This window comes from Hydra vulgaris, chromosome 15, assembly GCF_038396675.1.
Source record: "Hydra vulgaris chromosome 15, alternate assembly HydraT2T_AEP".
NCBI classification, from domain to species: domain Eukaryota; kingdom Metazoa; phylum Cnidaria; class Hydrozoa; order Anthoathecata; family Hydridae; genus Hydra; species Hydra vulgaris.
In genome coordinates this window covers 21,654,973-21,795,649 of record NC_088934.1, presented here as the reverse complement: position 1 = coordinate 21,795,649, position 140,677 = coordinate 21,654,973, and the positions used below count along the sequence as shown (strand labels likewise).

Sequence of the window (140,677 nt, the reverse complement as noted above, 5' to 3'; positions counted from 1 at the left end):
GGAATGAACCAGTGTTGTTATTCGAACTTCTAATATTTGTTATTCGAACAAGTATTAGGACTGGGTTTTTAATTTTATTTACCTGAAATTTAATGTTTTAAACTAATTTAAATGAAAGTTTGGCAAGTAACACAAAATTTAGTTTACTAAACATAAATAATTACACAATTATGCAATGAAATAAAGGTTGCCATTATTAAAACCTTATACTTACATTGAAGAAATCTAGGAAAATCTTTATAAAAATCAGACATTTTTTGTGCAAATCACATGAGGTAATTAATCTTAGACAATATACTTTGAAATTGTGCAGCTTTGCTCTCACATGAACTATCATACTTCGTAAAACTAAAAGTTGGTTATCATAGTAGGTATGACCAGGTTTTTTCATTGAATATTTTGGGGAAATAAAGTCTCAAGATATTCCAACACAGTACTCGTAAAGTTTACGTTGATCTGTACTTAGATCAGATAACATAACATGGTTTACGTAGGCGTCTGAATGAATTGAAACAAATTCACAAAACAAATTGCTAAATCTTCAGCTGCTTTTTGACAAGTAAAGCCTTTATATTTCTTTGGATCATCTTTTTTACCATTTATTTCAGCTATGACGTAGCAAAATGGTAACTCATTTTGGTGAAGTACGCAGTCTATTAAATAAACTCTTTAATTTTAAAAGCATTTCGAAAGTGACTATTAACTGACTATTAACACCGGTATTAGCAGAATAATTATCTAGTACAATGTTTTACAAACTTCTAATGCTGTTGTGCTTTTTGAGTAGTTTTAGTGTTTCAGTTGCCATTGTAATTCATCCATTTTTTGTTTTATTATGCGCTAAGTATATCTTAGAAAATTGTCTGCTTTCCGTTGAAAAAGTAGATATTTATTTTTTATTGTAAAAAATAGATTCAGCATAATTATCATATTCCAAAATATATATGTGCTAAATATGAGCAAAATATATGGTTTTTGTCTTTTTTGTACCTTATAAATATTCTAATGACATTTAATTGGAAAACTTTTGAAAAATGTTTATTATTATTTATAGTTAAAAATTTTTTTTACAAATATTTTTTTTCTGTAATAATTCGAGATCTTTCATTCTGATTAATAATCTGATAGTCTATCAAAGTATCAGTTACAAAGTATTGCATGACTTCGAACCTGGTGCTTGCTAGAACAACTTTGTATCAAACATTTTTAAAAGATAACATACATAATAAAGTTTGAGGTCATAGCTTAAAATCACAATTTGGAAGGTAATTTCAGGGCTATCTTTTTTATAAAAAATTAAATGTAAGTCAATTTATGTTTTGCAGAAAAAACTCAAGTAAAAAGAACAGCTGTAAATTTTGTTTAAGCATAAATATTATGAGCTTTTAACAGCCCTGGATTAACCTACAAGTAAAATATGGACAAGCCTAGGGCATCAAACCAAAAGGATAAGCAAAAAGGAGGATTTTTTATGTTTTTTGACTACTTTTTTTTTTTTACACAAAATAGGACAAAATCTTATACTATACTATATGAAACATTAAATACTGCTTTAAACCTTACCATTCAATTCAGGGTATAATGAAATTATGTATAGTTTCATCTACACCACGACCTTGAAAGAGCTGTTGTCAGAAAAGAAAACATGAAATCTTGATTGTATATCTATTACTGATTTTGACCTTGAACACCAAGTTTTTAATGGAATTATTGTCTAGAATTCAATTAAATGTAGTAAAGAAAATAAAGCGCAGTCAACCAAGTGGCTCAGATTATAGAAAAAGACAAATGGTTGGAAAATCAAATCAAGGTTTTAGAAAAAAATACCAAAGTTAACAAAGTAGTTAAAACCTACAACTAATGTAATAATAGAGTAGCAGCAATAAGATTGTGCATCAAATTGCAAGCATTATTAAGACTTTTTTTATAAATCATGTTGTGTTTTCAAGGATGAAAAACAGAAAAAATTTTGTTATAACTTTTGAATAAATTTTCTAATTTTATGTAACAACCTCTGTCACAGTAATGTTGTCAGTTTTTAGAAAAGGTTTAGGACACAAGTACCTACAAATGCAGCTTTAAACTCATTTTTGTCTCTGCTTACAACCAGAGTCAATCAAAAGTCTCTATATTTCAAGAAAATTGGTGTAATAAATTTTAAAATAAAATTACAAGTGTGTTTGATCTGTTTAATATAATTTCTAAAGTATCAAAACAACCAGATGTACCGGAATGAACTGAGGGTTTTTTGTGTAAAAATGAAAAACTAGTTTTGAATGGAAAAGTATAAATCATTTGTTCAAAGTATTGACCTTTAATTTTTACAAATTTTAACTACCTTTCTAGCATTTTGTGGAAACACGCCAATAGAATTGTTCGTCTTTTGAAGAAAACCAATCAGACACCCAAATTTAACTTCATTATAGGAATTGAAGTGCTGCTTAACCAATACGTTTACCATCAATAAAAATAAAAAGTAGTCATTAGGGGTCATGTCTGGTGAACACTGCAGATGGCGTCGCAGCACGCCATCTGCAGCAAAATGCTTTGATTGTATCCTGAACTGGTATTGCATTGTTTGCAAGTACATTGTTGTGTAATAAAATCACATTACCGAGTCTTTTAGCCCATTCTGATCGTTTTTTGATCAATGCATGGTTTAAATTTATCATTTGTTGTCTTAGCATTAAGATTAGTATTAACAGTTTCACCTGGTTTTAGAAGCTCACAATACACAACACCTTTCTGATCCCACCAAACCAAGAGTATTGCTTTCTTGCCCAATTATCTGGTTTTGCAGTCAATGTTGATGGTTGTCCCAGATTAAGTCATGATTTTTTCCGTTTAGGGTTTTTAAAGTAAATCTAGTTTTCATCGCCAGTAAAAATTTAATGCAAAACTGATTTTCTTTGGTGTTTTTGAAGCAAAATTTTACAAGTGTTTTTTTTTTGGTTTTCATTCTGTCATTCATTAAATTCATGTGGCACACACTTTTCACACTTTTGAATCTTTTCTATAGATTCGTGTCATTTTATCATTGTGCCGTATAATCTTTATCCAATATTGCTTGCAACTCGGCTTCGTCAAAAATTTTTGGTAGTCTTCCATCTTCTTCATTTTTTACATCAAAATCATTATCTCTGAATCCTTCAAACCATTTTTCTTCAAATGAAAACAAAAAATTCTGCAAATCTTCACTTTCTGGAAAAAAATTTGACATTTTTAACACAATAAAAAAAATAGGATTTTGTACCAACCAAACAAAAAAAAATAGTAGCTCGTTCACAAAAAATGTTTCCTATTGACACACTTGTATCTTAATGCTCACTTTATACCAGTACACCAGTTAAATAATACAATAAAGTATAAAATAAACTTAAGTATATTATGAGACATACTTGAGGAAGATTTTAGGCTTCCGACACTTCATACAATACACTATATACAAGTTGAGTATCAACCTGTAAAATATATATTTTTTTTCCGCTTGCACATGGATATAGATTTCTTTTCCAACCTTTGCGATAATTGACTCCATTATTTTAAAGTCCTGGTACAAAATCTTTTGCCTCTTTAAACATGATCTGATCCAAATGACTTCATGCAAGACATGGTTTGATATTCTTATTCAGATTTTTATGCAGATGACCTGTGAGAAGACTCAACAAAATAGTTAGAAACGAAACACATAGACAGCCAAGGCAGTAGACACCTATATTGCAGAGGTCTAGGTCTCCGGAAACTTCTAAATGGTCTCACGAAGCAGTTTAGAATTCAGTGGTGTTTTTAGAAACTCATTTTTCTTAAAAGTTTTTAGACTCGCTCTAATGATGCAATGTCAATTATTTTATGATTAATGACTATTTCTGTAATGATTTTTAATTTCTTCACTTTTTGCATCCATAAGATATTACGGTAGATTTGAAAAGACCTTTTCAACTTGGGAAACAACATTCATTACAGGCAAATTTTTCTCCGAAAATGTCATTTTGAATGTAAGAATTTTCTAATATTTTTGGCTATAAGGGATAAAAGCAACATTTTAGTTTTTAATGTTATAAGATTTTAATGTCAACATTTCTTTCTTTTATTTTAAATTGATTGTTCTTCTATAAAATGAAAAAGTGCAGATCTTTCGTTCCCTCAAATTAACTTTTTTCATGAAATAAAAACTTGATTAAATTAATTTATTATTAAATAAACCAGAATTAAACCAGATTTTATAAATCATACCAGAAAAAACAAAAAAAGACCAATGACTTTAAAATAAACCAGATTTAAACCAGATTTTCTAAAATAAACCAAAATAAATATTCCAAGCCAAACGATGAAAAAACAAACCAGATTTGAGAAATCTGGCTTTAAAAATCCGGCCCTAATTTTTAAATATACATTATTAACTTCAAACCTGTCATTACGATATTCTTTTTGTGTTTTCATATTATTTCAAAATCAAAACAATTTTTAATTGTTTTGATTTTGAAATAATATATATATATATATATATATATATATATATATATATATATATATATATACATATATATATATATATATATATATATATATATATATATGTATATATATATATATTTATATATATATATATACATATATATATATATATATATATATATATATATATATATATACATATATATATATATATATATATATATATATATATATATATATATATATATATATATATATATATGTATATATACATATATATATTTATTTATATATATATATATATATTTATATATATATATACATATATATATATATATATATATATATATATATATATATATATAATATATATATATATATATATATATATATATATATATATATGTATATATAAATAAATATACATATATATATATATATTATATATATATATATATATATATATATATATATATATATATATATATATATATATATATATATATATATATATATATGTATATATATATATATATATATGAACAATTAAAATTGTTCATATATATAAAACAATTAAAATTGTATTATATAGATTATGAAGAATATTGTATTTTTGTTGTGATAAATATATCTTTATATTCTTTAAAATAGTTTATAACTATCATAAGTTAATCTTGTGAGGTGTATTAGTTTAACGCATTATTTCAAAAACTATACTTTTTAAAAAAAGTAGAAAAAAGGTTAAATTGGAATTACTTATATGTAGTCATCGAGTACCCTAGACGTGTAGTACACCTAAACAAGTCAGTTCACTTTGTTCCTTTTTCCTTATAAGTGTAAGATTACATTTAGGTTTTGGTTTGGATTTTTAGTAAACAATCAACATTGAATACGCCACAGTTTCTGTTATAATAACTGCAGACGTTTTGGGATTAAGTATAGCCTAATATAAGTAAGCAACAAATACTGCACAATAATTAAAAATATTTCGTGACGTTAGAATAATACGGTTCTATTTCCCTTTTAAATTGTTGAGAGAATATAACTTTCGGTTTTTAATTATTTAAATGTTTTGCAGTTGTTGTTTATATTGATTATATGCCTTTTTTTGTTTTGAAAATAATCCTTTAATATCATTAATTTTCAAAGTTGTTTGTTTATAAACTAATTATTTGATTACTAAAACTACTTAAAAAAACTGTTAAAAAAAACACAAGAAAAAACAAAACATCAAAAACAAAAAATAACAATAACTAATTGTTAATTCAAACTTAATAAATAAAGTATAAATCAACAAAAACAAACAAATTTTTAAATTATATAAATAATAAAAATAAGGTATATATTAAAGTTATATAATTATGAACATAAGAATAATTTAGTAAATAAAAACCAAAAATCAAATAATAAAAAATAAGAGATAAAACTATATAATTCTCACCTTAGTATATGGTACTTTGTCTTATACTAATCTATATTACTTAATAAATAATAAATTATGTGTATTCTGAACAATTAATTGGACAAATTTGTTTTTTGAATCTTTTAATTTAACGAATTTTACAAACTTTGCTTTTAATTTTAAAAACTTAAGAAAGTATACTTTCTAGACTCTCCCTTTTGTATATATACAAAAGGGAGAGCCCTAACGATGAATAACAATGAATAACATTCTAACGATGAATAACAACAATGGTTAAGCACTTAATTGAAAACATCTAATAAGAAAACAGATAAAACTTCCTTCATTGGAGAGTAATTTTTTACTGATTAATATATATTATTGTATAAAATCATGTTAAAAATTACAAAAAAGTCTCCAATACTTAATAATTACTATAATAATTTAATTTATATTGTACATATCTTAAATTATATACAATTTATATTATACTTCTTATATAATAATTTATATAACATATCTAAAAGATAATTTATTTTATATATAGTTTTGTATAATTATTTTAGACATATAACTTTGAAATAAAAAGATAATAATAATTATTTTTATGTTTTTCATCGTTGTCATTGTTTACTTAGTATTAGTTAATGTACTATTTGTAAACAACTTAACCCTCGAATACCCTCTCCCTCTAAGTACGCTTACGAACAAAAAATGGATGACTTAGCGCCAAACCAGCCTATACAACGAATATGTTGAAATGGGATAATTTGACAAAAGACACTAAACCGAATCTTTAACAAAAGCGAACCGAATCTTTAACAAAAACCGAATCGAATAACAAAACCGAATAACAAAAACCGAATCGAATAACAAAAACCGAATCGAATAACAAAAACCGAATCGAATAACAAAAACCGAATCGAATAACAAAAACCGAATCGAATAACAAAAACCGAATCGAATAACGAAACCGAATAACAAAAACCGAACCGAATCTTTAACAAAAGACACTAAACCGAAAAAATTAAATGTTATTGCAGTTCAGTGCACTTTAAAATTTTAATCATAGTATTTTGGTGTTTGCAAAGAAACACTACATAAGTCATTTTTTAATATAAACTAATTTTTTTCAACTTTGTTGTATAGGCTGGTTTGGCGCTTAACCATCCAAATGTTTATTTACAAAATTAAAATTAAATTCCCAAACAAATCTGGAAATTTTTAGTAGATCCTTCAACAATTTTTAGTGCTATGGCTTAAGATACGAAATCGCGTGGTGTCACGAGGAGACTCTTAACAACACGATGGAGCTCACGTGTTCAATAATGTTCCGTAATTCTGTAAAATGATAAAAAGGACTTAAGTTAATATTTATTACTTTAATTTCATTTACGTAATTAAAATACTTTAGACTTTAATCGTAATTATTTACTTGATTTTATACATTAATTTATATGCATACACGTACTTTAACATGACAAATAAAGAAAACGAGTCTGATGATATCATAACAGTAGAAGCTGTTAAAGATTTTCTTTTAAAAAATAATGGGAAAGTGAAACAGAGTGACCTTATAAACGAATTTCGAGTCCATTTAAGTGCTCCATCTACCAAAGGTAAGAGTTACGAATCAGTTTGTTTACAAGACCATTAACAATTTAAATATTCAGTAAATATAGATTGTTATTATTCTTAAAATATACAAATAAATTTTTTTTTGTTTATATATAAAATGTTTAATTATTTATTTTTTATTTGTTTATTTAGTTCGAGCTCGTCAAGAATTTAAAGAAATTCTGCAGTTAATTACAGCTGCAAAAACTGAAAATGTAATTTTTGTTTTGTTTTTTAGTATTAACAATAGTTATAAATAAAAAAAAAATCAAAGAGTTAGTTATATATTATTAAGTAAGCTAAAGAAAACTGAGCATGTAAATGTTGTGCAATTGTAAACTGCATTTACCTGTTCAGCAGCCGAACAAAGAAATCTTTCGTTGGTTTATTTAACCTCCCAGCAGAAATGTTTAGTAAAGCCAAAAGTGCCTTTTGACAAGGTTGAATTAATTTATCAGGTACTAGCACATTGTGGTTGAAATATTGTCTCAGGTGGCAGGGTATTTTTTTAGGACAATTTCTTTTTAGTTGTATTAGAACAAAACAGCTTTGTGAATATGCTACTTAATGTGAAGGTGCTAATAGTAAATGGAATGATTTATTCAGGTATTTAATTTCTGTAGTCTGCACTTACATCATCAGTTAGTTAGTGTCCTAGGTCCACCATTAATGCTTTCTAATTAAAGATATTTGAGAATTAAATTATATGATTATTAATATCAAAAGAAATATAAGTTCTAAAAAAATATCAATAAATTATAACAAGTTTGCTATTAACTTGAATAAATAAATTAAATTGTCAATTATTATAGGGTCAAATCATTATATTTCAACCAATTTGAAGAAAACTTTGTGGGTCACCATTTCTGATTTTCCTGATTTTTATATATTGTTATGTGCATTATGTAGGTAGGTTATATTTAAAATTTCAGATTTCCAAGTAGAATGGTTCAAAAATTATAGCCTTAGAAACATGATACTGTGACCCCCCTTGATTTACAAATGGTCAAAACAGGCAACTTTAGAGCTGTATAACTCTTTTCTCACTTTCAACAAGAGTCTCATTTTTTATAGAACTGTTTTCTGGATAGTTCTCTCTATAAAAAATTGGTTTATATTAATTTGTATTAAATAAGAAAAAATTATGACCTCCTCAACTTTGGAAAAAATCCTAAAATTGCTAAAATATGCCTAAATGAAACTAACTGTAGCATTATTCTATTTATCCACAATTCTTTACAGATAAGTTTTCTGATTAGCTACTACTGTCTGCAATAAATGGGCAAAAATGTAAGCAGCTTGTTTCAGTTTAGAACTCAAATATAACTTTTTTTTAATATATATATAATTCACCTCCCCAAGGCCGAGAGGGCCACTGCAGATGAGGAGGCTACTTGTGGTTATAACCCTTTCCTAACTCTATAACTCCGAAACACGATCTTTGACGAACAAGGCTGCTGCGCTGAGAAACAAGTTGAGCGGTGGTACTACCAGGGACGTGGTGGGAATCGAACTCAGAACCTCTTGCTTATGAAGCGAGCGCTTTACCACTACACCACTACTGCAGACCATTAGACCCAACTATCTGAAAATGCAAACATTATAAACTTGTCAAATCCGTGCCATTTTTAGAGGAGTGGACATTTTGCTTTTAGATATATTTGAGTTCTAAACTGCAACAAGCTGCCTATATTTTGCCTATTTATTGCAGACAATAGTAACTAATCAGAAAACTTATCTGTAAAGGCTTGTGGATGAATAGCATAATGCTACACTTAGTTTCATTTTAGCATATTTTAGCAATTTTAGGATTTTTTCCAAAGTTGAAGAGGTCATAATTTTTTTCTAATTTAATACGAGTTAATAAAAACCAATTTTTTATAGAGAGAAAATAGTTCTAGAAAAAATAAAACACTTGTTGAAAGTGAAAAAATATATATACAGCTCTAAAGTAGTCTGTTTTAACCATTTGTAAATCAAGGGGGGCCACAGTGTCATGTTTCTAAGGCTATAATTTCTGAACCGTTGTACTTGGAAGTCTGAAATCTCAAATTTAACCTATCTACATAATGCACATAACAATATGTAAAAATCAGGAAAATCAGAGATGGTGACCCCCAGGCCATTAGTTAAAATATAATGATTTGACCCTATGTCAAATACTATAAAATAGTTTTTCTTACCATCTTTTTTTATCATTTTTTTTTACATTTCTGCTCCAACTTTCTTCAACACTTTTTCTTCTTTTTTTATTTATTTTGATTCACTCCCAACAAGACAGCAAGCAACCACTATTAAGTTGGCAGTTACTAGAAAACAAAGAATAAAGTTAAAGAACAAGGAAATGGTTTGCAGAAGACTTGGAAAGTTGTTGGTTGTAAGAGTCAGGAAAGCATAATGGGGAGGTTTTCAAAGGGTTGAAGTGCAGGAAATAAAACTAGAAAAAAATTTTTTAGAGCATGCAGGAACAGATACAGTAAAAGGATAAGACTTTTCTGAATGACGAATCAAGGGAGAATGAGTTTTGCTCGATGAAACTAAAGTTGATAAAGTTGATATCCTATGAGCAGTGACCATGATAGTATTCAGGACTCCAATTAACGCAAAAAAGTCTAATCACAAAAAGAAAATCTTTTGTTTCCTACCCCCTTCCCCCATCACTTGCATTGCTTAGCGGTAATGGGGTGGGTAAAGTTTGTATAAAATTGTTCGTAATTGTTATTTTTAACATATTGTCTCATGTTTAAACATTATCTTGTAGTTTTTTCGTTTGGTGGAGTTTAAAACAGCGTAAGTTACTGTTATAATTTATAGCTTAAGTTATAATTTAAAGTTTAAGTTGCAGTTATAGTGTAATTAGCAAGTAATGTTTTTAATACTATTAAGATATTACTTTTAATAATTGTTTTTACTTAACATGATACTTAAAAAAGTAAAAAACTAAAATTAAAAAACGCAAATATTAAAATATTTAAACCACTTTAATTAGTTATAGAAAACTATTTAATACGTTCATGCTGACAATGTGCTATTTTTAAAGTGTTTGTTATTGTAAAAAGCTATAAAGCAATAATAAAATAAACTTTGTTGTTCTAACAATAATGTAAACTTCACAACACTGTTTTATTGCTGTTTTATACAGTTTATAACCTTTTTAACATAAAACGCGTTTAAAACAAAATAAAGTAAATAAATAGAATTGTTCTAATTAATAAGTTAAAACATGATTGCCATTAAAGTTTAAACTTCATATTTGCGCAAAAACAAGTTTATAGACCATACAAGTCTATTATCTATAGGCCAAACTAGTAAGATCAACGCAAAAAAAAACATTAGATTTTTTTTCCAATTTATTGCTTCTTGATCGTACTCTTTAGCGTACTATTAAAAGTTAAGTATAATTAGTTTTTTCATTCAAATGGTTTTTAAGTTGATGATTTTCATTAAATTTTCTCAATTGTTTTGCAATAAAAAGTGAAACAAAAATATTTGGTTTAATAAATAAGAAAGTTTAATTTAAGCTTAAATTATTTTTTTAGAAAAAATTTCTTTGAACAGAACTAATTTATTAATTTTAATTTTTTTTATTTATTTAACTTTTGCAATCACTGGTTTAATGTTTGCAATTACTGGTTTAATGTTTGCAATCACTGGTTTAATGTTTGCAATTTTTATTAAACTTTTGCAATCACTGGTTTAATGTTTGCAATCACTGGTTTAATGTTTGCAATAGAATGTTTCTACTCTTAAAACTATTTTTAAGAAACAAAATTTAATTAACTATTCAAAACGTTTACGATTTAAATAAAACTTTCTTCCTCACCTGCACTATGTTCTAATTCTGATATTGTTACTGTAGCTAAATATGCATTTAATTTTCAGCAACGGTTCTCGCTATGCTGGGCATTACAGACGCCACTGAATTAAATTTATAAGTATTGAGCATTCTTTTTTCAATTTTAAATTTCAATCACAAAAAGGATTGAATAAAAGAATTTTAGATGACTAAAGTTCTTTTGTTCAAACAGATTTCTTTTAAAATAAAATTCCTAAAAACAACTTGCATATTTATATAAAATGTTTGATCTTGATATTGCTTTAAATAAAATATAAAAAAATTGTATCATGTTTTTTATATTCTATTTGAGATTTATTGTTAAAATAATTTTTAGTTAAAAGCTTTAATTAAGTGTTAACAACATATAAGATATATATAGAAACATTTATATGGCATTTATATGGTTGAGTGACTGTAAGTCACTGTAATAACTTAACTGGTTGTTTTGATTTAGCTTAAAGGTAAATTTACTGTGATTTACTTTATCCATTTAGTATATCAAACTAAATATAACTTTAAAATAATATTGGCTTCTATGCAGAGATTTAAAGTAATTTAAATTCAAAAGCGCTTTATGTTAAATAAAATCTCCACAAATATCATACTTCTATTCAAAAGATAAATTTAGCGTGGCCTACTTTATGACCCCTAATAAAAAAATTAAACAAAAACATTGGTTTTAAGAATGGCCAAAAAAAAATGCTAAATTAGAAAAAATAATTAACAAAAAAAACAACAAAAAAACAAACAAAGCGCGAAAATATTTTATTTTAGGAAAAACTAATCGCAAAGGTGTGAAAAACAATTGCAATTTGCAATTGCAATATGCTTAATTCGAGCCCTGGTATTCTTAGAAAAAACAAAAAGATGCAACTTTACAATAACGGGAGAAGCTCAAGTTTAGTAGATAGGGTGGGTCCAGCTATGTTTACAATGCGTTTCTGGATCTTGTCTAGAAGAGAAAGGGGATCGTTAGAAGAACCAGCCTTAATATGACAACAGCATTCCATACAGGGGCAAATAAGAGATTTTTAGAGGTAGAGAATGGAATCAGGAGTAAGATAATGGCAAGCAGGATAAAAAGAAGCAACCTTAACAGATGCTAGTTTATCAATCGATTGTATATATGGTTTCCAAAGAAGAGGACTCATTGAGAGAGTTGTCATTCATCAATATAGGAATGTTAATAGTATTGTGATGGTTGTTTGTAGTAAACTGAGTTTTGTTGGAGTTAAAATTCACAAACCACTGCAAACCCCAATTTGTTACAGAAATGAGATTGCATTCAAAATTGGCTGCCTGTTCTAAATGATCAAAACAAGATGACTTTTTGTTAAGATAGGAATATAAGGTTCAGTCATCAGTAAATTAGTCACTTTAAATGTAAGGTTGTCAGGAAGATCATTAATGTAAACAAAAAAAAAACAGGACCAAGGATAGAACCTTGATCTTGGTACCAGAGTTTACTGGAAATGGAGAAGAGTGTTTGCCTTCAAGCATAACTTTAATAAAACAGTTGAAAGAATGCAGAAGTTGAAAGAAAGCAGAAAGAAATGATTTGGCAATCTCAAAAACTTTCCCAGATACACCATAAGAAGCAAGTTTATAGAAAAGACCAGCATTCCAAACTTTGTGGAAAGTCTTAGATATGTTAAGAGCAAAAGCCCTAGCCTTGCCACCTCCATCTAATTTATAAAAAAATCTTTTAGTCACAGCAGTTAGCAAGTTAGCCATAGAGCAAGCGGATCAAAGTTCCAAATTGATTGTAAGGCAGTAAGTTATTTGACTCATGATGGAATGTTAGAAGTTTGTTGATCAAAGACTTAAAGACCTTGCTAATAACAGATAAAAGACTGATCGGGCTATAGTTGGAGGGGTCAGAATGTTCTCCAAAGTTTCTAAAAATTGGAACCATAGTTAACCATTTTCCAGCAGGCAGAAAAGCAAGATTCAGTCAAGCACTTATTAAATAGTCTAGTGAGAATTGAAGAGAGTTCTGAAGAACACTTCTGTAAGACTGACAGGAATGTTGTCTTGACCTCATACCATATAAGTGTTTAATTGACATACCATGTCTAATGACCCAGAAGTTTTTAAAATGCTACCATATATCTCAGATTTTGCTGATTTTTATACAGTTGAGAGTACTTATTAAAATAAGAATTCCTTGAAAATTTTAGCCTCTAGGTCCAAAAAGATCCTGAAATATGAATATTTTACTTTTAGTAGAGATCGGCAAAGCCCCCCTTGTCTCCTCAAAATCTCAGCATTTATTTAAAAGTTTCAAATCACACAACTTTAAAAATATTTGATCTTTTTTGCTTAAAAACTTGTACCTAGCTATTTTTAGGGGGGATAAATTCAAGAAAATGATTAGAATCAGAGTCTAAAAATGATCAGAATCAGAATCTATAAATGACTCTTAGCTATAGTTTGTCTGAAAGGTAGTAAAAAATCTGTTGCAAGATTTCTCTACAAAAAAAATGTACCCATTAGCAACTTTTATACAAAGTGAAAATATATACATTGACCCTCTTATAGTGCCTACTGCCGCTAGGAATTCTGCTATATCATCTGAGAGTTTGGTTAGGGTCAGGATCAAGGTTAAGGCAAGTTTAATTCAAGGTTATATTACTGTAATTATTCATTTTTGTAAATAGATGAAGAAAAAAAATGAAGTATAATAGATAATAATTAAATAAAATAACAAAAATAGTTATAAAAAATACAATTTTGTAACAAAATATTAAATTTAAATATGTATAAATGAAAATAGACATAAAATAAAAATATAAAAATATAAAATTATATATTTGAAATAATAGTAAAAAAAAAGTGTCAAGGGTACAATTATAATAATGGGAATAAAAAAAAGTTGTCCCGATAAACGCCGACTAGGAGGGTGTATATATATGTATGTATATATATATATATGTATATATATATATATATATATATATATATATATATATATATATATATATATATATATATATATATATATATATATATATATATATATATATAAACACACACACTATTCTTTTTAATTGTATTATAACAAACAACTAGTTCATTTTAAGAGTGATCCATATTAAATAAAATAATCGAAATAATCAATAAATAAAAGAATAAAAGATTAACTGAAAAAAATATTTGATTTCTCATTAAGATATATTTTACAAGATTTAATTGTTGGATTGCTTTACAGTGTCTGAGAATTTTCCACTCATAAGATTTAAATTATCTTCTTCCAACTTACCGTCTAAACAACTTATCTGGAAACTCTCAAATGTATTAGAAATGCCAGAATTAAAGAAAGGGCGGTATACATTGCCTTTTATAGACAAAGGAAAACGAGCTAAAAGAATAGCAATTTCAAATCTGTCTAAAAAAGCTGAATATAATACAAAGTATACACTCAAAACAGCAAGATGTTTTAAGTGTAAAAAAGATGTAAAAAAGAATTACTATGTGTGTTCTACAAGATAAACAATTGGTATATGATATCAATAAAAACATTGACAAAGAAATAAATAAAAAAAAAACAAATAACAAAGAAACAAAATAGAGCAAGTCCCTCTTCTCCAGAAGAGGGACTTGCTTCCTTTTCTATTAAATTATAGTTTTACTAAATATCAGCACAATGGCAATAAGATTAGAAAGTAAAGAGAGAGGTACAGATGTTTATCTGCTTTACAGTGATTTTCTGAAATCTAAAAAAAAAATGTAGACCAAATAATATGCACATCTCTGACATGAAGGCAAATGTGCCTTTACAAAATCTACTAGTTCATACTGTCCAAAGAATAATAGAATCACAAATTATATCTAAAGTTACAAATGTTGTAAATGTAAATTGGGGATATGATGGAGCCAGTAATTTTTCCTAATTCAATCAAAAGTTTGATGAGTTATTTGAACGTTCATCAGGCAATTCGCTTTTTTCTGTTACAATTGTATTCTTGAGGCTTTAAAAATGACTGGGATGTGATTTGGGCAAACCCAACTCCTAATTTTGTTAAATTTTGCAGGCCAATGATCTTTAAGTGCTAAAAAAAGTAAAGAACTTATTCTTGATATTTTTTTTGAACGACAAATAAATGAACTTTCTGATACTATAATATGGGTACCAAATGAAAAAATTCTTAACATCAAAACCTCTTATTTTCAACAGTCATTGATGGAAAATTTTAGTCGAAAATTTAGATAAAATCGATTTTAGTGGAAATCACTGAAACTCCATCTTATCAATTGTGTCCACTTTGTAAAGCAGCACCTACTGAAATAAGTCACATTGAAAATTACACAAACAAATTATTTAAGACTGAGGAAAGATTTTTACTCTTTGAGATAATTCCACTTCATTGCTGGATCATTTTCATGGAATATCATCTAGATTTATTTTTTAAATTGGATATTAAGTATTAGCAGGCAAAAGGAAAAATAAATAAAGGTTTTGTAAAAGCTCGAAAAAGTCTTGTACAAAAAGATTTTGGGAAAAATTAAATTTACATGTAGACAAACCCCATCCAGTTGGCACTGGTTTATCTAATAATTGCAATACTGCACGGCTAGTTTTTTCTTATCCAATATTGTTATCAGAAATTTCGGATATACAGTGGGTGCAAAAAATATCGGACACAAAGGAAAAACTTTATTTAATTAAAGATCATTCAACAAAATACCATAAACAAACACTATTCTAATGTAGTTTTACATGGGAAATACAAATATCGTATCAAAACAACAATATCATTAAATGTTGACTTGATAATTGCAATTTTGTAAAAGTTAAGGTTCAAAAAATATTCAACACATTGTAAAAAATTTACTCAATACTTTGTCATGTGACCTTTAGCAGCCAAAATTGCTTCTAAATGATTGGAATACTTGTTCACAAGATTAGCACATATGCTAATAGGAATTTTAGCCCACTCTTCCTTGCATATTTCTTTCAATTGGATAAGATTTCTTGGATCTCTCTCCTGCACCCTCAATTTCAATTCCTGCAACAGATTTTCAATTGGATTGAGGTCAGGTGATTGGCTCGGCCATTCTAATAAGTCAATTTCCCTCTTCTGAAACCATGCACGAGTTGCCCTAGCCGTGTGCTTAGGGTCATTGTTTTGACAAATGTCACAGAAAAGATCATTTGGATCATGCAAAAAAACCTTCTAGAATTAACTTAATTGATGTTTTTTGTAGAGGTTTAGAAACATCAGATCCTTATATTTTCAGTATTACTTTGAAAAGGCGTTTGAAGTCTGTATGTAAATTAGTACTACCAGAAGAGGTGTTGCAACTTTAACTGATTGAAAATTCCACAAGAAGTAAGGATGTTATTGAAAAGGTTTTACCTGAACTAATTGATGTTTAATAACAATTAGATTGCATTGATATAGAAGCCCATAACAGTTTATCCGATAGCGAATAAATACTCAGCTACAACTATCAAACTTACTCTTAATTAAAATAATTTGAAACTATTATTATTAAGTGATAACAGTGGTTTTATTTTGCATGTTTTTTCTCACCCCACAAAACTCCTTACTTGATAAAAACCTCTTTTGTATTTTTAAAAAGATTTAATTGTTATATTTTTATTTTTTAATCTAATAATTTTATTTCATGTATGTTAAGGAATATATTAAAAAATAAAATTAGAGTGTGATTTTAGGCACTGACTAAAAATGACTTTCATGTTTTATGTAAAAAAAATTTAAAAAATTTAAGTTGAAGCATTTTTAAATTGAAAATAGTTGTTCTTGGGCGGGTCCTATCTGCATCAAAACCATCATATTGGATTAAAAGAAGAAGGGTCGAAGTTTAGCCATGTGTGTTCACGATCTTACAGAAACATACTGAACTTAATAAAAGTCGCACTCAAGTGTGCTATATATATTTCCTAGTATACAAAAAATTATCTTCCTTTACATTTGTATGGCAAGATATTATTCTATTTATGTATATATATATATATATATATATATATATATATATATATATATATATATATATATATATATATATATTATATATTATCTTCTGATTAATATATAATATATGGAAGTTCACAGGTGTGGTTTAAGAAATAATGTAAATAAAAGAAATAATATAAATAAAAATTCAAAATTATCGCTTTTTCACTAAATATTTTTCTTTAAAAAATGACATTGAGCGGGTGTGGAGAAGTGCCAGGTGGTTTTAAAAAAATCCTTTTAAAATATAAAAGTATGATTAATTTGCAACAGTCTTATATAATCAGATCTTTTTGTATCAGATTTTTGCAAATCTGGAATTAATGCCACTATTTATATTTAGGGAGAAAAGTACATCATTCTTATAAAACAAGCGCAAGAACATTTCCCTTCGTCAGTGATTAATAGGAAAGCTCAAAGACCTATGCCAGCACGGATTAATCATATGAAGTCACGTTTTGATTTTCTGCATTTAGCTGAGCGAAGAACCTCTAATACTACAAGTGATGATGAAGATTCTGTTTCTCAACATAGCTCCATTACAATTCAATCAGATTCTGGTATATCTGATCTGGTATATAATTTTTAAATTGTTTTAAAGAAATTCTTTTATGATAAAAACCACATAAAAAAAAAAAACTACCAAAGTTTTTTAGAACTACTGTAAATACAATGATGATATTGATCAATCTAAATCTTTTTTTTATCTTCCTTATCAAAACTTTTTTGATGATGGTTGTTTAGTCACGAGCATCAGTAGCTTCATCACAGAGCAGTTTGTCTTATAGAATGCAGTGCACACCAAGCATGGATTCAATTAACACTATGGTGAGTGTTTATATATTATTTTTTTATAGAACAAAACCATTGCAATGAGTTATATTAATAAATCAATCAACAGAAATAATGTTTAAATAAATATATAGAAACTGATATAAAAGCGTTTAAAAAATGTGTGCTTAATAATCAACAATAAAGTTCCAGATATGACATCTTTAAATGAATTCTCTCCTGTCAATATTAATCTGCTAAACATAAGAAAATTTGATTATATTTGCAATTCTTTGGTTATCCTCCTAGATTTTTTTTGTAATTTTTCTCGAGCATAGCACAGCAAAAAGTAAACAAATAGCCAAGTTTATTTGTTTGCTAATCTTTCTATTTTAAAGTATAATCTAAAATGTTAAATGTGTTTCATGGTTTGCTAATCTTTCTACTTTATTAATTTGCTCCTTGGCTACCAAATTGGTTACCATGGTTTTCTTTTTCTTGTGCAGCTATTATTTCTAATTGTAATTATTTTTGCGGTTTTTTTGCAAGAACAACTCTCTTGGGAAGAAATATATTTTTATCAATGCAAGAAATTGATACAGCTAATGCTATTGGGTGTCGTTAAGAAACTCAGCTAATGCTATTGACTAACACTAAGGTCTACAATTCTAAGATTACTTAATCTGGAATTTTATCTCAAAATTTAGGTTCTAGAGACTTTATGAAAATTTTTAACAGTGTCATTTAAAAAGACATGTCTAACATTCCAGAAGTATTAGTGAAAAACTTTTCCACTAATTCTGATCTTGATGATTCACTAATAATTAAAATCACGGTTCTGTCATTGCAGAGAAGTTTGAATAATAAATGTTAGACAACCTAGTCACTCCAGTTTTTGTTGTTATTTTTCATTTAAACTCTTCTAGAGCATTTTGCTCAGACAACATTTCTGACTCTGAAAATTATTTTATATACTTTTATAAGACTAAAAAAGTATTCAAGTTACTATAAAATCACTATAAAGAAAGTTTAATTTATTTGATATCATTTTTTATAAACATCTCTTTTCTTGAATTTTTTCTTGTTAAATAATTTAAATTCGTTAATTTGTTGTCATTGCAAAGATTAGATTTTAGTCCATTATTCTTGTTTAAAATTTTCAAGTGATAAATTTCTGCATTTTTTGTAGAGAAAGATGGGGCAAAGTGATTCAGGGTTTTTTTTTTTCAAATAAAGTAAAAGTTAAAATAATTTTTTTTTAAGGTGAAAGTGTTGAGATATGTCCTTTAAGATAAGAAATCACTTAAGCCTAATTATCTATTATCTTTCTGTTCACAGAGGTTTAAAGTGAGGTATGATATGTTATTCACTGTACCTCAGTACTAGAATATAGTGAATAACTACCTGGGACATAGTGAATCAATACTGATAACTGTGAATTAATACTAGTGGAAATAAGGGTGAGGGTGGGAGAGAAATTGATATTAAAACTGTTAAAATGAGTATCCTTTACACTGTTTTTGGCAAAAAGTAAGTATAAAGTTGAAATAATAAATACAAAACATTGAGAAAATAAAGAACTGTTTTACTGGTAACAACTTTCAAACTTATTCAACCAATCTAAAAGGTTATTCATCATTTATGCAAAACTAAAGTAAAGATAAAATGGCAAGCAACTCTTGCAGTCTCTCCAAGGATTAGCAGTAATTTTTCAAGAATATTCATGAGTGACACCTCAAAAATATAAACTGTTGGAATAATAAAGAAAAATAAAGGCTTTTTTCATTGAAAAAGAAATACCTTAAAAACATTCGCACTTTTTTACTGTGCTTACTGATAATTTTGCCAGCATGAATATAAATTTTTTTAAATTAGTAACTTTGACTAAAGCATAATCATTTGGAATCAACTTGTTTTAAAAATCAGGCTTATTTGTGAAACCACTGGTGTCATTTATTTCACTCTCTATTAAGTCAATTACCTTATTAGATGAACTTGCAGTACCAATTTTTTTAACCTGCAATTGCTTTTTAACCTGCAATTGCTTTTTGCATTTTTACTAATTCTTATTTTTCTTTGTAATCTTACAATTTTCTGCTTTATAAATTTCTTTCTCTTACAGGAGTGTCTGTTGAGAGTTTTTTTATTTTATTTCTTCCACCTCCGGTTTTCTTTGGTTGTTTTTGTGCTAAAGGGGTTATTTCTTCAGGAGGTTTTAGATGATGGTTCTGGTATTAAGGATTCTTTAAAATTGAAAGTATAACATCCTGAACATTGTTTTTGAATTTGAAAATTGTCACAGCACATAACATCAGATGTTATGCAACCTGTTATGTAAGCTGTCCCAACTGCTCTCGTGGAGCACTGTTCACCATTAAATTTTTGAAATACACTCTAGGAAACAACATAGATGGAGGATTTACTGCAGGAAGCATTGTAACTAGTTTACCTCTTTCTGCTGAAATAATTTTTGTAATTTATCTTTTTTACAATTTTTTTTTTTTTACATGATTGTTGAACAATTTTTCTACTATGTTCAGCCAAATCATATGATGATTATTTTAATCATAAGCTAATTTTTTTTAACTGAGTGTAAGTAAGTCTATAAGTATCCTGAAAGCCTTTATGAAATAATCTTTATGACATAAATTTTAAACAATTAAAAGCATTAGTATTGGTGATGGTGTATCATATTTTTTAAGTTACAAATTGAAAGAATTGCAATTGAAATACCATTCATTCAAAGTTTATATAAATCCCTTAAGAATTTTCAAAACTTATAAAAGTCATTGATTCGAAAACATTTTTTTCTCAAAGAGTATTAGCAAGTTTTAAATATTTGTTCTTCGTTGTGTAATTACTAAAAACATTTTTTAACTCTTTACTGTTCACGGTTGCCATATGGCAACATAATCGTTGAATTAATTTCAAGTAATTCCTGTTTGGTATAATATCAATTTAATGACATTTGTACACAAGCTCAGCTTAGTTTTTCATATTAAAGTAAGTGTTGTGATTTCTGTGCTAATGGAAAATGGGGTACATTTACTTTTGGGTTATTTTTGTGAGCAAAAAGTATATTCATCATTTAACTTGATAATCAACTGAAACTGTTATTTCGTTTCATTTTTTGTTTATTACTTTTGTATAGCTGTTTTAAATGAGTCAAAATTAGACTCTGCATATATAGCTTAATTGGGCAAGTATAATTGTTGCCATTTGGTAACATTGAACATTAGTGGCAGTTTTTTTTTGAAACTAACTTAATGATGATGATGATGATGATAATGATGATGATGATGATGATGATGATGATGATGATGATGATGATGATGATGATGATGATGATGATGATGATGATGATGATGATGATGATGATGATGATGATGATGATGATGATGATGATGATGATGATGATGATGATGATGATGATGATGATGATGATGATGATGATGATGATGATGATGATGATGATGATGATGATGATGATGATAAAAAGAAACAGAATAAGCTTCTTAAATTTACAAGCAATATTGCATATGCGCAGACTATGCAAGAAAAGTCTTGAGAACTTAACCAGTTGGTGACAATCAAAAGGTTTGAAAATGAACATTTAAGTAAGTGGCATTTTAAAACTTCAATGCTCTTACCAATTAGTGATGTACACTAAAAGTTGATTGATTGAGCAAAACTATGATTTGTGAATCATTGGCCTAAGTACGACAAAAATAAAATTCCCTGCACACATTGTTTAATGTGTTATAGTTGCATATATTAAACCAAATGCAGGTTATTTTGGCAGTTAGGCAGGCGGAAAAAACTGTTTCCAGGACTTTTATAAGAAAGAATTTTAGGCTTAGAGTCTTTCAGAAATTAAAGGGTGCCATTGTTAAAACTTGGATTCTCTTTTTATCTTTTACATTGATCCTGTGAATATTGAAAATCAAAAAAGCTCCTTAAATTTTCACAATTTTATTGCCCTTTGAAACATGTTTATCCAGCCCTCCGTAATTCCTTTTTTTTTTTTAATTTCAATTCACCACCCCCACCCCACAAGGCCACTACAGTTGACTAGGTTACTTTGTGGTTTCAACCTTCTCACAACTCTATAACTCTGAAACACATATCTTGACAAACAAGGCTGCTGCACGGAGATTCAAGTTGAGAGCGGTAATACCAGGGATGTAGTGGGGATCAAACTCAGAACTTCCTGCTTATGAGGTGAGCACTTACCACTACACCACTACGGCATCATCACCCTTGTTGAGCTAAATTTATTTCTCAATGTAGTAACTTCTCAATGTATTTATAATAGAAAAAAGACTGTAATGGAAAAGAGTTTTAATTTATCATTTAAAATTAATTTTATAATTACAGGCCTTGCTTGCGAAAAGGCGATTTGCCTACGCGTTCAGCAGTTTTGCGCTACGCAAAAACTTATCTTTTAGAATATTTAAATTATCTTTTGATTATCGTTAACGTGACGTTTATTCAGAAGCTTTATTTCTTCTTTAGTCCATTTTCTTATTTTCTTCTTTAGTCCATTTACGAGTTAATTTACTGTTACTCATTATTACTACAATATTATGTAATTATTGCAATCATTAATTACTAAGATATGAATAAAAACTCAGAACATTAACAACACCTCAATATTGCAAATGTTTAGAAACAACATTTCCATTTTGGTTGGTAATGTTATGAATTGTAGACTTATCGCGAGGTTAGAATTATTTTGTTCTATTTCCCATTTTAAACGTTGGGAGAAAATTTTTCATTTTTCTCTAAAAGTAAAAATTACTTAAAATTTTAGCTAGTTTTTAAAGAAATAATAACTTATGCTTTAAATAATTTTGATTTAAACAAATTATTTAGAAGAAATTTAAAAATTAAAATATATTTTAAAAGTAATTATTAATTACTAAAATTACTAACTCATTTTCTTCCAACACTTAATATGAGAGATAGAACAAAATAATTCTAAACTCGTGGTATGTTATACATTAGGTAATAAATTATGTTATGTATGTTACACATTAGGTAATGTAGCATGTTATGTATTGTAGTGATGTGGGAATTGCAAAATTTTCACTTTTTCAAGCCTCTATTTAGCTTGGTTAGGGCAAGAGCAGTTGGTTTGATTCGGTTCGTTCACAACAGTTTTAAAGTTCGGGTTCGGTTCGGTTTAGTAACAACTAAAGTTCGGGTTCGGTTCGGTTCTGTCGTAGATAAGGTTCTAGTTCGGTTCGGGTTCGGTTCGTTTTCCATCTCTAAAATAAAGTCGTAAGTAAAAGCATTTAACCGCAATTGTAAACAAATAGATTTTTTTGTTAAAGAAACAGTTTGTTTCATAATTTTTTTTTTTGTTATTAAAAATTAGTTAAAAAAAATAAAGTGTTTTAAGCTTTATCTTAAGGAATTAAATATATAAATTCCTTTTAAATATAAAAATTATTTTTAGTCATAATAGTTTAAAAAATGCACGATTTATTTTGATGTAAATATTTTATTAATAAGATATTTTGTTTATTGTTAATTCAGTAACGTAAAGTTTTAATGACGTTCATTTAATTTATGAAAATAAATTATGAACACGAATATTTTATCGGTAACTGATAAATAACAAAAAAAAAACTCTATTGTTTAAAAACATTATTAAAAAGAGTTCACAAATTAAATAAGAAAAAACTTATTAACAGTTAATAAAATAACCAAAAACCAAATGTAAAATCATAAGAAAATAAACAAGTATTTTACGTTTCATCAAAAAAATATTTTTTTCAAAATAAAATTTAGTTTATATTTGAAAAAAATAATAAAAATGATTTTTTTAATAAGAACTTTAATTTTATTTGTAACTTTTGTTATAGTGAGAAAAAAAACAACTGTTTGTATGACTTTTAACGCGTTAATAAAATAACTTTAATTACAATGCGGTACTTGAAAAGACGCTAGTGACGCGATAAAACTTCTAACGATGCAAAATATATTTGCTGAGTTACTTAAAAGTGCGTTACGCGTTTTTGCTACGCAGCGAAATCTCGTAACAAGGCCTGTAATTATTTTATAATTAATTTATTATATTAATATTATTTAATAATTGTTATTTATTAATAAATAATTAATTTATATATAATTTTAAGAGTATTTAAAAAGTGTTTCTATAGTTTTTACCCTATTTAAACATAAAACCAATGAATGTAATTTATTTACAAAAATTTGTATTTTACCTTTACCTTAATCATTCATTGTTGCCAAATGGCAATAAATTAGATTTTAATGCTACAACTTAAAAAAATAAAAAGTATTTTTTGTTTTGATTATTTAACGATTATAAAAAATTATTTAAATTATTTTTAAAATTATTTTTTTAATATTTGACCAATAAGGAGTAAAAATAAAACTCCATAACTTTTAGATATATTTTAAAAGTTTCAACTTACAATACACAAATTCAAAATTAAAATGTATTTTAACTAAGCATTTTTATTCAAAACTTTAAATATTTTAGTTTATTGACAAAACTTTTGGAAAAACTTTATCATATATTTTTTAACTTACCTTACACGACTATTGCAAAAGTATTTTTGTAAAATTGCTTGAAATTTTCTTCATAAATAAAGTAAAACATTTGACCAACAATGAATTGCAGTAAATTTGATCCAACAATGTCAGGAAATTTACAATGAATTTACAAATTAACAATGAATTTTCAAATTTACAATGAATTTACAAATTAACAATGAATTTTCAAATTTACAATGAATTTACAAATTAACAATGAATTTTCAAATTTACAATGAATTTACAAATTAACAATGAATGTCAGTAAATTTGATCCAAAAATTTGACCAACAATGAATGTCAATAAAATGAAGATGTCAGCTCCATTTCCAGAGTAAAATAAATCAGGTTATGTAATTAAATTTGCAGTAAAAATAATATTTTACAATGGTGCACTTTTTATCATATAACATTGCAAAGTAAAATGACCTTTGGAACCATTAAAACCAGTTGAATTTAATAGATGAGTATTGAAGTAGGAACATAAAAGTTTAATAAACTTTTATGTACCTACTTCAATACTCATCTATTAAAGATTGACAAAAATAAATATCCCAAAAATAATGCAAGATCTCAAAAACCAAACATTACCTGGTTTAACCCTCCTTATTCACTCAATGTCAGAACAAATGTAGCAAAAACATTTAAGGGTATGATTGATAAATGCTTCCTTCACAAATTTTACAAACTTTTTAACAGGAACAACTAAAAGGTTAGTTGTAGCTGCCTTTGAAACATCAAGAATGTTATCACTTTTCATTATAAAAATATACTATCTAATACTCATAAATATACTAATCAATTATGTAAACAATTAAATTTACTTAATAAATGAAAATGATTTTATGTTAAAGTGCCTCCATGAAAATGAATTTTGAGATTGACTGGCCAGATTTAGTCATTTTCAGAACATTTCAAAAAACAAAAAAAACTCACAATAAAGATTAATTGGACCGATGAGAGACAATTACAAAACAAAACAAAAAACTAGGAAAAGAAAATAACTTTTAATGTGAAAAAACTTAAAGCAAAATAAATAACGTTTAGAACAAATACTTTCGAAACATCACTCTTTTATAATTTTTTTTATAAAATTAAGCGACATTTTTTATATAAAGTGAGTAATAAGGAAACAAATGTTCTTTTATTTATCAAAGAGTTTAATATAATTTTTATTTATATACTGGTGTCTTATTTTCTGCGCTGGATTAAGGAGGGTTGGGGTAAGAGGGGGCTATAGCCCCGGGTCATGCAATGTTAGGGGCCTTGAAATAGTCAAGAAGACCTTTTTTTAGTCATTTTTATGCTGTGGCACATAAAGTAAGGCCTCCAAACCAAAAAAGCCCCCGGCCCCAAAAAGTCTTAACTAAAAAAAACTAACGCTAGTTTTAGTATTATTGAATTATTTTATAAATAAAAAAGTTAATTTTTTTAATAACTATTTTATGCTTCGCATAGTTTGAAAAGTTTAACATATTTAAAACAATTCTTTTTAGTAAGATGAACAAATGAAATAATTAAATCATTGAGTTACTGTAGAAATTAAATTAACTAGATAGAAATCAACTAAAAAGGTTAAAAATACTTTATGAAGAGGAAGCGGAACTGCTTCACAATACCATTGATGATGTTTAGCTAGTGAGTTTTTTAATTTTAGTATTTAAAACAGAACAAAGTAACTTTAAGTTAAAGTATAATGAGTTTGTAAGAATGGGGGAGGGGAAGGGGATGGGGAATTTAAAAAAAATGTTTTTAAAAACGGCTAAAAAATCTGGCCAGTTTTTCGCAACTAAATATTATTTCCGTGGTCAGTATTCAAAAGCGATAGCTCCCACTTCCCGACCAAGCCTGTTATACTATTAAATACTTAGAAGCAATTATTCTATATAATACAAGTTCCAAAACTGGTGTTAACAATGGTTTAGCTGTCCGATTAAAAAAGATTTTTAAATGTACCATTCAAATATGGGTTACTTACTTTACCATGGTGAGTTACCTCTTTGTCATGTTATATTGGAAATAAAAAAATTAATGGTTCTAAAAACTATAATAGCCCTACTGGTAAACAAAAATTTGAAATTTTCATGTATGAACAACCTTTTATTAATTCAAAAATTGTGTTTAAAAATCTTCAGGGTCACTCCTGTTGCTTTTTTCAAGAAAAATTTCTAGATGCTATGCTGCAAGACGATTGAGAAAGTTGTAAGAGCTCTTACTATCGATCTAATTCTTCAAATTATGCTATTCAAGAAAATCAATTAGGATTTCAAACAAAAATCAAAGCTATACCCTTGAACTTCAAAACTGAAGTTTGAAGCAACTATTTTAAGGAAATTAATTCAGATTTCAAGCCAAAAATCAAACCTAAGGCAGTTATACCCTTGAACTTCAAAGTTGAAGTTTGGAGTTTGTTGATGTTAATGTTGCTTGATGTTGATGTTGCTTTATTACAATTTGAGGGAATCCTACTTCATTTTTTATTACCTAATGTAAGTTACAACAAACTATTCAAGCTGCTAGAAAAATTTCTCAGACTGATTTGTCAAACAACTCACAATTGGTGGAAAAACTGTAAAACTTTCATCTGAAGCCTTAAAAAAAAAGTTTATGGAAGGGTGAAGAGGCATAGTTGCATGCTGATTAAAAGCTAGAGCAGAATGGGAACCAAGAGAAATGTGACAATTGCATATTTTCTTCTAAGTAATTTTATCATCTTTTATGTTACAAAAATTTATTGAAAATGACAAACATTTCTTAAAAATACAGTTAGTTCTTCCAATATGAGGATATAATAGTTTTTGTATTGGAGTAATAAATGTTAAAAATTAGATAAACCATACGCAGGGCGCAAAGGCGTGAGATAAAAACTCTAGCTTCCATTAAACTAACCTAAATTAAATCAAAATCAGAACTCTCTGTGAGCACTCTCAAATAAAAAAGAATCTTGCAAAAAAAAAAAAAAAAAGTTTATAAGTAATTTCCCAAAATTACCTCAAGTCCAAATTAGCTAATTTTTTTGGAACTGTGATAATATATATGTATCACCTAAATCCTAAAGTGTCTAGAATATAAATAAGCATTAGGACAATTTATATATATATATATATATATATATATATATATATATATATATATATATATATATATATATATATATATATATATATATATATATATATATATATATATATATATATTGTCCTAATACTTCAAACAAACAAACAAAAAAATTGGGAATTCCACAGAAAATACAGTGCCATTGGCCTGGCTAACACCCTGACATTAACACCCAACCCATCAGTCACTGTATGTACTGAAGCTCTTACATATTGCTGTTTCAGTATTTGATCATTAATATTATTTTATTAATTTATATAAATTAGAGAAACATGTATTAGTGCAATGTATAAAGTAATTTATCTACAAAGGTCAATTCTGCTTTTTCATCATGTTTTACATTTATTTTTTATTTAGCTAGTGGAAGAAGAAGTTGGTGATCTTGAAGGTTTTTTTCTTTAAACTTTATAAGTTACTATAAATTTATTTTTGTATTTTCTGAAATTTATTTATATTTGTTCTATTGATTCTATTATGTTTATTACTTTATACCTAGGTTTTTTTGCCTAGTAATATCATTTATTAGTAGCCTAGATTTGTAATTTTTGTCTACCAGTATAACTCATTTATACATTTTTAGAAATGAATCACTATTTTGCAAGTATTGTTTTCCACAAAATTTTGTAATGATATTTTAATTCACAATAATAGATATGCTTACTAATGAGGATAACAAAAACGTTTTCTTTCGTTCTTTTTTTTTATCGCTGCATTGTTTTGTTTATGAATTTTGTTTAAAATATTCATCAATAGAGATAGCAAAAATGTGGGGCATTCTCAATCCTGGGATTTCAGGATTATAAAATTTGTACTTAGGAAATCATGGGATTCAGTGTAAAACAGTAATATCATCCAATCAAGTGAAATAGGTGAAAAATCAACTTTTAAAAACATCGAAAATGACTAATTTAATTGAAATAGTTTGTTTTTTGTTGAATAAATTGTTTTACAATTTATTCAATAAATAACTTAATGTAAAAAAAATTGGAATGAAAAATAATGTGATTACTGGGTATGCATGGATTTTATTTTTTAAATGAATTTTAAATGGAGTTTTTTTCTCAATTTTTTGTTGTTTAAAAACCCAACTCCTGTGAATACTCTTTCAAACACCATGTTTGTATGATGTATATATAATCATATCTGATGTATATATAATCATATTTGATGTATATATAATCATATTTGATGTATATATAATCATATTTGATGTATATATATTCATATTTGATGTATATATAATCATATGCTTTTTGAAGAATCACCTTTTGTACTTCAATTAATAAGATTTCTTTTATAAATTTGGTTTTTTACTCATAGTTTTTGTGTTGCAGTTAATACTTTTTTCATCATTTAATTTAATTGTTCACTAACAGTTTAAATTTTATAATTACATTCATTGCTTTGTAGTCTGTCGTATTCCTTCGTAGTCTATCCTGTTGCTTTGTAGTCTGTCCTGTTGAATATCCCTATGCCTATTTACATTTGCTGTTGAACTTAATAAATTTCAAATATTGAGAAAAATGAGTGTTGAAATTTGTTAGAGATGTTTGTAAAAGTTTGATGAAGCTCTGATGATGAAATTTACCTGTTGCCTGCCATCACCTATTTAAATACAGAATAAAAACTCTTCATGTAAATAAACTAATAAACTTCAACAATAAATTGTGTATCTTCTTCAAAAATCAATTCAGCATCAATCCATGCAGCTGTAATTAAAGCTGCCCTGCTGTGTACATACTGTGTTGTAGCCCTGGAAGAATTCTGTATCTACATATATAAACAATATTCATTTTATATTAATAAAGAAAATCTCGTTCTTGTAAATCTGTTTGTTTAAAAATTACTTAAAATTAATAGGCAGAGTTTATTTTTACTGATGAGTATTAAAAAAAAAACAAGACTAAATCTTCAGTTGAGTTTAGCTTTAGTCTTGAAAAGTTATGTTTGCTTGGTTCTTAAGGCAGAAACATTTATCTGGATAATTAATTTCCTACTGAATATTTAGTCTTATTTTTCTACTAAAAGCACAAAACTGTATAATATAATTATGTGTGCAAAATTGCAACTGCCTAACAAAAAGTTAATGGGTATGGGCATAGCACAATATTCATGCACAATTTGATGTAAACATTAAAAAATAATTAAATTATTTAAGTTTTTATTACCTAATGGTTTACTTATGGTTTGCACCATTACTGTTGCACTATGGTTGTTTTAGCACTAAATGGATTCAAGGATGATTTATTTTTATGCAAACAGTGAAAAAGTGATATTAAAAATATAAAAGTGATATCAAAAGTGATATAAAGCATATTTAATTGCTTATATTTAATTACTTTTCTATATTTTTCAAAAATTTATTTAAATATGCACAAGCTTACAGCAAAAAAAAATTTTTTTAGATGATATTGGACTTAATGATGGTTTAGATGTAAGTTTTAACTTTTTATAAGGTATTTATTATCTATTTTTCATTAAAAATTTTTTATTTAATTTAAAGTATTTAAACAACAATAAGTTTATTAAATAAAAGATGGTTGAACTATATGGTGTCATGATATAACATTAAAAATAAAAAAAAATTGATAAAAAAAATATATTTATATAGTTTTATTAACTTGATAAAAATAATTTTGTAAATTGCTAGTAGTAAATATTTGATTGGAATTATTTAAAGTCGAGAAGAATTTTAAGTTTTAATCATTAAATTTTTAAGTTGTTGGCTCACATTTCCACCCATTATGGCTCTGAATTAGAAAACAATTATTTTTTATTATTTTTAATATGGTACAAGAGGGAAAAGTAATTTTTCTCTATTCAATTTATGAACATTAAGTTAAAAAAAAAAAAAAGTCTATAGGTGAGAGGTTGATTTTTTATTGTTCAAGGTTGTTTTCTTTTTAAAATATCAAAAAAAACATTTGAATCATTTTAAAATATTAAAATAAGATTGTTAATAAAAAAGTTCAAATTAGTTTTATATATTTTCATAACCTTTAGTTTTCAATTTTTGATATTTTTTAAACTTTTTTACTCTCTCCTATGTAAATCATCTGAAATACATAAAAATTATATTTAATTTACTATTAAAAAAATAATGACTTATATGAAATCTGAAAATCTTTATTTTTATAATATCAAGTCTTGAAATTCTAAAGACTATACATATGAAAGCATGTTGACTACATGCATGAAAAGAATGCGTTACAGACAGCATTAAAAAATAATAAAATATAATGAGCTTTTCTACAATAATGTTAACTTTCCTAATATAAAATTGATGGGATAATAATGGCAGAAAATCAGTGGATGAAGCTAAAAAATCAACCAAGTATGATACAAGTTGCATTCTTGCAAAGTTAACCATTAAATATTGAAGTTGCATTCTTGCAAATCAGTAAATCTTGTATCATAAAAGTATAATTAAATTATAATGTTGATTTTTATTGAGAGCTTTATTAACTCAAATTATTCATTTAAAGTATAATTAACTAGAAATAGTCATGTATCATTGAGTGTGACTGAAAATGGCATTTTATGAAATAAATATTCATAATTTCATAACAGTATTAGATTTTTTAGATGCTTGCTGAAGAGAAGGAGTGGATGCTGGCTGCATGTCATGGGAATTTAAACGGTCTTAGTTCTCTTTTAAAAGCTCATCCTAAGTTAATTCACAAAAAAGATTTCATCATGGTATGTTAAAAACGTTTGTTATTTCAGTTTTGAATATAACGTAAATCAGGATTGTTAAACAATTGCAATAACAAATTTTTGCAATATCAGCATAAATTTTATTTAAATAGTTAAGTTATTAAAAATATTTTCTGAAATAAAACTGGATCCTTTCTTTTTGAAGAATCTCTTCTTGTACTTAAATTAATACTATTAATTAGTAGTAGATACTATTAAATAAAATACTAATACTACTAATTAGTACTAGATCTAGTGATAAATGATTCATGGAATTTGCATTTTTGAGTTATGTAACATCAGGTAAATTAATGTCTTAAATTATAAAAAAGTTGAAATTTTTTGTCAAAAAAATATTAAAGTTATTAAATCTACTTCAAGTTTTATTGTAACTTAACATTGTCTTCAATTCTGATAAAATTAATCTTTTTCTGCATATAAGTTTTGTATTATGTTCAATTAAATAAATAAATAGGATAAATTATCCAATAAATAGCCATGTATACCAAAAATACCAATTAATAGCCAGTTTTAATACTTTTTTTTTTTTTTTTTTGCTGATAATGAATTAAACTTAATAATTCAAAAAATAATAATCTTTATTTATATGAGGAAGTTTGTTTTTCATAAATAAATTACAACATGAAGTTTATTATACACTTCCAAACTTTGAAAAGTTCTGTTAGCAACAAAATCTACCATTGTTTACAAACATTTTTATAATGTTGATGAGAAATAATGGACTAGTTTATAAATTACATTTTAAATAATTTACAGTATAAATTTTCAAAGTGTTTGAAATTTATGATAGGTTGTTCAATTTTCTTATCTTAATTATTTAATCTAGTTTGTAAGTCTTTTTGTTAAAGTATGCAATTTGATTCGATTAATGTTTGAGTATGCTTACAATTTAGTACTTAGGTAGGTTTACTATTTACAGTTTAGGTAGGTTTACCATTAAGCTTTTGGGTGTTTTATGTTTATCATTTAGTTTTTGGGTATGTTTATCATTTAGTGGCCAGGGTAGTAATAAACATCTTTGTTCAGAATCCGACAGTGTTCATGTAATTTTTTATTAATTAATTTTTATTTTATTTTATGGTTAGAATTTTATTTATTAAAAATAATGACCATCAACCCAGATGATAAAATTCAAATGTTTTGAAAAAATAAGTCAAATAAAGAAATTATGTCATTCTTGATTGCACAAGTCAAATAAAAACTCTATTGAAACTCAAAAGTATTTTTTTTTTCTTTACAAATATGGTTTTTGTGGGCGAATGTTTTTTATGAAAAGATTTAAAATATCTCCATGCTGTTAAAGTTTAAATCAAATCTGTTTTTCCTTTTTTGCTTTTTTTTATCAAATAGAATGGAATTTTTTGTAAATCTTTTTATTGTATTTAAGCTTTAAATTCAAATAATTACTTAATAATAATAATGATTGAAATGCTTTTGAGATAGAGTGCCAGGCAATATCTATGACAGCCAACACAATAGTTGTCTAAAAAATTTACTGCAACCGTTTTTTCTTGTTATCTGCAAGTCAATCAGTTTAAATCTGGATTTAAACTCTTTGACTGATGCAGTCTCCACTACCGATTCTGGTAAATTTTTCCATCCAAAGACAACCTTGTTAGTAAAGAAGTGTTGTCTACTTGAACAATTTTTAACAAACTCTGATTTAACACAATGTTTATAATATCTATAATCTATAATAAAATTATAATATCTATATATAATATCTAGTATTGAATGCCGGACCTGGTGTATTGATTGAATGTATTTGTATCTGAACATTCTTCATACCAATATATTCAAAACCTTTATATAATTTATATTGTTGTATAAGGTCACTTCTTAGTCTTCAAACTTCTAAAGTTGTTAAATCTGATATTTTCAGTCTTTGATTAGATCCCAGATGTCTTTATTCTGGTATCAATTTAGTTGCTCTTATTTGCAATTGCAATTTAGTTGCTTCTTTGAACTTTTCCAAGTTCTTTGATATTTTTTTTATAATAGGGATTTCAAGGTTTAATTACTAACTCCAAATAAGGTCTAACACATGTGCAATAAAATATTTTCATGAAGTATTTATCTTTATACCTAAAAGTATTATTTAATATTGCAAGCATATTGTTTGCATTACTGGCAGCATACCTTACTTGTCTTTTCCATTCCAAATCCTTGGATATGTAAACACCTAAATTTTTTTTGAGAGTAGATTTTTCAATTTTTTTTTAATTCACCATCATTTTTCATGAAATAAAAATATCTTTTATTACTTGCACCAAAATGCATTATTTTACATTTCTCAAAATTCAAACACCGTTTCCATTCAACAAACCATTCATCAAGTTTTTTTATGTTATTTTGAAACAATTTTGAATTAACCTCGGTATAAATAGGAGCGATTAATTTATTGTCATCGGCATACAAACAACATTTATTAAGAAGTCTGCTTAGTAAATCATCTAATTCAATGAATATCAAGAAAAGAAGTGGGCCAAGTACAGAACCCTGTGGTTGCTAAACTTGTAGTTACTAAAACCACAATTAAAAAATTTGAACAAAACAACCACTACATATTTTTTTTCATTTTAATCTATTATTGTTTTTACTCAAGCTATGTATAATTGTATTTTTACGTAAAATTATATTTTTACGTAAAATTATATTCTATTTTATTAAATTTAAATTATATTATATTTTTTTATTATTATTATTATATTTATTATTATTATTATTATTATTATATTTATTATAAATTTAATTATATTATATTTTTACGTAAAATTATGTTTACGTAAAATTATATTTTTACGTAAAATTATATTTTTACGTAAAATTGTATTTTTACGTAAAAGTGTATTTATATACTTTAAAATAGTAAAAGTTATTAAAATTAATAAAAAAAATTCTTTATAATAGAAAGTAGAAAATATTTTAAAATTATTTGTGGTTAATATTTGGTTAAGTTACTCAATGAAATTATGCACAGTTTATTATGTTTATTTATTTATTTTTTTCAATTTGGTAACGTTTGATGCTGTGATGTCATGATATTTTAAAGGGGGTAAGTAATTTTTAATTATTATATCAATCAAATAAAAATATCAATAAAATTATTCTTAATTTTTTTTTATTTTTTTATTTTTTATGTATGGTTTGAACTGAAATTTAAACAGATCATTTTTTAAACTTAAGTATGTAAGTAAAAAATTATTTTTTTAATGTTGCTTATTTTACTTTCTAAAATACTCAGTACAATACTCATATAATGTACAATACTTCAGTAAAATACTCATATAATTTTATTATATTTACTAATTTAAGTTAAATAAACGTCTTTTTTTTTTTGTCAAGGTTTGTGTTTTCAAGTTTAAAAGTTGAGAAAAGCTTGTAATAATTAAAAATCTGATAAATGCAACAACTAAAAAAAATGATGATTTCAAATTAAGCAAGATCATATGAAAATTTCAAAAATGATAAATATATCATAAAAACTTATTATAAAAAAAAATTGGTCAAAAAATTGGTAAAATGCACTTTTTTCTTTTTTTTTCTTCTTTGGAACTCATCTTGATTAGCTCTGCTATTACAATGTTTCCTTTTCGACTAGTAAATAGTCTAGTCAACTAGATGAAATGTAAACGAAAATTATTGCTATTATCGCTATCGTTTGAAATTTTCATATGATTTTGCTTCATTTTAGACCCAACATGATACACTTTTAAAGAAATTTTTTTTGATAATATTAGGAACTTTTATATGTTCAAGAGTCTTGAGGGATCCCTAAAAATATTTTTTATTCAAAAAATTATTAAAAACCCATGTTTTTTTTATCAAATAGAACACAGGGGTGGCAGCATTTATTTTTAAAATATGTTTTTTGGGATACCCTTATATATATATATATATATATATATATATATATATATATATATATATATATATATATATATATATATATATATATATATATATATATATATATATATATATGTATGTAGATTTTATTTATATCTTTTTTGTCCAGTTATTCTAATTTTCCTTTCCAACATAAATTAAAAGTTTTTTTTTGTTAGAGTTTTTTTTTAGTAGCTTGATTTTTAACTTTTATAGACAGCTCTTCATTGGGCTGCTAAACTTGGTCGCCCAGATATGGTGAAGTATGTTATATCTGAGGGTGGTGATATTAATTGCAAATCGGTAATTATTAATATTATTTTTTGTATTGCTTTGTCCAACATCTGAAAATTGTTACTTTTTTTGCATCACTTTGTCCAACATCTAATAATTATATATATATATATATATATATATATATATATATATATATATATATATATATATATATATATATATATATATATATATATATATATATATATATATATATATATATATTATAAAATGGTATAATAGCACTTTTCTTTTTTTATTGGCTTTTTTTAATTTTGTTGACTAATATTGACAGACATAATTTTTTTCTAAATTTTTATGGTTTTTTTTTTCATAAACATCAAAATGTATAACTTTCATAATTTTTTTAATTTATGTTTGGTTATTTCAATCAAGAATGTAAGTAAAAGTTTTTTTTTCCTTATAAAACTAAAGTTATCAGTTTAATAAAAATAAAGTATGTAGCAATAATTAAACATTTACTAATAATTACTTAATTTAGTAATAATTATACATTTAGTAATATAAAAACATTTAGTATTAAAAAAACATGTTTGTTATTGTAACTGCATTTTTTTAATTTTTTATATATATATATTGGTTTGGATTCTTGTTAGATGGTATGTTTTGTTCATCATATTCTGTAATTAATATTTTTTATTGCATTTATTGATGTTGTTTTCTCTGGATATTATTTTTGTTTTGCATTGAGTTAATTAAGAAAGTATTGCTAACAATTTTTTTTTTCATTGTATTAGGGATATACTCCTCTGCACTTAGCAGCTGCAAGTGGTCATAATCAAGTCATAGTGCAATTAATTGAGCTTTATGGTATATTGTTTTTTTATAATGCTCAAAGTTTTCGTTTTAATTTTCAAAATACAGATTACCTTTTCATCTGATTTTTTCTAAAAAATAGTTGTTCTTTGATAAACATCTGTTTTAACTAGGTGCAAACATACATCAACGTGACCACAGTGGCAAAAAACCAAAAGACATTGTTAAAGATACTGTAGCTGCTGATGTTCAACGTAAATATAAATTTATATCAAGTATATATATATATATATATATATATATATATATATATATATATATATATATATATATATATATATATATATAAACACACACACACACACGCACGCACATTAGGGTAAACATTAAAACAACTTTTTTTTTTAAAATATATATATATATATATATATATATATATATATATATATATATATATAAAATCAATACAAATATTTAATATTTTATGTACTATGTACTATAAAATATGTACTATGTACCTTCAGTTTATCAAACATTCTACCACATCATTTGGTAAAGTAAAGAACATATATATATATATATATATATATATATATATATATATATATATATATATATATATATAAAATCAATACAAATATTTAATATTTTATGTACTATGTACTATAAAATATGTACTATGTACCTTCAGTTTATCAAACATTCTACCACATCATTTGGTAAAGTAAAGAACATTAAAACATTGGTCTTGTAATTCAAAAAATGTTACTTATTTTCTGTTGTGTAATGGATGTGATGGAAAAAAAAACATGTAAAGGAAAAACTAACAACCTGAGATTTAGAACCAATTTTCACATCCATACATGCAGACCAGATACTGGTTCAGATAAATTTGATCAGCATGTTTGCTAATGCCACTTTGCCCCTACTTCCTATTTTAGTATTTTTTGGAGAAAAAAATAAACAAAAAAACCCCTAAGAATAATGAAAGATTGCTGCCTTAACCTAAACCCTTAGTGTGGCGGCACTCCCTTGCTTGTTAATTATTCTTTGTTTCTTTCAAAATTAGGACTGCCAGGTAAAACTTTTTTCTTAAAAAAAATCAATGACAACCTTTTACACTTTTACAGCCATTTCTTTTTAAACAAGTTTTGATGCAATTTCCTCAAGTTTCATTTCAATATCTGATTGTTCAATAAAAACGTTCGAATTGTTGAGCTAAGTTCAATCAGTTTTTATTACTTCTCACTTTATGAGTTATACCATTAGTGTTTACTTCCTTTTCATCAACAGAACAATTGTCAGATGGCTTAAATAATCGCTGAATGAGATTGGTGGAAAGATTAGTTTTTTTTTTTAAATCTTGTTGCTAAATTGGTCTAAATTTATTCGAGATTTGACAAGTACTTCATGAGTAGAATTAAATCAATGTTTCTTCTTTTAATAATTCTATTTTCAAATAGCTGTTTAACAAGTTGACTTATAGGTAAGTGCTTATAGTTTTGTTGAGTTTTTCTTCTTGTATGATCAATCACAATTTTAGAATACAAAAGATAAGTTTCTTCTTTTTGAAAGAGTGTTAATTGCCGATCATAAAGCCTGTCATTAAGCTAATTTTTAGTCAGTAAAATCAATATTCTTACCAATTAAAGCTGTTTTTACTTCTGTTTTCACCTCTAAAAACTGTTTAAGCATATAATTAGTAGTGCACCCACTTGTTTTTAAATTACAAACCAAAGCTTTTTCAATTTTTGAAGTCCGTCATCATTTCTTGCTGGTGATCTACAAAGTTATTTAACCAATTTTCTTATTTTTGCAACAGTTTCTTGATATTTAAGTTTCAGTAATAGAAAAGAATGTTGTCATGACTGCACGAACAATTTAAATATCATCAACTTTCAGGCCTTGTTAAGAAGCGTTACGCAGCTCGCATTTTGCCTGCGAAAAGGCGATTTGCCTACGCGTTCAGCAGTTTTGTGCTACGCAAAAACTTTCATCTTTTAGAATATTTAAATTATCTTTTGATGTTGTTAACGTGACGTCGTTTATTCACAAGAAATAAAGAAATTGAGGTTAAATGCTTTTACTTGCGGTAAAAGCATTTAACCGCTATTGTAAACAAATAGATTTTTTGTTAAAGAAACAGTTTGTTTAATAATTTTTGTTGTTGTTGTTAAAAATTAGTTAAAAAAATTAAAGTGTTTTAAATTTTATCTTAAGAAATTAAATATATAAATTCCTTTTTAAATATAAAAGTTATTTTTTTTTATAATAGTTTAAAAAATGCACGATTTTATTTTGATGTAAATATTTTATTAATAAGATATTTTGTTTATTGTTAATTCAAGAACGTAAAGTTTTAATGACGTTCTTTTAACTTATGAAAATAAATTATGATCATGAATACGTTATCGGTAACTGATAAACAACTCTTTATTGTTTAAAAACATTATTAAAAAGAGTTTACAAAATAAATTTAAAAAAAGAAAAAATTTATTAACAGTTATTAACAGAAATTTATTAACAGAAAAAATTTATTAACAGTTAATAAAATAACCAAAAACCAACCCTATAAGAAAATAAACAAATATTATTATACGTTTTATAAAAAAAATATTTTTTTTCAAAATAAAATTTAGTTCATATTTAAAAAAATAATAAATGTGTTTTTTTAAGTAGGAACTTAGATTTTATTTGTAACTTTTGTTATAGTGAGAGAAAAAAAACTGCTTGTATGATTTTTAATGTGTCAATAAAATAACTTTAATTACAATGCGGTACTTGAAAAGACTCTAGTGACGCAATATAACTTCTAATGATGCAAAATATATTTGCTGAGTTGAGTTTCTTAGATATGCGTTACGCGTTTTCGTTACGCAGCGAAATCTCGTAACAAGGCCTGAACTTTATTTCATCGCCACTTTAATCTTGATAAGAATCTACAGCTACCATCTTCCATCTTCATCACTTTAACTTTGATAAGAATCTACAGCTTCCATCAACATTGTTATAATCATAAACATGTGCATCAACTTTGTTTTTTGTAAAAAGCACATCAACCACACATAGATAAATAGCGTGGTTGTAACACATTTCATGTTTAGGCTGTGTCATGACCAATTTTTTTTATCTAGCTAGCTTCATCAGTAATAGAAGCTACAATGTCTTTGTCAAAATTTGAATCAAATGAATTAGGCTTATTACTGATCAAATTGATGGCTTTTGTTTAAGAATTTCGGCTGATATTTCAACTTTAAACCAATTTGTCTTAGCTACGATGCTGAAGTTGAGCTAAGTCAATTTAATCATTTAGAGAGAAAGAGAGAGAGAGTAAGAGTGGCCGAGAGTAGTCTTGGACTGCTCTCCTAACAATTTTATATGATTGAGATTGAAGGAATTTTTCCTTATTTTACGTTATTGGATTTTAAAGATTTAGTTTTATATTTAAAATTAATCAAATCCCAATGTCAATTATAACAATTTATTTTTTTTGTAATAGTTATATGAATTTAGTTAATAATTTAAATTATTAAAAAAAAGGATCTAACACAATTAATCAATGAAATTCCAAAATAGTGACACAATTTAAAAATATACGTGAAAAGTTTTTATACAAGTTAAAAGAAAAAATGTTCAAAAATGGAAAATAACTATAAAAAATAACCAGCAAAAAATGTTATTGGGAAAAAAAAGGAAAAAAAAAGAGAAGTTTTTATATTGTTGTATATTTTTGTGTATCGTTATATGTCCTTTATTTTTGCGTATAAAATTACAAACAAAAGTTTTGTTGTGGCTTTTTACAAAAATTTTATCAATATTTTTATCGGTATCACCAAGTTCAACAGTTAAAAATACATAACACATGTCACTATTTTTGATTTAAAAGATTGACAATTTAAATGTACCGGCAAACAGTTTTAAAAAAAATTTGTCTGCATAATCCGTTTATTGTTTAAATTTTAAAAGTGTTTCTTTACTTGTTACAACAAATATTAGTAGTAACAAAAACTGTCTAAAAGAGTCACAATTCGAAAAAGATTTTGGTTTAACTGTTAATAAATAGTAATAATAATAATAAAGAACTTTAGTTTTAATATATATACATTTTCGAACATTCAGAGGTAAAAAGTTTGAACTTTTTGAAGAATGGCAAAAGTTCGAATGTTTGAACTTGAACATGCTCAAATAAATTGAAAGCCATTACTATCTATAAACAATAATAGAACTTATTATTCTTAACAAAGATGTGAATTTTTTAGACATGAATGTAAAGTTTAATAGCGTAACAAATCCAAAAAAAAAATGCTGGGGGAAAAAAACGCGCACCACAATCAAATGCTTACTGAAAAATGTCGATACTATTGGTTGATGTACGATGTTAGTGAGAAGTGTTGCATTTGCGACGCGTCTGACAATGATGTGTTATTTACTAGTTATTTACTTTTATGTACACATTAGTCTCATTAAAACTCTTTTAGTCACAATTTTTATTTATATTTGTGTGCATACAGTAAAATTATTTTTTTAAAGTTTATAGTACCTATATTTGTGTGCTTACAGTGAAATTATTTTTTTAAGTTTATAGTACCTATATTTGTGTGCATATAGTGAAATTATTTTTTTAAAGTTTATAGTACCTATATTTGTGTGCATACAGTGAAATTATTTTTTAAAAGTTTAGAATTCAGTTTTCAAAATATTGCGAATCACATATTGTTCCATGAAAAATTTGTTAAAAAAATATTTAATAAGTTAAAAAAATATTTATTAAAATATTTGTAGTAGTTTCGAAGACTTTGGAAAGCAGAGTTTTAAAAATATTTATTAAAATATTTGTAGTAGTTTCGAAGACTTTGGAAAGCAGAGTTTTAAAGTATTCTACTAAGCATGTTGCAAAATAATTTGGAGTTATTTTAAATAAAGGTGAAAATGTAAAGGACATGTTATATTTGGCTTTTTTTTTTTAATAGTCAAAGGTCAACAAAGATTATTAACAGATTTAAAAACTAAACATTGTCTATTTAAAATCAAATGTTTTACAACAAGGCGTAGCTTCAACTTATAAAGAACAAGAAGCATTTAACAAGAGTTTGAAGTATCTATCAAGTGCAAAGATGAAGAAGTGATTCCATAGAAAAAGGTCAGAACAATTGACACGTTTTTCGTTAAAGAAATTTAGATAGAAAAAATGGTATCGCATATGATTGCTAAGAAGCCATTTTTAAAGGACGTCATGCTAATAGAGGGAGAGGGGGTCATCAGTAAAAGATGTCATGTTATAGAATTTTTTTATTTTAGTTTTAATAACATGGACTATATTAGGCCTAAATATACCTTTATAGCTTTATTTATTCACTTATTATTTATTATGGTTCCAATCAAATTGATACAAGCCCAAAATAATCTTCATACAAGTCACATGGATGATCCATTTTGTACAGCAACTATAAGGAATGTGGAAAAAGTTAGCTCTTTTTTAGGCTTTTTAAGGGTGTGTGCTTTATAAGTCAAGACAATAAAGCTCGGATTTCAATTGGAATTACCGCTGATAACAAACTAGCTCCTATATAAATGCATATGGAATATCAAGTTTCTCTTCCTGGTCATGACTGGGTCATTGAAATCAAACCAGATGGGCTTGGAAAACCTGATGCATTTTCCTACTTTGGTCCCACTTATATTGCTGTTTGATCTGAAAAGCATTCATCGTCGACTGTGTATGCTCACAGGTTCAACTTTAAACGACTTTAAACTCTGCCAGAGTTCGATTCCATTACGAAAGACCTAATGACCAAGTTGGTTAAGCCAGTGGTTGCCTTCAGGGTTGATTTAGCGGGAATGATTCTTCCTCGTGATCATTATAGAACTCATCTAGACTCTTAAGGAACTCAAATTCCTTTTTATTATCAACTTTTTATCAAAATACAATATGTATAGCAAGACTTAAGGAATTATCTGGAATTATCTAATTAAGGACAATATGTAATATACATTATGGTAGGACAATGGATCTTCTTTTGGAGAAAGCAGAAATTTGATTTCTCTGGAATGATCTGAGCCTTGATCTTTTGCAGAAAGAGAAGAAAAAATGGACAGAAATTGTAAAGAAGATGTCAAATTTTGACTCACTTGATTTTGAAAAATTATTAAAAAAGGAAATTTCTGCTTACGAAAGTAACAGAGTAGATTGAAAAGTGTGCTGGATTGCAATTCCTACGTGCACATATAAACTAATAACTAAAAGAAGTTAAACAGAAGGTCAAAGTTTTCTGTTCAATATGTTTTAACAATTCGCCAGCCGAGAATCAAGAGACCGTATATTGTGTTTCCAAGAAAATCAAGTTTTAAAATTAAATTTAAAGACTTTCTGCCAGATGTGTGAGTATTTTTCAAAATATTTTTAAAAGTTGTATCATTCTTGAGACTAAATTTATTGGACACATACCCTATTGATTGTTGAATACTTATTGATAATAAAAAGAAAAAAAAACAAAATGTAGACATATGGCCTCTCGGTTCTTAGGTGACGAATTATTAACAGAATCTCTTGCAATGCTTACACATGAAGAGCATTTATTACAGCAAAAAATGTGTTTTTTTGATTTTCTTTTCTTTTTCAAAAAAAGGTGTTCTAGTGTGTGTGTGTGTGTGTGGGGGGGGGGGTATATTAAGGTTTTTAAAAAATGCATTTCGAATAAGGCATGTTTCACTGCTGTTTACTTTATTGTGATCAGCTGTTTTTCATAACTCATTCTATTTTTTTTTATTTATTCTATTTTTCCCGTGGTAGCTCTCAGAGAGGCTGATTCCATCAACAGCTGAAAAATATCGAAGTATTAACAGTGCCATTTTGTGCATGGATGGTGTCCCTGTTTGTACTTTTGGTGTGCATTGCCGAGGCCACATTTAGAGCCCTTTGTTACGGCTTAGAGTTTATTAATAGTAATGAGGCAATTGCTTGAGCTATTAAACAGTGTTCTGAGTACTATCTATGCTTTGAGTCAAGTTCTTCAACAAATTTAAAAATAAACACAAAAACCACCAAGTTCTCTAAACCTATCATTCACTAATATTCGTGGTCTTCGAAGTAACTTTTCTTCTGTCGAGTCTTATCTCTTCAAAGTTCACCAGACCTACTTGCTCATTGTGAGACTAATTTGAGTTAAGCTGTCTCATCTTGCGATCTTAGTGTTGATGGTTATCTTCCTTTAATTCGTAAAGACTCTAATAGTCACATGCTTGGCCTGGGGATTTACATTCGTAAGAATTCACCCATTTGTGGTGAAACTAGGTTTGAATCCGCAGACTATTCTTTTATGTGCTTTCGTTTAGCACCACTTCACTCTATTGCCTTTCTCTTTGTTCTATATCGCTCTCCTTCATCTCAAGACTGCACACTTTTTGACGTTATTTCTGATCATATTGACCAAGCCCTCTCTCTTTATCCATCAGCTAACATAGTTGTTGTTGGTGACTTAAATGCTCGCCACTCTGAATGGCTTGGCTCTAGTGTCAGTGATTCTGCAGGCATTAAAGCCCACAACTTTTGCCTTTCTCAATCCCTAACTCAAATAGTTAACTCTCCAACTCGCTTTCCAAACAACCCATATCAATAACCTTCTCTACTCGACTTATGTCTTGTTTCTGATCCAAGTCAGTGCTCAGTTTCTCCACATTCACCCTTAGGTGCTTCTGATCACAGTTTGATCTCTCTAAAACTAATATCTTATTCTTCTTTATCACCTAAATCCGCCTATTATCGTATCTCTTACTACTACAGTAAAGCTGACAGGGATTCTTTCCGTGTTTTTCTTCGTAATGGCTCTTGGTTAGAAATCTTTCGTCTTCCTGTCAACAAATGTGCTTCTTACATAACTTCGTATATTCAGCCTGGCATGGAATCATTTGTTACCTCTCGACGATTCCAAGTCAAGCCTCACTCTCTTCCATGGTTTTCCTCACACTGTGCTGCTGTGATTGCCAATCAAAACCATTACTTCCATATCTATCAGCAAAACAATTCTCCAGAAAACAGATGTCTGTTTATTACTGCTAGAAACCATTGTAAAAAAGTTTTATCTAATGCCAAAGCCCTATTCTCAGGTCATGAAATCTCGTATCTCATCTCAAAAATTAGGCTCACGTCAATTCTGGAGAATCTTTAATAGTATTAATAATAAGGGCAAATCTTTAATTCCACCTCTCTTGTATGGTTCAGACTTAGTCACCTCACCTAAAGACAAAGCTGAATTGTTTGCTAAGAATTTTTCATCAATATCATCTCTTGTTTCTACTAGTTGCATTCTACCTGAGTTAGTCATCAAACAGGTTGATCCATTGCATGGCATTCATATCACTCCAGCTTCTGTATCTAAAGTGATTTCCTACCTAGACTCTTCTACAGCTTGTGGTCCGGACAACATACCTGTTATTGTCTTGCAGAAATGTTCTCCAAAGCTGTCGTCTATACTCTCAAAACTGTTCAACAAGTGCTTATTAGAGTCTTGTTTTCCAGCCTGCTGGAATGTGGCATCCGTTATCCCTATCTTCAAAAATTCTGGAGAGCGATCTGACTACCATCCCATTAATCTTCTTCCTATCATAATAAAAGGTTTTTGAATCTTTAATTAACAAACACTTAATCTCTCATCTTGAATCTAATAACTTACTTTCTGACCATCAATATGGATTTTGATCTTCTCATTCTGTAGCTGATTTGCTAACAGTAATAACTGATAGGTTTTATTGTGCATTAGATAAAGGTGGAGAGGTTAAGGCCATTGCTCTTGACATTTCAAAAGTTTTTGATAAAGTTTGGCATGCTGGTCTTCTCCATAAGCTTTCTTCTTATGGTGTATCTGGCAACATCTTTAAGATTATTGAATCCTTCCTTTCCAATCGTAGCATAAAAGTTGTCCTCGATGGACAGCACTCTTCTTATTCTGTAACTTCAGGGGTTCCTCAAAGTTCTATCCTTGGCCCTATACTCTTTTTAATTTACATTAACGATCTTCCAGATATTCTCACATCTAAGGTGGCATTGTTTGCTGATGATACTACCATTTATTCTTGTCGTGATAAGAAACCAACACCCTCTGATTGCTTGGAGGGGGCATTTGAGCTTGAAAAGGATCTCACTTCTGCTACAGCATGGGACTCACAGTGGCTGGTGAACTTCAATACAGATAAAACTCAGTTTTTTTCAGCCAATCGTTATCGCAATAAGTTAGATCTTCCTATATTTATGAATGGTGATGTACTCGATGAGTCATCTACTCTTCATCTTCTAGGATTAACTCTTACTTCCAATCTTTCTTGGAAACCATATATCAAATCAGTTGCAAAGTTAGCATCTTCTAAGGTTGCATCTCTTTATCGAGCTCGACACTTTCTTACTTCGGATTCTATTCTCTATCTCTATAAATCTCAAATCCAGTCTTGTATGGAATACTGTTGCCATATCTGGGGTGGATCTTCTAATGATGCCCTTTCTCTTTTAGACAAGGTGCAAAAACGCATTGTAAACATAGTTGGACCTGCTCTTGCAGCCAACCTCCAACCATTATCACATTGTCGTAATGTTGCTTCTCTTTCTCTTTTCCACAAATACTATAATGGGCACTGCTCAAGAGAGCTAGCGTCTCTTGTTCCATCTTCTAAAATTCATTCTCGTGTTACTTGTCATTCAATTAAGTCTCATCCTTTTTCTGCGACTGTTCCTAAGTGCTCTAAAAACGCTTATTCGTCTAGTTATTTTCCTCGAACATTTGTTCTTTGGAATTTGCTTTCTTCATCTTGCTTTCTCGATTCAAATAATTTGCAATCCTTTAAATTGTCTGTCAATCGTTATCTTGCTCTACAATCTTCATCTTCCAGTAACTTCCAACTTTAATTAGTGGTTGCTTGCAGCCTTTTTGGAAGCGAAGATGTTTAAAAAAAAAAAAATTTGTATTTACATATTTATTTATATTTATATTGTATTTTTTTGATATGTCGAATGCTTTTCTCATTTTAAAATTGAGATTAAATAAAGTTTATTTGATCTATGCCCATCTTTTTGACCTATGCCTATTTTTTTGACCTATGCTCATTTTGCCAGACAGTTTTCGATTGAGCGGAAAGCTCTTTAAAATAGTAAAAATTTCTTTTCTAATAGCCAAACCGTTTTAATTTTTGTCACATTATAAGAAGGCAAACTTTAAAATAATTTAGCATATAGGTCTAAATCTTACAAGTTCAAAAACAGTTAATGAATTATATATTCATTTCTAACCTACAAAAAATTTATCAATAGTTGTAATGAGCATCTTTATGCAAATTTTAATAATAATAAATATATAATTATATAAAATGTAGTTATATAAAAGTTAATTATATGAAATTTATGATCAATTTAATTGCTTTGAGATCTGAAAAGATCCACATCACTTTGTTTACTTAAGGGAGCGTTAGTCAAAAAATTTCAAAATAATTATTACTTATTTTAAATGTATAAAGTCAAAAAGAATTTTTTATTGCCTGATGGAAAGGTTAATTTATTTTTTTCATATATGTCCTATTTTATTTTATATTTTATTTTAGGAAAACTTGGAAGATCATTAATTCTTGGTCAGTATATATGTAACTTTTCATTTACGTTAAAGGAGTTAACTGTTCACATTTTGTATTGAATTTATAAAAACCTTTTTTAACAGTTTCCACGGCTATTTTCATCACATTTAGGTTTAAGGATTTTTTGTTTTGTTTTCTTTCCAATAGAACCAGATTGGGTAAGGTCGAATGCCATCCTTGAAAGACGAGGTTCTTTACAGAATCAGCACTCGATAAATATATCTCCGACCATGAAGCCCAAACTAGCGAAAACATTAAGACAAGAGTCTGTTCCGGCTTAAAAATTCTGAGCTTAGTATTTATGCTAGAAAAATTGTTGATAAATCAATCTGTTTAGATTTTTTAACTTCTTTAAACTTATGTGTAGCAGTCAACTCCCTTAACTTTATTAATAAAAGGTTTCCTAATTTTATAGGCTTTTAAAATATTTCATTCAAGTTTTTGTTTTTGTTGATCGGTATTTTTATACTTAATATATGTAATAATTTGATTTTATGATAAACAGATTTAATAAATAAGAATATATGTAATGTTTGTGAATTTCACAAAAATTGTCAAGAATCTTAAAATAAAATATAAATTTTTATAAAGATGAAAAACGTATTTTTCTAAATATCTTGATATTGTAGCTGCAGATGTCGTTATTTCCCATGACACTTTGACGACTCTAAACAAGCTCCATAAGGGAAGTATTTCTGAAACGGAGCTAGTATCTGATTTACCTGAGTCAACAAGATCTCATCTGAAGACAATGAGCGTTGTGACTCCAAGATCAGTAAGAATAGTTAATATATCAAGATGAAGATTTTTACATAATATTTTCAAGATATTTTTTACTTGAAAAAAGTATTAATTTACTGGTTTCTATTTTTCATTTTCAGATGTCTTTCTTAAAACTTGCAAAAAAGCACGAGGTCAGGTAAGTTCAGTAACATTTTAGTTGACTTAAATTTATGTGAACTGAAATGAGTACAGCCTCGATTAAGTGTTTCCCTTTCTTTTTTTCTTCGCTTTCTTCATATTATTACTGAAATGTTTAATTGCCTGAACCAGGTTGAAATCTGAAAATTCAGCCGAATCTCCAAAGCTTCCGACACGAAGAGTAAGTAAGCCGATACTGCGAGAGAGACCAAAAACTCAAGTCATTTCCGTTCCACAAAATGCATTTCATCAAATGGTCCAGCCAAAAGCTTCTTTTGAAATTTGAAAATTTTGATTCATTACTGTCTGCTCGCGAATAATTTATACTTATTACTTAATAGCTCAAAGCAAAATATTAGAAAAACCATAGTAACCTTAGTAATTTTTGAAAAATCGAAATACTGTAACGACACAATTTCTTCAAAGGGTTGCAGTATTGTAGTGTCTTTTTTGTATTTAATATAAAAATATATATTTCATATAATTTTGCATTTCCAAATATTTCTATATCTAACTATTATTTATTAGCTTTATCACGTATCTTATAAATATTTAACTACTTTTTTAACAAATTGTATAATTTTTACATATTAAATTGTCACTGATATTTTGATGCAATAATTTTTATCTATACTATTCTATGTATATTAAATATAGTTGGGCTTCTACCAATTAAGGTTGATTCTCTGTCTTATCGTCGTAAGTTGTGTCTCTTTTACGAAAAAAGTACCATGTCTCTGCTTAAACGAACTATCATTTCTATTTCAACAACATTCTTGCGTGACTCTTAATTCTTTTTTTTTTTATTGAAGTTTTGGTTGATAATATATTACTTGTGTCATTAAAAAGATTTAAATTAGGTCTTAAATTCAATAAAATTTACGCATTTTTTTAAAATTTGGACAATATTTGGTGTAATTTATGGCACAAATTTTTTTTTATTACCATCAAGATTAGCAGTAAAGATTATTCAAGTGTATGCTGTAGATACTAATACAATAAGTGTTCCTAATTTCGAATCAATTCGATAATTAGTTTTAAAAATATCCTCTTCGATTCCCGTTACTGCGGAAACAACTTTTTTATTTATGTTTGATAAATTAGATCAGCTAAATCAATTCTCAGTTTTGAGAATTGATTTAGCCGATGCACTGCGTAAGATATTTACAAAGCGTCATAATTTTACTAGTCTACAAAATTATTTACGAAGTACTAAAAAATACGAACAAAAAAATTGAAAATATATTTTCAATGTTAAAAAAAACCGTTATGCGTCAAGAAATAAAAAGATTGTTAACAAGAATTTATATAATTGAGGAAAATGAAGAATCTATTTAGGATTCTTAACAACTTAACCCAAAAAATATGAGTTTAAAAAAAATGCAAGTTAAATAAATATAGGGGAAAGTCGGGTAGCCCCGGCCATTTAAAAAAAAAAAGATTGAACACAAGTAATAAAAGAAAACTAAGTGCCAAACGACTTTTTTTAAAAGTATAAACATTCATCTATTGAATTAGAAACAAAAAAAATAATTATTGTGTATCTTAGGTCTTTTTATTGGAATTAAATGAATTACTATTATGGGTTTGACCATTATATTAAATGTATTATTTATGTAAAAAAAAGATGCTTGTTTTTAATATGTAAACGGATTAAGTTGTAGGGAGCCGCCCTCCAAACTTGTGTCCGATACCACCCGATTATATCTCATTCATAAATACTGGTTTTAAAACCAGTAAATTAAAGTATTAAACGAATTTTATTTAAAAAAATATATAGTAAATAAAAATGTATTTTTAATCTAATAAAAGTTATTAATTTACATAAAAATTAGGTATATTAATATGTGAATCTAAAATGCATCTCCTTAATTCCTGACATATATATTATAGTTTACAGTATTTGTTTTCAGATTTTTTTGTATTTTTTCTTTTTATTTATTTTTTTCTTCTTATGTGTTTTAATTTTATTAAATTTTTTATTTTTCTTTAAAAATTAAAGTGTTTTTTTAATTTTTTTTTCAATAGTGACTCTATGAAAAGGTTGCGATGATAAACGCATCATCCTTACCTTCTTTGAGTCCCTGACTGATTATAACAGTATATATATATTATAAATTAAAAAGATTAAAAACGTTTTTTATAAAGGTTTTTTATGTTAACGATGTTATTTTTGATGTTATCTGTGATGTTATTTTTTTGTTAACGATGTTATTTTATGTTAACGATGTTTATTTATTTTATATGAAAAATTGTAATATTGTTTAATCAGCGAAATAAAAGTTAAATAAATAAATAAAATAATCAAATATGATGATACATCGCTCTTCTGGTGGTGGAAAACAATATTTTTCACTCCCAGTCAATCGCTTCTACATATTATGATAGATATTTTATATATGCCATAATTTTACTCAAATAATGTTTTTATAGCGTTTAAAATCACATAGTTTCTTTAGTTTAAGCTGTACACTAAGTGTCCGGAGTTAACCGCTGTCTGGGGTTACCCGACTTTCCCCTAGTACAAAATCGCTTTTTACGTTACACCTACTAATGTTTTAGTTTGGTCACAAAAACCTATTTGTATTTCTATTAACTTTTTTGGTATATTACTGATGCTACTTCAATATTTATAGTAGTTCTTTTAAGATGTATTTTGTTTCTAATGATTAACAATTCATTTGAACTTTTTTTTATGTTTTGCTATATAAATATTTTTCAAGAAAGTTATTAGAACAAATATATAAATATTTTATAGTGTACACACAGCATAAAGTTTTATAGTGTACACATAGTAGCTAAGATAAAAATATTTTTATCCATGTCTTTTTTCCAGTCAATTTTCCAGCCAATTTTCCAGCCAGGATTTGTACAATAAACATATAACGTGCATAAAAAAATGATTTTCTTTATTCATTTCATAAAATGTACAGCATAAGGTTTAATCTCAAACAGTTTACACCAAACACACTTATGTAACTATTATTATATAACTAGATTATTTTATTTTACATTAGTATTCTTTTTAGCAACACTATAATAAATAAACAGTTTCTCATTAACAACTATTGCAACAAGTTTTAAGTCCAATACCTTCTTCTTTTTTCTGAAGAACTAAACTGTATATTAACAAAATCTTCGCATTTTGGACATTTAAAAAGTGAAACTATGTTTTTAAGTAAAATAAAGCTCATTTAAATAAGACAAAACTCATAAAAAAATCTTCATTTGTATTTCGAGGATCCTATATAACTTCTTTGCAGGACAACTTATTGAAGGAAGATGAAGATGGAATTTTTTCAACTTTTCAGTCTAAAGGTATTACAGTGGTTTCTTTACAAACGTACTAATGGTTACACGAAACTTTGTGTTTTTTTTATTATGGTAAAGATTTTTTTCTTTTCATTTTGATGCAACAATAGTAATTTTATTTAAACAAGGTATTAAAAATTTTTTAACTGAAGTATATAGCAGCAAACAATCTTTTTAAGAATATGAAGTATATAGCAGCAAACAATCTTTTTAAGAATATGAAGTATATAGCAGCAAACAAGCTTTTTAAGAATATGAAGTATATAGCAGCAAACAATCTTTTTAAGAATATGAAGTATATAGCAGCAAACAAGCTTTTTAAGAATATGAAGTATATAGCAGCAAACAAGCTTTTTAAGAGTATGAAGTATATAGCAGCAAACAATCTTTTTAAGAATATGAAGTATATAGCAGCAAACAAGCTTTTTAAGAATATGAAGTATATAGCAGCAAACAAGCTTTTTAAGAATATGAAGTATATAGCAGCAAACAAGCTTTTTAAGAGTATGAAGTATATAGCAGCAAACAAGCTTTTTAAGAGTATGAAGTATATAGCAGCAAACAAGCTTTTTAAGAATATGAAGTATATAGCAGCAAACAAGCTTTTTAAGAATATGAAGTATATAGCAGCAAACAAGCTTTTTAAGAGTATGAAGTATATAGCAGCAAACAAGCTTTTTAAGAGTATGAAGTATATAGCAGCAAACAATCTTTTTAAGAATATGAAGTATATAGCAGCAAACAATCTTTTTAAGAATATGAAGTATATAGCAGCAAACAATCTTTTTAAGAATATGAAGTATATAGCAGCAAACAAGCTTTTTAAGAATATGAAGTATATAGCAGCAAACAAGCTTTTTAAGAGTATGAAGTATATAGCAGCAAACAATCTTTTTAAGAATATGAAGTATATAGCAGTAAACAAGCTTTTTAAGAATATGAAGTAGTGCAACGTGCGCAATCAACTAAGAATAAACAGTTTTGATTATAAATTATCTGTTCATTATATTTGCTTTGAAACAATTTTTAATCTTATCAGTTATACTTTTTAAAATAACTTTTAAAGTCTAAAATATTCTTAGAATACTCTATACTTTTGCATTTTTTTCCAACTTCTTCACAAAATTTTGCTTTTATTTTCATTTTTAAATAAATGGATTTATTTGAGTGTGTGTAGATAAATAAGTGGATTATTGATAAGACATAAGCTTTTTCTTCTTGTTCTTTTCATCTTTAGGGATGTTCAAATAATGGGAAAAAATTATTTAAGCAATTTTAAGCTTTTTTTCAAATTACTTAAGTAACCTAAGTAATTTTAAGTAATTTAAGTTATTTTCAAAACATAAATTTTATATACATTTTTGTGTTATAGTACTATATAGGTATAACCAAATGAAAGAAAATATAACTAAACTTTTAAATTTGCTAAAAACATAATGCGTCAATCATTTTATAATTCAATGATGTTCTCAACTAGTGTTATAAAGACCAGCAGCACATAAAAGCATCTTTCTGCTTCAACTGATAATGGTGGTAAAGACATTTGGCATTTTCGGGCAGTCATTTGATCCTTCGAATACAGACATTTCTTTTTTGATACAGTCCAAAACATTAAAGGAAGCCTTGTTAATCATTAAATTTGAATTTTTAGCTAGAAAAAAATTAGGCTCTTCAGCCTTACTCTTTTTTTTTCAAAGGTTCTTCAATTTCAACATGCTTCACATTTAACTGATGTTTTAGGATCTTTAAGTAGTAGACTGAAATAGGCTTGTAGTTTGAAGTAGCAACAAAAAGTATAAAAATCCTATTTACAATTTATATAAATAATGTAACAAAAAAATTGAATAATAAAGCTAACAAATTAAAAAAATATTGTACTTAAAGGTAAAAATAAATAAATCACTATCTACAGGTTGATCTTGACATCTTATTGAACTGGAAAAAAAAAATGGTTTTAATAAAGATAATGTAAAATCATGCATTGATTTTAGTGATTTTTCTTAATTACAGTAAATGAAAATACAGTTGCACGGGTTGCTTACTTTAAAATATAATGGTACTGAAACATTTAAAATGAACTAGTAGCAACATCATTGGAAAGAGACTTAAGTATTTATATTGCAAACAATTTAAAATATGAAAACCCCATTGAAAAAATGGTAAGTAAAGCTAATCAAAATTGTATATGTTAAAACATGCAATTATGAATAGGGCTTTAATAAAAGTTTTAAGTTAGCAAGGTACGAGGGTTGACGCTAGCTCTGGCTAGCTCTTGACGCTAGCTCTGGCGTTAAATCTTAAACGCATTCTTTTCTCTTAGCTGTTGGATCATTATCTCCAAGCATTTTGTGAACAAAATAAATTTTGCATGATTCGATCGGGAGTAACCGTGCAGTGCTTGTTGAATAAATGACTTAACTAGGTCAAAAACAATATACATTCCGATTTAAAATGAATCAAACTTCAAAAGACACATTTTTGTATTGAATACATAGAGTGTTGATGAACTTGATTGACACATTTTTGTATTGAAAACATAGAGTGTTGATGTTGATACCCCCGCTGTATTGATTATGTATGGAATAGCTACAATACTCCACCTGGGGATACAAAATATGGAACCTATGTTGGGGATACCTTTCTTTGACTTTGGTAGTTAGAAAACCAAACACAGTTATCCCCAACATAGGTTCCACATTTTGTGAAACTGTTCAACTTGTATATTGCAGGTTTACATTTATTGCCACCAACCGCAACTCCTAGAGGCGGTTTTATTATTGTCAGTAAAAAGATATTTTTCTTAATTTTTGCAGCTGATTTAACTTCGTATAAATCAAAAATTAGTTTTCATTACGCTTCCCAATAGAACTGATTTAACCGACTTTCCCTGAGCTCTATACTTTGCTGGTTTGTTTGGGTTGTATTTCTTGAAAGATACCTTTTTTTTTGAGGTTATCAAGGACCTTCAAAAAGTCTTTACGGTTTATTACAGAGCACCACGAACGAGCTTGAAGATCACGCCTCTTTCCTTAACAATGCCCTTACCTGTGTCCTTATTGAAAAATAAAAACACATACAACGTTGAACTTTTAAAGAAGACTTCTAACAGCTGCAAACCTACCGTTCTTCCATCTGTCATGCACATTTATCATCAAAATGGCTGAAAATGGCTATTAGAAAAACAGTCAAGACTCATTGCAGCACAGAATATCAATGGTTCAAAACATTCTGAAAAAAGTTGTGTTCAAGAAAAGTTACGTAACCTTTAAGTTCGCAAAACGACATAAAAGCCAAGTAATTCTTTCAAATTGATAGATACTGTTGAAATTAAAATGAGGTTTAGCAAGAGCATTATTCGTTGATTTTTAAATTAATTATTATTGAAAGTATCAAATTTACTGTTTTATCAAAGACAATATCATATATCGTTTCAGCTGAGGGATAATTTGAGAATGGTTTAGCCAATGATGTAGCATATTTAGAAATACTAACTGGCCTAGATTTTCCTAATTATAACATTGACTCCTCTATGTAAACCTAGTTGTGGTAGTGGATTTTTATTTGTAAGTTTTCTTTTGATGACGTGATCATTTTGTACTGGCTATCATTATAAATTGTGTTGCTACCAATTACCAAGCTACCAATTTTTTAAGGACAACTATTCTACCCTACTTACAGAACAGACAGTAAGTGAAAAAAAGTGGAAAATGATTTAGGACCGGAATTTACTTCATTAACATATATTCTCTAATGGTACAAAGCGAAAAGACCGTATTCGTTTTCATTCTTACCAAAAACATGCTAACAAATTAATTAATAATTTTAGTACATAGCAAAGACACTGCTTAATTATGATAATTAAATAAAAAATTTGAAAAAATCATTAAAACCTATAAAAAATATCACTTATATGCAAGTATTAATTTAATTATAACTAATCTGATCATAAACCTGATTCTCCATTCAGGATCATCATCAAATTTCGCAACAAAATTGAAAACATTTACTACCGCATCTTCTGCGGAAATACTCCTTTGTTTGCATTTCCGCTGAATATTTTTTTATTGTACTTTATTTTTTTTAATTATAACTTTTATTACATTGTGAACTTTTTCACTGCTTTAACTTGTATTTTGTAGTTTAATGCTTCACAAGATTCATATTTTTTTAAACTAATAATTAAAAAAACAACATAAGAAACATTTTTTTATTTTTTTTTGTGATTAGCGTCACTAAAAATAGAGCAGTATAAAAATACAAGATTTTCAATCTAAAATAAATGTCTTTAAAAAATATTTTTTTTTTGAACTTATTAGTATTAGCATTTTATTTGCATTTTTTTTTTAAAATAAAACTCTGACTAATACTGCTTAATAAGCATTCTTGTCAAAAAATTTTATACAGGTTATATACGTTCTACTGATGCATATTCTAAAGCTATAAAACGCACACTTTCTAACACTGTTAACTTTTTTGGTCAAATTTTATACACGACTTAAAGAACTTATGAAGCTTTCTCGATTAATTTTAGTCCAAGTAACTTTCTCTGTTACATTTATTTCCAGTTATTTTTCATTAATTTCCAGTACTCGATTTATTTCTAGTTATTTTTCAAAATACTTTTATTTAAATTAACTTTCTCAACTACTTTCAGTTTAAATAACATTATCAAGTTTTCATGTTAACTTTCAACTTTCTATGTAAGTTCCATATATGGTTCCAAAATTTTTTCAAACTAAGTAACTTTTTCGTTTACTTTCAGTTTAAGCAACTTAATTTGCTCATAAAGTTTATTTAAATTTTTTCGTTTTTATTTATTTCCTATTAGATTGCCTAGTACCCTTCGTCAAAAGAAGTCGCTTTTTCGATTACTTTCCGTTTTAGTAACTTAATCTGTTCATCGGCTTCTCTTTCTTGTTCGTCCCTTGAATTTATTTCATCAAATAAAGGTCTAGTTTCCGAGGAAGGCGAAAAACCTTGGTCTCCATCGTTGTTGTCATAAAATCCATCTGAATTACATAGATTGTCGTAGAAATAGTGCAGCGTGTCATGCTCACTGTCAGAAGTTTCCTCGCATCTCTCTTGAATAGTTGGATGTGTGTATGGCTTATAATTTTCTGAAGCTACGGAAACACGTCTTACTGGAATTATTCTTGTTAAAGGTGCGTTTTTAAGTTGGCATCTGTTGGAATTATTGTTTAATATTGCCAGGTGACCACCAAATTCATAAGGAAGTCCACATCTAACTGTTTTAAGATTACGATATCCGTTAAGAGGAAGTGGCGTTATGGGAATAAAGTTTTTTATGGGTTCACTATACATGGTTGGCATTGGAGCTGGAATACAAAAAAATTTATCGTTATTCTTTTGAAGTTTTTCATGGTTTTCATTTTTGTTTAATATGTTCACGTCAGTTGACGTCAACTTTTTATTTCCAAGAGGAGATTCGTGCTCCGATTCTTTTAATGAACTTTTAATTGAGTTGGAACTTGACTTTTGACTGTATTCAGATGCACTGCTATCAATTATGGATTCCGCTTCACCATCAGTTGCAGTTGTACTAAATGCTGTGTCAGAGGAGCCAAAAATATTTTTGCACTTTGGTTTAGAAATAACATCATTGATTGTTGGAGCTTGCACGTTATCATTTTTATATTGTAGACTGTTAACTGATCCCATGACTGTTGGTGCAGAAGCAGTACGACTTCCCCAGTTAGTTAACTTTTTTAAACTGCGTTTAACTCTTAAATCATCTACTGTTCGACAACGCATATCCACTGTGCTTTCTTCGTCGTCAGTTGGACCGTATGATGGAGCTGGTGTACTTGTGGGAAAGGTAGTCGATAAATGGTGAATATCCCAATCAGATTGATTCTCGGTTACCGTAGAATATCTGTTATAATCCTCAATTTCAATTTTTGGTTTGTTGACGTGTTTCCCATACACACACTTAATCAGCAAACTTCCAAGATTTTGACGAAACAAAATAAAAACTAACACGACTAATAACAAACACAGTAAAACTCCTATACATACAATGGTTATGAGCCATGGCTTTGAAAATAATGTGTCAATATTATCCCTAACTGAAGAAGACGAAACAGGCAAAGTAAGTACAGTCACGTTATTAAATTTCCGAATTGAAAACATTGAATTGTTAATAATTTTTGGTTTATCAAATTTTATTGTTGCAGTCATTGTTGTGACTGGAAAATCTGAAGGCTTCACCTTTGTACCAGAACATTTTAACTCTCCAACAGTAAAATAGGATTTTATATTCATTGATTTTCCGATGCTGAATTGAACTTCGGTGACTGGCAAGAGTGATTTTTGCGTTATATAACCATCGTCAAAACGCCATTTTGCATCGCCAGCATCACAATTACAATCGTAAGGTTTACCTATATATTGTAAATAATAAATACTATGTTTTTTAATTTTGGTTAATTGTACTTCTTTTTTTTTTCAAATCGCATTGAAACCTTTAAAAATAAATAAAATAAAAAACAATAATAATAAAGGGTACCGTCGTCTCCTTTTGCGCAAGATTTATCCATTCCACAGCTACACGTTCGTCTATCAGGAGTTGAGTCCCCCCAAAAATGTTGCCGCTCGCTATCTCTAGATAACCATCTTGCTCCTTTGTAGTCATCGTATCTCTTTCTTCCAACTCCATCCAATAACTTTGATTGGAAGCAATCAAATCTAATATACTGCTTGCAAAAAGTGCTTAACTCCATTAAATTGATTATGGAAATTACATCTACAGAATATTTAACAGGGTGTATATAAAAGGATTGTGTTCCCTCCACCTTTTCTCCTTCATCAACACGCGTGTCGTTTTTAACATTATGACCAATAATGGTTTCTCCTGAACCCATATCACAATAAGCTTGAAAAACTCTTTCATTATTAGAACATAGCTTATAAATTTTGCTTTCAGAAAATCCACTATCCATTAATTCATGGCATGTTCTTTTGTAAACGCACGTTTCACAATTGGCTCCTGAATAATCAGGATTAGTGCAATTGCAAGTGTATGTCTGCAGAGATTGAAAACATATTCCCTTGTGAAGACAAGGATTAGGAAAACATAAATCACTAATGTTGCAGTTTCTAGCAACTTCACGCTTTTTTATTATTTTACTCGAATCAAATGAAACTGGCTCATTATCAACTTCAATTGTTCTGTAGCACGCAAATAAACAAGGAAGCTCAGGTGTACTGCCTCCAATAGTTATTTCTCCCATAAAATTCCCTATGCCATCAGCACTTCCTAATCGAAAGAAGCTTTTAAACTGATGAACTTCTGAGACATGATCTACTTGCAGTTTAACTATATCTTCATTTCGTTGTACCAAAATTCGAATAACGTGCCAGTTGCCGTCGTCAACTTTTATCTCTGATTTTATATTAACGGCATTGTGAGCAGACAAGCCTATGAAAGAAACAATCAAATTAAGTTTTCCGTTTTCAAGTATTATCTCAATTGCACCATTTGTGCATAGATGTGTTGCTATTTGTCCGTTTGGTTCAAATGTTCGAAGCTCTAAAGCAAAATTCAACTCGTTAACATTTAGTATATTTCTTCGTAAAGTCAATTGTGAGTTCACAGAATTAAACCCAAATATATTCAGTTTGCTATCAGGGCATGTAAAAGATAGATGACCGAATGTTTTAAAATGCGTGAACTTCTCAATTGCACCATACAATAGATCTATGCTGTTAAATCTAACTTTTGACATACAACCAATAAAATTAATTTTTTCTTTAATATTCAAACATGTTGTTTCATCTTTTTGAGCCAAACCCAGACCTCCAACGTAAAGATAATCAAGATTTAGCTGTTCAAAGTCTAAATGCGAAATGTATGATTTTGTTTTATCATCTACTGTAAAATAAACGTGGGTGCCATTTTCTCTCAAAATAACAACATCATGCCAACTATTATCATTGTATTGTTTTTCATGAATTATTTTATGAGCGCCGTATTCTTCAAGGGTTGAACCAAAGTTTCCAGTGTAACTAAAAAAAAAAGTTTCCAGTAAAGTTAAAAAAAAAGAATTCAAAAGAAAAATAAGTGTGTTCAAAAATTTTTTTATGGTTTTGTTAATTTAATTAAATCTTCTTAAATGAAAGTAACTAGAATATATTCGACCAGTTAATTCCCGTAGAAATATACTCGACCAGTCAATTCCCAATAAATATACTCGACCAGTCAATTCCCAATAGAAATATCTATATAAAATTATTAATAAAAGTAACAATAGCTTTAAAATAATGTTTTTTTTTTCTTGTTTGCGTTTTATGAATAAATTTTTTGTATAATTTATGTATCATTTCGTTTTATCTGATAAAAAACATAATTCGTTCAAACCGCATAATTTTTTTTTTCACTTAATTTTGAGATGTTTTTTTTTTTGTTAGAAACAATTATAATCTCGGTTATTTGTTTTTGAATCTTTAAATGTATAAATATCTCTAAAGAATTTTTCATTAGGAAAATTGATTCTGAAATTTTCTTTTCATAAAGACGCGTTTTTTTTTTAAACTTGCATATGTTCACATGCAAATATTATGTTTTCCAATTTATTGATGGCCAGGTTTTTTTATTTTTTTAACATGCAGGAATCAAAATGATACTGCTGCTTTTTCTTACTTGCTACACACCTTTTTTACCTTTTTAAAAGTTTGATAATAAAAATAACTATTAAAACTTTAGTAGATTTCTGAAAATGATTTTGAAAATAAAAAGTCGAAAAATGATTGTATTGAAAAAAGTTATCAACAGAATGTAAAAGTAATAAGACTTGTTTTAAGCGACATTAGGTTTTCTTAAGCCCATTTCAATTTCTTTTTAAGTTGAAATATAGACTATCCAGGGTTAAGCTTTTTAGCTTCTTTCTAAAAAAGCAAATTAGATCCTCCATACTTGAATCATGTACAGCCCAAAATACATACAACATTTACTATTATATTTATTATTATATATTTATATAAAATAAAAAAACAAAAAAACAAAAAAACAAAAATCTGCAAGAAAAATCTAGATTGAGAAACACTTACACAAGTTTGCCCCTTTGTAACTCTAAAAGAAGAAAATCTCCTTGTACTCCACAGCTATATATCAACACACCAAAGGCTTCTGTTGTCTTGAAACGCAATGTAACTTTATCTTTTCGAGTTTCTTGTTTATTTGTTATTTCATACTTAATGTAGTCACTGCCAGTAAAACTAGCTGTAGATTCGTCAGCATTTATTAAAAAAACTTTATTTAGAAAAAAGCAGCATATAACCATAAACAAATTCCTCATATTCATTTGATTCGCAAACGTTAGATACCTTGAATTATAATGACACCGCACATTAATGGATCATTAAATATTTTATGTCACAAGGCTTTTATTGGTAATACCTTTTTTTGTTACTCAAATACAAATGGAAATAATTAAAACAATAATGACGTTATATTTTGTGTTTTTCCACTGCCTGTCATTACTCTTTCCATTAATACTTTTTGATAGATTTGTTAGGTCTTTTCCCCAGAACCTCGTGGATTTTTTATTAGACATGCGCAGTTTGTTCAAATGACAGCTGATACATATGAACTTTTTGAAAAGCTAAAAAAGCTTAAATAAATAAATTAGATAAAGATTGAAGAAAGAAAAAACAGCGACACAGTTGTTTAAAAAGTGGGCTTTTTTAAAACTGTAGAGCTGATTAAAAATGTATAAAAAGATATAATGCGCTACTTAATAACAATAGAAAATGTTTTTTCAAAGGTTAAACTTAATTTTGACTTTTTTGACTCAAGTTCATATTGTTCACTCTATCGATCTTTAAGATAAAAGATTTTCAATTTGCAATGGTTTAAAACAAGACCCAAAGAAAGCTTTTTATTTAGAAAACGTGTTGTTCTCTTTTGTATGAAAGTTGATTTGTGAACGCCCGTCTCTGCAACCATTTTTACTCAGTTAGTTTTTTGAAAACAACTCTTGTATGTTTTTTTAATAAAAACAAAATTAAACAGGTAAATTCGTTGCGTAAACTTCTTTTTTTATTTATCTTGTTTGCTTAAAAAAGTGGCTGCTCTAATGAAAGCTTTCCAAAATGGCTTTTTGTTATTTTGCTATTTATATCGCACTTCGTTTTTTAAATTAAAAAAAAGCAACTTTAAAATTAAAGCCTAGTCTTTTAAAGTTTACTTCAAAAAATTTAAAATTTTAATATAATAAATTTAAGCTAAAATTTTGTCACGATCGTATTCCAATCGTGTCATATCCTAATCATGTTTTTATAATCCGGTATTTTCATAAATTTGAGATTTAATCTCAATTACTAGATTGAAGCCCAATCATTTTTGTCAAGTTTTGACAGAACTAAAAAAACTGTCGCCTGCAATTTTTGGCGTAATTAAAAATAATTCCAAAACTTTATTCTAATTGGTTTACGATTTAGTTGTTTTTAGCATAATATAGACGAATGTCTAAGTTATTTCAATTCCAAACATAGAAACCCACAAAAATGACTGAAGCGATTGTGACGGTAATGAATTGTTTATAAATTTTTTTATTTATATTTAGATTAATATCTGTACTATTAATATTTAAAGATACTTTATATAACAATTGTGTGTGTCTAATCAGCAAAACATAACGCGTTAAATTAAATAGACTACAATTGTTGATAACTCTACAGCTACATAGGATATAGTTACGCATAAGGGAATAATTAAAAAAATTTACTTTAAAAACTTTTTTAGTTATAATTAGTAGTTATTGTTTAATTATGTTCTTTAATTATATTCTTTAATTATGTTCTTTAATTAAAAATATTTAAAAACTTTTTTAGTTATAATTAGTAGTTATTGTTTAATTATGTTAATTATGTTCTTTTATTATGTTCTTTTATTATGTTCTTTTATTTGTTTTGATTGTTCTTTTATTGATTGTTACTTTAGTTGTTATTTTGTTTAAAAGTTAATGTTTTTATTTTTTTCATACATTAAATAAAGTTTTGGAAAAAGTACATTAAATATGCATTGCACAAAGATTATTTACACAGTAATCAGTGTTTTATTCAAAAAAATGAGAAAAAAAATTATGAACAGAAACATGGTAGAAACATGGAAACAGAAACAGTAGAGTTGTTGAAGGATAGATAATTGTGATTGTAAAGCTTATTTTGATCCCAGTAAGATATAAGGTGCACAAAAGATTAGGAATTTAATAGTTAGTAACGTCTTAACAGCAAAAGAACAAGAAAAAACCAAATTAAAAAAAAATGTTTTAACCTTAACTTGTTTTTATTGTCTATCATATCACCACCATCACCACCATCACCACCACCACCACGACCACCATCATAATCAACACCATCATTATCATCACTATCGCATTTTGGTTTAACTTTTTTTAAATATGTTCTTACAATTTGCGAGGGGTTGTCAATAGACCTTCTGAAAATAATTTTTTTACGCCAGCTAGTTTTTTTATTATTTAAGCAATATTCCAACTTTGCCTGCAGTCACCGAAGCAACGTACCATACTATAATTTATTTGACAGATGTTGACATGCAATACTATGATTTACTTGACGTTTGTTGACAATACTATGATTTACTTGACGTTTGTTGACAGTTGTTTAATAATTTTAAAAATTTTCATTACTCACAACTTTCAATTATTATACAAAATTACCTACCCCGTGAGTACGGTGCGTTTTTTAAACGTTCTTTGGGCATTTTATTAGGTTTTAACGTAACAATAAAAACGTCCAAATAACGTTTAAAAAAACGCACCGTGTCTACTGAGTACGTATTTAGTGAAGTAAAACAAAATTGAAGTTTGCGAAAGTATTCTAAGCTATTATTAAAATTATTTAAACGCTTCATATTTTTTATATATAAAAGCCAACTTAATGTTAATTAAACTAGGGCTGACAACTTAACTAGGACTGTCAAAAACTGTGAAAACGACCTAAAAGTCTTGACTTTAATAAATTATAATAGTTTTTATTATTTTCAAAATGCAAACTTATTATCAATTAGCAGAAGGTGTTAAAGAAAACAGCTGTTTTCAAGAAAATATTTGATGGAAAAACTGATTATGAGCTGTTTCACCAACAATATAATTTTTTTCATTTTAACAAACATTTTATTATTGTATAAGTATTTAAATTACACATTACAAAACATTTTGTCAGTCAGTTCTTATCTCAGTCTAATCCAGGTAATGGCCATTAAAAATGCTTCATACTATGCTTTTCAATGTAATACAGATGACATTAACCACAAACCGGAAGTATTGAACAAAAAAGAAAGTTTTAAGTGACCATAAATTATAGCTCAGTTAAAACTTAAGAAAAATTGATATTTAGAGTAATGTATCTGTATTAGAATATGATGGAGCCATAAAGTTTAGCCATAAAGCTATTAGAAATAGTGCTTTGTTTAAAATGTGTAAACAAAATTGCATTTCATATAATTTAAAGTCAATCATTTTAGAAAATCAGTTAGTAGATTAAAATTACTGATATTGTGGTGGTACTGATATTATGGTACTGATATTGTGGTTGAACTTATATTCTGGTGGTATTGATATTGTGATGTGTACTGATATTGTGGTTGTACTTATATTGTGGTGGTACTAATATTGTGGTGGTACTGATATTATGGTAGCGCCTTTACTTTCATCATTTTGTTGTTTAAAATAGTTTTAATACTTTCACTAAAATAGTTTGAATTTTATTATCCTTTACTAAAATTTTTTTCAATTAAAAAGTTGTTAAAAAAGAGTTTCTATATTAGAATCTGATGTCGCCATAAAGTTTAGCCATAAATCTTCATAAGAATCAGCGCCTTGTTTAAAGAGTGTAAAAGAATTATAATCATTCTGGAACGCCAGTTAGTAGATTAAATTTACTTATATTATGGTGGCACCGTTACTTCATTTTTTTTAATTTTGTGAATAGTTTTAAGCCTTTAATTTTAATTCTTTTTTTTTAATTGAAATAAATAATGCATATAATTTGTTTTCTATTCTTTTCATTATTTTTTTTTGTGTGTATCAAACTTTAAAATAAAATTGTGAAATCTTATGACCACTCTATGATTTTCATGTTAATTAAAGCCATTAAATTAAATACTAAACACGGTTTAATATACAAATTTTAATCCAAAAATTGCTTTTAAATAATATTATACATGAAACAACATTTGAAAAAAAACCTTTATAATTTGGTTAAAGGTTGTGTATAGACGTTATGGACAGTCTTAAGTTAAAATTAAAACAATCTTTTACGGATAAAAAAAGATTAAAACTTTACAAAAAGTACTATGTTTAATAATTTTATTTAGATTCTTAAGTAGTTATTTACAGCAACTGTTAGTTTGATTGATTTTTTTAATTGGTTTCGACTGAAAAGCTTCAACCAAGGTACTAACCTAATTGTACTGATGACATCACAATTCACAATTGCACTGATAACACCACATTTAGTAATTGTACCGATGACAACACATTACAACTTAAAAGCAGCTGTGACGTAGTGATTTGAGCTGACTTTAGATTCAAGAGGTTCTAGTTTAATGCCTCCTCTAACCAAATAAACAACAATGGTAAAGAAAATGGCATGAACTTCTTTTTCAAAAGCACTTTGCGGTAAATATTAGAGACTTGTAATTTTTTTGTGCGCTTTTTTAAACAAAAAACATCATTAGCAACTGAAACATAAAGTAATATTTTTTTAGAAATACCAATGTTTTATAGGTCAGGAATATTCAAATTATTATTTTCAGCTATAATTATACTTCGGCTACTCTGTTTTCTCAATTTATCTATGCCCACAAGTCACCTGTGTCCACAAGTCACTGGCGTCCACGAGTCATCTATGTCCACGAATCACCTGTGTCCACTACATTTAGCTTTAAAAATTGCTAGAGACGCTTTGATATGAGTTTCCTTACCGGGCGTTTAATAAAAGATTACGAATTTTGTTTCATTTGAGACCAAACATGACATACTTTTTAAAAATTTTTTAAAAATATATTTAGGGACCAGTAAAATGGTTAATCGTATTAAAACATTTTTTAACCAAAAAATATTTTTTTGTTCAAAAAAGTAGTGATAAAGTTTTTTTAAAAGATGTGCATCATTGATTAATGTGTAAATATTATTTTGATTAAAATAAAAAAACGGTTCTCTGCAGACTTTTTAATGAGTTTTTTAAATATTAGTTTTTTAAATATTTTATTGGTTGTCTGTGTTAATAATGTATTATGGTAGTTAATAGAATGTTAATATTAGTTAATAATACATTTAAAAGAGGTTTTTCAAATCAACTATTCTTCAGAAGTTTCTAATATTAACCAACTTAAATCAAAAATTTCTGCATAAAGGTCTTCATTCTTATTTTACCATTATGATATAAAACAATTTTTCCATGAAAGTAGAAATTTTAAATAATGTATAAATAGAACTATATTCATTGTTGCTCTGATAAATAATAAAAAAACACTCAAAACTATTTTCTAATTTTTCTAAAGATCTACCGATTGGTAGATAGTATAAAAAATATTCTTCAAGTTACATAGTTATGTATTAAATCTGAAACTTGTCATTTTACACAGGAGGAGTGGGATGGGGAGGAGAAGGGGGGGGGGGTCGAATGATAATGAGACCATGTACTAGTAGCAAAAAAAACTAAACGTTGGACAGAAGTTGACTATTCTAAAACCAATAATAAGTATACCTAGCCAGATGCGTATCAGTTACCAAAGATTGAATTAATTGTTGACACATATCTTAATAAAAAAATTTAATCACCTTTAACCCATGAGTAGTTGAGTAATATTTTACTACCTTTGAAGCTGAAAACATATTGTAGCCTTATTTGCCTTTTAATTTGGTGTAATGAGTTTTTATTTACAACACCAAAATTTTTTTTAGTTAAGACACGACCGCCATAAAATCTTTTATTCTTACTTCTTAAAATTATTCTTGTAAAACCACGAAAGAAACGGTTTTTTAAAGCTTATAAGTATTATAAATTTTATAAGTTTTATAAATATTTTAAGTTTTTCTATTTAAGTTTAGTTATTATATTTTTCAATATAATAATTTAACCTGTTTTTAAATTGTGCGCTTATGGAACTTTTTACCTTGGTAAATAAAGTTTAGGATGGTGTCATATTTTAAATAACTATTTAATTAAAAATCAAAATCGAGTTTTTTAATTCTATCCAGCAATAATCTTTAGTGCAATGTCTAACCGATTTCCAGAGTTCTCAAATTTTAGCTATCTGATGAAGTGATATTAAATGATTATCCTTTGTAGAACTGGGCTAAATTTTTTAAGTGTGTTATGCGAACATATTTTTTTGCGTCCTAAACAATTAATAAAGTGAAAAATAATATTCCTCAACTTTTGAATACCTATTTGTGATGTTTTCGCCCTTTTCTCACTTTTATTTTTACAGCTTTAAACAAAATTAAATAAATTTAAGCACCTGTATTTATTTTTAGAAAGTATAAAAATGTTCCACAACAAAATGATTAGAATTTTTGAAGCGGAAAATCGAAAGAATGTTGACTCTTTTTTTTCTCTGCTGCGTTGGAAATGTCGCTTCAAGTTGGGTCCCTGAAATGGAGAGTGAGTTTGAAAACAATTTGCTTCAAATATCTTTTTTATTCTCATTCATAATCAACAACTTTTAAAAATTTTAGATAGCAATCTGTTTGAAGGAGACATGGTGTTGACTCCTAGTGATTTCAATGGCTACGGAAGCATTATTGCAGGCCGATGGCCTAACAATATTGTTCCTTACGATCTCAGTCGAATGAGTAAGCAACAACTTAATTTAAATAATTTTAAAACAATCAATTTTTTTATATTAGTAACTGGGTTATATTTATAAATTTGTTAATATAAGTGTTTATTATAAATTTTTTCTTAACCTTTTTTTCGTGTTCAAAAATCTTTTGTTAAAAATATTGTTTTTAATACAAGATCTTGTAAGGATACTGATACCAAGATTATTATAGTTCAGGACATACTGCTCAGGACATGGTGTTCAGGACATGGTTTCAGGAACGGGAAAAATTTTTGTCCTCTTCTTTTTTTTCTTATAACTTATATATGTTATATATGTTATATATGTTTTGAAAGAAAAAAACCCATCAAAGCATAAAACAAATGTCAGTATGCTCTAAAAAATGATTGTTATTTTCTCTTTAGCGATTAGGGAAAATGTTTTTTAAAAATGTAAATGTCTTGTTGCACAAGAATATTTGTAAACAGTTTTTTTTTTTTTTAATAATATAACATTTACTGGCTAACAATAAATACAATCAATTAAAATATACAAGAGAAAATTATGTCCGGAGTATGAAGAAAACAGTAAAGTCTTACCACCTAGCACAGTCTTTGTTGATGTATTTACAATCTTGTAAATATAAAATTTTCTAAATATTTTCTATGATAATTAATAAAATTTAAAAATTGTTTAAAACGAATCTTAATAAATAAAGATATAAAATTATAAGTATTGTCTAAAGTTATAAAAAGTTTATATTGTAACTTGTAATAAAAAAAAAAACTAATAAAAATATTGTTTTTTTTTTTTTTAGTTTTATAATTTGTATTACTTTTTTATCATTTTATACTGTTCAAAAAAACGATTTAAAATATATAATGCATTTAAATTTGTTAGTGAGAGGTATTGTTGTAAAAGATATTGTAGTACTCAGTTTAAACGTAGGTATCGTTTAGATTCAGTTTAAAGTTTTTGGACTTTTTTTCGCCATAATGTTTGGAAATTGTTTCCATAGAAATCGTAATTTTGAATAGAGTAAGAACGCAGTTTTGAAAAGTTGAGTTCTAAAATTCGACTAAAGTATTTACGGTCAATTTCTGTAAAATTTTTATACATGAACTGTAAAACAAGATAAATATTTAGTTAGAAAATATTAAGATTACCTTTGGCTCACAAAAAACTGTTTATTGACTTTAAATGCAATTCTGATGGCATACCTTTATTTTCTGTAAAGTTTTCTTAGTTTAGTATAATTTGTTCTTGTCCAAACACTGGGAGTAGCACAAATATAATTAATAGCACGAAAAAACAATAAAAATTTGATGCAAAATTGACTGACAAACAGGTAAACATGCGAGGAGTGCTGCTACATTGACTGACAAATAGGTAGAACATGGAGGAGTGTTTCTACATCAAATAAAGGTTTTGGTTAGACAGGCATCTATCAATTAAAAAAAACTTTCAAAAGTTTTTAAACTTTTTCGAGTCTTCTAAATTAACATTATTTAAAAATACAAACTAAGCTTATATATATAACTTGTAACATGTAAAAAAAAAAAATTGTGGCTTAACCGTTTTTAACTAAATGATGGTACTGTTACTGTAATCCGAGTCAAGGATGCAGATTGTCATGAAAAAGCCTGCAAAATAGAGGCATGAAAAAAGATTTAAAGATACAGAGCGTCGCGCAAAAAGAAGACAAAAGTAGAGGCAGATGAAAGACGAGTCAAAAATGCAGATTGTCACCTAAAATCCGTGAGAATGAAAAAAATATATAGACAAATAAAAGGTGAGACAAAGATGCCTAAAACGTTAACCCCCCATCCCCAAATATGAGTGCGATGAGTTATAGTTATTATTTTTCTTTAATCTTAAATTTAATTTATATTCATTGACAAATTTCAAATTTGATTTAATAAACTCTTGCTGTTCGTCTTTTATGACTTTATAAAGTTTACAGCCCCCTCAAAGTTAGGGGTGGGGGTGTCAATTTTGCATGGTCATTAATTTCAGAACACTCAGAGATCAATAAATGAAATTTAAAATCTGTCAATGAATTTATATTTAGTTTATGATTGCAAAAAAAAATAAAAAATAAAAAAATAATAATAATAACAATTTTAACTCATTCCCTCATATTTGGGGCTGGGGGGCTAACATTTTAAGGTTTTTGTTGTTCCAAAGTCTCCAATCACAGCAATTTTTTACACAACTTACTCATGAATATACCCAAATATGGAGTTTTTTTCATATTTTAAAGTTGCTTAGCTCAAACATCTAAAAAGGTTGTCTACGGCCTTGTATTGCCAACATGCTATTATATGCATATATTATGCAAACATTTTTTGGGTAATACTGTAATACCTGTAAACTTGTAGAAGATTAGGCTGAGAGTGTTCAATTTAATTAAGACACTTGAGTAGAAATGAGACTAATTTAATAGTATTGTGAACTTTTACCCATTGTTCATCCTAATCAAGATTCTCATTTAGCAAGATGCAAAGGTATTTGTAACTGTTGACAATTTTCAAGCTCAGTATTGAGTATAAGTGATGGTAGAGTATGGTTGTTGGAGCTCCTAGGATTAATTCTAATAATTTATGATTTTGAGCTATTAAATTTCATATCATTGAATATATTGCAAAGTGCGACAACATCAACATTGGGTTGAGGTATTTTGGCAAGAACTTTATTTTAGATATAGTAGATCAGGATGTCATCAGAATTCTTTATGTACCGTTGAGTTGTTCATTTCGAAATGATGCGTCGCAATTTGCACCTTTCAACCAAACTGGGATGTAATAGTATATTAATAAACAGGAGGAGCACTTTGAGTATAAACTAGCAATGGTTAGTCTAATTTCTTTTATAGCTATTAAGTTTGGCGAGGATTCAGTAGTTAGATTTATTTGTTCTGTTATTTGAATGTTTTGTATTTATAAATAATATATTGCTTATGAAAGTGTAGTTATTATTGATTTGAGAAATAATAGTTTGCCAATTCTACTATTAGGGCTAAGTTACTTTTTAATTTGAGAGGCAATATCATCTTTGAACCATCTTTTATCTTAATATTAACCTTGGTATCAGTAAGAAATTGATTTAAAGACTGGATTTTGTTGTAGAAAGAACGCATGTTAGTTGCACAGGTAAGCGATAAGCGTTTGCGGTTGAGCTAATTGGTTAATGTGGAGCAAAGGAGTGAGTGCACCGCAGATCTTGACAATTATTTCATGGCGGATACCCAAATAAAAGGATGCATAAGAGTTGTCATAAGGATGCAAAGTTTGTCGTTGCTAGCATTGCTGTCTTTGCAAAGTTGATACTCAAGCTCTTTTTCAGCTGGTTTCATATGAAGATTGACTGTGTATTTCTTGAAGGTTTAATGTGCAGCGTGTTTGCAAGAGTTAATGAAAGCTATTTTATTTAGCAACGTCCTTAAATTCTACCACAATAAGTCGGCTATTTAATGAATTTTTTCGTATTAAGACGCTTAGAGAAACTAACATTATTATTGGTGAGGTTGTACTGTTAGGACCTCCGTGATGCAGTGTAACGCTGCTGGCGGTGCTTGGGCAACATCTTTTTTATTTATTTACTTATTATTTATTTTTAATTAGGTGCCCCAAGAAGTCCTTACAGTCTTATCACAGAGCACCGCGGATGAGCATTTATTTGGAAGTTTACGTCTCCTTCCTAACCGATGTCGCAAAACTTTCCCAGAGTGGGGTTTGAACCACGGATTCTTTATTTCTGAAGCAAGTGCGCTACCACTGCGCCACGGCTGCTCAAATTTTCTGCATTGTCAGTTCACCAACAAAAAATGTTTTTCTTACGCTTGACTGCATGCTTTAGTTTGACTATGACTTCACCAATTTGTGGCAATGTGTTAGGCTTTTTTTCTGACGATACTACTCCAGAATGGTTCCTTTAAACTTGTAAAACAGTTGCTGATTGAGATTAGAAATTATTTTCTATAACTGCTACTTTCCGTTTGAGTTTTTTTAATTTAGTTGGCTTGCAAGTTAATAGTTGTTTTCTGTTCCAAAATAATGTCTATGAACTCCATTATCCAGATATTAGGTTGACAATTGACACGTAAACTTTTATTTTAAACCCACTCATTTAAGAAGAAGACTCGCGTCAACCACTGCCATCATCATAAAAAATTTAGCCAAAAAAGTAGTAAAAACACCAAACTTTGAAGCATTTGTCCATTTAATTAGATAATTCACTTTATTACTAATTTTTGTCTGAAAACATTTACTCATTTAAATGATATAATGGCTTCAAGATCTCTCTTGTCCTTTTGGCTTGTTGAGGTACTGCTTCAATCCTTGAGCTCTATCATTTAACAAAAAAATTTTATGTATAGATATATATAAATATAACAGAAATTTTATATAATGCCCTGTCTCTTTCCAAAGAATTTTCCAACAAGTTGACTGGATCTGAACAGATGTATAGATTTTGAATATTTCCAAAATATGATTTCACATCTAGGCTACAAAAATCACGCTAAAATAACAGATACCTACATTGGAGTTTCAGATATTTTTATTGGAGTTCAAGATTTAATTTTACAGAATAATCCACACAAAACTTTTATTCCTTGAATAGAGATCCTAAACAGCCTTTTAATGATCTTAATAAAACCCATTTGTATGAGAATCTAGTTTTTAAAGAGAAAACAATGAAATTGCAAAGTACTTGAAAGGTACGAATGTATAAGTAAATGACTATATAAACAGTCATTTACTTGTAATAATTAGTCATTATTTGCAAAATTTTTCTTTTGAATTCATCAGCCACTTAAATACCATAATTTAGCAGCTATACTAATTGCTTTATTTATAAACATAGTGAAGTGTACATACAGTTGAGACCGGTGCAAAGGAGGGCTTTACCCCCATACAATAGATGAGGGAAGAGGGTGTCTATATTTAATATTCATTGAATGAGGGCATTCCCTATTCAATTAATATTTGCACTATTAGTTAGCAAACTGAATTCTTTTAAACCTTCAATCAGCAAATTGGAACAGTCGGCATAATGGAACTTTTTTCAAAATAAAGGGTCTATTAATTTCTAATAGGCAAATTGAAGAATTTGAGGACTTTTTTTTTAATTGACAAAACTCTTAAAGCACCACATCCCCCTCCCTACTCAACGCTTACTCACGCCGGTCTTGCATAGAGTGAGTGTACAATGTACACATGGTGTTCATTGTACACATTAAATTTGTGTACAAAGATTAAATACTTTACTTTGTCAAGGTTAATGCTAGCATTAAAAACCAAATTGAGGACTAATTGTGGTATTTCTTAAAACGTAGATAATGCAAAAAAAGCACTTGTGTTTAATCATTTTTATTTTCTGGGTAATTATATGATATGTGAAAAAGAAAAAGTGTTCAAGTAATAAAAGAAGCAATATATGCTTTTCTTTGTTATAATTAGCAATATATGCTTATGCAATAAATGCAATATATACTTTTCTTTGTTATAATTAGTTTTAGAGAATTAACTTATTAAAAAAATATATTTCAAATTGATTTAAAATATGTTGTAACAGTTAATGCCTATACGTATATAAATTAAAACGTAAAGAACACTCTAGTTTATTGAAGTTTTTTTCTTCAACTCTGAATTTCTTCAGAGTGTCTCGATAGGTAGACAATGTAGACAAAATCCTGAGGGTCACCTAGTCTTTAATAGGACTGAGGGACACTAAGTTTATTATAGGGTTGGAAAAGTTAAAGAAAAATCGAGTTTTGTCTACAGGTCATTGAGTGTGTCGCGACGCCACACTATGCGCCGTTCTAATACAAAATGAGGAAATAGGCTTAAAAATAAGAAAGCATTCAACATATTGAGATGGTTTTTTCACAAGACATCGAATTTTTGTTTATATTTCTATATTTAAAAAATAATATTCAGTTTTCATAAAAAAACAGTTCATTGTATTTTTTGCGGTTTATCCGGACTAATTTCTAACTAATCCGAAAAATTACAGTCCGGATATTTTTATTCAAAGTAATAAATCAGAAGGCGCTGATATTTAGAGAATTTTACATACTGTACCATTAACACAATTTAATAATAAGCAATATCATTAAATATAAACTTATCAAAATTATAAGAAAATCTGCTTTCATCTGATTTTTTGTTCTTTAGTTTCTTACAATTTCTTAACGTTCTAATGGATGTTTTTAAGTGCCGTTTCTTAAGAAATTCAACGCAGAACAGCTTATCAGTATAACATTCTAGTTCATAATATAGATCTTTTTAGATTAATTAATTTACGAGTTAAAATTAATTAAATTATTTCTTAAATATTTTTTAAAAACAAAAAACAACAAAACTTTGAATTATTATTATAAACTATATTGAGATTTCTTTACCAAAAAAAAAATTAACAAAAATAGTCTAAACTACTAACAATAGCATAACATTAAAAAAAAAATACTCGATGTACATATCAAATGTCACAAACAAATAATTAGCTCTATCCCTAGTGTTTTCTGCCAATAAAGTTAGACGTGCATGATTAACTCGTGCAGTTTTGATTTCTTTATTTCTGGTTTCAATAGCACTATCAGAGAAAGAACCTGATTGGAGGATACTTAAAATACCTAATAAAAAAAGCACCATAAATTATATGATATTACTTTGAATGAATGAATTATGAGATATTTACTTTGTTGATTTTTGATGTTTTATATTTAGTTAGAAACAGCTTTTTTCTTTTTCCACAAATTTTTATTTAATAAAAAAAGTGTTAAAACTCACGGTGTACGGCATAAAGTGATAAAAACGTGAGCTGCAAAAATATAGCACGTGTAAATACATTTTTACTTGTGAAAATATGCCAAGGAGGAAAACCATCAAACAAAAGTTTGCTGAGATTAAAAGTAACCATTTTTTAACATTTAACTTAGAAGTTATAACTTAACTTACCTTATTAACTTAACTTAACCACGCTTAACTTAGAAGTTATAACTTAAAGACAAGGAACAAATGCAGCGTTACAACTCAGATTTTTGAGAAAGCCCCAGATTTCCCATCGCAAAAACCCCAGAAATACCCAGATTATGTAAACAGTATTAAAATATTGTAAAAATTATTTTTTTTTTTTCACAAGCATTTGTCTGTGGTGACCGTGGGTAAAGGCGGCACTGTTAACAGTAACCCTAATGCGGGAGGATCCTCATTTTAGTCGAAGACTATGTGACCAAGATCGTTTTTGTGGTCTTCTGCTAACAATATTTGAGAAATTTACTGCTAATGAGATGATGGAAGATTTATTTCTTGCTTTGGGTCCAAAAGGGGCATCTTTGCCAGAACACTGTTTCGTTCTAATGGAAACCTGCGTTTTATTTGAACACAAAGTTCAATCAAAAAATGAAAATACACCCTTGCGAAACTGGACTTCTTTTTCTCCTAATGGTTGACAAATTAACTGGGCTTCACAATGTCCAGCCGTGTCAATGGTACCAAGTTTTTTAAGCCTGGTTACATACGAAGAATCAATATCGGCAAGTGTATGATGCTGCAATACTTCTTGTTTAATTAAACCTTATTGTTTCAAAACTTTATATTGCAGGATTTGAACTACATCTTGTATCAACTAAAACTCATGCTTTCTTTTGCTGCTACGTGAAAAATAGAAGCAGACATTCTTTACAAAAACTTCAAGCCACGATGGCAGGCGATTGCTAGCAGCATTTCTACAAATGTTTACAACTTCAATTCGCTCAAAATGAGCAATACCATACTGCAGACGGATTTGATGCACTTTAGTGTCAATTTTTTAGCAATTGTGCTGTCTGGGTACATCTGTTTACAGCATTCAATTAAGTGGTCGGAATGTAAAACTGGTGTATTATGTTCTGCCATAAAAGCCGTCAACGAGACTCTGCTTTTGGAACTTTTGCTGAAAAGCTGGATTTTTTTGGTTTGGTGAAAAACTTATTGATGTTTAAAGTTTTGCTTGTGGCATTGAGTGCTTTTGTGTGGTTTTATGTGCTAATAAAGAAGTTTTGTTAACATTAGTTAATCTACAAGTGCAGACGGTACAAATTGTAGTATAACGGTTACCAGAGTCTGATTTTATCTAACCATTTAGTTCACTGTCTGTAAGCCATTCTTAACAGAAGGCCTCCCAGGTCTTTGATTTTTTATGCGGTGGGGTGCTTGGTGACGTGCCAGTAGTTTTTCTACCATTGTCGCCGCTCAATTTTTACAATATTTAGTATAACTAAATATTTTATCAAAATTTAATAAAAACATATTTAGTATGAAATATTTTAGTATGAAAAAAACATCGAAAACAAAAAATTTATTTAATAATATATTTAGTATGAAAAAAACATCGAAAACAAAAAATTTATTTAATAATATATTTAGTATGAAAAAAACATCGAAAACAAAAAATTTATTTAATAATATATTTAGTATGAAAAAAACATCGAAAACAAAAAATTTATTTAATAATATATTTAGTATGAAAAAAACATCGAAAACAAAAAATTTATTTAATAATATATTTAGTATGAAAAAAACATCGAAAACAAAAAATTTATTTAATAATATATTTAGTATGAAAAAAACATCGAAAACAAAAAATTTATTTAATAATATATTTAGTATGAAAAAAACATCGAAAACAAAAAATTTATTTAATAATATATTTAGTATGAAAAAAACATCGAAAACAAAAAATTTATTTAATAATATATTTAGTATGAAAAAAACATCGAAAACAAAAAATTTATTAAATAATATATTTGAGTAATTTTAAATTTCAAACCAAAGATAAACAAATCGAATAAAAAACCAAAGAACAAATAAAATCAAAAAAACAAATCGAATCAAAAACAAAAATGAACATATCGTTTAACAATTAAAATTTTATTAAGTAAAGTTTGCTATTCGAATCTTAATTTAAAAATTCGAATTTTTAAATTAAAATTAGAATAGCAAACTTCAAATATTCTTAACCTGTGTTGATTGAACAAACCGACAATCATATGTAAATCTTAATTTATCAACAAAAACCCCCAAAACAAAGTATACCAAGATTTGGCAATATTTTTCAAAAAAACAACAACACAGAAACCCAGACAGCAATAAAAAAACTCAAATCTAGTGAAAAAAAACCTAGATGTTGCAACACTGAACAAATGTACCGCTCCCCATCTAGTGTTATTTTTTATACTTATTAATTAACCGGTTTTTAATTAAACCCACTACAATAAATTGATATTATACCATGTTACTACAGAGGTAGCCAGAATACTATTTCACTTTTAAAAAGTCTATTTATTGCAGAAAATTTATAATAAATAAAAACTGGCTACCTCTGTAGTAACTTGGTCTAATCAATCAATCTTTACTGACATACAAAAACAACGATCCAAAGATTTTTTTTCTTTTGTTCGTTTTTAATTTACAAAATGATCATTTATTTGATAATGTGAAAAAAATTGGGGAAATTATCGTATGTAATATAACGATTTAGTGAAAACCCATGTTTTTTTACCCCTGAAAATCCCACATTTAAAAAAGCGATTTAAAAAAAATTTGAAATAAACATTTTTTTATTAACTAATGCTGACTTGTTTTGGTTAGAAAATATTTAAAATTGATTTTTTTTTCAGAAAAGTAAAATCCTATTTTCACTTTGCGATGCATTGTACACCACTACTCTTCCTACTCCTAACATTTTACCCGTACGTTTTATAAAATATTATAATTTATTTTACAATAAAAAAAGCCCAGTGAGAACAACACGTGTTTTAGACGTCTAAACAACGTTTTAATACATTTTAATTTGCTTTTTAGGCGTCTTAAACACATCTTGTTGCCCACTGGGAATGTATGAAACGTGATTATCTCCTTAAAATAAGACATAAAAAACTACAAAAAAACCACCAAATTCTTTACCATCTGGTTAAGATTTTAATTTTATTATATGCGATTTTAATTTCAATTTATTTTAAACTTTTTTTTTTTGTCTAAACTAAATACATTTTGCTAAGTGTAACATATCTAATTACACATAAAATAGTTTTTTTATTTTAAAACAATGATGTTTAGGCTCATCAAATCATGTTTACATATTAAGAGCAATTGATGAGTATCATAAGCACACTTGTTTAAAGTTTGTAAAGAGAACAAATGAAGATACATATCTTAGTTTTCATTCTGGAATCGGGTATGAATAATATTTTATCTGAAGGCAGATATTTGTATTCTAGTAACTCCAACTTCTTTTTTTTTTTGTCAACAGTTTTTTTTTAATTGTTATATCAAGGTTTTTAGATAATTCTAACCAGATATTTTTTTTGAATAACGCACATTAATTGCTTAGCCACCAGAAAGTTCTAATCAAAACGTATTTTTTGTATCTCTACGCCTGTTACGTATGAGCAAAATTTTGTTTTATAATGCAAGTGAGCTACAAAAGGCCAAGAAATTAAAACAGCAATAAACACAATTTTTGCAACTCAAATTGTTTTTGGCACATTTATGACATAATTAAGTGCCTTTAATAACTATTTCTGAATCAAAATCACTTATTTCACCGGTATATATATATATATATATATATATATATATATATATATATATATATATATATATATATACCCTATTTCATATACCCTATATATATACCCTATTTCACCGGTATATATATATATATATATATATATATATATATATATATATATATATATATATATATATATATATATATATGTATATATATATATATATATATATATATATATATATATATGTATATATATATATATATATATATATATATATATATATATATATATATATATATATATATATATATATATATGTAGGGTTGCCATATGGTAATCTCCGAAAAAGAGGAGATTTTGCAATTTGTGGTAAATGAAAGGGGCGTCAACTTTATTTAGCAAGGTGGTAAAGTGGGTACCCCTATTATGAATCTAAAATGAAAATCATTTTTTAAAATAGCATTCGTTTTATTAATATAAACAGCTGGTTTGAAAATTAATTTTAGGACTCTTACAACTAATTAATGTAATTTTAATCATAATGCAAGTGTACAATCAAATTCAAATTTATTGAACAAGAGATAAATATATATATATATATAAAAAGAATCAATAATTCATAAAACTTTTAATATATTTTTAAGTATAGCGTTCTCTATATTTTTTATTATATATTTTATATATTATTCTATATTAAAATATACCATTAAGTATGTCTAATTAAATATAGCATATATTTAAAAATATATATATATATATATTTAAATCAAAGTATAAATAAAATGTATATATATTTAAATAAAAGACAAATGAAAGACACATTAATTCTAATTTTGTATCATTTGTATCAATCTTACTAATCACTTATATCAGTATCTCTTTCATCAAAGCTTTTATTTGTGGGAACAGAACTATAAACAGGGGAAAATGGATCATACCAACTATACTTTTTTGTTGAGCCTATTTTTTTCAATAGATCTTTCTTTGATAACAGATACTCATGGAATTCATTACATGAGTATGATTTGAAATTATATTTTACACATAGAATACTTTTAACAAGCTCTACTGATAATCTACTTCTTCCTTTTGTCCATTGGCAAGACATTAAAGAAAACAACCGTTCTACAGAGGCATTGTGGCTTGGAATACAATAAAAAAATTATTTTCAACAGTTCAGAAACACAGGACTTGTCGTATATATGTGTATACAAATATATACATATATACGTATATATATATATATGTATATATTTATATATATATATATATATATATATATATATATATATATATATATATATATATATATATATAATATATATATACATCTATATATATATGTGTGTATATATATATATATATATATATATATATATATATATATATATATATATATATATATATATATATATATTTATATATATTTGTATGGAGAGGAGATTCTGCAAATAAAATGAGGGGGCGAATCCTCAAAAAGTACCGACTAATTCTGATTCCTTTAGGTCCTAAGGTCCTCAAAACTAAAATTTACCAGACTGAATAATTACATTATATATATATATATATATATATATATATATATATATATATATATATATATATATATATATATATATAAAAATATATATATATATATAATATATATATATATATATATATATATATATATATATATATATATATATATATATATATATATATATATATATATATATATATATATATATATATATATATATATATATATATATATATATATATATGTAATTATTCAGTCTGATAAATTTTAGTTTTGAGGACCTTAGGACCTAAAGGAATCAGAATCAGTTGGTACTTTTTGAGGATTCGCCCCCCTCATTTTATTTGTAGAATCTCCTCTCCATACAAATATATATATATATATATATATATATATATATATATATATATATATATATATATATATATATATAAATATATATATATATATATATATATATATACACACATATATATATATATATGTATATATATATATATATATATATATATATATATATATATATATATATATATATATATAAATATATATATATATATTTATATACGTATATATGTATATATTTGTATATATATATATATATATATCGTACACCCAGATCAAAGGTGCCACAAGTCAAAAAGTGTCAAACTGAGAAAATCAGGGTTGAAGTTTTAAGTTTTTAATGTTTTTTCCAACGGTTTTTTATTTACTTTTTTTCATTTTTTTTTTCTTAATTATAAACATAAAAAATTGAATAATATAAAATATTAGTAGTTTTAAAAAAATGATAAGTATCTAAAGTTTTTATTTAACCCATATCAACATCTAAACAAAAACTAATCAATAAAAAAAAATTTAATTGATGTTAATATAAGACATTTTAAAAATGTATTTTATAAAATTTTCTGTCTTTTAATTTGTAAAATGGGTTAATTTAGAGAAACTATTTTATTGCATCGCAAAAAAAATTTTAATGTCATTTTTCATAGTTGAAAAAGCATTGTGGAGTATATAAACTAAATTAACATCTAGTTAAATGATAAAGTTAGTTAATAACTTTGTTCAAATTATTTTTTACAATATTTCTTTAGGTGTTCCTCTGATGTTGGTTATTTTCGAAGAAGAGTCAACAATGTATCACTAGGCAGTGGATGTCTTCAACTTGGAACAGTATTGCATGAAATAGGGCATAGCATTGGTATATTACATGTAATTTTTATTTCAATAATAAAGGATTGTTAGACTCTATAATATGACTTCAATATTATTTAGGATTGCATCATGAACAAAGTCGACCGGATCGTGATGATCATGTAACAATTGTTTGGGGCAGCATTCAACTTGGTATGTAATGCATGTTTATGTTTTGCTATTTATTTCATGTATATTTATGATAAGAATATATAGTTTGAATTTTTTAAGGTATGAAATACAACTTTGACAAGTTTGATAGTGGTACAATTGACAGTTTGGGATTTCCTTATGACTATGATTCAATGATGCACTATGGTGAAACTGCATTTGGTCGATTTGGTGGGGTTACTATTAAAACTAAAGACCCTAGCAAACAAAAAGTTATTGGCAAAGCCCAAGGATTTAGTAGCATAGACATACTACAAATTAATGCCATGTACAACTGCAAAGCAGGTAGAAATAAATTTATTTATTAGCACATTCACACTTTTTTAAAGAGTTTATGTAAGCTTCTATACTTAGTCTTTCCGTGTTAACATGCCTAAAAATGCACACACTTTTTTTTATATTTCTTCAATGCTATTTATTTCATGTGTATTTACATAGTAATATTAAAGAACACCAAATGTTTTTTTGTTGCTGCTGTTATTGAATTTAAAATTCTAAACAGCAGATTGGTAATTTTTGTTTGGGTGTAAAGTTATTTTTGTTGGTTTGATTTCAACAATGGTTTAGTTTTTGTTAGAAATTTTTTTTAATTTTTCAATTATTTATTAGATTTATGGAGAGATAATGGAGATTATCTATTTGCTTAACTTTACTTAACTTATGTTAAATCTTCATTCATTTCATTCATACATTTTCAAAAGCATAACTAAAATTTAATTTTGGTTTTCTAAATGTTTTTTTATAAAAATATTTTTAAAGATTTTTTCATACAGATACAAAATGCAAGTTGTTAGAAATAATTCGCTGTAAAAAAATAAAAATAAAAAGGTTGGATTTGATTTTATTGATACTCAAATTGATTTGATTGGTTTAATTTTGTGTGATATTTTTTTTTTGGTTCCCAACTGATAGAATAATTAAATAAAAACTTCTGTTATTGATGTAACTCTTTATTGTTTAAATTAATTTTTTTTTTTAATTTTTAACTGATAGAACAATTTGGTTTAGTTAACTATACGGTCTTAATTACGCTTTATTTAACTTCTTAAGGTTTAATTAACTTCTTGTTATTTTGTTAATTATTATTATTAGTTATGCTTTCTTTTTTGTATGTTTTATTTTTTAATATTTTTTCAGGTATTTCAACACATCCACCAACTATTTCAGGTGTTTCAACCCAACCACCTACTTTTTCACATAGTTCAACACAATCTTCCACAGCTCCTCAGACTGGCTCTCCAACAGTACAATGTGTGGCTGGTGAAGACTTAGACATTAAATGCTACGGATGGGCAAATACAGGCTATTGTGCATCAACAGATCGAGTTTATTTAGAAGTTATGAAAAGAAAATGCTGCAAATCTTGTAAAGGTAAAATATTAATTGACGATTATTGTACTTATTTTCATATCTTATGAAATATGAAACCATAAAAACCCTTTTCTTATTTAATAATTGAGCTCTTTTTCTTTAATCAATCATTTGGCAATTTTGTTGAATTAAGTGCAACTTTTGTATGTGCTTAGCAATTTCAAAAGTTTCTTAGTATAAAAAAGTATTTTTTCATTCACGGTTTTTTTAGACTGTTTAAAGAAAGTATTTGGGTTATTTATGGTTTATTTGCAATTGTTTACATGCAATAAATAAACATTTTTTATGGTTTATAGAAATGGTATATTTATTGCATAAGGTTTGTGGCGTTTAATGGGTGTATGATGTTTGTTACCCTTTATTGTGTATGCATTTTATGTTGCCATGTTTTTTGAAATTTCAAATGAATAGTATATATCAAAATACGAAAGTGTATTAAAAAGTATAGCTCATGTCGTTTCTGCAACTTGTCAGCAGTAAAATATGTAAGTAGTAAAATATGTCAGTAGTAAAATATGTCACATTGGTGTAGAGTAAAACCTTTGTCACCATCTTTGATCTCTACTTCCATTATATTTTAGTTAAAAAAATTTAATATTAAGATTTTATTCTATTATTTAAATAATTAAATTCAATAATGTTCTTTTTTAAATTTTATTCGCTTTTTTTTTCAACTTATCATTTTAATTAATGACTTTGTTGTAATAAATCTCCACGTAATAAATAAGCACCTCCACGTAATAATTAAAAATATTTCAATGTGTAACTACTATAATGTATTGAAAACAAGAAGTAAAAAATTATTTGGTGTTTTATTTTAATTAATTGTTATTTTATGTCTTACCTTTAGACACTTGCAATGACAAACATTCGAATTGCGCTGCATGGGAAAAATCCGGTGAATGTCAGAAAAATCCGAATTGGATGCTTCCAAACTGTTCAAAATCTTGTTTTAAATGCAACTAAATAGTTTAAATAATTTTTTTGTCTTTGGTTGTCCATATATATTCTTGTTTTTAATATTTCTTTTTCCAAGAGGTAGTCCATTTATTACGCTAGATAATTTTTATCAATTTTTAACCTCTTCCTCATTTGTTACATGTTGTATTCAATTCATATTTTCATATAAAGCATTTGACGTTTAAAATTTTTTTATGTTAATAATTCATTATATGGTATATACTTTATTTTCACAACAATATAATTGTTTTAAACGTTAAAAACGAGCATAACTGAAAACACAGAGTAGTTTAACAAAAAAAGCAGATGTTCTCCTCATGTCTCTCTTCATTTTTCAATTTAGTTACTACTGATCATGATCACTGATCATGTGATCTTTAGTTAGTGAGTTAATTGGTATAATCTGAGTCAGAATATATTATGTTTGGAACATCTTAAAATCAGTGTCACGTATTCCAGCAAAATATAGGTTTATTTATCAAGAGATCAGGTTCGAAAACTTGGGGGAAAGGGAAACAAATAATGTATGTTATGTTTTTTAATATAAATTTAATATTACAATGTGTGTATGTATTTTCCAATAAGAAATTAATTTACAATCGTAATTTATAAAAACAAATATTTGAAGAAGACAAACTTAGTCTTATCACCAAGTCCCGTCAGCAAATACTTTACCTTGACACTAAAAGCGTTGTTTTTCTTTTTTAATTGTTTTTCATTTGAATTTCTCCATAATTTTTATAAGAAAAGCAGGGCACTCAATTAAAGCAACAGTTTCCGATTTAAAGAAACCAAAACCCATTGTTTCATACCTTTGTTATATTCTTTCAGGCCAAGTGTTATGGATTTTTGTCCGTGTTTAACCTAAATGTGTTTGAAAGGAACTAGCAGAAGTTCATACATTGCTTTTCATATCATACTCTGTTGCTAGTATTTCATATTTCAGTAGAAAAAGATGGATTATCATTGTTTTATTTTGGTAAAACCAATGCTTTTATAAATATCAAAGTTGTTACTCAAATCGTTTTGTCTGCTTTTTGGTAGCATATTCCTCAACAAAGTATTTATTTGCATTTATTTTAGTACTTATGCTCATGTATGAAGGAATTTATAACAATTGTGTTAACATCAATGTATGTTACTGCAAATGATACATTTACACATTGCAGAATCTACAATATTTTAAAATGTACTAGGATGTTATAAAAAGTTGTAAACAGTTGTTGGAAGAACGAAAAATAAGGAAAAAGTTTAAAGATTTTAAAAGCTCTATTAAGTGAAAAAGTTTCAAAATGTTTTAAATGCGCTAAACCCACTACGCTACGGGTATCTTTTGAACAAACCCGTACTTTTGAGCAGATTCTATATACCTGAGGATTGTGCATTAAGTTCACTACTTTTCTTATCCCCTTTTCTATACGATAAGTACAACTTAGAAATAGATAAATTTAGAAAACTAAATTTTAAAGTGAGTATTAGATATTTTGTTTTTTACTCAATTCTGGATTAATTGTTACTTTTGTAACATAATATTAAATGTTTAAATGTTATACATCATATATATATACATATATATATATATATATATATATATATATATATATATATATATATATATATATATATATATATATATATATATATATATATATATATATATATATATATATATATACACTAGCAACCAGACAATCTCTAATGGACTTATTATAAAAGGACAAAAATAGACTTCGACAAAGCACTAATTGCAACAATTTTAATTACAACTATCAAAAATGAACTGTCTATAAAAAATGTTTGTCTTTCTAGACAATCATTTTAAAAACGGACACTAAATGAACAATCTCGATTTTTTAATGAGGTATAGAAGATCTATTTAATTATTAGATCTATTTAATTAATAATATATAATTTGGACTTATAACGAGTAATTAAATTTTCACAGCAGCATCGTTTCAAAAACTGAAAACGAGCACAAAATTAAAAATACAATTTTTCTAACAGAAGTTGATTTTTTAATTTTTTGTCCAGCGTGTGCTGTTGATTAAAAAGTTAATGTCTATTTAAAAACCTCAAAATGGACTATTTTGTGCTCAATTAAAGTTCATTAATTACTCAGTTCAGTTGTTTTTCAATTCTCAGTGAATGTGCGTGAAAATTTATTTTTAAAATGCCCTCTCCAGTTTGGGATTACTTCAAAAAAGTTGAAGGTAAGTTTATCATTTAAAAAATTTTCCTTAATCACTAAAATCTTTATCACCTTCAATAAAATTATTTTAAAAATATGTGATCAAGGAGTTTTTTTGTTTCTAAGGGATTTTTTGGGTAATTTAGATTTTATTGGCAAAAATCAATATTTCTGGTTTTATGAAATCAAGTAAATTTAGACAAAATCATAGACACCAAATAGACAAAAAATTATGCTTTGTAGACTTATGAAGTGAAAATTATTTTTTAACTGAGCAATCTTAGGACACCATCAAAAATTTGATAGACACAACAAGGACAAAAAATTAAACATTTGTTGTGTCCATTACAACATACAGAATTGTCTATGTCTGTGTTGTAAGTCTATCCATAGACTAGTCTGGTTACTAATATACACTGCCGCTCACGGAAGTTAGGACAAAAAGTATTTTTTCAAAACAACAATATTAAAATGTAATTACGTTATAAAATTATTTACTTATATTAGTAAAATTTATGTTTATATAAAAATAAATCAAGTTAAATAAAATTTGTATCAAAAAAATTCTAAATTAAGTTATTTTAATGTAAATATATTAAAATAACTAACATTTAAAATAACATAAATTGTACTCACAAGTAAAAGTCTTATCATTTTAAATAAATAAACAGAGAACGCAGAAACATATTAAAGATCACGTATGAACCTGTATTTTACATTATCAACTCAAATCTTTTAGGTTTGTCATTTAACAAGTATTTCTATTGTTTACTGTGTTTTTGCAGATATTTTGTGTATTTTGTGTTAGTTTTTTAAAAATTTCAAGTGCAGAAGTTCAAAGGTAAAATTAAAATTATTTTTTTAGTATAAATTCAAAATATTGAAAAAAATATGCCTAAAGGTACGCCAATAAGTGTTGAAAAAAGGACAGCAATACTCACTTTGCTTCAAGAACGCTATACAGTTAAAAAAATAGCTGAAAAATTAAATCTGAGTAAATCAACAGTTAGCTATACGATTCGTCGATATCGAGAATCTGGAAGTTTGGAAGACAGAAATCGTCCAGGTCCTTCTCGCATAACAACAAAACTGATGACCGACGTATAAAAATCATCAGTAAGCGTAATCGAATGTTAACTGCTCCACAAATAAAAGCTATTTTCAACTGTGATCGAGAAAAAAAAGTTTCTGTCAGTACAATCAAACGAAGATTGCAAAAAGCTAATTTGCATGGTCGTGTTGCTATCCGAAAACCATATCTACGAAAAGTTAATCGACAGAAAAGATTCCGTTGGGCACAGCTCCACAAAAATTGGACAATGGATGAATGGAAACAAGTACTCTGGACCGATGAGTCAAAATTTGAAGTTTTCGGAAATAAGCGAAGAGTTTACGTTAGAAGATCTGCTGAAGAAAAAATGCTAACTCAATGTCTGGTTCCAACAGTAAGGCTCTGTGATAGTTTGGGGTTGTTTTTCTCTGGATGGAGTGGGATATTTGCATAAAATCGATGGTATAATGAGAGCAGAACATTATAGAGATACCCTGGAAACAAGTGCAATCCCTTCAGGACTTCGACTAATCGGAGATAATTTTATTCTGATGCATTATAATGACCCTAAACATACTGCATTATTATGTAGAAATTATTTAGAATCAAAAAAAGCTGAAAATGTATTACGTGTAATGACCTGGCCTCCCCAAAGCCCAGACGTCAACCCCATTGAGTTACTATGGGATGAACTGGATAGAAAAATTAGAACTGTATGTCCAACATCAAAATCTCATTTATGGAACATTATAGAACAGAAATGGAATAATATTCAAAAAGAAACAATTAGAAAATTAATTGAAAGAATGCCGAGAATAGTTAAAGCAGTTATTAAATCAAAGAGTGGTTTTTTTGACGAAGAAAAAAATTTAATTATTATAATGGTTTTTGTACATTTTTATTACATAAAACTGACTAATAGTATATTTCATATCGAAAATGTATAAAAAATATAACTTTTATTAATATAAATTAAAAATTCTATAACGTAATTATATATTAATTTTGCTTTTTCGAAAAAATCTCCACTGTCCTAACTTCCGTGAGCGGCAGTGTATATATATATATTTATATATACATTTCCCTACACTTTGCAATAAGTTGAATACAAGATTATTACTACTATAATACTAAGTATAATAATCATCAACATAATGTCACGTGATTCCGAATTATATTGAGAGTAGTCACTTTCCTTTTCGCTGCATTTGTTTTCTTTTTTATACGAGCAATCAAGTTCTTTTTTCCAATTTTTGTACAAAATGTTTAAGTATCTGTGTGGATCACGTGGTACATAGGTCATTATATTTTCAAAACGCACATAACGTTCCGGAAAAAGATTTTCTAAAGGTTGTAACTTCCAAAAATAATGAGGTATACTAACCTCAGGACATTTTCCAACTCTTTTAATAATTTCAAAGGGCCAAATATCAATGAAATTGTGATTGGTTGCGCTATAGGTCATGCATAACTTTTTCCCATTATCTTCAAATTTTGACTTGTGTCCATTAATCCTTTCAATTTTTCTCAAAGTATCAAAAAACAACGTTGTATTCCAAAACGACTTATCAATAATTAAATCAATGTCACGATCATAAGGAATCATTTTACCGTATCGTGCCCATCCTAACACCGCTCCGAACGCTAACATGTGCGGTACGTGTAATGTTTGCAGCTCTCTCGAGAATGTATTTAACATTTCTAACAACTTTTCTCTACAACAAGGTGGCGTGTTTACTCTTTTCATTAACACACTGTTAAAATAAGCACTTTCATTGCATTGAGAGGTATGTTTTGTGCAACCGCAATTTTCGATAGTATTATTTTTATGTATAATTCGTTTAACACTTTTACCTATACAATAAACAAAAAACAATTTTAAAAAATGATTGCAAAAAAAAAGGATCTAGTCAGATCATTAGAATGTTTTTCGCGACGTTAGAATTTTTTTAATTTTATCAAAAAATTAGAAATTTTTATCTTTTTGAATAATTCATTATTTTGTTGCTCTATTTTATTAACAATTAAAATATTAAAAAAAAAATTAACACAATGTTGCATGCCATATTGGATTGCTCTATCTCCTTAATGAAAATTTTTGAAGTAATATCTTATTCCAACTCCTATTTACCAATCCTATTTACTGATTACAGCTTTGACAAGAACTATATTGTAGTTATTTATTTTGTTGATTTCAAAATGGCGACTAAAAATATATATAAAAAAAGTAGGACTTGGTCTAAACCAAAACGAAGTTCATCATTTGACTTAAATTAAACGATTGCAAAGTAATAAATAATATTTCAAAATGAGTTGAATAATATTTGAATAAATATTTGATGTAATAAAGGTATTTAATACCATGATATGGCTTTTGCTAATTTCATTTTTATTATCATTTATATCTTTAGTCCCCACTTAGTATCATGCTTTCTAGTTGGTTTCCACATAGTGGAGTTGGTTACCACATAATGGAGTATATCATAAAAAAAGTAAAGCTGACACAACAACTTGGAGAAAAAATTTAAGAAAAATCAAAACATATAAAAATTTAAATAATAACAATTGCCAAAAGAATTAATCATAACTCTAAAAAATTATAAATTTAAATGTTCTGCGAACATATCTGAGATTACGAATATCACGAATTTAACAAATTCTTTGTTGAAATTGGCCCTAAACTATCTAAATTAATTCCTAACACTGAAACATCATTTAAAGATTTTCTAGTACGATGGATAATTGCATTCACTCGGATGAGTTATCTAAAGAGTTACTATTTGATGAGTTCGAAAAAGCCTTCAAAACACTAAAAAAAAATAAAGCAGTTGGACCGGACGAAATCAATGGTAACATAATTATAGATTGCTATGAACAATTACAATATATTCTTTTTAAAGTCTTTAAATCATCAATCGAACAAGGAGTCTTTCCTGATCAATTGAAAATTGCTAAAGTTATTCCACTATTTAAAGGTGGTGACAAATCTGACATTAGTAATTACCGGCCTATTTCTATCTTATCTATATTTTCAAAAATACTAGAAAGAATCATGTTCAATAGAGTATTTAATTATTTTAGTTTAAATAATTTATTATACAACAATCAGTTTGGCTTTAAGAAGAATAACTCAACCGAGCATGCAATTATTCAGTTGGTACGTGAGATTTCCAATTCTTTTGAAAAATCTCAATTTACATTAGGAATTTTTATCGATCTTTCAAAAGCATTTGATACTGTGGATCATGATATTTTACTTTATAAACTTAATTATTACGGAATAAATGAAAGAGTTAGTAAATGGTTTCAAAGTTATTTATCCAACAGAAAACAATTTGTTTCTTGTAATGATCTTAATCATACACAGTTTTTAAATGTTTCCTGTGGTGTTCCGCAAGGTTCCATCTTAGGCCCTCTTTTATTCTTAATATATATCAACGACTTGCATAAAGCATCAAATCTTCTAAGTATTATGTTTGCTGATGACATAAACTTATTTCTATCTAACAGTGACATCTACCTACTATTCTCCGTTATGAACAAAGAACTTCAAAACATATCTAAATGGTTTAAAAGTAACAAATTAATATTAAATGTAAACAAAACAAAATGAGTTTTTTTCCACCCGCTCTCCAAAAAACGTTCTCTACCCCAAAATTTACCAAAAATTTTTATTGACCATAATGAAATAAAAAGAGATTCTGTAACTAAATACCTGGGGGTTTTCATTGACGAGAACATCGCATGGAAACATCATATTAACTATGTCTGCTCGAAAGTTTCAAAAAGTATTGGAATTCTATATAAGGCGCGTACTCCTTTAGATAAAAATAATTTAACTAAACTTTATTATTTTTTTATTCATAGTTATATAAGTTATGGAATTATTGCCTGGGGTAGTACTGATCAATGCAAGTTACAATGTCTCCATCGCCGTCAGAAACATGCGATCCGTGTAATTAATTTTGCGGATCGGTTCTCAAATTCCTCAATATTTTTCAATCAAATGAAAATCCTCAATGTTTATAAACTAAATGTATATAAAAATTTATCTTTTGTTTATATATGGAAGTATGATTTATCTCCTTTAATTTTTAAAGACCTTTTTATTTTGAAACCTTTAAGCAAGTTTAACATGAGGAATAATAACTATTTAAATAAACCACTCTGTCGAACAAAGTTCAATCAATTCTGTATCACTTATCGTGCAGCTCATCTCTGGAACAAAATTATTTTGCCTAACTTCGGCTTACCCCTAACTTATTCTGCTTTTAAAATTAAATTAAAAGATCTCATTCTCTCTATTGAAAATATCTTAGAATATTTTTAATTTGTCTTATGATATATAATAATTTTGAAATGTATGTTCAATCTTTGTTTTATTCTTGTTGACAATTTGTTTCTATTTATCTAAGTACTATTTTAATATTTTTATGTTAATTTTTTACGTTCTCTTATTGTAAAAAGGCGTTTTTATAATACTTTATGTACTCTGTTTTGTAAAAGGCTTCTGACGATAAGATCATTTGATCTTCTTTTAGAAGCCTTGTTTGTATTTGAAAAAAATATGTAATTTATATATATTACGTCAAATGTAAACAAAAAAAATTTGTATGAGATTAATCATCAAGTAATATTTGATAAGACCTTTGATCACGACTTTTAAATAGTTTATATTCAAAAACTTTAAAAAATATTGCGAAAAATATGTCATTTATCTGCTTTTTATCTATACAAAATATATAGTTTTTAAATTTTAAGTTTTGAAACTTTTATTCCAACAATTTTATTCCAACAATTAATAAACCAACTCGCATAACAAAAAATAGTGCTACACTGATCGATCAAATCATAATAAACAATTTCAAAAACATAAAAGTTAAGACTGGAATTTTTGTCACTGATATATCAGACCACTTTCCGGTTTTTATAATTTCACAAAAAAGCATCAATAAAATATCAGAAAAAAAAGAAATTAAAAAGCGAATAATTAATGATACATCCACTATGACTTTTATGAATCTGTTATCCACAACAAACTGGGAAACTATTTTAAAAACTAAAAATGCTCAGGAAGCTTATAATATTTTTCATTGCATATTTCAAGACCACTATAATGAAGCTTTCCCAATTATTAGTAAATTAATCAAAACCAAATCCCATCAGAATCCCTGGATAATGGCGGGAATAATAAAGTCATCACAAAAAAAAAACGTTTGTACGAAAAATTTATAAAAAAAAGAACTTATAAAAATGAAACAAAATATAAAAATTACAAACGTCTTTTCGAGACAGTTATAAAGTATTCGAAAAAACAGTATTATACCAACCAATTACATAACTGCAAAAATGATGCACAAAAAATGTGGCGCATAATGAAAGAGGTGATAGTAAAAAAAAACATAAGCGCTAATAAACTTCCCAAAAAACTCATTATAAATAATTGTGAAATTACTAATGACACGTTAATTTCTAATTCTTTCAATCATGAGTTTGTTAATACAGGCCCGAGTTTGGCTTCCAAAGTAAAAAACAGCAAAACTAGCTTCGAGTCATATTTGACCTCTAATAATGATCTCATGGAAAATAATAAGTTATCTGAACAAGAACTACTTGATGCTGTAAATTTATTAAAATCAAATAAAGGTAATGGAGTTGATGATGTAAGTAGCAATATAATAATTAAATCAATATTTTATTTAAAAACTCCGCTTTTGCACATTTTCAGTCTTTCTTTAGAACAAGGTATCTTTCCTGACAAACTAAAAGTGGCCAGGGTGATACCAGTTCTAAAATCTGGAGATGCAACTTGTGTCGCAAATTACAGACCTATTTCAATACTACCATGTTTTTCAAAAATACTAGTACATATTATGTATAAAAGATTGTACCATTTCTTAGATATTAACAACATCCTTTATAATAAACAATTCGGATTCAAAAACGGTCACTCCACTGATCAGGCAATTGCCTATCTTGTTCACGATATTCTGAAATCTTTTGATAAAAATAAATATACTTTAGGCGTGTTTATTGATCTCAGTAAGGCTTTTGACACTGTAAATAATAATATTTTATTAACCAAACTAAAAAACTATGGTATTAAACACTCGAACTTTAAATGGTTTAAAAGCTACCTGTCAAATAGACAGCAATACATTTCTCATAATTCCAGTAAAACTAACAATATGAATATAACTTGTGGAGTACCTCAAGGCTCTATATTTCTAATATATATCAACGACTTAAGTAAATCTTGTAATATATTAGACTCAATCTTGTTTGCAGATGATACTAATCTATTTTATGCTCACAATGACATAAAAATCTTATTTAAAACTGTAAACATAGAACTTCAATATCTTTCTAAATGGTTTAGAGCAAACAAATTATCTCTAAATGTAATAAAAACAAAATATACTTTTTTCCATCGCTATCATGAAAGAGACAAAATTCCATTAAAACTTCCAAATCTTTGTATTAATAATTATGAAATAAAAAGAGAGGTATCATTAAAATTTCTAGGCGTACTCCAGGACGAAAATGTAACTTGGAGATGTCAGATAAAATATATTGAAGGTAAAATATCATAGAACATCGGCATGCTATATAGGGCAAAACCATTTTTATATCTAAGTTGTTTAAAACTCTTATATTTCTCCTTTATCATTCCTATCTTAATTACGCTAGCATTGCATGGTGTAGTACCAATAAAAATAAATTGAAAAAACTCTTTAATATGCAAAAACATGCTATCAGAATTATATCCAATAAAAGCCGCTATACACCCTCTCGACCCTTATTTATTAACTTAAATATACTAAATATCTACCAAATAAATATTTATCATCTCCTAATTTTTATGTTCAAAATTAATAAAAGTATCATTCCAAAAATATTTAACCCGTTATTCAAAATAAAGGAAAACAAATATCTAACTAGATATTCAAATAACAGATATATACAGCCCAAAAGTTATTATGCAGCAACTGATTTTTCAATTTCAATAAGAGGACCAAAGGCATGGAATAAAATACTTTCAACTGAACTTAAAACTCTAACAATGCTTAATGAGTTTAAGACAAAACTAAGACAGCTATTAATAAAGAATGATTTACCACAAAACTATCTCTGAAATTACATTATGATTTATCTATCAAATACATGAAAAGTATATTAATCTTAGAAAAAGACTGAGTTAAATTTATTTATATCCTAATATATATATTTTTATTGTTTTTGTTTTTTGCTAAGCCTATAGCGCTTCTAGCTAATTCTTCTTTTTTTTATTTTTTTATTAATAGATGTTTTATTTATTATTTTACCACTTTTGTACATTTGTTTATTTTATAAATTTAACGAAGTTTCTTATTTTAAAATTAAACTTTATATTTACGGAATTTATAAAGGGGCTTGGTGATAAGACATATTAGTCTTCTTCTCGCCCCTGCTATATTTATATTTTGTTAGTAAATTACGGAATGTATATTTTTAAACGGAAAAAAAAAAAAAAAAAAAAAAAACTCTATTGTCTTTCAACAATGAATATTAGAACCCAGGGTATTTTTTTACTTTCTTTAATAAAAACATAATTTCTTAAACGCAAGTGCAATCCCATACAAAATATGGGCGTTAATATAGTTTTTCCGATTTTCATTTATTTAAAAATGGACAATATATATATATATATATATATATATATATATATATATATATATATATATATATATATATATATATATATATATATATATATATATATATATATATATATATATATATATATGTATATATATATATACATATATGTATATATACATATATGTATATACATATATGTATATATACATATATGTATATACATATATGGATATACATATATATATATATATATATATATATATATATATATATATATATATATATATATATATATATATATATATATATATATATATATATATATATATTTATTTATATATATAGGGGAGAGTTGCCGAAATTGGAACAGCTCCTTAATTGAAACACTTAGCTTTATTTAGAAACTGGAACTTATTCTACTTTCATGAATATTTTTTCTTGTAAAGAAAATAATTTTCTTTATTTTTTGAAACTTCTAGTATTTAAACTTAAAAACTGCACGTATGTGAATAAAATTACTTTTTTTTAAAGAAAAAAATTTTTGCGATCTAATTTTATCGTTGCATTTAAACGATTACAGAAGCTTAACGATATTGGGTTTGATGATAATTTTTTTTAAATTTTAAATTTTAAGGGTTTCAAGTCTATGTGATATTAAGAGCTTATATCGTAAGTTGTTACTTGTATGTAAATATTTTGCTACAACACCATGGTCCTATGTTGCCCAGAATGGAACTTCAAAAGTTGCCGTAATTGAAACGATGTCATTTCATAACACGCTACTTGACGTCCGAATTATCAGAAAATTTCAGTAGTCCGACTGTATAATATTTTTTAAAGCGAATTTCTTTTATAGACATAGTATTATTGTTAGACATTTGTTGCTTTTTTGGAATTGGTATTTAGTCTTGCTTTAAAGTATGAAATGATTTTTCACAAATTTTTTTTCATAGTCTAAAGTCTAGTCATAGTCTAAGGATATAAAGTTAATTGTAAACATCGTATACTTTAATTAACAAATCATTTTATCTTTTAGTAAAAAATAAAATGTAAAAGTTTTACAAAAGTTATACATTTCTATTTAACGGATAAACTTGTAAGACAACATAAAGTATATACCCAGCATAAGTTTTTTACTGTATATAGAAGTTAATATATAAAGTTGCAAACTTTATATAGTTTATATAGATTTTGATTTATATAGTTAATGATTAACTAAACAAAAATGATGAAAAATAATGATTATATAATGAGTATATAATTAACTTAATCATATATGAATAACAAATAAATATATGAAAAAATAAGCCTGTAATAAGATTATAAAACTCTCCTTATGTATCTTCATAGTAATTTGCTTTTATTTTAGATGCAAACACCACGAAAATATGGAAAATGGAAAGTAGAAAACTTGAAAAAGACTGTTGAAGCAATAAAACAAGGAGAAATCAGCTTAAAGGAAGCCGCTTATGAATTTTGTATTCCAAAAGCAACTTTGTCAAGGCATATAAATGAAAAAAACAAAGTTGCTATTGCAAATGTGAAATTTCATGGTCGACTTACCACCTTACCTAATGAAATTGAAACAGAACTAGCTGATCACTGTTTATTATTAGAATCGATGTACTTTGGATTAAGGATTGATGATCTTCGTCGTCTAGCATTTGATATTGCGGAAGCTAACAACATCACACATAATTTTAACAAAAAAACACGAATGGCAGGAAAAAAGTGGTATTATGCATTTATGCAAAGGCACCCACAACTGTCGCTTCGTGGGTCTGAATCAACATCAATTGCACGTGCACAAGGTTTTAATAAAGAGCGAGTGCAATCTTTCTTTAATTTACTTTCAAAGTTATACATGGAAGAAAAGTTAACTCCAGACAGACTCTATAATATGGATGAAATTAGTTTATCAACAGTACAAGATGGTCAGATAAAAATTATTAGTGCAAGGGGCAAAAAACGAGTTGGAATTATGACTAGTAGTGAACGAGGAAATTCAGTAACAGCTGTAGTTTGTGTATCTGCAGCAGGATTTTATGTTCCACCAATGTTAATATATAAATGCAAAAGAATGAAGCTAGAAATAACAAATGGTGCACCTCCAGGAACTGTATTTAGTACTCAAGAGAAAGGATGGATGAAGGTTTTTTAGATTGGCTCAATCATTTCATTAAAGTTGTTAAACCTTTAAAACAATCAAAAGTTTTGTTGATACTTGATGGTCATGTTACACATTCAAAAAATTTGGCAGCGATATATCTAGCACGAAATGCTGGAGTGTGTATGGTATCACTACCTCCCCATACTACACACAGACTGCAACCATTAGATATTGCGTTCTTTGGACCACTTGGTACATACTATGATAAAGCTATGCGAAAATGGATGCGGTCACATATATCACAACCAGTAACAACTTGGCAAGTTGCAGAATTATTTGGTGACGCATATAGTCAGGCAGCATCATTGAGAATTGCTATGAAAGGATTTCAGGCTAGTGGGTTGTGGCCTTTGGACATAAATGTATTCACTGATTCTGATTTTACAGCCTCTTCATTTACTGATGTTGGTCCTTCAAACAATCTTCAGTCATCTGAAAGTATAGATGGGATGACAAAACTATCTACAGATAAATCAAGTGAAAAACGACTCTATTGATCGCAATAGAGTCGAATCATTAATAAAAGCATAGTAGGGTTGTATATCTATATTATTTAATTCATAAATGTTTTCATAGTTAAGCCATCTTTGGTTAATAAATATTTTTTCCTAAAGTGTTCCAATTAAGGCAACTCTCCCCTATATACACACACACATATATATATATATATATATATATATATATATATATATATATATATATATATATATATATATATATATATATATATATATATATATATATATATATAAAAGCCAATTTCTAAGCTATATTCAAAATAATAACAAACAGAATTTTTACAAATCAAATTTTATAAATAGAGCAGAGTAAAAATAAGTAAAATAATAAATAATTTAAAAATTCAAAGGATACCTAGAAAGCTTAAAACTTTCTGCGTGGTTCTTAAGAGGACCTTGGCATACATAAATTAACAATTTTTTTTTAATAATTATAGCTTTATTTTTTATCCGTATTAAAATTAAAAGACTCTGAGATCAAAAATAAAACTTTGCAGAGTGACTTAAAACAGATTTCAAATTTTCGTGATTTTTTTCTTATATTTAAAAATCTAGCTATGTATAAGAACCCTGCTTTTCTATCTTTTTTCAGAATATTTTTTAGATCTGATAAATTGTCAAATATGTCAATAGCATTACTAATAAGTAAATATTCACATTTCTGATAGCGATGTTCCTTATTTGTTAATAATCAATTTCTATATCAGTTTACTTTACTACTTATCATTAGAATGTGTCAATAAAAATACTGCTTACTGAGTATTCACATCATTACAACCTCTGTCTATTTGCAGATAAAGAAGCAGTGTCTATACCAATATAAAATAAATTTGCCCATTGAATTTTAAACTATTTGTTGCACATTTATAAAGTATGTCCTCCTGATAGAAAAATAATGTCTCCTAATCTTATCAAAGTGTGTTAAATATTTTAACTCCTTTTGATAAGATTAGTGGGTGGGAGGCATCTTTTTTATATTTTTTATAAGTAGAATGCTGTGATAAAAATTTTGTAATTGTAAGTTTCTAAACGGCAAGATTAAGTCGGAATAAAGTTACAGGTTAACTCATCATTTGTTTCTCTAATTGACTAAAATGTTTTATTCCTTTCTTGCAATTCAGTAGTTTTGCTGTTGTAGCGCGACTTAGTAAGATTTCATTTTAGCAACTTCAAAATTAGATATGTCTGATCTAGTTGGATCTTTATATCTTATCAACATATAGTACTGTAGAATTTATGTTTAACATGGAAATTTTTTTTTATAGAGACATATTATATAACATATATGTTATATATCATTGGAAAGATAATTTTATTAGCTTTTTAATGGTGTTTCTTGTCATGTTTTTTGAGTTGAGAAAAAAAAGGCAGATGAAAAGGGAATAGAAGATTTCTGCTAACCTGAGCAATTTATAAAAAAAAACACGAATTGCGACGCCGGTGTTTACCTGGGAAAGGAGGAAAAATATTTCTTTTATATATATTTATAATTTATATTACATTTTATACCTAATTTTTAAAATTTGGAAAAAATTTTTCCTAGGACGCTCTTTCCCCTACTCCCATTTACAGCCATCCTTGTTCAAATAACCCGACATTTGTTAGAAAATACAAAATAATCCGACAGCATATATTTTTTAAATTGTATATAAAAATATTTTTAATATAAAATAATCTTTCATATTTCGAAAGCATCAAGAAAATGTCTTCCTTCCTCTTCAATGTCTTCTTCTGGAATATTAATATTACTCTTAGTGCATGTTACACCATGGCACTCTTTACAAGATAATGTACATTTTAATGAGCTTTTCAACAAGTGCATTTATTTCCACATGGAGCTCTGCAGCCACATCTGATAATGTTCAAAATGTCTTGAGGACCTGCTTTTATATGTGTCATAATTGGTGCATGTATTTGATTTTGTATTACCTATCTACAACTCAATGGATCTAAATCAACGTCACTTAAATTTCTCCATGCTTTTGTTTGGTGATAAACTATAAGTCCACGATAATATGCAGCTCTTGGTGATGGTGTTAATAGAGCAGGATCAATACTTGCTCAATTAGATGCCACCATTTCATTATGTTTCCTGATCTGCTGTAGATTGAAACAAGGTGAATGAAGCATCTCAAAAAAACGAATAGCTCCCTTGCCAATATCATCAGTAGAAATGTTTTCCTTATAGAATAAATCTGCAGCAAATTTCATTTGTTAGGGATTGCTGGTGTATCATCACAAGATTTTAAATTTTAAACATACTCTTTGATCTGTGGCCTTATTAACGTTTTTAAAAAGATGCCTTGAGGTTGTGCTCCAGTATGTACTTGATATATTAATAGACATAAAATATCAGTATCCTCCAAATAAATTGTGACTGACTCAACGTTGTCAATCTCAAGCACTAGCTTAACAATACTTGTGTCTGCATCACTGGGACAACAAATAACTTTAAAACCATTGTTTTGTAACTTATATGCTAAAAGCCTGACAAAATCTTTTTTTTTTGTCGTTATTTAGAAAATATTTCTTTCTGTTGAGCATGGATTGAGATAATTAATTTCAACTGTTTGTGATATCTTACCAGATTGCTTTTGATGGATACTTTCTTTAATGGACCACTGATAACCATCAAAAATGATTATGTCAAATTGTTAGTGTTGAGAAAGATCTATGCAGTTTTGAAAAATTTCACAAAATAACTCATTTTTTTCAATTGCAGCACCACTATAATGCGCCCCCATCAGCAATCATGATTGATACAGGTTATTTTACTGGTGATACATTGTTGAGTATGAGTGTTTTCAATGTTGACTTTAGTGCTGATCTCATGACACCTCCTATAAATAAGGATGTTGGATATGGTGATAACTCATATTGAAAGTAATTTTTCACTTCATTCTCTACTTTCCTTTCAACAATAACAACCTATCTTAGGAAAAGTGTTAATTGATCGATTGTAACAATTTCGTCTTGAATAGATACGCAAAAGTATAGGCTCTGGTAACCATGAGCGAGACTAAGTTTTTTCAAACCGACACGAGAACGAGACAAGAAGTTAGTACTTCTCGTGAGACCGAGAACGAGACGAGACGAGAAATTTAACAATTTTTGAAAACAAATTTATTAAAATCCAAGTAAAAAAAATTAATTGTAAACATGGTTTTGACAAATAGACATAAATGACATTTGTCAAATGTAAACAGCTTTTTCAAATATTAATTCAGAATTTTTTTGCCAAATATTTCCAAAACAAGACAATGTTTTCTCTGATTAAGATGATTTGTTCTACTTTTTCTGGGTGTAAGTTGTGTCTGGATGATCGGACGACATGTCCACCTGAGCTAAAAACTTTCTCTGATTTAGTTGAACTTGCTGGAATAGCTAAAATTTGTCTAGCTAATAAAAAGAGTTCTGGCAATGTATTTGAATGCAATTTCCACCAATCAAGAATCGGAAAGTCTATTTTGGCATTAGGGAGATATTCATACTGGCACATTTCGCTCAAAAAGGATTCAGTTCAGATGTTGGCTCTTGTGTTTCAAGTCTGACGTTTAACTTGCGCTTTAGTTTTGAATTAGGGGACAAATCTGCTGAAAGGACTCTGGCAACAGGTTGGCACTCAACATTATCCTTAACCTGTGAGGCTAACCATTCTTTTGTTGTTTGAAATTTTTTGAAGAGCTTCAAGTGAAGTCCCTTTAAAGCAGGATTTAAGTAGTTTGCTGCAGCACTCAATAAGTTTCCAGTGTGGCAAAGAGGAAATCTTTTCTCAATGCAGTTTTTCAAGTTTTTTGCATACAAGACACCGTAGCCATTTTTTCCATCCGTCTCAATAAATTGATCAATTTTGTCATGGATGAAGAAAAGAGAATCGACGACAGTGTTAACTGTTGGAATAGAATCAGCCGACGACGTTTCTGTAGCTTCTTTAAGTGGTGCCAAAATTTCTACTGCTCCCTCGATTGATTTCCACTGTGATGCACTGATGGTCTTTGAAGAAAAAATATCTTCATTTGCACATAAGCTGATAATTGCACTCTTTAGATGTGGGACAGAAGCCATGCAATCCAGTTCACTATTCCATCTTGTATCAACAGATTGGCGTAACTGTCTAAAATTGATTCCTTGAGCGTCTGGTTCTGATTCAAGCAACTCAGCAGCAACTGTTGACTGGTGAGTTAAAGAAGCCAAATCTATGCATGTTTGCAACGCATCATCCATTCCAGCAGTCATTCCAAATGAGTCTCGAACTGCACATAGCAAAATATGATTGTTGCACAAGTATTGGTCAAGGCGCTTTGACAATTTGACTGCAAGTTTCATGCTTCTTGCCTGGTCGTTCACGCAGTACATTGGCAAATCAACAGGCAAATTTAGTTCTTCTAAGAAAGAATTCAGAATCAATTAAGATACCTGTGTGTCTGCCTGGGAACTGTTGGACATGGGGTGTCCAGTGATGTAGCCCTTAATTTTCGTCAATAGCATGAAAAGTCCAAGAGATGTAGCTGTCCTGAGCTCTAGAAGTCCAAAGGTCAGAAGTAAATGCAGCACTTTTTAGATTTGGTGTAATCTCCATTATTATGCTCTTCATTCCAGCTTGAACTTCTCTTGGCCGAATTGAAAGCTTTCTTGAATATGTTGTTCTGTGATGAAGGCTCAGTTTAGGGTTTGCAATGTCAAACAATTTCTTGAAACCTCTTCCTTCGAATGCTGAAAAGGATACCAGATCAGTGCAAAAGTAATCTAGCATTGCAAACTGTTTTTAAATGGAATTGTCTTTGTCATATTTGGACTTTGTTTCAAGCATTTCGACCATGGTTCGTTGTTTCTTCTTAGGAGGCGGAAGAAGAGAGTTGTCAGTTTTTTCAGAATACTCAACGTAATCTTGGCTGTGTTTTTTTTTTGAGGTGACGATGAAGTCCGCTAGGGTTTCCATCTTTTGTTTTGAAAGACTTTTTGCACGCCTTGCATTCAGCACCGTCACTTGTTTTTTGAAAATATCTCCAGATTTTGTTTTTTCTTGGTGACATTTTTTATCGTTGAAATGAGGCAAGAATATTTCTTTTCAATATGAACAATATGTGTCAAGTTGAATTCCACTGGTAAACTAATGAAATTAAGTCGAAAGTGCACCATTATATACAAAAAGTTTTTGTTTCTAATTAAAAATATTTAAAATCTATTTAAAATTTTTTAATTAGATTTAAAAAAAAAATCTAATTAAAAAATCTAATTAAAAATTTAATTTGTTTTTGTCAAAAACAAATTAATTGTTTAATTAGATTTATTAAAATCATTCTTAATTAATTAAAAAAACAAATTATTAAGCATTTTGTAAATTATAATAATTTTTAATTTGAAAAATAGTATAATATTTAAGTCTCGTTCTACTTCTCGCGAGAATTTTCTATTTCTCGTTTCTCACGAGAAGTCTTATTTCTCACGAGAAACGAGAACGAGACGAGATCTCGCTCATGGTTAGGCTCTGGAGTGTTGTTATTTGACTTTTTTGTTTAAAAGAGTAATTTGTGTAGGTTTTACCATTCAGCTATTTGTTTATTGATGCTCCTATCTCTTCTGATCGATCACAGGTAATGTTTTTCTGATTATCAACCAATAGTTTTTCTGATTATCAAACAAAATTATCAAACTAACAAGTTGATCTAGGACCATGAATGGGTTATGGGCGAAATATAATGATTGTATTTTTTTAAAGTTGTCACTGTTATGTTTCATTCTTTCAGGATACATTTCTTTATGCTTGTCAAAAGATTTATGCGGAGATGTTAGTGTGCTCATAGTAACACTTACTTCTGCGCATCAATGCAATGTTTTCGTCCACACCCTCAACACATTTTCAGTCGAGCCTTTCCAAATAACTTCACCTCTACCTTTCAATGACTTCATCAGAATCTGTTCAATTGCTAGATCAGTCCATACCCCTGACCATTTTTTTATAGGTTCTTCTAACAGTGTGATTACCTGCCATGTATTCCACGTAAAAGAGAGGGTGTTCTGTTTGTAAAGCATCAACAGTCTGAAGGTAAACCCTACACGTTTTTGCATAGTTATTGTGCCCTGTTGCAGCAAAAAGATTGAGCATGCAGAAATATGTAATGACCCTTTACTTGTTCTCTCTGCTCTAATAAACTCTTGGCACACAGTTACGTATTGTACATAATGTAACCATAAAGATAATGTTCGTGAGTTTAATGAAAGGTTCTTTTTTCTCTGTAAACCAGTTAAGCAATCTAACCGCCAGATTATTAATTTCTTGAACACAAGGGTCTTCTGAATCATACATTTCTAAAATATTTTTTTGCTCACTATCATTCTAATTATCTCAAAAATTCTTTAATATCAGTGAATTTATTGTTGATGCACATAACAAATAGCCTCGTATAGCGCGTGAAAATGCTTTTCCTAATTACATGTCTCCTACTGTTAAAAAGGCACTGCTTAGAGAGCGCTTCTCATACTACTTCCTTCCATCATAAATCCAATTGAACCTAGAAAACTCATAAGTTGATAAAAACCTCCGAGATGAAAAAATATGTCTAAGTTTTTGTAGAGACTATTTTGTATGCTTTTATTTAAAGCTGCTGATCAAATGTTATGCATTGTAACATTTACTTTTTTGGAGTGATCAATGATGAAGTAAAGTAGTTAATATAAGGCTGTCAAATCAGTAGCGTTTTTTTTTTTTTTAATAATGAAGCTATGATATCTAAGAACTCTGTTTCATATTTATTTAATTTTTTAAATAAAATGAAAAAACCTACATTCACATTTTAATCCTCCATTTATCTTGCTCAACTCCAAAAAAGTGATAAGATGCACGATTAGAAAGCTGATAAAATTATCTTTTTATAGAGACATATTATATATCTTTTTCTAATGATATATAATATGTCTCTATAAATTTTTTTTCTAGATTTCACTATTTTTTGGGCAAATTCTACACTACTAATATGAATATTGACAATTTTTTAGTAATTTCACAAAAATCATCTTTAGCTAACTACTCTCATTTGCTAGCATATCCAGTAGGTTAATGAAATTTGCTAGCATAACCAGTAGGCTAATGAGATTTGCTAGCATATCCAATAGGCTAATGAGATTTGCTAACGTATCCAATAGGCTAATAAAACTTGCTAGAGTACCCAATAGGCTAATGAGATTTGCTAGCATATCCAATATGCTGGTAGTAAACTACTAATTTTCATTTACTAACATATCCAATATGCTGGTTGTAAACTACCAATTATCATTTTAGGATATCCAAAATAATATTTGATAATTTATCCACACTAGTTTGAGCTTTTATTGTATGGCTTTATATCGTAATTATTTAATTTTTAAAGTGCATAAAAAAAAAGAAAAATTCTTAAATAAAGTTTAAAACTTAAATAGAAAACCGTCTCAAACTCATTTGTCTAAATAATTAGAGAATAATAATACAGCTAAAAAAATTAATAAAAAAAAGAACTTCTTTTATCTCTACTTACAAGCTCGTCAAAAAAACTTGAATTGCCCCAGTAAAGATGAATTTTTTTTATCTCTGCTTACAAGCTCGTCCAAAAAACTTGAATTGCCCCAGTAAAGATGAACTTCTTTTATCTCTACTTACAAGCTCGTCAAAAAAAATTGAATTGCCCCAGTAAAGATGAACTTTATTTATCTCTATTTACAAGCTCGTCAAAAAAACTTGAATATTCCCAGATGAACAGTAGCAGTTATAAAAAAATAAAGACACGGTAGAAACAAGAGTGGTCAAACGAGGATAGAAACAAGATCAAACGAGGCGAGAATGAAAGTTTTTTAAAATATGAAAATTTAAAGTAGATACATAAGAAACTGATGATTAGAAATATAACTCGAAAAAACAAAATAATTACTAATATGACGGTTGAAACAAGTATTAATATGACAATCAAAAGAATACACAATGTCAAAACAATAGCACAAAATGAAGAATATGGGTGCTACACGTTTCAGTAATTAAGCGTGTAAGAACATTTTAATGCCCTTAACTGTTTATTTATTTTTGAAAAATTCGGTAAACTTTTTTTTATTTAACACAAATACTTTTGCTTTTTAAAATATCTCGGTTTTAAAACACTTATTTAATGCTGTATTATGCAACTTGTTTAATACTTAAAATGTAAAATTCATAAACTTGTCGTGTGGTCACGTGATCGTGTCAGGATAACTTAACTCATGAGAAATATACGTTTTCTGTCTCTAGTTTTATAATATTAAAAAAAGATACCAACTCTCACTAAAGTGAGAAAAAAAAAAGAAAAAAAAATCGCAAACAAAGAAAAAAATCTCCAAAAAAGTTACATCCAAAAAACACTATCCATTATAATGTTATCCGTTATAATTCCTAATATTAGCAATAGCGGAAACCGATGAATTTTCTTTTAGCGCAAAAAATAAACTATGGCCTATAAATTGCGTTAACAATATTTAAAAAAACAAATGGTGTTTTAAAATGCGACACATAAATACATTTTCGTTTTGTTTACAGAGGGTAATAAAGAAACTTTTTATAGTAATTGGATCATTCCTTACCAAGTGGTCTTGAGTTCCCCACGCGACTAATTCAGATTTTGATAAAATTTTCTCAGTACGTTATTAAACATGTGTCATAAAGATTGTTAATTTTAGATTAAATTTATTATTTCTGATTTTATAGGACTTTTTTTCTGCTGTATTACGGGGCTTTTATATCTTCGCAATAAAATGCTGAAATATCTCAAAAACGAGGTTTCTGAAGAAACCGTGGTGTAGATTACAAAATACTTAATACAAGTTTTATATTATGCCTACATTTTAGCATATAATTCTTAAACTGGCGTAAAAAATTCGACACCGCAAAGTTTTTTTGTAGGGTCATATCTACAAAAGCATATTAATTTCAGTACTACTACTTCGTCTGAAATAGAACCAAAATTTTTTTTTTTTCATATTTTATACTTTCCCTTGAAATTAAAAAAATGCGGGGGAGGGTGTGAGACAAAGCCCTTGCCGTCAATTCTTTCCCCGTCACTCTACTCTCTGAAGATTTATAATATAGTATCAAAGCTTGTTTAACGCACAAAAAAAACATTTTGATGTAAAAACTATTATTATACAATTAAAAGAATTTCAAATAATTAAAAAAAATCAACAAAAAAAAAGTGAATATATATATAGTAAAATTTATAGTAAAAAGACTTACTAATCTATCGAATGGTTCAAGAAAAGGTCTATTCACAAAAGTCAGCATGTTCAGTTCACCTGCATGAAAAATGGATTTAATAATTGACTGATGTTGCCATACACAGTTGAAAAAGAATTGGTCACCGATCTGTTGCGAACAGCAGAAATTTACTTTGGTTTAAATCTTACAAAAGTAAAAAAGCTTGCAATTAAAAGTAATTTTAAAGTTTCGAAATCTCAAGTTGTAAAAGAACAAGCTAATTGGTTGATTGCATTTATGAAGCGCTATTTCAAATTTTCTAATAGGTAAACTGAAGCTACTAGTTTATCAGAGCAACCAGTTTCAATATGGAAAATGTCAAATTTTTAAAAAAAAAATGTTGCATAACACTTGCAACACTGTTTGCATAACTGCTCATTCTCATCAAATGGCATGGACGAATAAATAAAACATGGACAAAACAGCGGTAACTATTGTCGAGAGACCCTGAAAAGTAATTGACCTTAGTGGAGAGACCTTTCATCACATTGCACACAGAGGCTGCAGCACTCGGTCCACTCAAAAACTTTAAAAACACCGCTATGACTTTATGGTTGTTTCAATAAATTCTGGAAAAACAGTTACAATGTATGATATTCTGAAATCGTAAACATTACATTTCCGCAGGCTGTATGTTCCACAAAGTTTTGAGTGGTTTTGATGCAACAAGTATTTACCCATTAAATTCTATATAGATGATCTCTCAGATCAATCTTATTCACAGAACAATTCAATCAAAGATGTCTTCCAACCTTATTCAAATCAACCAGAAGCAGCAAATGATGTTATAAAATACGTATTTGTGAGGTGATGTGCAAATGATGTTATAAAATACGTATTTGTGAGGTACAATACGACCTTACCTTCGTCCGCACCTGTTGAGCGGTTACTTAGCACCGCTGGACAAATTCAGACACCACGAAGGAACTGTCTTAGTGATGCAACATTCAAAAAACTGTTACTTTTAAAGGCCAATAAATGTTGATTTAAAGGTTAAATTATGTCAATAAAGTTGTGATGTACGATTTGAGTCGGTACGATTCCAGTATTTTGTACTTTGTAATTAAAATAGTTTTATAAAGAATTTTTATTTGAAATACTTTCCTTGTATTTTATTTTTATTTCAAATACTTTTAAAAAGTATTTTGCCCCGCACTGCATATATGTTACATATATTACATATGTGTATATATATATATATATATATATATATATATATATATATATATATATATATATATATATATATATATATATATATATATATATATTCAAATCAACCAGAAGCAGCAAATAGAAGGTCTATTTAGATACCAGCTATTTAGGTAGACATAATGATAAAAAATCCACTTGTATCAGATCTCTAATCATGACCCAATCACTCCATAAATTTTTAAAAACTCGATATACATATATACATATATATATATATATATATATATATATATATATATATATATATATATATATATATATATATATATATATATATATATATATATATATATATATATATATATATATATATATATATATATATATATATATATATATATATATATATATATATGTATATATATATTGAGTTTTTAAAAATTTATGGAGTGATTGGGTCATGATTAGAGATCTGATACAAGTGGATTTTTTATCATTATGTCTACCTAAATAGCTGGTATCTAAATAGACCTTCTATTTGCTGCTTCTGGTTGATTTGAATATATATGAATATATATATATATATATTTATATATATATATATATATATATATATATATATATATATATATATATACATATATGTAATATATGTAACATATATGCCGTGCGGGGCAAAATACTTTTTAAAAGTATTTGAAATAAAAATAAAATACAAGGAAAGTATTTCAAATAAAAATTCTTTATAAAACTATTTTAATTACAAAGTACAAAATACTGGAATCGTACCGACTCAAATCGTACATCACAACTTTATTGACATAATTTAACCTTTAAATCAACATTTATTGGCCTTTAAAAGTAACAGTTTTTTGAATGTTGCATCACTAAGACAGTTCCTTCGTGGTGTCTGAATTTGTCCAGCGGTGCTAAGTAACCGCTCAACAGGTGCGGACGAAGGTAAGGTCGTATTGTACCTCACAAATACGTATTTTATAACATCATATTTTGCCAAGATTTTAAAATCCGTACCAGAGTCGCTTAAGTTGTTGTTTGTTCTGCAATGTTAATTTCGCTAAACGAGAAAAAATCATCACTCATGCCACTGCCACCAGCTGATTGAGTACCTGGAAGTGGGTTGGGGTCAAAAGTAGTATTAACTCTGTCCAACAACTGTTGTTGCTGAGACTTAGCTGCACGAACGAAGAGATCATGACAGAAATCTTTTTAATCATCCGGAACCCATCTCATTTTGAAGTAGGGATGCAATACTACTGCAATTATCCTGCCGGCATTATGTTCAGAAAATGATAGATGACCCTCAAATCTTGTTTTCAAGCTTGTAAGCATAGAATCTGCAAATTTCTTAACATGCTTTAGTGATTTCTGCTGCAGGTCCTGCAATTTCTGTTGTACGGTGTGCAGCGTCGGAAATACATTGCCAAAGTACACATTGTCACCTTAAAGCCTAACAAAAGCAATAGGAGCCATTATCATTACGTACTCTTCTAGACATTCCAACTCCTGCTTTTTGAACTTTGGCAACTTCAAAATGTCGCATATTTCGTCAAGCTTATCTTGCAACTGGAGAATGCATTTCAATGCATCATACCGGGAGTTTCATCGTGTACGGACAGGTATCAGTATTACCCTTGCGATGATTTTTTTTTACAGCATCTGATGCCTTGGAACTTCTACGAAGCAAATTCCATATGCTGGTACACTTGGCCAATGCAACTCGATAAAGATGTTTGAAATTAACATCAAAATCACATCTTTATCTGCATCAGTAGTTGATGTGAGGCTGAGAAAGTGACTTTTGCAAGCTTCATGGTGAGGCAGAACAACTTCAGTATCAGCATCCGTGTCTTCGCTAACTGGTAAATTTAGGACTGCAGCTATTTCAACATCATTGTTGGAGTTTTCTGCTTCGTCATCATCAACAGCTCCTGTTTCCTGAACTTGTTCTTCAGCAGTTGCAGAGATCCCTGGACCAGATGCAGTACTGCTAGTGTCTATAAAATATTCTCGGAAGGCTTTACCGAAGTTAAAGGCATTATCTGTTACGGTTGCTGTAATTTTTTCCACGTGTAACTCATAATCATTATGAATTTTTGAAATCATTGCAGCCACTGAGTCGTAAGTATGACTCCCAACAAAACTTTGACAGGAAAGAGCAACAGATATCCGTGATACTGAGCATTCAGTACTAATAACAATATAGTGAACTGTCATTCCTAAGTAGCTCTTTCGGTCTATTTTACAAACAAATGGTACTTTACTGAAGACTGTTCTTTTATCATCACGCATTTTTTGTAAACGGGCGTTTAATCGCTTGCCTAATGTTTTGCGACAAGGTATACTGAAATTGCGATTGAGTCCGTGGATCAAATTTTTGAATGCCGGCTTTTCCACTGTGATCAAGGGGCGCATTTCCTGCACAACGTAGTCAGCAATAAGCTTGTCAATTTCATCCTTTGAAATGGATGTTTAATTTCGAGGCATAATGAGCATTTGTTTCAACTTCTTAGAAGCAGGACCAGATTTGGCAGAAGGTCCTCCTCCAACTCCAGATTCCATCTCAGCTACCGAGCGGTTACGTTGTTTTGCAACTGAAACCGTATGCTGCTTGTATTTATCGATTCGCTTTTTGCCATGAGCATTCTGCAAAAACAACAACAACAGTCAATCAACCGAGATTATTGCATTTAATTGTGTTATGTTATGTTATAGCATTAGTATTTGTCTATGTTGCTTTATGTGTTTATCGTTTTTACTGTTTAGTGCGTGGTTTAACCATTTCGTTTAACTTTCAATGTTTTTTCTTTGACAAATTGACTGGCTGTAACTACTATGACTTTGAGATGAGAATGATTTATGACATATTTTATTCATTGTTTGCTTTGCTTGTTAAATTGAATGATTTTATTTAATATTTATATATATACCATACCACATTAATCAATAAATTGTATTTAGTCTGGTCTCTTTCTTTTTCAGTAACTGTACACGTGCCTCATAATATTATATTGAAATTAAATTATAATTTTTCTATCTAATGACTAATGAGTAATGGTTACTGATTATTATATAGCAAACATAAATTACACAATATAATATAGTGTTTTTGTAGTTATATACATACCTGAAGATGTTGAGTAAAATTTGAAGTTGCTTTCAGTGAACCACTGTAAGTTTTTTTGCCAACACATAACATACATTGTGCAATAATTTTAACATCCCCTGTAGTTTTACTTTTATATATAATTTTGAAAAATTTTCCATCAAGTAAAGCAAGGACGGCTTGTTCACTCTCAGCATTTTCATTTTCTACAATTTCAGTCGTTTCCTTCTCTTTCGCCATTTTGGGATTTTTGGTAGGTTGGTTCCCTCTAATAATTAAATAACAAATTAATAATTACCATTTCATTATTAATTTGTTACATAGTAAACATAGTAATTAAATAACAAATTAATAGATACCATTACCAAGGGTGGTCCAGGACAGCACAATCCAGCCAAGGAACTTTTGGAAACCAAGTTTGAATTAATTTGCTGTTGGTGGAAAAGTATTTTGTATTTTTGTGTTTTAAACAAAGTAAAAAATAGCCTTGAAAGGTATTTGAAATAAAATTGAAAATACTAATGAATAAAAGTATTTCAAATAAAAATAAAAATACGAAAGTATTATAAATAGTATTTTAAATACTTTTTAAAATACTTAACACTGCATATATGTAATATATATATATATATATATATATATATATATATATATATATATATATATATATATATATATATATATATTCATATAAATATATATATATATATATATATTAAATATAAATATAAATATATATATATATATATATATATACACATATATATATATATATATATATATATATATATATATATATATATATATATATATATATATATATATATATATATATATATACAGTGCTGGCAAGAAGTCTTGCAACAAGGCATAATTTTACACAAATCAATGTTTACAATGTGTACACAAATGCAAAAAGTCTTGCAACATCATAATTACTTTTCATAATTACTTCCAAAAACAATAATACTTCCAAAAATATTATACTTTCAACAAAAACAAGTTCAATTATTTTTATTACATTGTATAATCATTTTAAACAGATGTACTATTAATATTTGATAGGATATACTTTTTTTTTTAACACAGCCCTAATTCGTTTGGGCATGAATTTGGCAAGATTTTCACATAATCCTGATGTAATTTCTGTACACCATACATAACGAATAGCATTTTTTAAACCATCTAATGAACTGCCGTTTTTAGCAGATACACGCTTCTTGATTAACATCCAAAGATTTTCAATTGGGTTGAGATCTGGAGAATTTCCAGGCAAATCAAGCAACTGTATGTTTTTTGATCCAAGCCACTGCTTCACAGACTTCGCAGTGTGGCATGGTGCTGAATCATGTTGAAAAATTGTGCACTGATGAATAATCATGAAATTGATTAGAGATTCATCCAAAACGTTGAGGTACTTTTTTGCATTCATAGTTTCTCCTTTGGACAAAAAGTATAAATCTCCGAGGCCATGAGCAGAAAAACAACCCCACACCATTACAGAAGGTGAATGCTTCACATATATATACATATATATATATATACATATATACACATATATATATACATATATATATATATATATATATATATATATATATATATATATATATATATATATATATATATATATATATATATATATATATGCAATAGTGTTAGATGTTACAAAAATTGTGACATCCAAGCCCGCTCTCCCCTACTTACTAAAATTACTTATTTGATTTATTCTTAAAAACAAAACAAAAAAACATAATTTTCACAAAAAAACACATAATTTTTGTGATTCAAATATGCATCAATTCGCTTTCCGCAAAAGTAAATATCACTTTTCAGGGTATTTGTTTCTCTGAAGATATGGTCCAACAAAAAAAACAATTAAAGTACCACGTGTCGAATTTTCGACTAATGTTGGAAGACCAAAAACCAAAATATGGGTATAAGATGAAACTTGTTACAAATTTTTGTAATCAACACCCTTGATTTAATAAGAAACCACGTTTTTGAGATACTTTAACATTTTTTTCCTGAAAGTATAAAAGCCGAGATAAGATTTATAGTTTTTGAATCAAATCAAAGTTTGGTTATTTTATTTTAAATTAAATCAAAGTTTGGTTTTAAAAATGTCTTGTAAAATTTATAAAGCGTATGTTTCAAACAAGTGAGAAATATATGGAACATTTTATTCATCATAAAGGCGATATTTGCCAATGTCATCATTAATTATAGAAAATAACAACATACCATTTAACAGTTCTTTTAATTTATTTTTACATTGAAAACTTTTGATCTCGTTTTCGTTGATCTCGTTTCCATCCTCATAATCTTTCGTTTCATTAAGCTTTAAATATTTCAGCGTCCATTCGGAGACATCATACTCAAAGCTTTCACAATTTGTTTTTTCATAAAACGGTGAGATATCTTTAAAGTTCGGTTTAATATCTGTTGACCAAGTCCGTTTTTGTATTTGACGAAAATATATTTTTGGATTATAAAGAAGGTGAAGGAGATACAAAATTACCAGCAAAAAAGAAAATAGAACCAAAAAAAGAAAAACTTTCGATAGCTTTTTTATTTGTTTTACTTTATTCATGCTTTGTTTTTCATTCATGCATGTTTTACTTCTTTTAACTTTTTAAAAATGTTTAACGGTTAAAAATTTTGTTTTTTTTTCAACTTTATGTTTAAAACTACCATTGTGCATAATTTTTTGTTGCGTGGTTTAAGAAAATGGTAATTTGTACAAAAAATATATTAACCAACCATATCGCTGAAGAGTTTTATGTATTAACATTTATTTACACGTAAAGAGTTCACAATTGATATGGAGTATTAGAAAAAGTTTTTAGATGAAGTTTAGAAACAGTAGATAAAATGTGTATTTCGCTCTTCTAAATAAAACTTTCTTTTTTATGTTTTTCTTACGCGGCATTTGAGACACGGCATTTGTTGATATTATAGTGGAGTCTTCGCTATTTTTCTTTATTATCGTATTATGTAATTAAAAAATAAGTATTCCACTAAAGCAATACATACCCAGCAAGTAAACTTAGGTTGGGCCAACGTATGTACATACATCGCGAACGTCGACTATTTTCTCCGATGCAAATACAACGTTGATCCAATGTTAGTTTTATCGTATTTATGTTAATTAAAATCTTAATAACGACGTGATTAAAAATAGTTCGCAAAATTACATTGATCCAACGAATGTAAAACATCGTAAAAGTTGGCTGTTTTTCCGATCTAAATCCAACGTTGACCCAATGTATAGGGATCGACGTTGATCCATTGTATACCCAGCTAGCACACTTACGTGTGTAAAATTTATTAATGTCATAATGTAATAATGGTTCAAAAGTTATTCTAAAGTCAATACGACAGTTAGAGTTCTGGTTCAGAACCCAGAGGTGTCCCGGGTTCGATCCCGGCTCTAGCCCAGTAAGCGACATTGGTAAGGAAGAAGGCGTGAACTTCTAGTTAAATGCTCTCCCGCGGTGCTCCGTGATAAGACCGTAAGGACTTCTGGGAGCACCTAAAAAAAAAAAAAAAAAAAAAAAAAAAGTTAAAACTCACAGTCTGTAAAATAGGCGATTCTGGACAATCCCAACAGAACTAAATAAAAATGTTTTGATATTTTATTTTCTTATAGTTGGTGAATCAATATGTAAAGTTTCAAGTCAAATGTAATAACGGTTCAAGAATATTTCAAGAGTCAATATGACACCAAAATTAAGTAAATAAGTAAAACCCCTCAGTCTATAAAATAGAAAATTCTGGGCAATCCTGAGAGAATTAAAAATTTTTTTTTGGTATTTTATTTTCTTACAGTTGTTGAATAAATATGGAAAATTTAAATTCAAATGTAAAAATGATTCAAAAGCTATTCAAAAGTCAATATGATCCCAAAATACTCTCTTTTTCGGTGCCATAGCAATGCAAATTTTCCATACTTACGCCCTATACCTTTCGTCAAAAAATCATCAATTTTTGCACTACAACAAATTCAATAGCTTTGGATTCGCTTAACTTCAAAGGCCTAATGACCCTTCATTTTTTAAGTCAAGCCAAGCTCTATACAATGATATAATCTAAATATGCTTATTTGAATTATGAAAAAATCGTCTGGAATGGCTACGATAGGATTTCTATGGAATGTAATTTTTAAATAACATTACAGCAGGATGAATTTGTTTTCCGTAAGATTTTTTATAAGTCCTCTTACAAACTAGGTATAAGGTGAACTAAAATCCGTTAAAGCATTAACACTCACAACTTTTTTGCTCGTCAAAATAGAATATCCTTTTTTTTTTGTTGTCTTCCTAAACTGCTTTCTCTTTTATTTAAAGCATACTTTTTGAATAAAGATGGAGTTATAAAAGGGTAAAAAGAGTTGTCACTAGTCCAAAAAGCAATTAAAATAATATGCTTGTAAGATTCAAGAAGTGTACAAATACAAAACGTCTTTCTGCTTTTCTATTTAGTTCTTAAGATAAGAAAGGATACAGTTTAAACTTATTTATTCTGATACGTAACTCATGTAAAGTGCCACTTGTAGATGTTGCCATGGTAAGTCAGCTATTTTATATAACTTTTTTTTTTTTGTTCGAAGAATCTTTTTTTTTTTATTAAAAAAGATAGAGTTTATATGGTATTTTATTATAATGGTTTGATTCATTTATCTAGTATAAAGATGGCACCGAAATCTCATACGCCAAAATCACCCCGTATGAGAGTCCCTAATTGTGACGCTTTTATAAAATAAGATGTTTCCTCAACACTATAATAATTAGAGTTGAATTTTATGTTTTCAGAAATATTTTTGTCAGGGTTGTTAGTACTATTCAGTAAAAGAGTGTTTTCATTGTCAAAATTTTCAAAATATTGTGTTTCTGTTGTTTTGTCTGTGAATGCCATAATAAATATTTGCAACCGAAAAATTAAAATATAAAAAACTTTATAATAATAATAATAAAAAAAGTTTTTTTTTTTTGGATATATTTTAATTTAATAATTTTGTCATACCTGACAATGACGTTTTCGTTATTGTTTGTTCTTGAAAACTTATGTTTTCTTTTAGGTCTTGTATGTCTTTTTCTATTACTTTTTATTTTTGAATGGCTATCCAATATTTTACTTTCAACAGCATCTAAGCGTGCATTGAATATTTTTAAATTTGGACTTACAATATCAACAAAAACTTTCTCCTGTTGTTTCAGCAATATTTCCATTTCTTTTTTATGTTCATTAAACATTACTTTAAGCATATCCTTTATTTCTTTTAACGTAACTGCCATGTTCAATTTTATAAGTATATGCAGATAAGATATTTCAATTTCACTATATAATTCGTTTTTTTTTGTTGTTGTTGTTTTTTGTTTTTTTTAATTTTACTGATTGTAAGAAAAACGCATCCGTTTTACGCTGGAGCGTAAGGATGATGCGTTTATCATCACAACTTTTTCATAGAGCCCCTTTAGTCACTCATTAAAATAAAAATAAAAAACACTTTATCTTTAATGTAAAATAAAAATTTAATATAGCAAAACTCATTCATTTTTTTTTTTAGTGCAAAAAATTAAAAAATAAATAGAAAGAAAAATACAAAAAAATCTGAAAACAAATACTGTAAGCTATAATATATATGTCAGGAATCAAAGAGATGCATTTTAACTTGTTGTTTAAACAATGAAATGCTTTTTAGTTCTTTAATATTTTTATTTTGGAAACGATTCCATATTGATGGACCATGGTTTGTAATTAGAAAACTTGACTGCTGTGATTTAATTTTTCCTAGTTGATAGTCGTTCCTGGTATTTGAACGCAGATTATATTTTTCAGAAAATGATATCAGGAAGTTATCTGAAAAAACGCTTGGTAGAAGATTGTTTTTATACTGTTGTTTTTATATCTGTAATGTGTTAAGTTTCTCAATATCTAATTTACTAACCTATTTAAATAATTAATTGCTTTGCATGCATGGTTTTGCAGACTTTGCAATTTTAGCAATTTGGTTTTATGGGTGCTGGCCCATACAATATTTGCGTACAAAAGCTGACTATGTAGAAGACTAAAGTAAAGCATATTACGTGATTTACTATCGAGAATAGGGTCTTGACTTATACCAAACACCTATTACAGAGGACACCTTTGTTTCAAGAAGACTAATATGGTTTCTCCGTGACAAATTCTCATCAAAAAGTACTCCCAAAAATTTTGTGTACTTTTCACGTTTAATTTGATTTTTATTAATAAACAGTTTAGGCAGCTTTAACGGAAGATTAATTGATTTTTTTTTTTATGAAAAAGAGTAAAGCTAGTTTTTTTACAATTTAGGGATAATTTATTTGCTATGAACCAGAAGTTGAAATTTTTGAGTTCAATATTCATAGTTTCAAACAAAGTCTTTGCATCAGGATGTTTAAAAAATAAATTTGTATCGTCAGCATACATAATTGTAGATATTTCTTGGGAAGCTTTATGCATATCGTTAATATATATTAAAAACAATAATGGACCAAGGATTGAATCCTGAGGAAATCCACACGTAATATCAAGGGCTCCTGACTTTTCTAGTAGTACAAATTGCTTTCTGTTAAACAAGTAGCTCTGAATCCACTTAAATGTTGAGCCTATTATGCCGTAATATTTTAGCTTGGAAAGTAAAATACTGTGATCAACTGTATCAAAGGCCTCGGAAAGATCAATAAAAACTCCTAATACCAGTTCATCACAATCAAACGACTTATATATTTTGTCAGCAAGTTTAATAATAGCATGTTCAGTAGAGCAACTGCTTTGAAATCCAAACTGATTTTTGTATAATAAATTGTTTAATGTAAAGTACTTATTAACTCTATTATAAATTACTCTCTCATATACTTTTGAAAAAACTAGGAGTAAAGAAATTGGTCGGTAGTTGGAAATATTATTGCAATCACCTTTTTTGAGAATGGAATTAATTTTGGCTAATTTAAGTTTGTCAGCGAATATACTATTTTCAAATAAAGATGATATTAAATAAAATAATGGTTTACAAATGCTGTCCATAGCATAAATAGCTACATTACTATTCATTTCTCTTACCACTAATCAATTATATATGACTTTGGCGTATTTTCCGTTACCACGATGTATTTTTGCTTGGACAAAAAGCTCTTTACAAATTTGCATTGTTTCATCGCTATAGTCTTCGTTAATAAATGTTTTTCCCCTTGAGTTAACGAGCGTTAGATAAGATGTTTTCCTTGTCCTGCCAGTTTAATATTTTGCAGACAATAGTTCTAGGCTTGCCATTAAATTTACCAACACGATGTGCTCTTTCTATAACAACTGGATCCGCAATTTCAAGGTCTTCCTTAAATAGTAGGCTTACTTTTTTTAAAAACATCATTAAAAGTTTCTTCATTTGCTTCTTTGATTCCAACGATTCTTAGATTGTTACGTCGGTTTCGATCCTCAAGATCGACTGTTTTTCTTTTATTTTCATTTGAATCGTTGCTTAATTTTCCGTGGAATGATTTAATACCCACAATAGTTTCTTTAATTTCTGCTATTTTACTATCAAGCTTGTTCACTTTTGTCTCCATTTTATCACCAACAAAAGCAAGCCCACGTTTTATTTCTTCAATGTCTTTGACTAAGTTATCAATTTTTTCAAGAACACTGAGCAAACTTTCCTTAAAACGTTTGAAAATTGTATCTCCTTGAAATGACATGAGTTCTCTAAGCATTCCCATCGTAATTACTTTATCGTTATCCATTTTTTTCTGTTTTTTAATATCGGTTTATATTTCTATAGATATACAACATATACATGTAAATTCATATATATATATATAAATATTGATGATGAATAAAAATTATTTAACTTAGTTTTTCACTTTTTTTTTACTTCTTCAACACATTTGCTCTGCTCAAAGTGCGTAGTAATAGAAAAAATGTAAAGATGAAGGACAGCAGGGGCATTTAATCACCCTCCCCCCACCCACCCCAATATTTTTTCAAATAAATAATTTTGAAGTTAGTTTTTAAAAAAGCAAGTAACTACAAGTTAAGAAATAATAGCAAAAAAGGGATAAAAAGCATCTAATTTATTTACCGTATTTTCGACGTATATTCCTTTGACAAAAATTTTGACCTACTACTATTTGACCTACCCAGTAGTATTGCCACCCCCCCCCCCACTTCCTCCATATATTTTTTGTTCCTATGGGCCTGAAGGTAAAAAATTACATCTTGTTCCGAGATGTAACTTTTTGAATTTTTTTAACATTTTTGGTAAATCCGTTCCAACCCGAATTCAAAATTTCCAATCCGGTACAGCCCTTGTTAGGGGTAATAAAAAAAGTTTCGAAAAATATGCAAAAAAGTGAAAAGTTTCATTAAACATTATAAAAACCTGATGCAATAAAAATATAGCATCTAAAGTTCTTGATTGGACATAATACACTTATAATAAAAATCATGTTAATTTCAAATAAAAGAATTCAAATAACTTATAAATCACCTTAACAACACCGAGAATAAACAAAAAACATTAGCAATTTTTTATAAAAATGGTTGAAATATGTATGTATAAGTACTTATATACAACTATATGCGTATAAGTAATAGGTATTTAATGTGTATACATATATATTCTAAAATAGAAAACAAATAAATCTAATTCCGATAAAAGTTAAATATAACGTTGTGCAAACGTAATATACAACGTTGTATCAACTTAAAATACAACGTTTCGCCAATGTAAAATACAGCGTTGTGGCAACGTAAAATACAGCGTTGAATCAAGTAAAATATTACGCAATGCCGACTTAAAATACAACTTTGGGCCAACGTTGTTTTTTGGTTGTTGACGACGTCGCATTTGTAACCAAAATCATATAAAAACAACAGCGACAAAATGTCTTGTGTCGTTCCCACTATAGATTAATTTCGCAATGCATTGTGGTAAATGTATGCCGCATCAAAATATTAAAAATTTTTATGTACTGCAGATAAAAATAATTCACATGTAACTTCAAAATGTTACCCTGACTGGATAAACTATTCTTCGACCAATCCATACTTATTTTCACCTTGTTTGTTGTAAATTTGTTAGTTTGTTATAAAAATTATAAAAAAATATCAGATTGCTTTAAGTTTAAAGTGGATCAAGTAGGTAATCTAACAAAAAGAACCTAACAAAATATTTGTTACGTGAAAAAACTAATAAAGAGTTTAACATCAATAAAGAAGTATTGTTCCTAAAGTAAAGGAATGGACAAGGGCTATTTCTACTTTACCTCCAATATTACACTAATTGTTATACGTATGTTATGGTGGCCGAAACCGCAAAAACAAAGCTGAGTTTAATAAAGGCAAAATTATTTTACCTAAGCTCTTAAAATATTATTCAAGTATATGATTAGTGATATTTTTAAAAGAAAAGAAAGATTGCTTTAAAACATAAATCTAATCATTTGTTTTGTTTACAACTATTTATGCGTTGTCTACATGTCGTCATTAATCACTAATTAGTGGTCGAAAAATATTCACCAGATAGCAGCATATTACCCATATTTTATTAAAATTAGCAGCCATTGATAGAGGAAAAACTGTTTGTAAAGTTTTATAGTTGTTTACTCTAATGCTTGCTCTACATGTACTCCGATGCAGTTCTTCTTGTCTCTACTTCACCATCACAAGACAACTGCGTTTTTCTTTCTAAGAAAGGGGTAATATTTAAAAAAATATTTTCTGGAAGAAATTCATAAATTTCAAATCCCTGTCTGAACTGAGTTACCTGGTTCTAATAAAGTAGTTATTTTTGAATGTTTTGTAAATTGAAAATCAGTGCTTCTCCCACCATACATATCTGATTTATATACATGACCAATTGGAGCAATTTAAATTAATCCTTTTGCAGTATTATGATGCTTATAAAAAAAAAACAGAGCTGATTTACTACGGTAATTTGTTGGCATCTCAGCAAACACTTCTACGCAATCTAGAATCACTCTACAGGGCCGACAACGCTGGGGGGGGGGGGGTTGTTCCCCCACTTTTTTCTGAAGACCTTTTTTTTTTAGAGAAAATTTTAGATGTAGAGGACTTTTAGAAATAGACAATTGTGCCCCTAGGAGAACGAGCCATCTTTTTAAAACAGTTAGGCTTTATGCCCAAACAGGATTTTGGCGAAGTTGCGAGTGAAGAAAATCTATCCATATTATTAGAGAGTGAAGAAAATCTATCCATGTTATAAAGCATACACGTATAATCTCCAGGCAGTGTTAGTGCAAACGCTAGCAAGTTTGCTACCACGGTAAAATTAAAAAACGTTAAGCATGAAAAACTCTCAACATGCGCGCTTTAAGTCATTAACTTTCATGACTTATTTTTAAGTTAAAAGTATTTCCAAAAAAAATTTCAAAAACAATTCCAAAAGCAATTCCAATAAAATCTGCTCTATAAACAATCAAAGCTATTATACTAGAAAATCTGTATCAAAGTTTACTTTAAATTTAAAGATGACATTGGGAGATAGAGAGACGTTAACCTCAAAAATATTAAAGCAAATCATTCAAATCTAAAGTATGAGTTTTAATATCATTATTAATTCATGTAACGTACGTTTTTAAGAAGTGCACAGTGGGCCAGATATTAGACTTATGGTGGACAAAATTTTTTTCATTTTTTTTTTTTTTACTTAAGATCTTTAAATGTCCAAATAACTACCTTAAGTTAAGAAATTTTAACTTTTATTATAAGTTTTAGTTAAATTTTTGCATAAACATAAATTATTTGAAAAAAATTTCAAAAAGCGGATTTATAATTTTTTATGTTTGAGTTAGTTCTCATAAAACACTCATGACGTTTTAATATAAAGAATTTAAATATACTTTAGACTAGATCATAATTAATCTATAGACTTTACATTTCGTTATGAAATGTAAAGTCTATAGATTAATTATGATCTAGTCTAAAGTATTATATCCTCCACTTTTAGAAAACCCACAACCCCATTGGTAAATAAAATTGGTCTGAATTCGGCACTTGCTATACCACTATTTTAACAGCTATGGTTCAAGCCTGCTATTTTCCAGTTCCCTTTTTATATCCAATATGCAGTATTAGCTTAAAAAAGTTTATCGAAGTTTGTAGGGTGGATAAACCATATTTAAACTCTAAATTATCGGTGTCTAAGTTCAACACTTTTTTCAAGTTATTCATGTTTTTGGGAGATAAACTATAAACTGGTAAACACTGTGTCGAGTTTGTCACAGTTGATTTTTGTCACAGTTGAATTTTACAATCTATCATGGTCAGCCTAATAAAAAAATTTAAGGCTATTTCTTTCCTAGCAAATGTTAATAATACCACAGTTCTCAATTTCGGAATCGATAGTTCTTTTTCTTCTTCCACAACATTCCTAATTTCCTTTTAAAACGAAAATCTTACTGGTTGACAATATGCAGTCGATGATGGCTTGTCGTTTCTCCACACTACAAGTTTTTATTATAATGAAATCCACTGAGTTCTAATGGTACTATACAAGTAATAAATAAATACTCATCCTTCTTTAGATTTCTTTCAATGTTTTCTTTATGGTTAACCTGCTTGTAAACACTTTGCCCTGTAGCACCATTAAACCCAGCCTTGCATCTAAATACTAGTTTAGTTAGTTCCTTTAACATTGTGTTTAGCACAGGAGCCTGTACGTTAAACAGTCTTTCAAGAGTGCATCAGAAGGTCTTTTAGCGGTATGTTTACTCTGTATACTCATCTACATAATACAGTACTCATCTACATAAATCTTTTTGAGATAGTATTTAGCTTTTGAAAATCGTGCATCATTGTATAAATGTAGCAGCCTTTTTCTTCAGCGCCATTTCGTAAAAGCTAGTATGTTGATTTTGGCATCAATAACCAATTCTAGACCTTCATCCGATGAGTATCTAACACCTGAAACTTCAATAGGAAAACTTCATTGTAGACTACACAAAACCATAAAAAATTATTTTTCTGGAGTAAGAGTTATTGTGCGTCCTTTTTTAAAAAAACACTGTTTGTCTTATTGTCAATATTGTTATTTGAGTCCCAGTATATTAAAAGACTAGCTTTTGGTTTAAAATATTCAAAAATGACTTTAAACACTTGATAACTTTCAAAGTCAGTATACAATTTAAAATGGACTTATAATTAAATCTTTCTATTGTGAATTATGTGAACTTTAGTAACACCTTGTAGCTCTAATATTTCATTTTTGTACTTAACGTCTCGCTTTATACATATAAACTTCATACTGCTAAGTTTTAATTTTAGTTCTTTCACCTCAGGTGCTAATTTTTCTTCAGAGGTGTGATCTACTTTTTCAGCTTATGTGTTTGTGTGTTAGGAAATGGGAAAAGAAAAGTTTTTGCAAAGCCACTGCTATCAGTAGTTTTTTTTTTTTTTTCTTTTTACTTGATTGAAGTTGTAATTTTTTTGTAACAATGGTTGGAATTCTGTTTGTGTAAGTTTTTTTCCCACCGATAAACTCTGTGGGTAGCAGTAGGTTTAAAATCTTTTCTGTTAATTTGATGAAGCCATTTTTTTCTTAATTCTTTTTCTTTGGAAACAACATTGTAAAAAAGTTATTTTTGTTTTGAAAAATTATTGTAACAAAGTGGTACACAACAAGTAATTCTGACGCCTTTTTTATTTATTTTATGGATGGGTGATTTATCCTGGTTGAATACAGAGTTTTTCAAAGATAAGACGCTACATTCTTCCTGAGAAAAATCAATTTTATCTGCAATATATAAAGTTTTTTCATGAAATTGTTATGATTGCAGCAGCATACATTCACCATAATGCATTGCAAATTATGACTATAGTGGGAACGGCGAATTTATACACACTCTTGCTTTAAATTTCAGTTTTGCAAACTTTTTGTTTATTTATGTTTATTTATTTGTTATTCATGCTTCTCATAAATCATTTATACTTTACACGGCGCACAATGGGCGGAAACTTGAGAAACCTGGCCAAAATTCATCAAGTCATCGAAGCCACTTAAAAATTTGCGGATAATAAGATTTTGAGCACCTGAATCTAAACTTGACATTAGATTTTAAAAAATTTAATAATGGTACATCCAAAATGGTGGTATTTGAAAATAAATTAGTAAATATGCATTTGGAGCTTCGTTCTATTGGGGCATTTAGTTCCTATTTGACATTTAAACTAAATAGATCAATGTGGAAAATCTCTAATGAGACAGGAATTATTATTATTCGTATTATTATATCCGTACAGTGTTTATAGCTTGGTTAGAAGCATTAAAAATTTGTAATGTGGGGCATAACAGTTTTTTATGCTTCTAACCAAGCTTAATTAATTAAAAATTAGCAACAGAGTTATTTAATGATTAAGAAACTCCTAAAGATACACCAAACTTTTGCATAGCAGCTAAAAAAGCCTAACAAGTTTTAAGCAAGCACTCTTGGTATCTAGGCAAACATGTGTCTGTTTTGAGTTTGTTTTTAAATAAACCTTCTCTTAATGATATGATCTTAAGATCAATTTTATCATATCATTAATGATATGATAAAATCGTATATAAAAAAAAAGAAATTTTTTCGATGTTAATTAATTGAGTAAAATTAAATTGGTTGGATGTGTTTAAAACACAAAATTTAAAAAAAATGTGTACTGGGACTCCTAATTGTATTTTATATAAATAAATAAAACTGAATTTAAAAACCTGTTGGATGGTAGGAAACCATGGGATGGTAGTACTATATCATCTTTTACTTGTGTAAAATTTTATTTTAGTGGTGCTGCTCGACCATTTATTATTCAACGAGTCCCAATTATTTTGGAAAAATAAAAGTCTTTTTATCTTGTACACAAAAAAAGCAAAATTTAACAAAATGTTTAAAAATTAAAATTGTTTTATTTAAAAAAATAATAATAATAATTTATATTTACTGTTTTTGTTTTAACTTTAATTTCGTCAAGAATTTTTCAAGTTTTTTCTGAAATCTTTTCTCTTTAGAAACAAGTTTTTCTTCATGCAGCAGTGATCGTAAAAATTTTTTCTTCACATTGCAGTGATCATAAAAAATTTTTCTTCACATAGAAGTGATTGTAAAAAATCTAGTTGTCTAAATCTGATGATAGCTCGTTTTTCAAAATTTCAAAAAATTATAATGATATTAAATTTAAAAAGTATACGACGACTTTACAGAACTAATTTAAAGTAAAATTGTGAAGAATCTAAAAAAGAGAGAGAAAATGACATTTATAGATAAAAAGTAGAAATGTTTTTATCTAACTTTTGGATTATGGAGTAGTTATTTTAAAATTGTTTTTACCTGAATAAAATGCTGCTTTGAACTTTCTTCCTTTGTTTGCATTGACAAATTACGATTTGAATCAGGTTTAGCATTCACCACTTTCTTTTTGACTGGGGGTTTTGAGTTCTTTGCCATCTCAGTTGCCAAGCGTTTGTTCATTCTCTTAACGTTTTTCTCGGTCTTGCTGTTTCTTTTTCTCTTTTACTTCCGCCAGAATGAACACAACTTGATCTGGCGTCACAATAAATACGTAACAGTGCGAACTTTAGCTAAGGACAGCATAGAATAGTACAATAAAGAAAATATCATATTCTATGACCATACATATCACTAAATTCAAAATAATATTGGATCATTATTAAAATAAAATTTTATAATGCCCATGACTAACTATAATTTAACTAAGTATATAATTTGTCCCACTCCTATATTGTGTTTACAAAATGTATTTACCACTAACAGGTTTATGCATGATCCAGTTCTACTTGGGTTGAAGCTTCAACATAGCCACCTTGATTGACATCCACAAAAAGGCGCTCATTCCCAGCATGTTCCTTATGTAAAGTTAATTTTGTGTAATCAATAGCATCAGGATTAAATGGCAGTAATCCACATTTCTTGAAAGCACTTTTAATTTTCACTTCAGTCATTGATTTTGAGTACATCGGGAGAAAAAGACAAACTTTTAAAATCGTTTTATTTAACTTTTAAAGTTGTTTTTCTCACAACAGTCTCAAATGGACGTACAATCTTTTTGAATTAACTTATCGGTATAAATTTATTTTACAAATTTATTTTCTTTTTAAGCTACAAGCATTTAAAATTAGAAAAAAAATTTATCATGTTTATTATCAATTATACAATGACTACCTCTTTTAGATGAACGTGTTGATTAGCCATAGAACTAAAGTTATACTATTAAAAGAAATAAAGCAATGAAATGGAATAAATAATGCAATTAATTACAGAGATGAGAAAGTTAAGTAAAAATATCAATTTCAAACATGAATTTATAAGTAAAATATTTCATTGCTAAACATGTATTTTTTGGATAGCAGGTAAAACACCAACAGCTTTGACAACTTAATTGTTCGTATGTAACCGTGGTTATTTTTTTTTGTTGCAAATAAACCATGGTTATTTTTATATACTTCTAAATTTTTATATACTTTTAAATACTTCTTACATTTTTTGATTGTTTTTTCTTCAATGTTTGTTGCGTAGATCGACTCTCCATTTTATCTGAAATTTTCTCATTCTACTCGTCTTCAGTCTGATTAATTATGTTTAGCAACTTGGATAATTTAAGATTCTCATTCAAGTCTGCTAACTCAACTCGCAATAATTTTCAACTCGCAATTGTTTTTTTAAGGCACTTTGTAGAACAGTTCTATTTTCTTCAACAGCAGTTCGAATTAGATTACATTTGCTTTTCATTTTTTATTAGCTTTATCTTTATTTTATATACCATTTCCATTATTTTTATATAGCGTTCCATTATTTTATATGCAGCTTCGTTATACCCGCTTTTACTTTATCTGTAACTGTTTTTGCTTTATATAAGAGATTTTAAAATCGGAATAACTTTAGCAAATTTTAATTGATAAAAAAAACTCGATAATAATTAGCTCTATAAACTTTGAATACTTTTGATATCTTTTGTTTAAAACACCCTAAAACTTATACGATGCTTCCGGAAGTCCTAACGGTCATATCACAGAGCACCGCGAAAGAGCATTTAACTAGAAAGTTAACTTCTCCTTCTTTACCAATGTTGCTTATTGATCTAGAGGCGACGTTGAACATCGTACCTTTTGGTTCTGAGCTTTAACCACTGCGCTACGGCTGCAGCTAACTAGTTGACTAAGTAACTTATCTAAAGTTAACTTAGTAAACTTAGTTAACTACCTTAGGGGTTGTCCATAAATTACACAATGCCAAATTTCACTAATAAAGAAAACAAAAGAGATCAGAAAGTTTCCTTTGCGTTAAACGTTAAAAGTTAAGCGAAAAATCAAAATAGCGCATTAAGCCTTATGAAAATTGCTAGCGCAAAGTAGCTTAAGATCTCCTACTTCTGTTTTTTAAATAAATTTAGAGTTGCATAATTCAAGGACAATCCCTTTAATTAGTTAAGTTATCAATTACAGAAATATAAAGAATAAAATTGAAATTATAGTTCAAGAAATAATTCGTCTCAACAAGTATAGGTAGGGTCTGAGAAACTTTATTTGATAGTTCAAGGCCAAAAGCAATAAAAAGTTTACTAAATTTTGTGAGCTTTAATAGTTAAGATATTTTAAGTATAATTTCCTATCATCTTAGATGATTTTAAATTTATTCCTAGGGCTTTCCTAGCAAGCTTGTCGACGTTGAAACTACATTGCCATTTAAGGTTTAAAAGTTGTTAATTTTTGGTTAAAGTAGAATTGCAAACCAACGTTTACTTAACGTTGAAGAAAAAAAGTTAAGTAAACGTTGAAAGAAAACTTTTGATAAACGTTAACTTATCGTTGATTTAATAAACTTATATATGAGTATATGTACCGTGAAAAAATGATGCTTTTTACTAGCACGCCCAGGACATTATTTATCCGTACACTGGCGCTATCGTCTATATAGGGGGTATTTGGAAAGAAACATACATCTAAGTTAAAATAACTTGTTTTATAGTAAATTACATTCACAAAAAGAAGGATTTTTGGGTAGAAGTCCAGAGTAAGTAGTAAAACAAAATAGTTTCCACATAATATTTTTTCCGAATAATCAATTTGCCCTTACTTTCTAAATATTTTTTACCCCGATTTACGGTATTGTATATATAAAAAACGTTGCGTGGAAAAAACGTTGCTGTTTTTTCAAGGTTTGTATATGTTTATTCAGGATAACATGTGGTCATTTGCAAATCCTATTACAAGTCTCACAATACAAAGACTGTAATTGTGAAACTTAAAAAAATGTATTTTATGTTATTTACCTCCCTAAGGTCGAGAGAGCCACTACAGCTGAGGAAGCTACTTTATTGTAGTTAGACTTATTGTGGTTACAAACCTCTCTCAATTCTTGAACTCTTAAAAACAAAGCATAAAAAAACTAGGCCGTTGCGCGGGGAAACAAGTTGAGCCCGGTACCACTGGGGACGTGGTGGGGAATGAACTTAAAACTTCTTGCTTATGCGCTCTACCATTGCACCACTATCTTAATAAAATGTATAATATTTTATTACCTGTCTATTTGTCAATTTGGAAATATAAGTAACTAAAGTACTAATCAAAGCAAACAAAATTATCAAAATAATCCCCAGTGTAATATTCAGAACGTACTTTTATTGCAAAGAATTCTTATTTGATACAGGCATAAACGTAAATAAGTTAGAAGTTTGCTCCAAAGTAAACGTCAATAGTAGCTGCTGCGCTCGCCGAGATATTAATGCAGTTATTTTTGAACCAAGCGGCATATTCAGTTACTTGGCTTTTTGTGGCTTCTCAATTTTTAACTTCCTAGCAAATTAAAATAGCAGCAATATGTTACAAAAAACAAGATGTTTTTTGTAACTAATTGTAAAAAAATTTTCTCTAAAAAGTATAAACATTGCTGACCTATTATAGATTGAATAAAATAAAAATTTTGCTTGTACGCATGTTTACTTATGTTCAAAATAAAACCAAATCTTTTCCAAATAACGTATTTATTAAATATCTAAAATAATCTCGAAAGATTGCAAAGAGTGACGGATCCAGGAGGGGAAGGGGTGGGGTATGCATCCCGCCCACCCCCTCCCCCCAAAAAAAAATCTAAAAGTTTTAAAATATCTTAGAAATTGAGAACCTTATTTTTTTTTGGAGACGCAAATGTGGTACAAAACACAAACATCCCTCCCCCACCGAAAATTCCTGAATCCGGCACTGATTGCAAAGTAAATTATTAAAAGCAAAATCATTCTATTTTATAAAAGTTTTCATAAGCTTTTTTAATAAAGTCTTTATCTTTTAATAAAATTTTTATTATTCATAAAACCTTGAGTATAAAAATGATAAAAATTGCCAACTTTAACTTACTCTAAAAAAACACGGCCATTTAATGTAAATCTTTGTTGATTGACGGTCTTATCAAGATGCAATAGTTTAAATGTTTGTTACTAAAAATGTATTCACTCAATAACTCGTTACAACAAGGGCTGTGGAGACGGAGTAATGGAGTGGGAGTTGCGGCATTTGAAGCGGAGTCGAAGTCGCTAAACAAAATTGCGACTCCGACTCCAATAGTAAAACTTCTCGGTATTGCACATGCATGTACAAAATATTTAACCTTCAAAAAAATTTTCATATATTTGGGGAAAAATTTTTTTTTTAATTATCGTGTAATAGTTTTCAAAGAATTCAAGTAATTTTGCAAAAATTTTGATTTGGAGGTGGAATTGGAGTCGGAGTCGTACTCTTAAAATTTCAACAATTGGAGTCGGAGTTGGAGTTGGTACTTTGTTTTTACGACTGGTTACAACCTTTCTTTTCGAAAGAATTAAAGCGCGTTTGTTATTTAAAAATAATAAATAAAAATTAAAAAGTTTTTCAAAGCTCAACACAACGAGTAATGCAGCAGCCGTGGCACTGTGATGTGAGAGCTTACTTTAGAAGCAAGAAATCTAAGGTTCAATGAAAGTTAAGGGTACATTTTGCGTCATCAATAAGGAAGGAGAAGTAAACTTCTTTGTTCAATGCACTTTCGCGGTTCTCTGTGAAAAGTAAATTAGGTCTTATTGGAGTACCTATAACAAAATAAAACAAGGCAAAACAAAAAAAATTATTTATGTTAACAAATCATAATGTAAAAAAAACAACAACAATGTATAAAGTACAATAAAGATATATATATATATATATATATATATATATATATATATATATATATATATATATATCTTTATTGTCAAGTATTGGTATTTGTTATGATTACACTCATGATAAAGCGAAGACCACCCAAGTTAATTTACTTTTTGATTCTATTATAGCTCCTCGCATGATGATGAATAAAAATTTTTTTTTTCAACTGATTCTGATAATATTTAGAAAAAATACTTAGTTATAAAAATATAGAGTATATATAGTTATAAAGGTAATTGTATAATTTTTTTTGTTTAAAAAAATATTAAAAACTGAAATTGTTTTTGTTTGGAAAAAGATTAAGAGTAAAAAATATTTATCTCAGATTTCAAGTTTTTTTTTGTTTTTTTGACGGCGCCGTATGTTTTGAGTTAACTCTTTTTTGTTACTTTTTTAGTCTAACTTAAGCTCTTCCTCCTTGAGTGATTACAAAAATGCAATCACATTATTTCTACGATGCAACGGTCAGTGACTTTCGATTTGCATTAAATTCATTGTAACCATAATTTAAATACACTATTTAAAGTTTTTCTTTTCCATGTGATGGACACATGTATTGGTTTTTCAAACAACCAGGTTAACAGAGGGTCACGAGTCTTACCACACAACTTTTACATCAAAGTAAACAAACATTATTATATGCACCTTATTTTACAAGGACAAATAACAGCGATTAAATTTTAGAGTAAATAAATAACTGTGTTAAAATCAGGGGGAGCAGCGACTTTTGAAATCGGAAATTATAAAATTCAATTTAAACTTTATATATTCATTAAAAGCACAACTACCAGATTAAAGATTAAATAAAACACATCAAATATAAAATAAATCCGGATCGGACATTGGTAAGAATAATACAACCTCATCAAAATTTATTAATATTTATTAATACAAAATACTATTTTTCTCTATCTATCTATTTATCTATAAAGTTGTTCAGAATGAACATGAAAAGAACCAAATAATAATTGCTAAAGTTGTTCAACATAATTATTAATTAGTTTAGCCATATATATATATATATATATATATATATATATATATATATATATATATATATATATATATATATATATATATATATATATATATATATATATATATATATATAAATATATATATATATATATAAATATATATATATATATATAAATATATATATATATATATATATATATATATATATATATATATATATATATATATATAAATATATATATATATATATATATATATATATATATATATATATATATATATATATATATATATATATATATATATATATATATATATATATATATATATATATATATATATATAATGTATATATATGGTATATCTAATTGATTATTTTGTTGAACAACTTTAGCAATTATTAATTGTTGTTAACTTTTTAAATCAATGTTATATATTATCTAATAATTGATACAATTACGGCTATATATTACAATATTATAAATGATGGTTCAGAAAAAGTTGGTGATAAAAAAAAACTTTGTCTTTTTCTTACTCCTAACACTTATTTTGTTGAATTTATATATTATAAGTTAAATTAAGTATTAAAAGGGAGATGTATGTAAAAATAATTTGAAATTGTTAAACTTAAATGTTATATTGTATGTAAATATTTTATATAATTACAACTCATTTTGTTTTGCTTTAAGAATCATTTTGCATTTTTGAAATTGCAAAAAATAATTTGCAAATTAGCAAATTGAAAAATTGCAAATTTTTGCAATTGAAAAATTGCAAATTGAAAAATTGCAAATTGAAAAATTGCAAATTGAAAAATTGCAAATTGAAAAATTGCAAATTGCATAACTGCAAAAAGAAATTTGCAAAAAATAATTAAACCAAAAATAAAACGAGCATTATGGAAAAAATTTATATTTAATTTATTTTAAATATGTTTTGTTAGATAATTAAAACGTCATTATCTTTTTTTAATTTTACGTCATTTTAAAAATAAATCATTAAACCACATCGCGCCACCTACTGACACACCTCCAAATATCAAACGTTTTGATTTTTATAATTTAAAAATTTATTGATCCTTTCGCGATTATTGCAACGGACTTATTCCAGTCAATACTCTGTTATCATCAAATCATAACAAATTTAAAAAACAAAAAAATGGTAAATTTTTATTTATTGTTATTTTTTAATGAATATGTTATAAATTATTTAAAATATTTTAAAACCCTTTATTTATTTCGAAAAAACCTTTAAAAATAGATGAATTCTTTAAATATTTTAAATGCCTAAATATATTGAATACCTAAATATAAAGACAACATGTTTAAATGTGTTTAATCTTAAGCTGTTGAGTTTTTATGTTTGTTAAATAAACAGTGTAATAATACAAAACCATTTAATAAAGTAATTAAAATTACTGTTAGTTTCATAATTTTTTTTAATAAGTTTTTAAATTATTTATAGCATGTTGATTTTTTTTTTGCTTAAAAATATTTATACTTATCAAGTATTTACAAAGTTTTGTAATTACGGAGTACGTTTGCGTTTACCCCTGCAAGTTTACAAAAATTTTGTAATCTGAGTTTTTAGCTTTCACAGTTTTTTCATATTTGTTATATATTTTAAAGCGTTAAAATATATAACAAATATGATTAAGTATAAGTTTAAAAATCGATGTTTGATAAGTTTGATTACCTTGTTTAAAGGATTTGTTAGCGCATTATAAATTAATTAAATTTATATAAAAAAACTGTTAAATTAATATATACCAGATTTAGGTGAAATAGTCAAAATAAATAATAATAAATTATGTTTAAATACGCGCATACAAGAGAAAAGTAGTTGTACTCACTTACAAATAACGCTTATAGGCATTATTCGTACACGAAGGCATTATTTGTATGCATACAATTATAATTTTTAAGTTTCCGAATTTTAGCATTTAAAAATAATTTATTATTTATTATTTTGACTATTTCACCTAAAAATCTAATTTTCCGCGTAAAAATTATTTCTATTTAATTTTTTTTTAATTTAGTTTTTATAACAAAACTTAACTTTGAAGTTTTTTTTATGAATGTTTTAAATTTTCATTAAATTTAACTCACATACGTAAACAATAATATTTCTAAGTCATTATATTTCTCATTCTCTATTTTATTTATTTAAGCTATCTTTTAAGAATGTATGTAAACATTGTTTTATGCTAAACACGGTTGTATGTTTAACATTATTTTATGTTAAAGAACGGTTGTACGTTCAACACTTAAACCATTTGATTGCGCGTTCCAGGAAAATGGAAAGTTACCGTTATAATCATTTAAAATTGTTTACTTGGATATGATTTATCATGAATAATATTCAATGAAATTATGAATCTTTGAATATCGAATAACCATATTTAGGCGAATGATCCGAGGCATGTTTATTGCGTGACTTCAACCAGTGCACTTTTCGCTAAAGCATCTTTGTTTAGATAACGTCAAAACATCCTTAGTTTATTAAGTAAGGATGTTTCCTTTTCAAAATTTTCTAAAAGACATCCTTTCAAAATACTTGCTAATTAGTGAGAACTTTTAAACTTACATGCAAGTTACGGAAAATAATATTACATTTGTCTGGGCTTGTCCCATTTAATTTTTTTAAAAAAGCTTTAAGGAAATTTTAATATACAATTTTAAAACACAAATTTCTCTCGTTTCTCTCTTCATTTCATAGCAACAAAGTACAACAAAGTAATGTTAATAAGTATTAAACTTACAAAATCTTATCAAAAACAATTTAATGAACTTTTATTAATTTAAAAATTTTAAAAAAATGTAACCGATTAAATAATTTTATATATTTTTATAGAAACTTTTTTTAAATATAGCTTAGTCAAAATCCCTTAAAACTTTCAATTTGTCTTGATAATTAGCAATAACAACAATTTGAAACTATTCCAAATATTGAAATGTTTAAAATTATTTCTTTATTGAAATATTTCAAACGTTTTTTGTTGAAATTTTAACCAAAATAATAATCTTTTTATTTTTTGTATTTTTAACGTTTATTTTTATTTTTTATGTATTACATATTATACTTGATAACCTACAGCCTACCTAATACCTAACTACAACCTACCTACAACCCCGGCTACCTATGCACTACTACCTATTACCTATGCACTATTGAAATATTGTCTGAAACCGTTTACAAATAGTTTAATCCCAAAAAGAAGCTTTTTTTTAACAAAATATTATTTTTCATTTATTGATAGATAAAAAGCTTAGATGTTGATATTTAAATATTTCAGATATTGGGAGACAGAGATAGATACAGACATTGAAAAGCCGTGGGGCAATGATTAGAGTGCTAATTTTAAAATCATAAGATTCGAGGTTCAATGCTAGCTATGGCCGCATTTGCAACATTGGTTGCAAGGAAGGAGACTCCTATTTAAAATCTATTTCGCGTTGCTTTGTAATAAGACTCTTAGTACTTTATGGAGCTTCTTATTTAGTAAACTACAAAAAAAAAATTGTTTTTAAAAAGTTAATGCCTAGAATTGCTTTAATAGAATTATGACTAATAAGATGGATAACTAATCAATATGCGATAAAACAGTTTTTTGTACAGTGTGTGTATTTGTAACTAGTTTTATTGATTTAAAATGTTTTAAACTAAAAAAACAAGATGAAAGAACGTAAAGGAATAATAAAGTCATTGTATAAAAAATGCTTTAATGTATCCAAGTAAACACACGACGTCTTAAAGATGTCTAAAAGCCTCCGCATCTCCGTGAGCACTGTTTACTTGGCTGCAGCTGGTTTTGGAAATTTTGCATTCTTCTTGGGCAGCAAAACGGCTTGAATGCTTGGCAGCACACCACCGCTTGCAAAGGTTACGTCAAAAAGGCGTTTTTTAGGCGACTTTAAGCCGTTGTGTGTTTACTGGGATGCTCCTCGAACTCTTATAAAAAAAATCTCTATTCTCAAGGCAAGGAAGCAACAAGAGACTAACAAAATTTAAGGGCTATTTTATGAAACCACGCTTTAATTAAAAACATCGACGTTATGTTTTGCAAACTGCTTAACTTACTTTATCTAAGAATATGACATCATTTATCTGAGAATACGACATTATTTATCTGAGAGTATGACATTATTTATCTGAGAGTATGATATTATTTATCTGAGAGTATGACATCATTTATCTGAGAGTATGAGATCATTTATCTGAGAGTATGACATCATTTATCTGAGAGTATGACATCATTTATCTGAGATTATGACATCATTTATCTGAGAGTATGACATCATTTATCTGAGAGTATGACATCATTTATCTGAGAGTATGACATCATTTATCTGAGAGTATGACATTATTTATCTGAGAATATGACATCATTTATCTGAGAATATGACATCATTTATCTGAGAGTATGACAAGTAGCCACATTTTAACAGTCCAAGGCTTGTGTCCTTTGCAAAATTGGGAACCATTATGAATATTTTTTTGTTGAGAAAGACGACTGAAAGAAAGAAAGACTCAATGCAGCCCGGTACAATTCAAGATTTTGTAAGCTTAAAATCTGTATGTTCATCACCACTAATTTTACAGTTGATTTCAAGTGGTAATAATAAGTCATCCACAGGATTTTTGTAGATTGATTCCATCTGTATCATTCATCACTTAATGTGATGAGTAATACAACGAACAGTAGTTATATAACTAGATTCATTAGATATTCAGCAACCATTCATTTAGACTTGCCGTCTTCTATTAAAAGTTGTACTTATACACGTTTAGCAAGTGATGTTGTAGCCATACTCTGAGATAATAAAGATTGAATTACACATGCTTTTATTGAACAAAGAGCACACAAGATACTTTCTAAATGATTGATAACTACGTAATCACCCACACAAGGCATTATAGATAGTTAACGGAGTCTTAAAAAGGACTACGTATTTGAAAGTCACATAAAGATTATTTCTTTATGGTTTTTGGTATCCAGAAACTCTAAATGTGTAAAAAAGTTTAATGACTTCTTTAGGAGAAAAAATAAAGACTTTTAGGTTAGGGGAACATCCAATTTTTAACCTGCAGTCTTTATGCATAATGGGGAAAAGACTTCAGGGCTCCGGAACTCTGGGCTTAAAAACAATAAGTTCCAAGTTATTAAATCTCATGGATTTTTTTCTTATACAAAATCATAAGTTAACAAATATGTTTAGAGCTCCTGGACATTTGAGACCAGTAGAAAATAGAGATATAAAGCCGGACTCCTTTTGGAACTCCGTTTTCCTGATCAAAAATGTTAAAACGAGTATTACATTACGTCCTGATGTTAGTTTAAATAAATAATCTGTGAATGTAAACATTGCTTACACCTGCTTCATTACTATTTAAAATTAATGCTAGGTACGAGAGTAAAAAAAGTAACGAGAACCCGCCCACACTTGTCTACTTCTTCTAACAGTAATAAATACTTTTCATTGTATGGCTGTTTGTAGTAATAAGTTTACCAGTATTATAATTCTTTTTCTTTTTTTAAGTAAACAAGGTATACAAATTATAATAAAAATATTTTTTTTTTTTGCTACTTGACAACTCATCTTTAAAGTTCTCTCTCTCTCTATCTCTCTCTTTTAATTTTCTGACTTGATTAAACTTGATCTTAATCAGAATGTAAAAGCTGTTAAAAAAAAAAAAAACATTACAAGATTGTAAAGTAATCTCCTGATGTTGTTTTAATCTTGCGATAAAAATAAAAACGATTTTGAGTATTTTTTGGTATTTTTCATTTTTATTGTAGAGTAAAATTAAAATCTGAGAGTAAAACATTTCATACTACAATAGTGGTTCACTTGATAAGTAAAAACATTAAGTTAGTAACCTTTAAACATTTTTTTAGTTATATTTAAACATTTTTTTTACAATCCTTAAACATTTTGTTTGCGATCTTTAAACATTTTGTTAATGATCTTTAAACCATTTGTTAATGATTATTAAACCATTTGTTAGTAATCTTCAAACACTTTGTTAGTTATATTTAAACATTTTGTTAGTTATATTTAAACATTTTACTAATGATCTCAGCTTCTCTCTTTAAGCTACCTTCTTTTTTAGCAAGTTAATGAAATTCGCAGCAAGCCCGTATATTGATTTCCGTATTCATTTGTATATTCATTTAAAAAATAATAAATCATTCATTTCACCATTTTTAATTAATATTTCTTACACAAAATTTTTAATAAAACTTGAATACTATTTACAAAAACGTATATTTTTAAATTAGGTTTTAAATCGGAAAATGAAAGAAAAAGAAATAATTAAGACAAATGTCTTACACTGCCCGGTGCAAGTTATAAACGGGGAATTTAATTCCCTACCACTTTCAGTCAAATGTTTTGTTCTTTCTAAAATTCAGTTGTGTCAACCTGATAATCTACACATTTGCGATGGATCTGATGTTGAGGCAAAAAAATTAGCAGAACAATTAGTTAAGAGTGGAACAGCAGTTGAGTTGCGAAAACATATTAACAGGTTTTTTATTTATAATTTTACTACAAATAAAAGATTGAAAAACATTGAGTTAGCTAAAAAGTAATAAGCGTTTTTCAGCCAAAGTTATAATTATTTTTAATTCCAAAACTAATCTTTAACAATACCCATCATCATCTGTGACGTCTTTCTAACACTTATGCAAAGTACGAGTACGGTTAGCGTAAAACACTTTTGGTTTTGAATCATAAAAAGGAATTATTTTATTTTTGAAACTATTGCTTAGTGATTGGAACAAATAATAGTCTATTCATATTTACTACGGTAATTATGAGGTTTGGTTGAGGCATTTCTTATTACACAATGCCATGCGCATCCCATCAAACAAAACAACACTATTTTTTGTTTAAATTTTTGAGTTAATTTTGGCGGTTGTTTTAGCCTTTATCACACCTTTTTGTGTGGCTTACAAAGAGTAACCATATCTCATATCCGGTAACGACGTAGTTAAATTACTTTTAAAATTACTTAGTCGGCTTAATAAACTTTTTAAAGTTTATTAAGCCGACTAAGCTAATTATACCGACTAGCGTTCAGTTCATGAGATAACCAAATAATGGGTTTGGAAGATCATACTAGTAGTTTTTAAAAAATTGCTTATTACTTTTTCGCTAACACAATAAACTATATTTTACATATATACGTGTTTATGTATGTGTGCGTCTATATTTACTTACATATAAACATATATATCTATATATATGTATATATACATATATATATATATATATATATATATATATATATATATATATATATATATATATATATATATATTTATATATTTATATATATATATATATATATATATATATATATATAATTATATATATATATATATATATACATATATATATATATATATATATATATATATATATATATATATATATATATATATATATGTATATATATATATATATATATATATATATATACATATGCTAAATAGCTACGCTGTTAGAACAAATCCATTAGACGTGGCCCGAGTGGAATCTAAAACAGTCATTTGCACAGAAAATAAAAATGAAACTATTCCAACAACTAAAAACGGAGTCCAGGGTCAAGTGGGCTATTGGGCAAGCATCGAAGAAACTGATTCTAAACTGATGGATTTGTTTAATGGTTGTATGAAAGGTGTGTAGTTTATTTGTTTGACTTTCTCATTTTTACGTTTTTTTACTAATTTATAACTTATATAAGTTTTAATTAGAAAAAATAAGTATTTCCATAAATTATTTTGAAACGTGGTTTCAAAAAATCTATTTTTATCACATCAGGTCGAACAATGTATGTTATTCCATTCAGTATGGGCCCAATTGGATCACCGCTTTCGAAAATTGGAATACAGCTTACTGACTCAGCATATGTTGCTCTTTCCATGCGCATAATGACGCGAATGGGAGAAGAAGTATTAACGGCTCTTAAAGATGGAGAATTTATAAGATGCTCACACTCCGTTGGAAAACCACTTCCATCTACACCAGACCCATATAACTGGCCGTGTAATCCAGAAAACACAATAATTGCACATTTTCCTGTTCGACGTGAAATTGTATCTTTTGGATCAGGGTATGGTGGTAACTCTTTGCTAGGCAAAAAATGTCTTGCGTTACGAATAGCTTCATGCATCGGAAGAGATGAAGGATGGTTGGCAGAGCACATGTTGGTAGGCTTAGAAAATTATATAAATAACAACAACCTGTAACTTTTTTTAAACAAAATTAATTAAGAAGTGTGGCATTGAGGTGAGTCACTGGCTTTTTATATCCAGGGGTAAATTTAATCTAAGAACTATATCGTTATATAAATATGATTGTTATTTAGTTACAATTGTTACTTGATTGGTTGTAGCTCAAATTAAAAATATATATTTTTCTTAAAATACAGCAAATACAGTTTATTGCCGATATTTAAATAATCATTCCCAATAAGTTGTTTAATGGTAAAAAGAAATCTTTATAAATTAGACTAAACTTTATTTATTTATTTGTTTATTTAGTTATTTCTTTGTTTATATTGCTGCAGCTTTTTTTTTTTTTTTCTACAAATAACAGATATTGGGTCTAACGAATCCATCTGGGGAAAAAATTTACATTGCAGCAGCTTTCCCTAGTGCTTGTGGGAAAACTAATTTAGCCATGATTACCCCAACTATTCCTGGATGGAAGGCTGAGTGTGTTGGAGACGATATTGCATGGATGAAATTTGACAAAAATGGTCAGTTAAGAGCTATTAATCCTGAGAATGGATTTTTTGGTGTTGCTCCTGGAACGTCATCTGAAAATAACCCTGAAGCAATGCATTGTTGCAGAAAAGACACGATTTTCACAAATGTCGCAACAACAAGCGATGGAACATTTTATTGGGAAGGTAAAATTAAAAATTTTAAAGTTTAAATTTTTTTTTGTTTTTAACAAATAGTATGCTCGAAGAGATGCCCCCTTACCTCAAATTAGCGTTTCTCTTTCTCTATAGTCAGAGTTTATTTCAGAAATAGTAACTAATGAGTAATAGGATACATATGTAGCCTTGATTTTGTAGAAAATATTTAAGAACAAGAAAAGTTAAAATTTTATAATAGGCGATTTTAAAATTGGCACTCTCTAAAATATAGAATTTTTTAATACCGTCTCCGGAACTTATTCAATTATTTACGGTGCATTAATTATTGAATAAATGCCACAAATAAGTATTTATGTACATGTATATGTATGCAGAGTCGCCGAGAGCTTTTATGATGCCCAAGGCATAGTAGCAATTAGGCGCCTCTATAAGCATGCATTTTTTAAAATTAAAAGCATGCACAAGTTAATGACTGTGTTTTTATTTCTAATACTGCTAATTTACACCCATAGTTTAAATAAAATCTGGATCTTATCTGGATTAAATTTTGTACACATTTACTGATTAGGATTAATTAACAAACTTTTTGAAAATAATATTGAAAACATATTATTTTGTTAATATTGAAACTCTTTTTTTTTGTTTGTTTTTTACTAGCAAAAATTGTTATTATTATTATGTTTATTACTATGTCATCTTACGACAGAAAACTTGAATTAAAATGTATATAGATTGGAGAATAGGCTAAAGACCCTTTGAGTATTTTGTTAAGAAATCCTAAAGTGTTTCCAGATGTGAAAAACAAAGACTACTTCTATTTCAAGTTTTTATTTTTACAGGTTCTTGATCTTTCAACCAGATGAACGAGAAACTTAATGAAACAGTTTTTACAATCTCCGAAAAATAGAATTTGTTAAATGAAATTACAAATCACAACTTTTAAAATTTACTTTTAAGTTCACTTTAAGCTTATGTTCGGGGAACTCATTAAAAAATCGCATATCCAGGTTTATTGCAGTTTTTCTATCATTATTTACTTTGCAAAAAAAATTCATTGCTGAGACGAGTCATCTGCTCATCATGAGTCGATATTTTGGTTGAAGCTAAAGCAACGCCTTTAGAGCAGCAATAATTTTCCTTAGTCGTTTTGCAATTAGTTTTATAGCGGCAAATTGATCTGAACGGTACCCGAAAGTTTGTAAAGCAAGATCTTCTATCAAAATAGTCAATGAAACTTATACATAAAAAGTTCAGTACTTATAGGGAAAGCAACACTAGGCGTTCATATGCTCACGATGCAGCCAAAGTAGCATCATAAAAATGCTTTCAAAAGAGTTTACTATAGGTACATCAATTACATCCTGCGCTATTTATTGCAACGGTTTTTAAAAAAGTGTTGACGTTTTGTTAACCTATGATAAGTTGAGGTTTTTAAAAAATCATTTTTATTAAATCATAAGCTAAGTTTGATGAAAAAGCGTAAACTGGCCAACGTTTTTTAACTTGGTTTTAAATATCCTTCTAAGTTCTTAAACAGCGCTTTTCTGTGACAAGACCTGATGGTTATATTATAGTTTTAAATTTCTTTAATAATTTATTAAAGAAATAAACTATATTTAAATATATATTTAAAACTATAGTTCTTTCGTAATATAAACAATGCAAG

The 140,677-nt window shown here is 27.6% G+C and overlaps 8 protein-coding genes across 11 annotated transcripts in view; 5 read left to right on the top strand and 3 right to left on the bottom strand.

Moving 5' to 3' along the window:
- Positions 1 to 7,225: 7,225 nt before the first annotated feature.
- LOC136091524 (uncharacterized) lies at positions 7,226 to 32,611 on the top strand. The gene is made up of 7 exons (XM_065819185.1): positions 7,226 to 7,476; positions 7,628 to 7,689; positions 17,637 to 17,867; positions 18,038 to 18,121; positions 28,103 to 28,133; positions 30,151 to 30,179; positions 31,331 to 32,611. Exons 1-7 carry the CDS (start codon positions 7,335 to 7,337, stop codon positions 31,451 to 31,453), a joined length of 702 nt encoding a protein of 233 aa, XP_065675257.1. The 5' UTR covers positions 7,226 to 7,334; the 3' UTR covers positions 31,454 to 32,611.
- A 3,622-nt stretch (positions 32,612 to 36,233) lies between these two features.
- On the top strand, positions 36,234 to 48,607 carry LOC136091523 (uncharacterized). The gene is made up of 7 exons (XM_065819183.1): positions 36,234 to 36,269; positions 36,385 to 36,457; positions 36,577 to 36,657; positions 46,985 to 47,011; positions 47,644 to 47,789; positions 47,896 to 47,933; positions 48,068 to 48,607. The coding sequence occupies exons 1-7, from the start codon at positions 36,249 to 36,251 to the stop codon at positions 48,219 to 48,221; spliced, it is 540 nt and encodes a 179-aa protein (XP_065675255.1). The 5' UTR covers positions 36,234 to 36,248; the 3' UTR covers positions 48,222 to 48,607.
- Positions 48,608 to 51,429: 2,822 nt separating this feature from the next.
- Positions 51,430 to 52,194, top strand: LOC136091818 (uncharacterized). The gene has a single exon (XM_065819530.1). The coding sequence runs from the start codon at positions 51,430 to 51,432 to the stop codon at positions 52,192 to 52,194; it is 765 nt and encodes a 254-aa protein (XP_065675602.1).
- A 3,246-nt stretch (positions 52,195 to 55,440) lies between these two features.
- LOC136072029 (contactin-associated protein-like 2) lies at positions 55,441 to 63,194 on the bottom strand. Its single transcript, XM_065819964.1, has 4 exons — positions 62,541 to 63,194; positions 60,314 to 60,589; positions 57,774 to 59,272; positions 55,441 to 57,648 (listed from the first exon to the last, which is right to left on the bottom strand). Exons 1-4 carry the CDS (start codon positions 62,564 to 62,566, stop codon positions 56,081 to 56,083), a joined length of 3,369 nt encoding a protein of 1,122 aa, XP_065676036.1. The 5' UTR covers positions 62,567 to 63,194; the 3' UTR covers positions 55,441 to 56,080.
- Positions 61,215 to 82,856, top strand: LOC136072030 (low choriolytic enzyme-like). Its single transcript, XM_065819965.1, has 9 exons — positions 61,215 to 61,277; positions 66,772 to 66,898; positions 66,973 to 67,089; positions 77,162 to 77,279; positions 80,236 to 80,342; positions 80,417 to 80,488; positions 80,567 to 80,791; positions 81,644 to 81,877; positions 82,728 to 82,856. Exons 2-9 carry the CDS (start codon positions 66,832 to 66,834, stop codon positions 82,841 to 82,843), a joined length of 1,056 nt encoding a protein of 351 aa, XP_065676037.1. The 5' UTR covers positions 61,215 to 61,277; positions 66,772 to 66,831; the 3' UTR covers positions 82,844 to 82,856.
- A 4,067-nt stretch (positions 82,857 to 86,923) lies between these two features.
- On the bottom strand, positions 86,924 to 112,603 carry LOC136091509 (ribitol 5-phosphate transferase FKRP-like). Its single transcript, XM_065819145.1, has 2 exons — positions 112,179 to 112,603; positions 86,924 to 87,930 (listed from the first exon to the last, which is right to left on the bottom strand). The coding sequence occupies exons 1-2, from the start codon at positions 112,543 to 112,545 to the stop codon at positions 87,161 to 87,163; spliced, it is 1,137 nt and encodes a 378-aa protein (XP_065675217.1). The 5' UTR covers positions 112,546 to 112,603; the 3' UTR covers positions 86,924 to 87,160.
- LOC136091594 (uncharacterized) lies at positions 107,620 to 110,439 on the bottom strand. 2 transcript variants are annotated; one of them, XM_065819286.1, is made up of 3 exons: positions 110,300 to 110,439; positions 109,956 to 110,202; positions 107,620 to 109,474 (listed from the first exon to the last, which is right to left on the bottom strand). In XM_065819286.1, exon 3 carries the CDS (start codon positions 109,241 to 109,243, stop codon positions 108,479 to 108,481), a length of 765 nt encoding a protein of 254 aa, XP_065675358.1. In that variant the 5' UTR covers positions 109,244 to 109,474; positions 109,956 to 110,202; positions 110,300 to 110,439; the 3' UTR covers positions 107,620 to 108,478. Both variants share the same exon structure in this region, with proteins under 2 accessions (XP_065675358.1, XP_065675359.1).
- A 16,926-nt stretch (positions 112,604 to 129,529) lies between the features above and the next one.
- Positions 129,530 to 140,677, top strand: part of LOC136072018 (phosphoenolpyruvate carboxykinase, cytosolic [GTP]-like) — a 12,912-nt gene continuing 1,764 nt past the window's right edge. Inside the window, exons 1-5 of one of the 3 annotated variants that reach the window (XM_065819890.1) lie at positions 129,530 to 129,602; positions 136,400 to 136,647; positions 137,618 to 137,802; positions 137,946 to 138,334; positions 138,723 to 139,038. In XM_065819890.1, coding sequence (XP_065675962.1) covers positions 129,573 to 129,602; positions 136,400 to 136,647; positions 137,618 to 137,802; positions 137,946 to 138,334; positions 138,723 to 139,038 — 1,168 coding nt within the window. In that variant the 5' untranslated portion in view covers positions 129,530 to 129,572. Of the gene's footprint in view, positions 129,603 to 129,820; positions 129,984 to 131,113; positions 131,278 to 136,399; positions 136,648 to 137,617; positions 137,803 to 137,945; positions 138,335 to 138,722; positions 139,039 to 140,677 lie in introns of those variants that run through there. The other 2 variants (XM_065819892.1, XM_065819891.1) reach the window with 2 other exon arrangements.

Bases quoted from the DNA above. Each gene is read 5' to 3' on its own strand.
- LOC136091524 (XM_065819185.1), top strand. From the start codon at position 7,335: ATGACAAATAAAGAAAACGAGTCTGATGATATCATAACAGTAGAAGCT. The intron at 7,477-7,627 runs GTAAGAGTTACG...TTGTTTATTTAG, and splicing joins AAGTGCTCCATCTACCAAAG to TTCGAGCTCGTCAAGAATTT. The intron at 17,868-18,037 runs GTATATAATTTT...ATGGTTGTTTAG, and splicing joins ATTCTGGTATATCTGATCTG to TCACGAGCATCAGTAGCTTC.
- LOC136091523 (XM_065819183.1), top strand. From the start codon at position 36,249: ATGTTTTGTTCATCATATTCT. The intron at 36,270-36,384 runs GTAATTAATATT...TCATTGTATTAG, and splicing joins TGTTTTGTTCATCATATTCT to GGATATACTCCTCTGCACTT. The intron at 36,658-46,984 runs GTAAATATAAAT...ATTTTATTTTAG, and splicing joins TGTAGCTGCTGATGTTCAAC to GAAAACTTGGAAGATCATTA.
- LOC136091818 (XM_065819530.1), top strand. From the start codon at position 51,430: ATGAAGTATATAGCAGCAAACAATCTTTTTAAGAATATGAAGTATATA.
- LOC136072029 (XM_065819964.1), bottom strand. From the start codon at position 62,566: ATGATAGACAATAAAAACAAGTTAAG. The intron at 60,590-62,540 runs GTTAAAACATTT...TTATAATTCAAG, and splicing joins GACAATAAAAACAAGTTAAG to GTATCTAACGTTTGCGAATC. The intron at 59,273-60,313 runs GTAAGTGTTTCT...TTTTTTTTTTAG, and splicing joins TTACAAAGGGGCAAACTTGT to TTACACTGGAAACTTTGGTT.
- LOC136072030 (XM_065819965.1), top strand. From the start codon at position 66,832: ATGTTGACTCTTTTTTTTCTCTGCTGCGTTGGAAATGTCGCTTCAAGT. The intron at 77,280-80,235 runs GTATGAATAATA...ATATTTCTTTAG, and splicing joins AGTTTTCATTCTGGAATCGG to GTGTTCCTCTGATGTTGGTT. The intron at 80,343-80,416 runs GTATATTACATG...AATATTATTTAG, and splicing joins TGAAATAGGGCATAGCATTG to GATTGCATCATGAACAAAGT.
- LOC136091594 (XM_065819286.1), bottom strand. From the start codon at position 109,243: ATGCGCCCCTTGATCACAGTGGAAAAGCCGGCATTCAAAAATTTGATC.
- LOC136091509 (XM_065819145.1), bottom strand. From the start codon at position 112,545: ATGAATGAAAAACAAAGCATGAATAAAGTAAAACAAATAAAAAAGCTA. The intron at 87,931-112,178 runs GTATGTTGTTAT...TTTATTGTATAG, and splicing joins ATTAAAAGAACTGTTAAATG to GTAAAAGTGTTAAACGAATT.